Below are 121,896 nucleotides of genomic sequence, written 5' to 3'. Positions count from 1 at the left end.
CAATACAAAGGTATAGGTATATATTCCCCACCAATATTTATTTACTAAAACCTTGGCATCTAAAGTCCACACTGGTGAAAGTTGTGCCATTTCCCAGCAACAGAGAGTGGGTGACTCCTTTATCCCTAGCATATCTCATTGTGCACCCCAGCATATCTCATTGGTTTACCCTACAATTTACAGGAATCTGCACAAAGGTGTCTGACTTTGTATCAATTATCTGGAATCATGTAGTTTCCAAAACATGCCTTATTGAAGAAACACGTACAAACCCAAGTTCATAAAAAAGATTGAATATAAAGCCATGATGATATTTTTCTGGGGGAGGTTGCATGGTCCATATCTATATGAGTACCAAAGACATTGGTGGAAGAGGAATGAGATTTTGAAAACAGGGTTTAGTGAGTTAGGAAAGAACATAAAAAGCAGAAAAGCAATAACGCAGGGTTACTCTCAGCATCATGTACTGGTGAAGCTGGCAATAGGAGGATGGAGCAAATGAACACATTGCTGCAGGAGTATTAGAATGATGAAGTATTAGGACTAGTCCTGGCCCTCAACAGGACCAGGATTAACATGTTTATCAGGAGCTTTACTGGTGTTGATGTGGTGATTGGCAAGAGGACAGGAACCTGAGAGGAAGCTCAGATTGAATGGAAGTAAACATGATTACAATAATTAGAAAAGAAGTATACAGAATTAGCTGAAACAAAGGCAAGCAATAAATAGGGTCAGAATATAGCATAATAGTAAAAATACAAATTTAGTGTACTCTATCTAAATGCACAAAGCATTTGCAACAGGTTAGAGATTTGAACATGTAAATAGAGGTAGATGGATACAATTTAACTGCTCAGATAATGGCAAGGAGAGGGAATTGAATATTCAGGTTGTATTCATCATTTAAAAAAGATAGACAAAGGGAAAAAGAAGGCCATAAAGCATAATAAGTAACAAGAAGAGTATATTAGTGAGAAAGGATTGTGAATTGAAGGATAAAGCTGTAGAATCATAGAATAAACATAGAATCCTTATCCAGTGCATAAAGAACCCATTTGGCCCATCAAGTCTGCACTGACCCTCCAAAGAGCATACCAACCAGACCCAACTCCCCCCTTCCCCCTCAACCTAAATCCTAGTAACTCTGCATTTCACTATAGCTAATCTACTTAGCGTGCATTTCCCTGGACACTATGGAGCAAGTTAGCGTGGCCAATCAACGCAATCTTTGGACTGTGGGAGGAAACCAGAGCACCCGACAGAAACCCACACAGACACAGGGAGAACATGCAAACTCCACACAAACAGTCGTCCAAGGCTAGAATCAAATCTGGGTCTCTGGCCTTGTGAGACAGCAGCGTTTACCACTACCAATCAGTTTGCCTGGTGCAATCAGGGGGCATCAAATATTGGTGGATGTTGTTAATAGACCACCAAACAGTTATTGGTAATGTCGAGCATGGTTTAGAAATTAGAACTACATGTAGCATATGCATCACAACAATAATGGACATCTTCAATTTATATACAGACTGTGTCAACCTAATTAGCACAAGTATTATCAAAGATAAATTCCTGTCCTTTCCACAGGATAGGATTTGAGGTCAACTCAAAATTGGACCATTTTAGATTTAGTTTAAGTAAAGAGAAAAGGTTAATTCGTAACCTTGCTGTAAAGGAACCATTAAGATATATTGACCACACAAAAACCCAACATGAAAGATAAATCAACTATGGTTAACAAAAGCAGTTAAAGCATGAGCCTTTGTGTGAGGGGAAGAGCCTGATTCCATTCATTCATCCATGTTTATTACCCACCCTCACACCCAATCCTGTTAAGACATGGGTTGTTTTTAGCACAGCAAACCCACTTTCACCCACTCTCAGACCAATTATCATAATACATGGTTTGCTTTCAGCACCGACTACCCATTCTCTGCAACACTCAGCTCACATCATCACTTATTCAGCTTCTCTTATGTCCTAGCCTGTCACCCATAATCCCCTCATTTACCTACCCCTTTTGATGAAAAGGAAAAATTAAGAGTGTGTGGATGTGAAAGATGTCATGTATTTTTCAGAAGGAGAGTAAGAAGTTCTGTCAGTATCTTGGACAAGATTCTGCCTCACTAGCACAACCACTAATGGGTTAACTCGCAAAAGGCGAATACTTTGGATGCTGGAAATGTGAAATTAAAACAGAAAATATAGAGGTCAAGCAGCATTTTTTAAATAAAGAAACAATTAGTGGGCTGAATTTTAAGGTGTTGAGCAATTGATGTGTCTGCTGCCTTGTCCATTCCTACTTCAGTGGCACAGTGGCAAAGGAACCATCTGGTGGGCCATAATCCAATTAAAGCCATTAGTGAGCAATTAGATGGTGAGGGTTCCAAGAGCAAAGTGATAGGGAGTGTCAAAGATGGGAGAGGAAACATATAGCTGCAGAGTAAGTGTCAATGATATGTGTTAATAACAGAAAATAGTCTAGTGCTCGTGAGAGCTCACTATCTGTTTCACTTGCTCCTCCTCCTACTTTGTCAGCAACACAAAAAAAACCCATCATTTTCTTGCCCCCTTCGGTTTCAAAGAAAAGTTATATTGGACTCAAAATATTATCTATATTTCGCTCGCCACAGATACTTCCAAGCCTGTTGAGTGTCCCCGGCACTTTTTGCTGTTGATTGATCTTTGATTGACAAGGGAAACAAGGACCACGAGTAAAAAAAACAGGAAAATGGATTTAAGGGCACATGATCTTACTGAATGGAGAAGCAGGCTCAATGGGCAAAATAGCCTGTTCCTCCTCTAATTTATGACTTTACAAACAACACCAGACTTAAATATGTCTCTTTTTCACAAACACATCTGGCCACGGATCAGCCCTGAAACTTTCTAGTTGCTTTGAATATCAGCCACATGTCTGAAGTCATGACAACCTTTAACACTGAAGCAGACCATTTGGACAGGCACCAGTGTTTGACTTCTCTCTCCCTCTTTAAGCAATTGCTGGGGGAGAATTTTAGCTGTCCACATCTGCTGGGGGAGAATTTTGGCTGCTTGAATTGGCAAATTAAAGCAATTTCACCACACAACAGAAGAAATAACTTTTGAGAGCACATCACCTCTCCAGCAATATGCCTCAAGGAAAATCATCCCTGTGTAACTATTGGAAAATTGCTCAAATTATTAAGGAATCACAAGATTTAAAATATTGTGATTGAAATCTAAAGTACATTTTTGGATTTCTTGAGTGTCCTCTCCCTATATAACCTCAAACATACTGGTTTACAAGACACTTACCCCATTTCCTATATGCTTTGGAGACTTGAACAGCCTCAATGCACTTAATAAGTACCACCAGCAATGCTTTCACAAGATCTTCCAAATCTTGTCACAAAAGGTGATTCCACAACAGCATCATCTCTTAAATTAACATGTCCAGTATCAAAGTGTCAATCAATCAAAACATATATCTTTGAATGAGAATGTTGTTCAAATGCCTGACCCACCAAACTCCTAAATCACCTATTATACTTAGAACTTAGTTGTAGCAGGAGGTTCCCAGCAAGATAGCAGAAACATTCTTCATATGTCCTCAAAGCATCACTGAAGACATCAAACACCCTTACAGATTCATGGGAATCCCTGTCTACAAAGGCAAAATGGCTGCTACCACTTCTACTTTTAACTGCATCTATTGTTTCAGTGAATAATTTTCAGCAGGTATTCTTCCTGACAGTGTAAGCATTTTGTTGCCAAAGCTATATGTCCCTGAGTGGTGCCGGATGAACTTCATTTTTATCAACAATGCAGATGGTCAGCCATTGTTGTCAGTTGCATTGCAGTTGATAGGAAGACACCATTCCTTATGTACACCAACCACTATTATGAAACTCCAACTGCCTGTAAAATTTCTAATGTTTCTCATAGCTGCTTTCAAACATTCAAGAATCAGTCAAATTCAAAGTGCTATTCTTTATTAAACTTTAACTTTAAATTTAAACTGCATGTTAAACATCAATTGATTGCACTGCCAGAGCCAAAGGTGCAAATTCTAAAAATGACATGTTATATTGCATTGTTAGCAGGTCTGATTTCAAAGATAATGAGTAACTGCTGGAAGCTAGTGTTTGTAAGATTCAGGTCTGATTTAGAAATATCATATAATTTTATGATTCTCGATTAGGCTACAGATGTTGTTTCCAGATTCAAGACCATGTTAATCATTTGAATAACTAGGTATTTTACTTCTGAGCTTAGATAGATGATGCAAAAACTGAGCAAGTGTCTTGCCATAAAGCAGTGTCAGTTCCTTCACCTCAATAAAGTATGCAAATGAGAATACAACAACACAAATTTATCTCACAGTCAACATTACTGAAGTTCTGGTATAAAGTAATTCTTTTTGGTGTATTGATGTATCAAGATATATACTATTTTGAATTCTGTTCAAAGTTTAACCTTTTGATTGAATAAGAATGCATGCAATTGTCAAAATAAATGCTGTGTTGATTGCAGACTTGTTACTCTTCCTGTTTCAACCACAACGGTTGTGTTATTTTATTTTTAATGTATTTCTACTGACCTTTTACAAAACATACAAGATGGAACATATTTATGATCAACAGGAATTACATAAATACACAAAGTTTTTCCATCACTCCAGAAAAAAGTAATATGGTTAAATACAGTGTCATTGGGGAAAAAAATGGGGAAAAATTCTAGTTTGTGTTGCTTTAAGATTAAATAGTCTTTCCTCCTTAAGCAATAATAAATGTCAAATAGGAATCAGATTATCACAAAAACTGTGTTTTTCATATTTGTTTTTTATTTGATTTCTCCTATTTAACTTGGAAATGTGCAGATTGCTTCCATGTCTACTGAAGCCATACAGAATGCACCATATAGAAGTAGGAGGAAGTGTAAGGCCAAGAAACTATAATGCATAAAGGGTATGTATGCGTAAGTATTTGACAAAATGTTAAATTTCTTTTTTTTACAATGGCACATAAAACTAGCACCACTACTATATTTTGCTGATTATCATATTCCAAATATCAACTCCTCCTTTCTTTTTATTTAGCTGCATGTCATTATATAACAGGACTCTTTGGGTAGATGTACAATGGTTGTTTGAGTAGCAAAAAGACTGTATGTTTGACATGGAATGTTTATTGTAAAACATAACTTGTAACTCTAAGTGTAGTGAGGCACAAGAACAAAATATGGCAATACAATAAACTGAACTCCATTATTCAGTTTATAATGCTAAATTTGAATCATCATGTAATGGGCTTTTATATTTTATGAATACTGTATTTTTTGGTCAAAAAACACAAACAAATTTTCAGCCTTTTGGCTAAGATCAAGCATAAATTCCAAGTTGGGTATTTTATTTTATTTTTGAGTACATTTCAATTTTGACTTCAACCCAGAGTTTTGACATCTCCTGTGGCTGACAGATATTCAGGCTATCTTGAATGTGATGTTACAAATATGAGGGTATATCATTTTATAGGATTGTCATGTTTTGGGGTTTTGTCTTTCATTTGCGATAATTTGAAGATTGTCAGTCTTTTTTGAAGCCCGTCAAAAATAGGGCCATCAAAGATTAAAGGAAGGCCCAGGGTTTTTTTTGGTGGAAAGGTGTAAATTGTTGATACTGATACAATAGCAACAGCAGCTGTGTTTACAGTGATTACTCAGCAGTCTCCAAAGTCTGAGCAAGGTGTTAGGAATGTCAATTTGTAAACTGCTATGCTTTAAACTGTCCCTTTGCTTCCTAGATAAAGGACAGTTTGGGCCTCAAGAATAGTTAATCAGCATTCTTACGTGGAAACACGGTGCATGTGATACATGTTGCCATGGTGATGGGAGAGGGCAAGGGTTGCATTATAAACCTTGTGGCTCTAACAAACGATGGATTCTAGTCGAGCATGGTTAATGCTGTGCTCCTATTGGAATATAGTATAATCCAATGATGGATTATTACAACACATGGGGTTCTAAAGTTACATGACGCAGTATCAAGGGTCACCTTATAAAGTCATAGAATTGTTACATCACCAAGGGAACCTATTTGGCCCATTCAGGCCATGCCAGCACTCTGCATAACAATCCAGTCAGTCCTACTACTCCACTCTCTCCAAAAAAAGAGGGCAAGGCTTTCTAAGTCTAAACTCTCAGACAGAAATGATGTGCCAGATTCTAGGAGACATGGAAGTATTGGAAACTGAACTGTCTACAGCTCACTTCATTGGAATACTGGTGGTAGCTTGTGCTTGGATTGAAAAGATCAAGTTCTTGAGGATTTGTAAATGAAGTTAAAAGGTTTGCCTAAATTGCTGTAGAAGATGAATTGTCTGGGCGGCACGGTGGCTCAGTGGTTAGCACTGCTGCCTCACAGCACTAGGATCCCAGGTTTGATTCCAGCCTTGGGCGACTGTCTGTGTGGAGTTTGCACATTCTCCCCGTGTCTGCGTGGGTTTCCTCCGGGTGCTCTGATTTCCTCCCACAGTCCAAAGATGTGCAGGTCAGTTGAATTGGCCATGCTAAATTGCCCATAGTGTTAGGTGCATTAGTCAGAGGGGAACTGGGTCTGGGTGGGTTGCTCTTCGGAGGGTCTGTGTGGACTGGTTGGCCGAAGGGCTTGTTTCCACACTGAAGGGAATCTAAAAAAAAAGACAGATCTGTGGTTTAAGGTTTCCAGGCAGGGAGAAGAAAGAAACTGGAATAAACCAATAGGAGTTGAAAATGAATTTGGATTGATTCCAAGAAAATCAAATAACTATTAATTGGATAGATTAAGGTAAACCTGAAAGTGTTTTTTTGTTGCAGTTGTGTTAAAATTATAAGGGACCTTTAATGTTGTAGTTTAATGTGCAAATTGCCTACAAAAATAGCATTCGGCCAATATTGTATTTAGTTTGGTAGTTGTGCTAAAAGTCTTATCAAGTCTTGTCATGTCATCTGCTCAGTTATCTGTTTAAAGTTTAAATTTTTAAAAATATTATTAATCTCTCTGGGGATCATAACATTGGTGACAATACAGTGAAGATTCTGGGATGCCTTGAGGGACAGGTGCTTCCATGGGCTTTAGTGAGGACTACTCCCCATGACTTTGAAACCTGACTGCTTGATTGCTGCACATACAGTGTGTGTGCCAATAAGCTGCCAGAACATGGTCCAGGTGTGAGATTGACATAGCACACAGTTGCACAGCAAGATGTACACCTCTTGATGAGGGCTGCTGAGCAGCAAGGCAAGATGCCTGATTGTGTGACTGTGCTAATTGACATAGCAAGGTAAAGTATGGCTAAGCAGGGAAGCTGTGAGCATACAGGTGGTCACTAAGGGAACAAGTGGTAAGAAAACAAACAGCCCTGAGATGCAACTTAGTCCAATCTTTGAGCTGGAAGTCTGTCCCTGCAAGCAACATGTCCTTTCTACAGCCGAACTGTCCTTCGACTGACCGAACTGGTCCTCACCCTGAACAACTTTTCTTTCCAATCCTCCCACTTTCTCCAAACAAAAGGAGTAGCCATGGGCACCCGCATGGGCCCCAGCTATGCCTGCCTCTTCGTAGGGTATGTGGAACAATCCATCTTCCGCAACTACGCTGGCCCCACCCCCCATCTTTTCCTTCGCTACATTGATGACAGTATCGGCGCTACCTCGTGCTCCCATGAGGAGGTTGAACAGTTCATCCACTACACTAACACCTTCCACCCCGACCTCAAATTCACCTGGACAGTCTCGGACTCCTCCCTCCCCTTCCTAGACCTTTCTGTTTCTATCTCAGGCGACCGAATCAACACGGACATCTACTACAAACCAACCGACTCCCACAGCTACCTGGACTACACCTCCTCCCATCCTGCCCCCTGTAAAAACGCCATCCCATTCTCCCAATTCCTTCGTCTCCGCCGCATCTGCTCCCAGGAGGACCAGTTCAAAATACGTACAACACAGATGGCCTCCTTCTTCAAGGACCGCAATTTCCCCCCCGACGTGGTCGACGGTGCCCTCCACCGCATCTCCTCCACTTCCCGCTCCTCCGCCCTTGAGCCCCGCCCCTCCAACCGCCACCAGGACAGAACCCCACTGGTCCTCACCTACCACCCCACCAATCTCCATGTCCAGCGCATCATCTGCCGTCACTTCCGCCACCTCCAAACAGACCCCAGCACCAAGGATATATTTCCCTCCCCTCCCCTATCAGCTTTCCGTAGAGACCACTCCCTCCGCGACTCCCTTGTCAGATCCACACCCCCCACCGACCCAACCTCCACTCCCGGCACCTTCCCTTGCAACCGCAGGAGGTGCAACACTTGCGCCCACACCTCCCCCCTCACTTCTCTCCAAGGCCCCAAAGGAAACTTCCATATCCGCCACAGATTCACCTGCACCTCCACCCACATCATCTACTGCATCCGCTGCGGCCGGTGTGGCCTCCTCTATATTGGGGAGACAGGCCGCCTACTTGCGGAGCGATTCAGAGAGCACCTCTGGGCCACCCGGACGAACCAACCCAACCACCCTGTAGCATAGCATTTCAACTCCCCCTCCCACTCCACCGAGGATATGCAGGTCATTGGACTCATCCACCGCCAAACCACAACAACGCGACGGTCGGAGGAGGAGCGTCTTATCTTCCGACTGGGAACCCTCCAACCACAGGGGATGAACTTGGACTTCACCAGTTTCTTCATCCCCCTCCCCCCACCTTGTCTCAGCCGAATCCCTCCAGCCCGGCACCGCCTTCCTGACCTGCAGTCTTCTTCTTGACCTCTCCGCCTCCATCCTACTCCGACCTATCACCCTCACCTTGACCTCGTTCCACCTATCACATTTCCAACGCCCTTCCTCCAAGTCCCTCCTCCCTACCTTTTATCTTCTCCTGCTGAACACTCTCTGCTCATTCCTGAAGAAGTGCCTGTGCCCGAAACGTCGAATCTCCTGTTCCCTGGATGCTGCCTGACCTGCTGTGCTGTTCCAGCAATAAAGTTTCAACTTTCTACAGCCTTCCAATGCTAGTGACTAATGTGCCCTGTGATGCAAGTCTATGTTTCCAGAGTGTCCTGCCAATGTATTGGAGATATGCCATGATGGTTGTGAGGGGTTGGCATACACCATATGCCAGTGTCTGTGGATGAGGGCTGCATGCCAGTGGATTGTACTCTGAACTGCAGTTAGATCGAACATAAGATGGCAGTCATTCAGAGCAAGTGGTAAGCTGAAACCATCAGGTACATGGTCTGGTTTCCATGTCAAGTTTTCTCAATGTCCAGTTTGTTCAGAGCATTTGGCAAGATAGGAAGTTGAATATTAAGGAGATGAGTCTGTCGTCAACAAGGCGTTAAACAAACTATTACCCCTCTTGATTGGCAACTCGCTCCTGCTCAGTACAAAACTCACCACACTGCTTTTATAAAACATAAAAGATGGAGCAAGATGCACCCAACATCAAGACTGGCCACTCTGGACTGCTTGTCTGATTCTGCCACATATCCCGCCATAGCCTACGTTGCTCAAAACCTTAAAAGATTCTTCTCAATGTGTTCATCTGGACTTGTAAGCTGAAGGTCCGGGTGATATTGAAAATGGATGCCAAGTGAGTCATCCTCTGTTGTTTCTCAAGCTATGCCATCAGAGGATATTGGGAAAAGGAGACGAAAAATCCCTCCACAACCAAGAACCTTGGTAAAGAAAGCTTGAAAAAGTGGAGCAGGGTGTATCAAAAGAGCACTACACAAGCTGCCAAAGCCCAGCACTCAGTCCTAAACCTTTACCCAAGCAGAAGGTAGCATTTGAACAAAAGCCAGAAAATAAACTAAACCAGAGACAGAGAGGTCGTCAGGAAGGAAAGCAACAGAAGAATATGATGTAAATGCAAATGTTAACACCAATGTGATTGAAAAAAGATATTCCTGTTCCAGATGGATATCAGCACCTGTTGCTTGTTGGATAATGAACCCGACGGTCGGAGGAGGAGCGTCTTATCTTCCGACTGGGAACCCTCCAACCGCAGAGGATGAACTTGGACTTCACCAGTTTCTTCATCCCCCCTCCCCCCACCTTGTCTCAGCCGGATCCCTCCAGCCCGGCACCGCCTTCCTGACCTGCAGTCTTCTTCTTGACCTCTTCGCCTCCATCCTACTCCGACCTATCACCCTCACCTTGACCTCTTTCCACCTATCACATTTCCAACGCCCCTCCTCCAAGTCCCTCCTCCCTACCTTTTATCTTCTCCTGCTGAACACTCTCTGCTCATTCCTGAAGAAGGGCCTGTGCCCGAAACGTCGAATCTCCTGTTCCCTGGATGCTGCCTGACCTGCTGTGCTGTTCCAGCAATAAAGTTTCAACTTTGATCTCCAGCATCTGCAGACCTCACTTTCACCTGTTGGATAATGAAGAATGGGACAAGTCAGTACCAACATCAGTCCAAAACCAAACTGCCAAGAATGACAGAAAGGTCACCTTAGCTTCAGAAAACTAGCTCTAAGAAACAACGAGTGCATCTCACCAACTCTGGAAAGCTGGAAGTAGCAGCATGATCAGTGCATCCAAGATTAGGGAAACTGGAAGCAGCAAAGCACATAGTCAATCCCAATACCAGGAAATTGGGAGGAGCAAAGTCCCAATAAATGAACAATGGTAAAAAACAGAACTAGCACAAAAAAGTTCAAATATCTCTCCTTAAACGACCACCTCAATGTCATCCCAGTTGAACAGCCCTCTCATGAATAACCAGGACAGCTATCTTAGTTCAGAAATAGTGCAACTTTTTATAAATGGTACAACATAATGAAAATATCCAAGAGTCCAAACTATCATATGCAATTCTACAGGAAAACCATTACAGGTTAAAGTACATTAAAATTTGCTTCTATTAATGTCATTGAATTAAAGCCACTTGACAATGTGTTTTGATCATGCTATACCTTCGAGGAGAAAGTGAGGACTGCAGATGCTGGAGATCAGAGCTGAAAATGTGTTGCTGGAAAAGCACAGCGGGTCAGGCAGCATCCAAGGAGCAGGAGAATCGACGTTTCGGGCATAAGCCCTTCTTCAGGAATGCTGGTGTATGGTGCAGGTGTAAGATTGATAGTAATGCCATATAGCAAGGTGTGGGCCTTGGACTACTGATCAGCAAGAGAAGCTGCCTGGTTGTGTGACCGTGTAAATTGGCACAGCAAGGCATGGAAAGATATGAATGCTGCAATCATGCAGATAGGTGTTAAGTGAGCAAACACTAAGAAAGCAAGTGAACAACCCTGAGATGCAGTCTGATCCAATCAACAAACTGAATGCCTGTTCCTGTGTAAAGTGTCCTTGTCCTTCTAGATGATAGTGGCCATGGGTTAAGAAGGTGTATTCTAAGGAAAAGGAGCCTCAGTGTGTTTCTACAGTGCATCGTGTAGAAAGTACATACTGATATTCCTGGGTGTTGGTTGTGGAGGGTCTGACTGATTGTGGATGTGGTGCCAATCAACCGGACTATTTTGTCCTGAATGAGTGTTGTTGAATCTGCACTTGTCCAGGCAAGTGGAGAATATTCCATCACTCTCCTGATCTATGCCTTATAGATGGTGGATAAACTTTGGGGAGTCAGGGATGAGTCAGGGCAAGATTTCTAGCTCTAACCTGCTCTCGTAGCCATTGTACTTATATAACTAGTCTGGTTCAGTTCTGGTCAATGGTAATTAATGCTGAAAATAGGAGGTATGGGAACTAATTTTACTGTCATTTTAAATGAGATAAAGGACTTAAATAAGTCCCAAAATGAAAAGGTTAGAAAACCAAGTTGTCGGTTCATAAGTTAATTTGTTTATTGTGAAAAAACTTAATCCCATTTTAGTGCAATCTAAATTCTGCTCTTTGCTTTTATTCCCTCTTCACTATATCATTTTCCTTCAGCTGCACATCCCAGCCAACATACTTTGTTCTTGTAACTCTTGACAAAATATGTGTCCCCTTCCTTCTTCTAATCTGCAACTGGTGATAGACCATTCAGAAATCATAGGCCCATCCTCTGCAAATCTATTTCAAGTGCTTTGGCCTTGCTTCATCTCTCTCCATTTTCAAAACTTTCTCAAAATCAACCTCTTTGACCTTGGCTTCAATATCCTCTACTAGCTCTTCTCATAATTCCTGCTTGGTCTCTGACTAACTAAAATCGATTATCAAATGGTAAATTGATGTTGAAAGCAAGAATATGAATTGTTGCTTTAACCCAAAGAAGCTAATTAGGCTGAAGTCCAAAGTTCCAATAAATTGTGCCAAATATACTTTATAAATCCAAAACAAAACATCACCAGTCATTTGAAATGATCCTTTTTAAATGAATCTTAATCCAGTATTAAATCATATTTTGTTACCTTTATGTTTGCATCAGAAGATCTAGACATTGTCATTCAGCATGAAAACAGACCCTTTGGTCCAGTCAGTCCATGCCAAGCATAACTCCAAACTAAACTAGTTCCACTTCCTACACTTACCCCCTATCCCTCTAAACACATCTTATTCATATATATATATCTAAGTGTCTTTTAAATATTTTAAAACTGTACCCGCATTCACCACTTCCTCTGGAAGTTCATTCCACTCACAAATCATTTTCAGTGTAAAGGAATTGCCCCCATGTCTTTTTAAAATCTTTCTCCTCTCTCCTTCAAAGTATGCCACTAGTCTTGAAATCCCCTGTCCGAGGGAAAAGATACCTGCCATTCGCCCTATTATTTCTTCCGACTGGATATGTTCAATTCAAAACAAGGCCAGAACTCATCAATTGATCTCTGATCCAACTATAAATTAGAACTGATTCCATTTGAACGAGTTGTTAGCAGTACTCAAACTTAACCTTGTGTACTTTTGACTCTGTCATCTAATTGTTGATTTCATTCCATAGCTAGTATGGCTAGCTTGTGTGATTTTGATCTTTATACTGCTGTATGTTGACCTTTTAGTGCTTTGACTAACTGAATGTAGAAGCATTGATCACATCAACAAAGAAAAGTTTGATATTAAGTATTGGCTTTATGCAGTCTTAATGTTATTACATATAGGTAACATTAAAAAGAGCAATGGTACTACAATACTTTACCAACATTCAATACATTTGTGACCTATAAGTTTTAAATAGTAATAGTGCAGAACTTAAATACTGCTGGAAAAAAAACAGATTTTGTCATAGCTTCTTGCCATTCTCCCATCAGGACATTTCGCAAGAAGACCAATTTAAGAGGAAAACCAACATTTGTATTGCTGAAGAAAGAGTACTGATTGGTTGGCAAGTGAACTCTGATTGGTGGAGGTGTTGCCATGGAGATTATACTCATTTAAACTGATTGAGAGTTAACAATTGGGCTTTGTTAATTTTTAAATGAGACATGTTGATGTTGATTGGTCAGAGAATTGCCCTGAGAAATCAACCAATGAATGGCTATCAGTATTTACAGGTGCATTCGCCATGGCAACACCTCTACTAATCAGAGCCCACTTGCCAACCAATCAGCACTCTCCTTTCATGAATTACAAATGTTAGTTTCCCTGTGAAATCATATTCTTGTAACGTGTTTTAATGAGTGAAAAATGAAACATTTTGACAAATTGTGTCTTTTTTAACAATTATATTATTATACATAATAAATATTTTTTAAATATATGAATGCTTTCTAACCACAGTATTCAGAATTCAGCTGTACTTTATGAAATAAGATGAATGTGCTGATAATTCTTCAGGACAGTTACAGATGAAGATAAATGTTGACTTTACCAGTGACCGCCACCTCTGTGAATGTATAAAGCAAACTCAAGGATTCTACAAAATGAAGAAGAAAAGCTCAGGAAAATGTGGAAATCTTTGGTCCATCCTGTCATTGAAGCACAAAACGATAACATCCTGGCCTGACCCCACTGGAGTACCTGGAGTAAGGATATGGTCACCTCTTTATAATTTTAGCTAATATTCCTGTATCTCATTAAACAGATTTTAGATATGCATGAAAAGGAGTGGGAAGTCACTACCCTTCTAGCCAACACAAACCACCATAAACATTTTGAAGACTGCAGCAATCATTAAGGTAAAAGCCAAAATAGTTATCAAAATGTTAAACACCTGGTGGAATGTGTGTCAGCTGCTTAAAAGGCCTGGTTCAATACAGCATCCAAGTTGCTCAGTTTTAGAGTTTTCAAGCTCAAACTTGGGTATTTCATTCCCCAGCCTCTCCAAAATCATTGACCAATTATGATCAAGTAATCTGGGTTGAAACCTGGCATATATGAGTTCAACTTTTTTTTTTGTGTTGCATCATGCTTCTGATAGCTGACAAGAAACTTTTTGCTCCATGAGAAAGTCAATATATTCCAAACAATCCTCAATCACATTGTTGAAATTGACAAAGAAACGGCCAGACCAGTAACAAGAACAGATAATGGCCACAACTAGTCTGAAACCATGAAGAGATTTGGAAACATATAAAGTGAAATGGGGGTGGTATGAATTATTCTGTAGAGGTAGCCACACTGGAGAAGAGGCCATTGTCTGCCTCCTTCTGGACTATGTCTTAGGAAGAGATCTAGTGGTTAATGTCAAAGTACATCCTGAGCAGCTCCATATGGATGACTCTGCACTACGAGTTGTTCCAAGAGATGCTGGAGGAACATTCACTCAACAAAAGATGCTTTACATGGCACTTTCTCGCCATGTTACGCAGAGGGGCCAATGTAAAACCCCTTAGGCTGCATGTACCTGAAGATATTGATATGAAATGTAAGTACATATTGTAAATATAATTCAGGTATATGACTTGTGAGATATTTCAGCATGCTACATAGTGTACTTGATGAAATCGAACTGTATGGTACTTCATGTACAGTCATATTTAAAATGTACTTCTATGTAGTTTTACAAATTTTGTGACTACCTCCTCTACAAAATCTTATTAATTTGCAACACTTAAAAGCAGATTGTAAAATAAATTTGTATATATAAAGAAAGAGATCATTCTTCTTCTATACTTTGCTCATTTAGAGAGCTGGTGCAGACATGATGGGCCAAATGGCCTCCTGTTGTGCCATAACATGTCTGTGATCTGGTGCTTAATGCAATCGAATCATAGAAGCCAAGTTGTGCAGAGAAATAATGTTATTGAAACGTTTTCTGTCAAATCATGTGAAATCTTCAGTAATGAATTATCAAAGTATATTTTCTGTAACTTGTTTTAAAAGAAACAAGGATTATTTGACGTAATTCTGGAAAGTTTGCTGCCTTGTCTTGTTCCTAATTGTTGCCTGGTGTATATTTATTGTACCATTGGCAATTTTATTTACTTTTTAATAAAAATCCACATTTCAAGTTTAGCAGACAACTATCATCACCATGATAAAAACAGGTTTGTGACTTTCTTTTTCAAACAAAGCAATTATAAACAATTTTCCAAGTTGCTCACAAGCATTTCTGGAAAGTATTCATACACATCACCAAATGTAAAGAATAGAAATGCTATTGAAATTTAGCATGTGTCTCAGCATATATGGCAAAGGAAACAGGGCTATCATTTTGATTCTGTGTGGTTTCTTCCTCAGAATGGCATTTTCTGACTTTGTTTCAGATCTCCAGAATGCTCAGTGTTTTGTTTATATTGTAAAGAAAAATAAGTTTTAAATGACATCCAAAACTCTTTCCAAATCATGGAAATTGTTCTATTTTTAAAAAGTAATCTAGTGTAGTTTATCATTATTTTTGAAAATCCCGATGCTAGTGTTATTTTTTGGGAGATTTGGCAGTATATTTTATAACCTTTATAATTTTATATCAATGATTAACCCCCCCCACCATCCATTTCATTTAGAGCCATAGTCATAGAAGTGTACAGCATGGAAACAGACCCTTCAGTCCAACCCGTCCATGCCAACCAGACATCCCAACCCAATCTAGTCCCACCTGCCAGCACCCGGCCCATATCCCTCCAAACCCTTCCTATTCATGTACCCATTCAAATGCCTCTTAAATGTTGCAATTGTACCAGTCTCCACCACTTCCTCTGGCAGCTCATTCCTTACATGTACAACCCTCTGTGTGAAAAAGTTGCCCCGTAGGTCTCTTTTATATCTTTCCCCTCTCACCCTACACCTATGCTGTCGAGTTCTGGACTCCCCAACCCCAGTGAAAAGACTTTGCCTATTTACCCTATCCATCCCCCTCATAATTTTGTTAACCTCTATAAGGTCACCCCTCAGCCTCCGACACTCCAGGGAAAACAGCTCCACAAATCAACTTAATTTATAATTAAATTATTTTATTTCAATCAGATCTCTGCTTCAAAATTATTCGCACAAAATTGTGAAAAAGGAAATGCTCTTCTATAAGAGCATACCAAGGTTTGAAAATATTCTGTAAGATTCAATCTGTTTTACAACAACTTCATGAGGTTAACTGAATGTTCTTGTGCAATGCTGGGCCTAGTCTGAGTCTCCAAAGTCACAGTCCACAGTATGGTGACATAAATCATTCTTGTCAATTGTATTTTTTCATATTATCTTTTTATATGTGAATTTGCAGTTTGGACTCAGTGTTGTAAATTGTGAGTTATGAAGTTATCAGGATTAGGCTACTATTTGGACAACAAATGATAAAATTGGTAAAGCATGTCTGTCCCAGCTCCCTCATATCAGATGCGTAATTCTAGTGGTTGCACACATTTATTGGTCTACTTGATTTCTCAGCAGAAATGCAGATACTAATAGGAACTCCCTACATCAATGCAATAACAAACAGTGATATTATAGAACCAAATAAAATAGTAGCAGTTGTGGTAAACAGGACATTTTTCACCACTTGAATCCTGATTAAAAGCTCAATAAATTCCTGAGGATCAGCCACATGAGCAAATTAGATTAGATTATATTAGATTCTCCACAGTATAGTAACAGGCCATTTGGCCCAACAAGTCCACCCCTACCCTCCGAAGAGTAACCCACCCAGATCCATTTCCTTCTGACTAATGCACCTAACACTTTGGGCAATTTAGCATGGCCAATTCAACTGACCTGCACATCTTTGGACTGTGGGAGGAAACTGGAGCACCCGGAGGAGACCCACACAGACATGGGGACAATGTGCAAACTCTACACAGACAGTCGTCCAAGGCTAGAATTGAACTTGGGTCCCTGGTACTGTGAGGCAGCAGTGCTAACCACTGAGCCACTGTGCCTAAAGAACCATTAGGCTGTGTTCAAAAATTTAAACTCATTGAAAGCTATCTGGTGAGCTTTACTGTTCATTTGACTAATGTGGAATTAACTACTATATATGATACATAATCATAAGGCCCAGATTTAATTCTGAGTCTATACTGAGTGGTGACTCACAACCAAGGTGGCAGCATGGAATGCTACAATTAGTCTACATAGAGAAAAAAAATAGTCAGTGTTTCTATTCCTGATGTCTGTCCAGTAAGTGCTGATCTAAAGAACATGTGCAGATACCTAAGTAGCCATGAGTGAATTTGATGGTGATACTTTTTATAGTTAAATAGTCTGCCATTCTACAGCAAATGCTGTAGCCTCTGTCAATATCTTGACACCATCCCAACTGTAGTACTTAAGACATCAATTAACTTTTCTAGTATAGGTTGAAACATTGATAGTTACACCACAATGTGGAAAACGACCCCAGATATTTCCTGTCCACAAAAAGGACAAATCCAACAGGTCAATTGCAGTCCCAACAATCTATTCTTAATCATCAAAAATGTGATGGAAGGTATCACTGACAGTACTATTAAGCAGGATTTACTCAGTAAAAACCTGTCAGAGGCACACAGCTTCAGGTCTCATTGCAGCCTTAATTAAAAATGGACAAAAGTGAATTCCAAGATGAGGTGAAAGTGATTGTTTTTGACATCAAGGCAACATTTAAATGCATGTAATCTAAAAGTCTTAACAAAAATGAAGTCAATGGAAATGGGAGGAAAGTTTCAATCGTTGGAATCACAACTTGCACAAAGGTGTTTGTGGTTTTTGGAGGCTAATCATCTCAGCCCCAGGACATTACTACAGGAGTTCCTCAGGACTGATATTTTCCTATTCAACCTGTTCTTACACATCTCCTGAGCAGATGGGATTTGAACTAGGCCTCTTGGCTCAGATTCAGGGACACTTACCACTGTCTTGTAAGAGCCCTGACTTCCTCTCAAGATACAATTTTTAATCAATCTGTTCAGAAATATTATAACACACCTCTTGACCAGGTGAGACTTGAAAACAGAACATAGATGAGAGGTAGGGACACTACCACTGCACAAGAGTCCCAGTTCTTCAGGATAGATCTTATCTAATTCCCGCCTCAGGCGACTGACTGTGTGGAGTTTGCATGTTCTCCCCGTGTCTGCGTGGGTTTCCTCCGGGTGCTCCGGTTTCCTCCCACAGTCCAAAGATGTGCAGGTTAGGTGAATTGGCCATGCTAAATTGCCTGTAGTGTTAGGTAAGGGGTAAATGTAGGGGTATGGGTGGGTGCGCTTCGGCGGGTCGGTGTGGACTTGTTGGGCCGAAGGGCCTGTTTCCACACTGTAATGTAATGTAATCTAATTAACCTATTCAGATATGTTATTACACACATGCATTGGGGGCGGGGGGCTTGGTGATTGAACCTAGTTCTTCAGGATAGTGCCCCCACCCTGCCAGCCCTCTCATCTTCATTTGCTCCATAAATGATCTTCCCTCCAACATAAGGTCAGAAGTGGTGATTTCACAGATGACTGCACAATGTTCACAACCAGTCACAACCCGTCAGATTCTGAAGCAATCCATGTCCAACATTTTTAAACGTCCACATTACAAAGTTATTTTTACTGGAACATCATTGGTGTCTCCATAAAACATTCCCTAGGTGACCAAAGAACAGAAACCAGCATATCCCTTTATAAAAGATGAAAGTTTTAATCTAAGATTGCTTACTGGATCACATCTCCATGACACTGGATTCCTTTGGCTATAAATTCTGTGAGCATGATCTTAACCTCCACAACCACCTGATGAGGAAAGGGCGCTCCGAAAGCTAGTGCTTCCAAATAAACCTGTTGGACTATAACCTGGTGTTGTATGATGTTTAACTTTCCCTCGGAAAGGTTAGCATCCTCAGGACATTGGATAAAAATGGCATTCAAATTAAGAAAAAAAGTTTTAAGTATCATAGTTAGAAAGATAATGTCTGGGTTTTCGAGAAGCTTTCAAGGCTTATGATTGAAAGATCGTTGACATGTGAGAAACATTTGTGGTCGTCTTATGTTTAATCAGTATTTCGGCAGAAAGTTGCTGCTCTTGCACTCTTGTTAACCTGGCTCTGGTCTGACCCATGCAAGAGTAACACGTTTCACGACTGGTTCAAATATCACATTCATACTTTTGATACACGCTTTCCAAGTTTACATTCTTGTCGCTTCACAGCGGAATTCTGCGCCCAATTTAGAAGGGATCTGTATTCTGCGACTGCTGTACACACACAGTGATTTGCAGGATACCATCTTGAATACGAATTGAATTGAGCTGTGTCAGGCATGGTTGAATTTGCTCCTGTAGTGACAGCTGCCTGCAGTGAGCACAGCTGAGGGGACAAACACAGACCGGGCGATTTTCGATTGATAGCGATTGCATTGGCAAAAACTGGGATTGTGGAACAGCATGCGTTAGACAGGTGGCCGAAAGCCGAGCAGGCTCTTAAAGTTGTAGAAGCTGAGTACCTCCCCGCCGTGCGGGCGAAGCGCCTGAAAACCCTCCAGTTCTGACACACCAAAGGCCCCGCATAGAAACCTCTTGCTCTGACCTTCGCACACAAAATGCAAATCAGTGGGTTCAGAAGTGGGGTGGGCGTGGGGATTGGCTCGTTTAACTTAGGTTGTACAATTTAAAAATACGTCCACTGTCCGTTAGTGGATACCCGTCAGCACGAATTCTAACAGAGATGGCTTTGCAGAGGTTAATGTGAGAGCAGAGCCCACGCTCAGAGGGCAGAAAGCTCTGAGCTCGGATCCGCGTACAGCTCTCCACTTCCAGCTCCAGACCGTGCCTTCCATTTCCGTTACGACGCACAGTGTGGGCGGCACTGCCAGAAGCCAAGAAGCGCTCATTTTTAAAATTTGATGATGTCAATAATTTTTTTCAAAACTGCTCTCAGCGATCAGTAATTGCGGAACCGCCAGTATTTTCATAAGGAGGAAAACGGTAAAGATCTCTGCTGCAAAAGCAACTGCAGGAATCCTGTGACTCGGTCAAAAAGGACGACTTTAAACGTGAACATTTGCACATTAACTGTAGCAATAAGTTACTCTCCAGTTTTACAGGAGCACAGGATCGCAATGATCAGTAGCTGCCTTCCAAGTCCGGGACGGGAGATGCCAAAGCTGACAGACCCACTTTCTTCGAATCAAGCGGGCTTTTTGGAATATTTCTGCGATTTAATTTAACTGAAAGAGTAAGTGGAACCAAAAAAAGGAAACCTACGAACCAGCCGGAGTTTACTGCTGAGAGCAGCCTTTCATTTACAGTGAAGTAACAGTTGCAAAATGGGCGGGAAAAGTGCAAAACATTCGAATATTGCATCTCTATCGGTATTACAGTAACTGGTTCAACTGTTACATTTTCCGAAATTGTTTTGACATTTTTTCGCAATCGTTAAGGTGAAATACTAAATATCCATGCAGTGGCTGCCATGATTTTAATCGTAATTTGATTTTAATGCTTTGGGGTACCATGGCAAAATCACTTAAAACTGTTAACTTTGAGATAGCCAAGCTATCATTGGACTTGTATCACGTGTATTATATTGATGAGAGAAAGGGGCGGACCGGGCAACGTCATTACTAGGGATCACACATCAATTACTCTAGTTTAGTAAATACTATACTGCAGAGCGGGACTAGATTTTTCATCTCCACCATACCTGTTGGCCGTCTGTGCTTATCGGATTTCGGCATTTTTGAAGTATTAATAATGGAAACAGCTGATGGATCAGACGGTGACAAATTAACAAGCGCCGCAGCCAAAGGAGACTCGAAAGAAGTCAACAATTTGCTAGAAAACGGGATGAAAGTGGGTGCAATCAATAAGTTTGGCAGAACTGCACTTCAGGTCAGTCTTTTTTCTATTCTCCATATTGTATTTTCATCTGTAAAGAAAAATCTGTCCTTTCTAAAGGAAGTCCACCTACTTTTTGTCAGTATGTGTCAGTATGAATCAGGCAGCATAGGTATAATAACTGACGCATTGCTTAAAAAGCTTTAAGCCATTGATTTTCAGAACACCTTCGTTAAAATAAATGCATATTGCTTGATAACAATATTACATAACTGTACGATTACCTGCATTTTTAGGACAATGTGGTTTTCCCACTTAAGGTAACATTCTCAGAAATGAAATAATGTTTTCAGTTGTATGATGTTTGCAGAAATGCAGAAGGATTGCAACGTGGACTGTCTTCGACAGTACGTTTTAATTTTGTAATATAACTCATTCAGGAGCATGCAATGTTTCAGATTGTTGCATTCACCGGTTTTCAAATAACTGAAGCAGTGACAAAAATACAACACAGCAGAAACGACACTGATTGAAAGCCTTTTTGAACCTAAGTTACTTTGTTACGTAACCAATAAAGCTGATAATTAGCAAACTAAGTCAATTAATTTTGCTATGAACAAATGCGTTTTAGTGCCAATGGATGCATTATATTTTTACAAAACTTACCTTTTTTTTACATGTGGCAAATAATTAATGTCCTGTGCTAGTCTAATGTAGAACAGATTGCACATAATTTATCAACATGGCTTTATCCGCCTGTCTATCTTTATAATAATTAATTTTGTACTTCGATATATAATACATTCGTATAAATATAATTGGCCTTGCCAGCGAATCCTACACCCCAAAAACGAATAAAACAAATTACACGAACAGCGTTCCGATGAAAACAAATTATAGGTTAGTTGTCACTTAATCCTGAATGAGTAAAACTATTTGGCAACCCTGGATGTTAAAAATGATTGGAAAGCAGAATATGTTAATATTTTACTGCAATAATACAAAACACTTTAGAATAAATTGGTTATTTTATTTAAATACGTTCATGAAGAACTTAACAAACGTACAAAAACCATCCCAATATCATTTTCATTCGAGATTTGACCGGGGATAGTCTTATGACAAGTACATATTGACGAAAAACCGTTGAGGCCCTGAGCTGCAAACCGGTGCTTAAGCTCCAATAAGTCATTCACAAAAAAATGAATACATTGTGATTCGGTCACCGAAAATAAAGAAAAGCTTTTATTTTAAAAGTTATTAATTGACTGCTCCGTTCAATACTTCATTTCAAATGGCATTTCAGTATTGAATATGAATGACAGCAAAATTACTACTTTTATTTTCTTTCAAGTGACAGTACCATTAATTTGACGCTTGATACTCGTTTTTCGGAAAGCCAGTATAAACCTACATTCAAAGACACAGTAAACATATAATACACTCTGTAATGTTCATACTTTAATTGTTGTTGAATGACTCTTAAAATCCTCCATTAAAATTACCTTACACTTTTTACAAAATATGATACTAGTTCCTACTTATAATCCAAAATAATGGTTTTCCTTGTGCATAATGTAAATATTATTGTTTTAGAAAAGTGGTAACTTTTGCCCTTTCTTGTACCGAAATATTGAATGCTCTACATGTTATGAAAATAAGAATTCACGATGGGTTTATGCATCACTGTCTTGCCTATCGAAACTCCATGTGGTTTACCTCGAATCGCGTTTTAACTGTACAGTGAAAAAATACAGTGCCGTACTGAGACATTTGGATTCAAAACAATAAAACGTTAATTCCTTTTATAGATAAGCAGAAAATGCCAAAGCAATAACATTTCGTTTTATTTCGTAACGATATCTGGTGGTTGAAACCAATATCTTGTTTTGAAAAATGTTCAAACAAAATATAGAAACAACTTTGTTCAATCGGTATTTATTGCTGAAGGACCGACCTGGAGAAATGCCACCACGAATTCGTTCAATTAAATGTTAGTTGGAAACGTTGAAGGCGCAGCAGCTGGGCTCATTCTGTTATTCGCTACACTAAAGAAATGTTATGAGAAAATGTGATTACATATTTTGCATAGTTAAGCGAGTTGAACATGCTTTGTTTCAGATTTTGAAATGGCACTTAAAGATATAAAATGTCAGCCAGGCCATGTAACCTTCAATTCTTCAATGTTAAAATGTGGTTTTTAGATGTGTATGGCAATGCATTTTTGCATTTCACCTTTTATTTCTTTCACACACTTTCCCTCCACGTTTCTATATTTTCAGGTGATGCAAATGGGTCATACTATAATAGCCAAGTCACTATTGAAAGCTGGAGCTAAACCAAATCAACAGGATCACAGTGGATTCACACCAGCTCATGATGCAGCTAGGGAAGGATTTCTGGACACTTTGATAACCTTAGTGGACTTTGGGGCAAACGTAAATATTGAAAATTCTGAGGGTAATTTGCCCATCCATCTTGCTGCACAGGAAGGTCACACCGATGTGATTATATTTTTGGCCAAAAAATCAAACCTTACACACAAAAATAAAAAGGGACAAACTCCCTATGAGCTGGCTCAGATGTACAAAAAGACGGAGGCAGTGCAATGGATGGAACAAAATTTATAGTAGAAACGTATTAAGGGAGTGTAGTCTTGTGTATTTATTGTATGTGTCAGCTAACATGTGTAGATTTGTTTATCAGTTTCCAACGTTTGTATTTCCATATAAATAGTCTTTTATTTTCTAGTCTGTGTTTAATGTGTGTATGTATGTGTTGGCAAGAGTGGCGCTGTGGGGACTGGTACTGAATGCTTTTTAAAAACGTTTATATTTTTCATGACACCGTGTTAAATTCGCTTTGTATGTTGCAAATTAGTATTAAAATTAAATCTGGCAAGTGTTATTGCTTAGTGTTCCATTGGTGCACAAGATACCGTGTATTAAGAACATTGTTTAATGACGCAATGCACCATATTTGACTTTTTATTACATTAAGCAATGAAGCTAACACGAAGGGTAATTTCCAATTAGTCGTTTGAGATTATGTCCTGTGTCTTTATGCAGCTGTTGAAAGTTTGCCCTTCGTGGGAAACAGGGATGCGTTCATATTCATATAACCACGCTGTTTCCATATACTTACTGTTTTGTTTCAATGAATTTGTTTAACTTTTATTTTCATAGACTGGTATGGAAACATTGCTTCCTGTCTTCCTACGTGAAAAACAGACATATGTAGTTTATAAACATAATTTAATAGGTTTTGATTCTTTTAATGAAATTAAATTAAGCTTTTCATTTACTCGATGTATATATTGCATTGCTTTCGTGGTGTTGAAATGTATCAAATAGATTATATAATTTATAAACGGTTTAACTGTTCTTTTGTTCCAATAAATACTTTCTTGTAATTATTAAAAATGTATTTATTTTAATGCTGTGAATGGCGTTGCGTTTCGTGAATTAATTTATTATCGTGGTAGTTAACATAAAAGATACAATTTAACATTTGGCTTCCTCTACAAACCGCATCGTGTAATAATTGGTGTTTTATAACAGATCTGAATAATACAGCGTGTCATTCAAAAAGAATTGTGTGTGGAATAAAACATGTTTATCTTGATGGCTGTTCAGTAATTTGTTAACAATTAACACATCGTGTGCGTTTTTCCTCACGTACTAATTTTGTTATAAATTTAACTTTTTGTAGTTTTCTGTTGTCCAAGGTCCATGCTTAGTCGTAACCAATATTTTTACCGAAAAATCTATAACTTGAAAATAGAGATGGAAATATTTTCGACATTAGAAATTCAATCCACGGTACTATGTTTTAAGCAAATCAATATTTTGATGTTCAAATGTGACTTTTCTCAGATTATTTTTATCGAAAAAAGGCTTTTGTTAACAAAATGATTTTATCTTTCTGGCGTAACAAGTAGGTATTTTAACGAAAGATCTTAAACAACGGTGTTTACAAGCTGGAGTAATGGAGTTTACAAGCCACAAAGTTTCTTAAACACTGACAGTTAAAATTAAAGATGATAATGAAGTGGTGTTGAAGCTAGTATTTGGATAATCTCACAAATGCTGTAATGTAACTTCACGTTAGCGGATGCACATATAATAAATTATTGGTAAGAGTTTATATAAATGCAAAGGTTTAATTATCCTTTCCAATTATATTGTTGTTGCAATAAACTAACAACATTGGGGGAAAATCACGGCCTATGCCTATCTTTTTTATAGCAGTCTGTTCAAACAACAGTATTTTTTTCCCACAAAAATATGAGTTTCTTGAATGTATCTTAATGAAGAAGCAAAAACTGTAATATCATAATTGAAGCATTTCGTTTATAATTAGATAAGTAGGATAGAAGAGTTGTCAGTTCTTCGTTGTGATAAATGGAAAGGTAAATTCATCATCATACTGTGTCAGTACCAGTGATCCAAAAGGTGAAAACATGAAAACTTGCAATATGAAAACAGAGAACATGGTTACATGTCTGCAATGGCAATCAACAGAGGCCAATATTTCGGTGGAATAAAGCAATATTACAAACTAAGGGGAGACTTCTGCAATTTGCCTCAAGTTGCTCAATCTATTAAAAAGTTTTTAGACTTTTTAAAAATGAAACAGCAGAAATCCGAAAAACCGTTACAATTTGTGCCGAGTTTATTTTCCCTTTTATTGTCTTGTTTGAATATTTCAAATATTTTCCCCGCCGCCCAGTCGGATCGGCAATTCTCCACTTCAAATGATTGATTTTTCGGTGCAGTTTTCGGAACCTTTTATTGCAAAATTTGATTTCGAAAAGAAAACGTTGAAATGGTGGGGCGGGGGGTGGGTGCTGGATGGGGTGGGTGGGTTCAGGGAGAGAGGGGTGCGTCAACATTCACCACACCTCCCGGCGTCTTACGTGAAACGTTGTGCTTCCTGTTACAGAAGTATCCACCAAACAAAATAGGTTAACAGTCTTTCTTTGCAAAATAAGATTTTGGTGACTTGTTGGCAAATGTTCATAAGGTGCTGAATCCTCTGTCTCGAAACCGCTTGCCTCAGCGCTGGGCGAGTGAGGTGACGTTTCGGATACAAGGGGTCATGTTGAAACCCTGTCACTTCAAAGTGAAGGGAATACTTGCATATCACCGTCATAACGAAAGCATCGCATATGTGCTCGCTGCAAAAGAACAACTGATGGACAGCTTTAAAAACTCCAGTGAAAGAAACCCCTTCCTGACTGAGTTACTTCCTCTCCCGCTGGCCGTTCGGTCACCGCACAATAAAAAAGCCCAAACGCAGGTTTGTAATGACAAAACGAAGTAAACAAGTGTTGCAAATACTGAAGCTCTCAGCCGTCCGCTGATTTTCCCGAGAGCTGTGGTGATATTCACGTTAACTTTGGATCACTTGTCCAATCTGTTAACAACTTGTGGCTAATGTAAAAGCTGCAATATTACATATTTATTTTCTAAATTTAAAAGAAGACATACGATCTCTTTACGTGTTCGCAAGGCGAGAGCGCGTATGTGCATTATAACTATTTTTGTAGCTTGGTAAAATGGGAAGACAAAAAACGGAGAGCAGTTTCTATGTTTGCTTTTAACCGTTACTACAAGTAAGATAACCAAATTTTACAATGGGTGGGCGTGGTGCTGGAGAGGCAGAAATCTCCGTTAGATTGGCCGATTGAATGTCCACTCCAGACTAAGAGAAGCAAGCAACAGCAACTTGGCACAACACGACAAAGGTAAAAACAATGACTGCAGATGCTGGAAACCAGATTCTGGATTAGTGGTGCTGGAAGAGCACAGCAGTTCAGGCAGCATCCGAGGACAACACGACAAAGGATGAGGAACATCTCAGAATCGTTAGGAGGGGGGAGCTCTTCCGTGAGCTAACATTGTTATCTGTTTCATTAAAGTATTCCTAACTGCTAGAAAATTGCAAACTTTGTGAAAAGAGGCGTGCAACATTTTGCACTAATTGTTGGTAAGCAAATATATATTGATTTACTCGCACGCAAAGAATTTTCCACTTAAAGTACTATGTGATTTTTAAAATTCATTCATGGCAAGACTGAATACAGTATCAGGGTGCGAGACCCCACCGAAACTCCCTGTAGAAATGTTAACTCTGCTTTCTCTCCACTGATCTCACAGCAATTTCTGTTTTTGTTTCTGATTTCCAGCCCCCACAGTTTTTCATTTTTTTTACACTGAAACTCTCTGATGAGCGTCACGCAGTTCAGACGTTGTCAAAACGCAAAGCGAATTGTAAAAGGACAAGTGAGAGCAAGCTGACAACCTGCACAGCTCCATTAACGAAGTGTTGAAGTTGTGAGAAGGTAATTAACAGGCCTCCGAGAAGCAACTTAAACTTTCAAATAGCAGGAATGGGCAATAGGTATTCTCTGGGGCATTTTTTGGGTGCATTGTCGCGAGCAAAACAGGGAGCCATGAGAGCAAATGTATAAACTCGCCAATAGATTTGAGAAATACAGAACCGCTCAACCAATGGCATTGTGTTGCCACTGCTGCACTGACAAGTTTGTATTTCTGAGCAGTGAGTCAGAGGACTTCTGAGAGGGGTGAGATTACACTTGGACAGCAGAGGCTGATAGAGGAAACTGAAGTGAACAATTGAGTCTGCTGAGGGAGTAGAAATTGGGAGCAGGCCACCCTGACACTTGGATTGCATAGTTTGAGGAGGAGCTTCAGCAGACACCTCCTCCAGGTTGCGAGGAAGTCAACTGAACATAACGAGGGGCGACACAGGGAAGAAGATGCTGCCCTTGACATTTGTTTAGCTGGCCAAGAATCAATGATCTGCATGTCAGAGAATGCACTGATCTGAGCATTTAGTCTTTGATATTTTCATTCTGGACCTCAATGACCTGAGGCCAGAATGATCCCAAGATAGCCCCTTAACCTGCAGCTACCAAGCTCACCATTGCCATGACATTTCAAGGATCAGCTGTGTATCTGGGTGACACCTCAAAGAGAAGGGATCTCTTCACCATCAGACCAGATTATCCGAAGGAGCTGGGAATATGGCAACAGTGTGCACTAAAACGTGAAAGGAGCATGTTGCCAAGGTGAGGCAGAAACTGGGCAGACAGGAGCACTGCTCCCTTTCCATTGCAGACAAAAACCTGGTCATCAGGTTTGAGGTACTCTTGATGGGTTGTGTGTGATCATTCCCTGAGCCTGTGCCACTGCAGTCACCCAAGCCAGCTTCCACTGGACGACAACCACAGGGACACCAAGTACAAAGCTCGGGAAAAGAGTGTTGGGGGGGGGGGGGGGGGGGGGTGGTGAAGATGGGTCATGCACTCCAAAATTGTTTTTGGCGAGGAAATCTGCAATTGGATCCAACTGCTCTACACTACCAGGAAGTCTTCATGGAACAGATTAAGAACCCTTTGTATGTAATTATAGATTTTTTTAATGAATATATATTTTCAATAAGAAAGAAACTCTGACAGTGCAGTACAAACTGGATGCAGGAATGATGTTTCCGGGGTTGTGGGGTCCAGAACTAAGGGTTACACAGTTTCAGGACATGAGATCAGCCATTATGTTCTCAATGGGCTGAATAGGCTACTCAAGGTTTTTTCTTCTGTGCTTCACATACAGCAGTTCATCAAACCATCAGGCAGGTTACAGATACCCTATTCCAGAGGTCAGAGGACAACGTTCTTGTTTAGACAGATGTACCAGTGCAAAAATAGAGGAACTTAAGAGTTGACTACTGTCAATGGATTCTGTCAATTCAGGGAGCCTGTGATGGCACCCATCTATAAGCAAAGACATTGTGAGATCAGACAGTTAGATTCCTCTCTCATGTGTTATAGTGGTAGAGCTCATGGTTGCTAACCCCAGTGAGTTCTTAAGTGGGTATTCTTTGTTTCCAAATTTTAGGATAGACAGAAAACATGCAGAAGTTGAGATGGTCTAAGAATGAAGGGGTCATTTCAATGCTATGGATATCTGGTAGAGACATGCATGATAACTTTGCAGTTGATAGTTATAAATTAGCTGAAAATTAAGGGAGTGGAATGCTTTACAATTCAGGTACCTAAATAATTTGAGAGTGCCTCAATTTGCCATGTGCTGGGGACATCACTCCTATAAGCTGCACCGGTTTCTGCTTCTTACCCTCATTACTGGAGATGCTGATCATATTGCTTATCTTAAGAGATATAAGGTACTGCTCATACATTGTAGTGAGAGGAGTGGTGATTTCAACCCAAATGGGATAATGCTTCGATCGCAATCCAACCTCATGTTTAAGGTATTTAAACTTTATATTTTCTCCTTGCCTGTCAAAATTTCCTGCATGTGTTCAGTTTGAGAATGGTACCAGAAATGCATATAATTATGTGGAGAAACTTTGGTTTATTACTTGTGTTGCTTAAGACAGATCAGATAACAAAGTTGAATGCATGGCTCAAAGATTAGGTGGGATTGATGGTTTCTTGTACTTGGGACACTGGCATAAATCTGGCAAAGTGAATCAATCTGAGTTGTCCTAGGGACAGTATTCTTTCAAGGCACATAACAAGGGAAATAGTGAGGAGTTCAAATTAATTAATGGGAGCAAATATTCAAATTGGAGAAAATCTGGTTAATCAGAGGCCAGAGCCAAGTCCAAATTTTGCATTGTATTTGTAGTAATACAAAAAAAGATACACAGACCATGATAAGAAAGGATAAGGAATACAAATCCAAGATTAGCACTTAGCATTTGAAACAAACAGATGAACTGAGAGTGCAAATAGAAATAAATAAGTACGACCTGGTAACTATTGCTGAATCATTGTTGCAGAATGAGATGGATAGGAACTTGACTCTTGAAGAGTAGAGCTAGACAAAATTGGAGGGATGCTTTGTTATTTAATGATAATATCAGCACATTCATAAGGGTGATCTAAATCTAGGATACCAGAATGAGGAAACATTTTGGGTGGAGATGGGAAATAACACCTTTATCATTATCAAATCGTTTGTGAACGTTCTACTTATTGGGGTGGAGCATAAAGGATGAAATAATGGGAGATTTTTAGAAAGGTACGGCAGTAATCATGGGAGGTTTTAATCCACATTTAAATTGGAAAAGTCAAATGGACCAAGGAAACCTCGGTGAAGAGTTCATAGAATGTTTTTGTAATAGTTTCTTGGAACACCATATTCTAGAGAGCAGGTTATACTTAGACCTGATACTGTACAACAAAATAGGATTAATTAATGATCTCATTAGTGAAGGCACCCCTATTTGGCAACAATGATAATAAGACTGAATTTACAATTAGTTTGAGAAAGGGAGGAGGGGTCAGAGATTATTTTTATAATTTGAACAAGAGCAATTATGGATACAGTAGAGGGACTGACTAATGTGAATTGGCAAATTAGGTTAAAGGTTGGATTTAATGGAGATGCAATGGCATACATTTAGAGTCATAAGAGTTAGAGAGATGTACTTAAAACAGCCGTCCTCCACCTTGCAAAGAGGTGTTATTTTGTAAAGGCTGCTGCTGAACACCATCCACTTTGATTCCTTTATCTGCCGCCCAGACATACCTTGGCGTTCTTATTTACCACTGAACAGTGGGGATCTCCAGTGGAGGGCTCTCTTAATGAAATCCTCCTATTTTGCATAGGGACCTGGATTGGAGGCTGTTGTGTGCAGCAGTCCCATACAATTGTGGTGAATCATGGACTCCCAGATCAATTGTTCATTTTGCAAAAGTCTGGAGTCTCCAGATCATGTATATATTGGTTCGAGGTGATTGCACTCCCTTTTTCATAATTTCAAAAACATTTTATAGTACCTTTTGTTGCATTTCATCCCCACACTCCTGATCTTTGGGCATCCTCTATGGAGGGATGTTGGCAAGTCAGAGGACCTCCTCATGGGTCTATTCTTGAGCCAGGCCAAGTTGGCCATTAACAGGTCTGAGCAGCAGGCTATGAAGAGGGTCATTTCTGTGACTGTGCCCAGTTGTTCTTAGAGAGGAAGCACAGGGTGGGCACCAATATGCTTGATGCTTTTACAGAGTGGTGGGCACCATGATGATACAATCTCCCCAACCAACTTCATTTTGATTTAACCCCTTCGCACACTCTACTTCCCTCTCACTTTTGATGTTTTGCATTGACCTTAACAGGCTTTGCATGTAAATATCTACTCACATTGATGATTACTAGTTAGTACTTAAAAAACAAAAATGTCATGGTGATTTTGTGAGGGAAAAAAACATTTAGTTTGTTTAAGTGCAATTTTGAATGTAATAAAAATGCATTAATTGGATATTGCAAAATACACAGAGTAGATACATTGCAACAAGTGAGATGGATCCTAATGGATGGAACTACCATGGTTCACTTAAATAATTAAAGATAGTATTAAAGTTAAAGAAAAACATATACTGTGCAAAGGCAGGTAGTAGCTGAGAAAATTTGACAGAATATAAACCAAAGCAAAAATAAGCAAAAAAAACCTGAAATATTAGCATACAGGAGAAAAGCCAGTCAGAAACATAAAAATATTTTTTTAAAAGTTAACAAAATGAGCATTAGAAGCGAGGAAGTGAGTATGGAGAATTAATAATAGGAAATACGGAGGTGTTAAATTACTGAAACTAAAATTAAATTTTGCTTCTACCACCCTTATAGGCAGTGATTTCCAGATTCCCAGCACACTCTGGGTGAAAAATCTTTTCCTCATCCCTTCTAAATCTCATGTCCCTCACTTTAAATCTAAGGTCCCTTTTCATTGACCACTCTTCCAAGAGGGAAAGCTTCTTCAGGTCGAAGCTCCTCATAATTTTAGACATTGCAATCATGTCTCTCCTCAGTTTCCTCTGTTCCAAGGAAAACAACCCAAGTTTATCCAATCATTGTTCATAACTGAAACTCTCTAGCCCAGGCAACATCTTGGTAAATGTCCTCTGCATCCTCTCCAGTGTAATCATATATAAATGCCAGATTCAAAAGCCATACCCACAAGGTAGAGTAAAACATCACCGGCATCTCCAAATCACATCCCTCCCATAAGTGTGGATCCCAAAATTGCTCACGATATTCTAACTTTTTGTTACTTCTAACAAACTCCCTGCTCTTAAAACTCTATGCTTCGGTTAATAAAGGCAAGTATACCATATGCCTTCTTAACCACTTTATCCACCTGAAGGGACTGGTGGACAAGCACACTAATCTGATCCTCAGTGCATCCCAGGGTCATACTGTTCATTGTGTTTTCCTTTACCTTGTTTGTCTTGCCAAAGTGCATCACCTTACACTTATCCAAATTGAATACAATTGACCACTGATGAGGCCATCTGACCAGCCCATACTAAGGCTAATCTCCTGTAATCCAACACTCTGCACCAATGTTCACATCATCACTTTCTGATCAATCCTCCTACAATCGAGTCTAAATCATTTAGATATACCACAAACAGCAAGGGTCTCAACAATGATCCCTGTGGATCCCTACCAGATATAGGCTTCACTCACAAAAGCACCCCTCAGCCATCACAGTCACTCAACCAATTATGGATCCAATTAGTCAAATTTCTTTGGACTTCATGGGGTCTTACCTTTGTTATCAGTCTTCCACACAGGACCTTATCAAAAGCCTTGGTGAAGTCGAAGTTTACTATGGCAAATGCATTTCCCTCATCTACATATCTGGTTACCTCATCAAAAAAAAATTCAATCAAGTTGATCAAATATGATCTTTCCTGAACAAAACCATGCTGACTGTTCTTGATTAAGTACAGATTAAGTCCTTCAGAATTGCTTTCAATAGTTTCCTCACCACTATTGTTGGACTGTAATCCTTGAAATATCCTTTGTTCCTTTCTTGAATAAAGCTACCACACTGGCTGTCCTCCAGCCACAGGACAGTAGCCAGAAAGGAATTGAAAATTATTGCCAGTACTCCTTTGCCTCACTCAATAGCCTTAGATACCTTTCATCCAGCCCTGGAGATTTATCTAGTTCTAAGCCTGCCAAACTGCTCAGAACCTTATTTCTGCCTATGCTTATTTCTTCAAATACATCACAGTCATGCAAATGTCTTTAAGTATTGGTCTTTTTAAATTGGCAAGGTATAATGGGTGAAATGTCACAAGAATATATGCTGGGACCTCAGATGCTTACAAATTATATACATGGCTTGGCTGAAGGGACTAAAGGTATGGTTGCCAAATTTGTTGGCAGCACAAAGATAGGTAGGAATAGGTAAGTTGTGAGGAAAACATGGAAAGGTGCAAAAAGATTAAGCTAAGTGAAGTGAGTGAGCGAGCAAATATTTAGCAGGTGGAATGCAATGTGAAAAATGTAAAATAGTCCATTTTGGCAGGAAGAATGAAAAAAAGCAGCAAGTTATCTTAATTATGTGATATTGCAGAGCTCTGAAATATAGAGGAAATTGCTTGTTCTGGTGTATGAATCACAAAAGGTTAGTATGCAGGTATAGCAAGTAACTGGGAAAATTAACATAACATGATAATTTATTGCAAGGGAATTTAATACAAAAGTAGTGAGTTTTACAGCGCGGAGTATTGTGTTTAATGTTGGTCATGTGTTTACAGAACAATGTAAATGACTTGGAAGCAGTTTAGATCAGGTTTGCCAGAGCAATATCTGGAATGGTCAGGTTATCTTCTGAAGGAAGATTGAACAGGCTAGGCCGATATCTGCCGAAGAAAAATAAGAGGCAATTTGAGTGAAACATAAGAACCTTGAGAGCACTGACAAGTTAGATATGGAGAAATGTTTTTCCCATAGGAAAAGCAAGAACTGGGGCTCACTGTATTAAAAAGAAAGGTCACCCGTTTGATATGTACGAGGCATTTTTTTTAACCTAAGGGTCATAAGTCTTTGAAACTCTCGATGTAGAAAGATGGAAGCACAATCCTTGAATATTTATAAGGCAGAGCAAGATTCTAGTACAGCAGGGGGTGAAAGGTTACCTGCAGTGGGCAGGAATGTGGGTTTGAGGTTACAATCAGTTCAATCATGATCTTATTGAATAATGGTGCAGGCTGGAAGGGCCAAATTGTCTATCCTTGCTCCTTGCTCATTTGTAAGCCAGAGAAATTAAAGGTTTTAGAGATGTGAGCATAGAAGTTTATCAATTGAAGTCATGACACATTTGGTCCATCTTTGCGAATGGAATCCAACTCCCCGAACAACATGTCTGAAATTCGTTCTTTACTAGAGCAAACCAAATCAAATCATAATTATTTGCCCATTTCCAAACTCCCCATCAGTTATAGAAGGAGAATGGGATCAAGCATGCATTCCACCAAAGGAATGAGTCCCAATTAAAGCAAATAGGACTTGATTCAGAAAAGCTCATAGCACTTGGATATTTCAGTCTTCAACAACTATATTATTGGAGAGGAGATCAGGGAATGCTGTCCCACATGTCTCACTCATATGGAGGCTCGACCGTAGGATTTCATGGTGCTATAGTAAAGTGAACTCTCCCAAGGATAGAAACAACTTACATTTGTATAGCATCTTTAACGTAATTAAACATGCCAAGCAAATGAGCCATAAGGAGAGATTACATAAGGCTTGGTTTGTTTCCTTTAGCAGACTTGGAGGGGGAAATTGAGGTGTATAAGGTTATGAGGGGTATGTACAGGATGAGTAGGGAGCAGCTGTTCCCCTTGAGGGGGTCAATCATTAAGGGGACAGTTTCAGGGGAAGGGAAAGGGGCTTTAGAGGGTCATAGAGTCATACAGCATGGCAATAAACCCTTCATTCCAGTTCATCCAGGCCGACCAAGAAAAAACATTTTCATAGAATGGTGAGAATCTGGAATGTATTGCCTGGGAAGGTAATGGAGGCTGGAAACCTTACAACCTTTAAAACATATTTAGGTGAGCACTTGAAATAACATAACATTCAAGGATACAGGGACAAGCGCAGGAAGTTGGGATTACCATGCCTTTAGTGGTAGTTATTGTCGGTACAGACTCAATTGACCGAAGGGCCTTTTCTGCACTGTATGATTCTAGATGGTACAAGAAACATTATGAGAAAAATGACACTGGGTCATTAAAAAAAATTAGATCAGACGATCAGGACTTTGGTGAACATGTCTCCCTTTACTCCAAGCAAGGAGTCACCCCCCCCCTCCCCCATATTGGCCAAGGCCCTAAACTGTGTTTCCAGAAGTGTGATAACATCCCTTATTTTCATTTTCTACCCCACCAGCCTCTGAATTCAAAGATCATCCGATAATATCTTTGATACCTCCAGCACAGTACCAATACGAAGACATTTTCCTCCTTCTGTGCCCCGTCAGCATTCCATAGGAACCATTCTCTCAATAACATCCTGATTCACACTTCTATCACTCCCAATATCTCCTCTATTTCCCATACTACCACTTGCCATTTTACCCATCCCTTCTCACTGTCTGGGCTTTAAACACAAATTATAGGTGAAGCAGTGATTTACTTGTATTTCTTTTAATCTCATTTACTGTATTTGCTGTTAACAATGCAGTCTCCTCAATGCTGGTGGGACCCAACTTCATACTGGGTACAAACTGGGTGACTGCTTTGCAGAACACCTTCACCCTGTGTGCAAGCATGATTCTGATCTTCCAAATGTTTGTCATTTTAGTGCGTCATCTTGCTCCAAGATCACATTTCGGTCCTGGGTCTGCTGCATGTTCCAATGAAGCCCAGTGTTTCCTGGAGGAACAGTTGCTCATGTTCCATTTAGGCACTTTACACTCTCTGCACTCAACTGAGTTTACCAGCTTCAGACCATGAATTCAGTCTTTTAATTTGTTACTCTCACACCTTTCAAATGAAGGCAGCACACAACTTTAGGCAGAGGCAGAGACATGAATGTGGTTGATTTCCCTCCAAATTGTAAGTACCTTGTCAGCACTGGCAGTGGTGTACTGTGGAGGCATCCTCACTCCAGGGGAGGTGATGGCCTAGTAGTTAATCCAGAGATCCAGATAATGTCTGGGGACCTGGGTTTGAATCCTGGATGGCAGATGGTGGAATTTGAAGTCAATAAATTTCTGGAATTAAGAATCTAACGATGACCATCAATCCATTGTTGATTGTCAGCAAAACTCGGGTGGTTCATTAATGTCCTTTCAGGAAGCAAACTGCCATCCTAACCTGGTGTGGCCTACATGTGACTCCTGATCCACAGCAATGTGGTTGACTCTTAACTGGCCCCTGAGGGGGATGGGCAATAAATGCTCCCTAGCTAGCGACGCCTTCATCCTGTGAATGAAAAAAAATGTCAGCAGCAAACTACTGGGAGACCTTGAGGCTTTTGTGGAGATGTCAAAAGAGCTGATCATCTGCTGTAAACCCTGTGTTGGGTGTGTCACCTCCTTCCAGTTGGATTCTGTTTCATTTGCCCTTTCGAGGTGCATGTGGCTTAGGAGAAATCAGCTGGTGCTACTGCTGGTATTAATTTTGTTACTGTATGGAGAAATTGGAGCTTATATGAGTTCTGCTCCTGATCTTCAGGTGGACAGCAGAGCTACATAGACTGTTCTGATGCCATGCAGAAGGCTGACAGCAAGGCAATGAAGGTGAGTAAAACACTAGATAGGTGAAATGCTTTCAAATAAGTTAGCAATCACCTGTCAAGCAGTGAAAATGCTATCTGAAAAGTGCCTTCAACAATAGACTAACAATTGTGAGGACTGAGCTCGTCAGTGAAATAGCAAGGTGATTACTCGTTGAAAAACACATTCCATTTCCGAAATTTCTCAACTTGCCTTTAAGGTGAGTCCAGGGAAAGTAAATGCTAGTTTCAGGCCTTCTCAAATCCTTATCCTCTAAGGCAACCTCCAAAGCACTGATGAAATTCTGCCCATCAGATCTTATGGCAATTCCTTACCATGCACATTTCTAACAGAAGTTGGCTCAGTTTAACATACCTTTCATCAATTTAACACATTTATGTTTGTAAATTGTATTTTGCTATACTTGCCTGTTCGGATGTGTGACAACACATTTCTGCAGGATGTAGATCTTGAACCCAGGTCTCCTAGCTCAGAGTTAGGGATGCTACCACTGCATCACAAGAGCTCCACATTGTTCCATCTGAGTATATTTGGCCAGGAAGGGCAACGAGATTTTCAAAAGTAATTTTTAGTGACTTAATTTGTTCTGCCTGTCCTTGCAACTTGTTTTGTTGGTGATTGTTTACTCAGTACTAAATTAGTAGCTTTGGGTTTTCTTGTTACTCAGTCATTGGTAGGTACTCTTAACTGAACAGTTGTGGTTTATTGCTGTTTCGTGAAAATAGTATTTGAGCTAAATGAATCCATGTGACTTGAAGTTTGCATATGCAATAATTCAAAGTTGTTGGATATAGAGGTAAGGATGATGTTTATATATATAGATTTTTAAAACCTTGTAAATTAATTCAAACAACAAACTAGCAATGAGGGAGTTCATTTTTGTAAATTGTATTTTGCTACACTTGCCTGTTCAGATGTGTGACAACACACTTCTGCAGCAGGTAGATCTTGAACCCAGGTCTTCTGGCTCAGAGTTAGGGATACTACCACTGCACCACAAGGTGATTACTCGTTGAAAAACACATTCCATTTCCGAAATTTCTCAACTTGCCTTTAAGGTGAGTCCGGAGAAAGTAAATGCTAGTTTCAGGCCTTCTCAAATCCTTATCCTCCAAGGCAACCTCCAAAGCACTGATGAAATTCTGCCCATCAGATCTCATGGCAATTCCTTACCATGCACATTTCTAACAGAAGTTGGCTCAGTTTAACATACCTTTCATCAATTTAACACATTTATGTTTGTAAATTGTATTTTGCTACACTTGCCTGTTCGGATGTGTGACAACACACTTCTGCAGGATGTAGATCTTGAACCCAGGTCTCCTGGCTCAGAGTTAGGGATACTACCACTGCACCACAAGAGCTCCGCATTGTTCTACCTGAGTATATTTGGCCAGGAAGGGCAATAAGATTTACAAAAGTAATTTTTAGTAACTGAATTGGTTCTGCCTGTCTTTGCAACTCGTTTTGTTGGTGATTGTTTGCTCAGTGATTGTTTACTCAGAATCCATGTGACCTGAAGTTTGCATATGCAATAATTCAAAGTTGTTGGATATAAACTAGAGGTAAGGATGATGTTTATATAAATAGATTTTTAAAACCTTGTAAAGTAATTCAAACAACAAACTAGCAATGAGGGAGTTCACTTATGTGGAGAGATTTCGTGCAGTTGCTCAAGGTAACCAGATGGCACAGATTTAAGATAATTGGATAAAGAAACTAAGGCGGTGATAAGGAGAAATGTTGAGTTGTTATGATCCAAGTGTAGAACAGAAAGGATGACAGGAGTAGATTCAATACAAATTTTCAAAATGGGAGCGAATATATGCTTGAAAATAAAAGATTTTACAGAGTTCTGGGCAAAAGCAGGTTACTGGATAATGTTTTTGAAGAGCTGGCACAGGTGTGATGCACTGAGTAGTCTCATGTTGTCCTGAAAGGGTTCTACTATTATACAAAGACATCTTCTAGATTCATCAACTATGAAACAAATTCCAATGCTTGCTGTATTCACCATCAATTGCAACAATTATCACAAACACAAGGACTCAAAAATGAAAGTTATTGAGGTATTTCACTGAGCTAAACAAATTCTTGAACCTCACAATCACTGCTGAGTGTTGTATTTATGCTGCAGAGTGAACTGAAGAGTGACTAAATGAAAGTGGAAATGTTACAACCAAAGCAAACTCATTTTAGTCCACAAAGCTGCAACTTGCATTTGCATATACATTTTAAAATAGTTTGTGTCATTAGGAGCTTCTCAGAATCATTATCTGACAAGATTTGACATCAAACCACATTTGGTAATTCTGTAAATCAGGTTGGTATCTCCTTATTGGTCCAAGCAAATCCCAACCAATACACACATGCAATACTTACCTGAGAATTTTAAACTTCAATGGGCAGAGTTATGCTGCCCTGATCCATTCGAGAATGCCTCTGTTATTGACTTAAAGGCAAACATTTAGGCTTCGTGCTCTGTGTTAAGGCAGGAATTTACTCAAGAATACATTGAGTTAATGACAGGTATAAGACTTGAGTAAACAATGATTAACAGCAGGAGCTGTGCACTAAAGAACTAAAAAAAATTAAACTTGAATATTTAACACCCACCCTACCATCACTCACACAAAGGCAGAATTGGCAGAGTACCTAAAGTGCTTCCTGCTGTAACCCTGACAGTCTGCTACTATGTCCAATTCTGGTGTCGAACTCATGTCCCACCCAATAGAGTTGGTTCTGAGTGATTACCACCTTGATGATGGGCAAGTTTTATTGGGTGAGGATGCTGTTGTTGGACCACTTTTCATGCCAGCAGATTTGAACAATCTTGCAAAGGCGCTCCTGGAACCACCACAGTACTTTGAGATGCCTGCTGTCGGTCAGCCGAGACTCTGAAACATTATAGGAGGTCGGGGATCAGTGCTACCTGGGAAACTTTAATCTACTCCAGTTCTGAGACCCTCATTCTCAAATAGTCTTTCTCCTCAGTTTGACCAAGGCTCAGCTGGTACATTGGAGAATATGATAAATTCCATGCTGCATGTCTACCTTCTTTGAGAGGAGGCTCTCAAGATTTTCTTTACTCAGATAGCGCTGAGCCTGTTGAACTCTGTGCCACAGAAAGCAGCTGAGGCCAGCACATTGAATGTTTTCAAGAAGGAGTTAGACATAGTTCTTAGAATTAAGGAGATCAAAAGATATAGAGAGAAAGTGAAAGGAAGTTATGATGGAACTGTTTATAATGTTAGTTAGGCCATAGCTGAAGTACTGTGTGCATTTCTGTTCACCACACTGCAGGAACAATATGATGACAGTATAGAAACTGCAGAAGAGATTCAACAGTTTGGGCTGGAGCAATTCAACTATGAAAACAGACTAGATAATATGGCATTGTTTTCCTTAGAGCAGAGGGGGTTGGTATCTGATTGATGTATAAAAAGTTCCGAGGAGAATAGCAGGGTAGATAGGGAGAACCTTTTCACTCCAGAGAGGGGTCAATAACAGGGAGCACAGTTTTAAGGTAAAGAGCAGGAGGTGTAGAGGGGAAATGAGGAAATTATATTTCACCCAGAGTGTTGCAGGTATCTGGAATTCAGTACTTAAAAGGGTGGTAGAGGTGGGAATTCCCAAGATATTTAAAAACTATCTAGATGTAAAATTGAAATGCAGCAGCATACAAGGCTATGGGCTAAAAACTGGAAAATGGGATTAGAATAGATAGATGTTTGATGGCCTCAAGGGACTCTTTCCATGCCGTAAAAACTCTATGACTGTCTAACTTCCTACATCACATCACTACTCAGAAACATAGAACGATACAGGCCCTTCAGCCCTTAATGTTGTGCTGCCCTTTTATCCTACTCTAAGATCAAACTAATCTACACACCCTTCATTTTACTATTATCCATGTGCCTATCCAAGAACCAATGTCCCTATTGTCTCTGACTCTTCATGCACCTACCACTCTTTGTGTAAAGAACCTACCTCTGACATCTCCCCTAAACCCTCCTCCAAATGGCTTAAAATTATGTCCTGTCGTGATAGCCATTTCCACTCTGAGAAAAAATCTCTGGCTATCCACTCCATCTATGCATCTCATTATCTTGTACACCTCTATCAAGTCGCTTCTCATCCCTCTTCACTCCAATGAGAAAAGCCCTAAGCTCCTTTAACCTTTCTTCAGAAGACATGCCCTCCAGTCCAGGGAGCAGCCTGGTAAATCTCCTTTGCACTCTCTCTAAAGCTTCCACATCCTTTCTAGAATGAGGTGACAAGAACTGAACACAATATTCCAAGTGTGGTCTAACCCGGGCTTTACAGAGCTGCAGCATAACCCCAGTAACACACTGTACGCCTTCTAAACAACCCTATCAACCTGGGTGCCAACTTTGGGGGATCTATGGTGTGGAGTCCAAGATCTCTCTGATCCTCCACATTGTCAAGAATCCTGCCTTTAACCCTGTAATCTGCATTCAAATTCAACTTTCCAAAATGAATCACTTCACACTTATCCAGGTTGAATTCCATTTGCCACTTCTCAGCCCAGTTCTCATCCTGCTTACTTTCTCAATGAGCTTACCACAGAGAACCTTATCAAACGCTTTGCTAAAATCCATGCGCACCACATCCACTCAGAATCCCTTACCTCATATGTGTGTACTTCTCTGACATCCATCAACTTCTATTACATGCACAAATACCCCAGTGAAGCTGAAAGATATGAGATGCACTTCCTCACATCCCCATGTTTCTATCCACCACTGACACCCAACCCATACTTTGGCAAGGTAGTCCACTTGGGGAATACATTCGATAACATTAAATGATCATTGTGTTTTTTTCCTCTGTTGTAAGAAAAAAGGAACATAGAACACAAAGGAGAGATGAAGACACAGAAGTGGGCTTCCATAAATTTTGCAATTTACAATGCAGCTGAAGAGTCGAGGGATCGGTGACTGCTTAATACTTTTGAGCGATGGAGGTGGGAACTGGGAAACACCCAGCTATCAGGTGATAATTAAACATCAACAACATGCAAGTCATACAGTATTCAGTCATATTGACTTGATTTGAACACTCAATCCAGTGAAATCTGAACGACAATGAATTGTAAACTTTGATGGCCTTTGTAGAGTTAATTTGCAATGTTGTTATCTATTAGAGCCATAGTCATAGAGATATGCAGAACGGAAATAGACCCTTTGGTCCAACTCATGCCGACCAGATACCCTATATAAATCTAGTTCCATTTGCCAACATTTGGCCCATATTCATCTAAACCTTTCCTATTCATAGAGCCATCCAGATGCCTTTTAAACATTGTGATTCTACCAGCATCCACCACTTCCTCTGGCAGCCCATTCCACACACACACCACCCTCTGCATGAAAACGTTGACCCTTAGATCCCTTTTATATCTTTCCCCTCCCATCCTAAACCTACACCCCTAGTTCAGGACTCCCCCACCCTAGGGAAAGTACCTTGCCTATTTTCCTTATCCATGCCCCTCATGATTTTATAAACCTCAATAAGGTCACCCCTCAGCCTCCGATGCTCCAGGGAAAGTAGACCCAGCCTATTTAGCCTCTCCCTGTAGTTCAAACCCTCCAATCATCGCAACACCCTTGTAAATCTTTTCTGAACCCCTTCAAGTTTCACAACATCCTTCCAAAAGGAGGGAGACCCGAATTGCATACACTCCTATACACAATGGACTGACCAATAAAGGCAAGCATACCAAACACCTTCTTCACTCTCCTATCTTCATACAACTCCAGTTTTAAGAAAATATGAACCTGCACTCCAAGGTCTCCTTGTTCAGCAACATTCCCTAGGACCTTATCACTAAGTGTATAAGTCCTGCTTTAATTTGCCTTTCCAAAATGCAGTACCTTGCATTTATCTAAACTAAACTCCATCTGCCACTCCTCGCCCCATTGGCCCATCTGATCAAGATCCTGTTGAACTCTGAGGTAACCTTCTTCACTGTCCACTAACCTCCAATTTTACCTGTCAGCTGCAAACTTACTAACTATGTTTGCATCCAAACCATTTATATAAATGACAAAAAGCAATGGAGCCAGCACCGATCCTTGTGGCACACTGCTGATCTCAGTCTGAAAAACAACTCTCCACCATCACCCTCTGTCTTCTACCTTCAAGTCAGTTCTGTATCCAAATAGCTAATTCTCCCTGTATTCCATGTGATCTAACCAATCTACCATGAGGAACTTTGTCGAATACCTTACTGAAGTCTATATAGCTCACATTCACCACTCTACCCTCATCAATCCTCTTCATTACTTCTTCAAAGAAAACTCAATCAAGTTAACGAGACATGATTTTCCACACACAAAGCCATGTTGACTATCCCTAAATCAGTCCTTGCCTATCCAAATACATGTAAATCCTGTCCCTCAGGATTCCCTCCAACAACCTGCTCACTACTGATGGCAGACTCACCAGTCTATAGTTCCCTGGCTTTTCCTTATGACTTTTCTTAAATAGTGGCACAATATTAGTCAACCTCCAGTCGTCTGGCATTTCACCTGTGACTACTGATGATACAAATGCCTCAGCAAAGGACCCAGCAATCTCTTCCCTCACTTCCCACAGAGTTCACAGGTCCCCTGATCAGGTCCTAGGAATTTATCCACCTTTATGCGTTTTAAGATGTCCAGCACCTCCTCCACTGTAATATGGACATTTTTCAAGATGTCGCTATTTATATCTCCCAGTTTTATTTCTTCCATATTCTTCTCTATAGTATCCATCTCCTGCAGTTCCACATGTAGGTGGCCTTGCTGATCTTTAAGGGGCGCTATTCTCTCCTTAGTTACCCTCTTGTCCTTAATGTATTTGTAGAATCCCTCTGGATTCTCCTTAATCCTATTTGCCAAAGCTGTTTCATGCCCCCTTTTTTGCTCTCCTGTATACTCCTACTGCCTTTATACTCTTCTAGAGATTCACTCAATCCCTACTGCCTCTACCTGATATATGCTTCCTTCTTTTTCTTGACAAAAACCTCAATTTCTCTGGTCATCTAGCATTTCCTACACTGACCAGCCTTGCTATTCATCATCAGGAACATACCATCTCTGGACTCTTGTTATCTCATTTCTGAAGGCTTCCCATTTTCCAACTGTCCCTTTAACTGCGAACATCCACTATCAATCAACTTTTGAAAGTTCTTGCCTGATCCCGTCAAAATTGTCCTTCCTCAAATTTAGAAATTTAACTTTTAGATCTGGTCTATCCATTTCTATCACTTCTTTGGAACCAATAGAATTATGGTCACTGGCCTCAAACTGCTCCCCCACTGATACCTCAGTCATTTGTCCTGGTTTATTTCTCAAGAGTAAGTCAAGTTTTGCACCTTATCTAGTAGGTACATCCACATACTGAATCAAAAAATTTTCATGTGCACACTTAGCAAACTCCTCTCCATCCAAGTCCTTATCACCATGGCAGTCCCAGTCTATGTTTAGAAAGTTGAATCCGCTACCATAAACACACTATTATTTTAACAGATAACTGAGATCTTCTTACAAATTTGTTTCTAAATTTCCCACTGACTATTGAGGTTTTAAATTACAATCCCATTAAGGTGATCATCCCTTACTTATTTCTCAGTTCCATCCAAATAACTTCCTTGGACGTATTCACAGGAATATCCTTCCTAAGTGCAGCAGTAATGTTATCCCTCATCAAAAATACCACTCCCCCTCCTCTCTTGCATCTCTTTCTATCTTTCCTATTGTACCTATATCCAGGAACATTAAGCTGCCAATCCTGTCCATCCCTGAGCCATGTCTGTAATTGCTATGATATCCCAGTCCCATGTTCCCAACCATGCCCTGAGTTCATCTGCCTTACTTGTTAGGCCTTTTAAATTGAAATAAATGCAGTTTAACAGTCCTATCTCGTTCTCTGCTCTGGTTCTTGACTGTTTGACTTACTCCTTTTCCCAACTGTATCTGTCTCAAACTCCTCCCTTTCCTCACTATCTTCCTCCCCACCCCCACACCCACCTTACTAGTTTAAATCCTCCTGAACTGCTCAAGCAAATCTCCCTGCCAGTCTATGAGTTCCAATTCAGGTGCAATCCGTCCTTCTTATACAAGTTATTTCTACCCCAGAAAAGATTCCAATAATCGAAAAATGTGAATCATTCTCCCCTACACCAGGTCCTCAGCCATGGCATTCATCTGCTCTATCCTCCTATTCCTACCCTCACTAGCTTGTAGCACCAGGAGTAATCCTAATATTACTACCCTTGAGGAACTTTTTAAATTCCTGCCTAACTTCCAACATTCTCTCCTCAGAATTATGTCCTTATTTCTTCCTATGTCATTAGTTCCAATGTGCACAACAACCTCCTATGGTCCCTCTCATCTTTGAGAATATTCTGCACCCTCTCTGAGATATTCTTGATCCTGGCACCAGGGAGGCAATACACCATTCTGATGTCTCACTGTCAGCTGCAGAAATGTCTGTCTTGTGCTTCTGACCAGAGAGTCCCCTATCACAATCAACCACTTGGAACCTAGCATATCCCAATTACATTTGAGCCAGTCTTGGTACCAGAAACCGAGCTGTCAGTGCTACATTCTCCTGAGTGTCCATCATCACCGCCTACATTTTTCCCAAACAGCATACTTGTTTGAGATGGGGATAGCCACAGGATACTCCTGCACCACCTACCTCCCTCTCCTACCTTTCCTGAAGGTCACCTGACTGTATCTGCAGTTTTTCCTCCCTTCTTGCAACTGCCATCCACCACACCCCCAGCTCCTGTAAACTACTCATTGCCTCTAACTGCCGCTCAAACTGAGCCATGCAATCCAATAGGATTGACAACCAAGCATACTTCCTGCAGATATAATCATTACTAACATGGAAACTCTCCCTAATCTCCCACATCCAACAGGAAGGGCACATAACTCTATTAAAGGCCATCTTTGCACCTTAGTTGTCTCATATCTTGCATCTTTGCTTGGGCCTTTGTCTATTTTGCAACAATTGAAGGATGTTTTGGATGTCATATCCTCAGACAAATTGATTCATTTTCATGCTATATGAAGTTTTCTTGTTTGTGGGATGTGAATGCCATTAGCCAAGCCAGCATTTAGAACATAGAACATTATAGGCCCTTCAGCCCTTGATGTTGTACTGACCTGTGAACTCAATCTGAAGCCCATCCTGTCTAAACTATTTCATTTTCATCCATATGTTTATCCATTGACCATTTAAATGTCCTTAAAGTCGGCGAATCTACTACTACATTTATTCCCCACCTCGAGTTGCCTTTGACAAGGTGGTGCTGAGCTACCTTCTTGAACTAATGCTAATTGTGTTGTTATAGAGCTAATACGTACAACTGGACCAAAGTCCCTCCTTCTGTGTTGTAACCGGTCCATAATTTTATCATCATATAATTAGCATATGCCAACTTAGGCACTTGCACTCCAGTGAAACGAGTAAAGTTGGGTTTTCACTTGGTAACTCTCAAATCACGAGAGAGCAAGAGCAAAGGATAGTGGCAGGAGAGAAAGAGGAATCTACATCAAAAGGTGCACCCCTCTAGGTTGGACTCAAATCCTGTCTCCCAAGTATCATGAATAAAATGGACAATCATTGAGTAGCAGCAAAAATGATCTAATCCACTGAGAAACCTTTTTGAATTCAATGACTATGAATGCAGAGTTAATGAGGGGTCTGTCTTCAGAATAAGTGTGTTGCCTCCAATACCACTGCTGCCCCAGTCAGGACCTGTGTGTGTTACCTCATGTTGCATGGTTGCAAGTGCCGATGTAATGATGCAGTCTTTGTGGAGTCCTTAATGGTTCCAAATCCAGATGAAAACATCTTGGTAATCAGAAAAGAGGTCTGTGTAATGACTTTTACCTCTTCTCAAGTCTTAGTGGTTCTCCATTTAGAAGTGATAGAAAGGAAGCTTAAGGTTTTGTAATTGAAGTTTCTATTCTTTAGTTGAGTTGATAAATTTTACTTTTCTAGCATCCCCATTTTCTTTGCATTGTGGCAAGTCATCTTCTCACCTATTTGATAATGAATAGGAAGATATAAATTGACAGGGATCAACATAAGGATGGTTGGATATTCGCAGGACTTCTTTGTATCATTGACATAATGGGGGTTTAGTGGTAAGAAAGAATCAATATTGCATATGCTTTTGGTCAAGCTGAGTGAACCTTGCATTAAAAAGAGTAGCAATGTGAGCAACTGCTGGTGCGTTTGCCTCCTCATCTCTCTCCTCCTAGTCTTTATTCCTCATTTCTGGAAACTCTAAATCTTCTTACACCGACAGGTCCAAATCTCACACTTGCACAATGTTGTGAAGAGCACAGTGCACCACAACCACTTTAGGTAGTGTGTACTGAGAAGAGTCACTCCAGATCTGTTTAGACATGTGAAGCATATATTTACTGTGCCATTGGTTTGTTTCAGTCACAGATGTGGTGGTCGTGTGGCACTCTATTGTTAGGTATTACTGATCAGTTTCCTGACAGATGTCATCAGCCAGGCAGAAACAGTTATCCCTTGTCTCCTCGCAGTGAAAGAGATTGAAGGGGTATGGTCATCAAACATCATGGCAGTTCCTCTTGTATATGTACACAGTACACGAGTTGTACAATAATGGAACGGAATCCTTTGCAGTTCATTAATGATCTTGGTTGATGTGGCTATGACTGGATTGCTATGTGTACGCAGTTAATGATGCCCTGCACCTATGAGAAGTCTGCCAGACATGCAAATCTGAGCACCTGCTCATTCTGGCTGGCATCACTGTCAGTAAAATTCACCTAATTAAGGACCTGGCCTACACCCATCAGTAATCTGGGTCATAAGTTTTCATGGAGAAAGTGAGGACTGCAGATGCTGGAGATCAAAGCTGAAAATGTGTTGCTAGAAAAGCGCAGCAGGTCAGGCAGCATCCAAGGAACAGCAGAATCGACGTTTCGGGCATAAGCCCGATGAGGAGATGGGGAGAAAATTTCTCCCCAGGGTGAGCTACAGCGGAAGCTTGGCAGGCTCAGATGGCCTGCAAAGTCTGCCTGGACAACTCTCTAAACTGCCATTTAAGTCCTCAGGCTCCTCAAAATTAAACTCTCCCATAGCACCAGAATTTTATGTTTGCAATACCAGAGGAGGTAATCAGGCAATAAATATATGCTTATTCTTAGCACTCTTTATTTTCTTTATAGAATGTCAGAGTAGGAAGGCATTTTTCAACAGCACTATGCATTACTGTCCACTCACCAAACCACCTCCAATTTGGAACCTAATCACAGGACATTTAGCCCATGAAGAATGAATCATTGTAAGGTATAGCTCAAGTCTTACATAATGAAGGAACATTTCATAATTTAAAAAACGCTTGGTACAAGTTGAACAGAATTCCACAGATTCAGGGGTCAAGCAAAATTGATCGTCAATTTTGGCATCTCAAGACGTGTTTCAAAAGAAGAATAATAAAGATACTGCATAAAAACTGAAGCACAATAAATGCTTTGTTTGGAAGGAGTTCAGGGTAGTGTTAAGCAATAATTGAACATTCAGTTTTGGAGTAGAATACCTCAGTCATTAGCAGTGAGGCTTTCATAGTTTTATGGGCCATCACTCTGGAGTGTATGACAATTGTCTTTTAGTACCTTTGAAGTGAGGAACAATACCTGTATGTGGTTTCACAGATCTTGTGAAAGGCTAACGTACTTTGATTCATGTGATCAAAGACAACCTTTGCTGTCCACATTTTGTTACTGAATCATGATGTATCCTACACAAATGAGTATAGAGTATTTGTTCACCATATGGGTGACCAACATTAATGGTAACATTAAATGCAAGGCTTACCCACAGATAGCAAATAAAACCTCTGTATATTTGGAGGGTTTACAATAAGCCAAACTAGTAAAACATTGCAGGCATGCTGTCAATGGACATGCTGCCAATTCAGATAGATGAAAATCTCATGGCACTAGTGGAAGTGAAAGATATTGACCTGCTTTATTTCTGAATTAATATGATCAATATGTTATTTGATCTTTCATCTCTGATGTTTGTGGTATCTGGCAACTTGCGAAATTGTTTGTTTAAAAATAGCAATCATTGACTTTCAAAGCTTTGCACGGAATATGAGAATTTCAAAAGATAATGTGCTTTGTGAAGATTGATCTTTCTTTTAAGCAGAACATAAGGTATATCAATCAGCACTTCTACAAGGATAAAAAAGGTAGGCACAGTGGACAATTATGAGGCACACTACCTGTTAGATAAATGAATTGAATATGAATGAGTGACTATGTTACTAGAATGTCTTTGCATGTACAAAATCAAATCATATCTTCAGGTCAACACTAACTGCATCAAATGTGTCACTGAAATGGGATCTTGTACTTCATTAAAGTGTACAGAGATTTATCATTACAATGAAAACACAAAAGTTGCAATTACAGGAGATCTGATCAAGAAACAGAAAATGCTGTCATTTTATTTGCATGTTAACAGAAATAAATAGTTTTTGGTGGCATAACCACCGGTTTGAAAATCAATCTCCAGATTATTATGTGAGCCCAATCAATAATTGTCTACATTCTTGGGAACTGGACATTTCCTTCAGCTGTCTCTCTTTTTGATTTGGTTTGCAAGCAAATTGAGTAATATTGCAGGTATGATTTGTGAGAGAGTGTAATGTGTTGGTAGAACTGTGTGGAATATAGTTGCAAATATATTGTTGTGGTTCTGTTCGCCAAGCTGGGAATTTGTGTTGCAGACATTTCGTCCGCTGTCTAGGTGACATCCTCAGTGCTTGGGAGCCTTCTGTGAAGCGCTTCTGTGATGTTTCCTCCAGCATTTATAGTGGTTTGTCTCTGCCGCTTCCGGTTGTCAGTTCCAGCTGTCCGTTGCAGTGGTCGGTATATTGGGTCCAGGTCGATGTGCTTATTGATTGAATCTGTGGATGAGTGCCATGCCTCTAGGAATTCCCTGGCTGTTCTCTGTTTGGCTTGTCCTATAGTGTTGTCCCAGTCGAACTCATGTTGCTTGTCATCTTCGTGTTTGGCTACTAAGGATAGCTGGTCGTGTCGTTTCGTAGCTAGTTGGTGTTCATGGATGCGGATCGTTAGCTGTCTTCCTGTTTGTCCTATGTAGTGTTTTGTGCAGTCCTTGCATGGGATTTGGTACACTACATTGGCTTTGCTCATGCTGGGTATCGGGTCCTTCGTCCTGGTGAGTTGTTGTCTGAGAGTGGCTGTTGGTTTGTGTGCTGTTATGAGTCCTAGTGGTCGCAGTAGTCTGGCTGTCAGTTCGGAAATGCTCTTGATGTATGGTAGTGTGGCTAGTCCTTTGGGTTGCGGCATGTCCTCGTTCCATTGTCTTTCCCTTAGGCTTCTGTTGATGAAATTGCGCGGGTATCCGTTTTTGGCGAATACATTGTATAGATGTTCCTCTTCTTCTTTTTGCAGTTCTGGTGTACTGCAGTGTGTTGTGGCCCTTTTGAACAGTGTCTTGATGCAACTTCTTTTGTGTGTGTTGGGGTGGTTGCTTTCGTAGTTCAGGACTTGGTCTGTGTGTGTGGCTCTCCTGTATACCTTTGTGGTGAATTCTCCGTTCAGTGTTCTCTGTACCATCACGTCTAGGAATGGGAGTTGGTTGTCCTTTTCTTCCTCTCTAGTGAATCGGATTCCTGTGAGTGTGGCGTTGATGATCCGGTGTGTGTTCTCTATTTCTGTGTTTTTAATGATTACTTACAGATTAGATTAGATTACTTACAGCGTGGAAACAGGCCCTTCGGCCCAACAAGTCCACACCGACCCACCACCCACCCAGACCCATTCCCTTACACCTAACACTACGGGCAATTTAGCATGGCCAATTCACCTAACTTGCACATTTTTGGACTGTGGGAGGAAACCGGAGCACCCGGAGGAAACCCATGCAGACACGGGGAGAATGTGCAAACTCCACATAGTCAGTTGCCTGAGACGGGAATTGAACCCAGGTCTCTGGTGCTGTGAGGCAGCAGTGCTAACCACTGTGCCACCATGCCACCCAAATTCCTCCGGCATTTATAGTGGTTTGTCTCTGCCGCTTCCGGTTGTCAGTTCCAGCTGTCCGTTGCAGTGGTTGGTATATTGGGTCCAGGTCGATGTGCTTATTGATTGAATATGTGGATGAGTGTCATGCCTCTAGGAATTCCCTGGCGGTTCTCTGTTTGGCTTGTCCTTTAATAGTAGTGTTGTCCCAGTCATCCACATATCTGACCCAGAGTCTGGGTTGAATTTGGGTTGAACAACTCACCAGGACGAAGGACTCAATACTCAGCATGAGCAAAACCAATGTAGTGTACAAAATCCCATGCAAGGACTGCACAAAACACTACATAGGACAAACAGGAAGACAGCTAACGATCTGCATCCATGAACACCAACTAGCCACGAAACGACACAACCAGCTATCCTTAGTAGCCACATACGCAGATGACAAGCAACATGAGTTCGACTGGGACAACACTACTATTATAGGACAAGCCAAACCAAGAACAGCCAGAGAATTCCGAGAGGCATGGCACTCATCCACAGATTCAATCAATAAGCACATCGACCTGGACCCAATATACCGACCACTGCAACGGACAGCCGGAACTGACAACCGGAAGCGGCAGAGACAAACCACTATAAATGCCGGAGGAAATATCACTGAAGCACTTCACAGGAGGCTCCCAAGCACTGAGGATGTCACCTATACAGGGGACGAAATGTCTGCAACACAAATTCCCAGCTCGGCGAACAGAACCACAACAACGAGCACCCGAGCTACAAATCTTCTCACAAACTTTGCAAATATATACCACCGAAACACAATTTGTAATGGCATTCTGAAATATTTGACCTCAGGTAGCTTTTATGCACTCATGAGATGGAATAATAGCACATGTGCTTGGTGAATATTCAATGAAGCTTGATTTCAAAACTACTCTCCTTTCCCAGTTCCATTAAGTATTTTTTTCCTCAGTTGCAAGTAAAAGATGCTGTGATTATTATCTTAAACAAGCAGCACAGAGTTTGTTCATGTTTTATCTTACTTTATAGTATTTTGCTGTCAAATAAATCTTGTGGGCTGATATAGAAAATCACCAATAAAGTGGGATTGGAGGCTGAGGGGTGACCTCATAGAAGTATATGAAATCATGAGAGGCATGGATAGGACGGATAGTCAGAATCTTTTTCCTCAGAGTGGAAATGTCGAGGATTAAGAGGTATCGGTTTAAAGTGAGAAAGCTTGGTTAAAAGTAGATGTGTGAGGCAAGTATTTTTTTCAAACAGTGGGTGGTAGGTGTCTGGAACATGCTGCCAGAGGAGATGGTAGAAGCTGATATGATAGCGACATTTAAGAGAATTTAGACAGACACATGAACCGGCAGGGAATACAGGGATATGCAGGCAGATGGGATAGTTTTAGGATGGCTTCCTGGTCTCTGCAGACATGGTGGACCAAAGGAGCTATTACTGTGCTGTGCAGTTCTATCTGTTCGATGAAGGATGATGGTTTTGTTGTTAAAACTTAACCAATTTGTGAATGTTGTAGGAAGGGACCTGCTATCCTTATCTAATCTGCATATGTCTTTGGTCTACTAATATGTAATTGATTTAAGGTGCCTTAACACAAAGAAACCACTAAAGTTTATTTTATCAAACCCTTCATAACTTTGAACACCTCAACCTATCTTTTGTAATGAACTAAGTCACATTTTGTCTATATTTCCACATAATGAAAGCCTCTCATTAGTGTTAAATATCTTTATGATTATCAGCTATCTTGCCAGTCTTACTAAGGTGGCATTCATAATTCAAAGGCACTCAAATTAAATAGCTATGATTTAGCTGGAATATTATCAAATGTATCATTTTCCGTTTGCTTTTGTTCCTGTTATAAAGCCTGGGGTTATCACATGCTTGTTTTCCTGTTTATTGGTTTTTGCTTCCATTTTCTAAGATTCATGTACCCATACCTCCCAAATCTTTTCCTTCTCCTTTTCTTTTAAAGTTTCAATAGTTAAATGTATATTTCCTCTTGTTCTTCTGAAAATATATTAGCTTTCATTAATTGGCACTAAATCTCCTCTGTAATTGAACTGTTCAACTTTACATCTTGTCTACTTTAATTTACCTACTGTCTTCTTCAAAATTAATTGTGCTCCCTATTTTTGACATTGTCCTTGCAACTTTCAACAATAAAATCACTCAGGCAGTTTTACTGCCAATTTCTATTCAGGCAAGTCATATGTATCACATGATTAATTGGGAGGAATTTTACAGTTGCTCTGTGGGAAGTTTGAAGGCAGGGGCCAGTTCATGAATGCAACACATAGCTGCACACTGCATCCCAAAATGGGGTGCTGTGGAAATGCCTGCCTATTGAGGTCTGGAGGTCATCAATAATGAGGTCACAAATGCCTTATCATATCCCTGTCATTATTTTATCTGGGTCAGGGCAAGTGAACACCAGATCTGTGGTCTGGCAGATTTTGCGAGGTGAGCTAAGGATAGTCAAGGGGTGAGGTACCTCCTTTGGGATCCCATGTGTGCCCACTGGAGGCATCCCTGCAAGGTCCTATCCCTTTGCCCCTCCACTCGCTGGTTTCTCAAACAGTGCCACTTAGCCCCCCTCACTGGAATCTACCAATGCCAGCCCGGTCCAATCATACCTTAAAACCGTTTGAAGTCCTGTTTCTATTTCTGCTTTTCTTTGGATACTGTCTGTGTTCTGAGCACTTCAACCTAGTAATCAGACTGGCCAGTGGTTCTCTAAGGAGTGACTTCCTCCCAGGTGAGGGGCAGAAGTTCCATTTCCAGCCAGTTAAAGCTCCATAAAGGATTAAACGGTAGCATAGCAGTTGGTATTGGCTGGGATGTGTTCCCAGCAATTCTTTGGGTGATGTAATAATAGGCAGCACCACTGAGAATTCTTATCCATTAAGCAATGGACATTTTAACAAAGTGGCTCCAATGCCCATTAACAAACAATTAACCATCTTACTTGTTCAGCAACTCTCACAAAAAAGTTGAATATCTTGCTGGAGGCTAGTTACAATTAGTGTCCTTCAGGTATGATGACTGATTTTTGTACCCTACCAATTTCAAAACTATCACGTGAGGACCACTGATGAAAAGAAACTGTCGCATTAGATCTTTATGCAGTGGAAAACTAGCTTTCATTCAACAAATAATGTAATACATTAAGTATGTCATGCACATAGATAGAGGCAATGCCTACATGGTAGACAATGAGAAACTATGGAAAAGAAAATATTTCTCTTGAAATTTTCTTAAGCTTTGAGCAGCACTGTGAAGCAACAGCCATAGTAGTTTGAATATTGGATTGTATCACTAGGAAAATTCAATGTAAACCAAAAGGCATCACACTGTCTACGAGTAAAATCTTGGTTAGGACATATTTAGAATATGATGTTTTGATCATCTCATAAGAAGAATTATATAGAGGTGTTTGAAAAAATAAAGAGTCAGAAGACCAATAAAACAACATAATTACCATGACAGTCTTAAAACTAAGTCTGTTTACTTTAAAAATGAAGTCTCAGCAGATGTGAGGTGCTTAAATAATTAGCTTTGATCAACCCAAAGAATCGAAGAATAACTTTGCAAATTTATAACTTAAGTTGGCTTTAATTTTTTAAAATTCGGCACTTATTTTACTCCTCAATGGAAGTTAGATGACTGCTGTGGGAGAGAAGGTATTTGGAAACAATGTTAAAGGTAACTTACCTGTACACAGCAAGTTCACAAGCCAGCTTGTTCTTATCTCCTATTCACCATTTTTGACTTTTTAAAATTTCACAGCAGAAGGCAATCTGTTAGTCTGCACATACTAATATTCTGTAATAGAAACTTAAAGTTTACACATTCATAGGTTCCATAAACATCAGCGTTTACTCTTAGTAAATTTTTTTAATTGTGTGGAATCTTTTGGAAAAATTAACCAAATTAAATGCTGTAATTTGAGCTAGTTTGCAGATATGATTCTTGAACAATAGATTAGAAATACTGGGAGGCAAAGGCCTAGTGATATTATCACTGGACTGCTATTCCAGAGGCCAAATAATGTTCCATGTGCTTGAATCCTGCCATGGCACATGGTGCAATTTGAATCCAAGAGTCGAAATGATGGTCATGAATCCATTGTCTGAAGAAAACATCTGGTTCACGAACATCCTTTAGGAAAAGAAACTGCAATCTTTACCTGATTTATACATCATGACATTCCAGATCACAGCAATGTAGTTGCTCTGAACTGCCGTCTGTGCAATTAAGGATGGGCAATAAATGCTGGCCCACACCGCCCTGTGGCCTAACATTTCAACTCCCCCTCCCACTCTGCCGAGGACATGGAGGTCCTGGGCCTCCTTCACCGCCGCTCCCCCACCACCAGACGCCTGGAGGAAGAATGCCTTATCTTCCGCCTCGGAACACTTCAACACCAGGGCTTCAATATGGAATTCAACAGTTTCCTCATTTCCCCTTCCCCCACCTCACCCTAGTTCCAAACGTCCAGCTCAGCACTGTCCCCTTGACTTATCCTACCTGTCTATATTCTTTTCCACCTATCCACTCCCCCCTCCCCATCATCCCCTCCCCCACTTACCTATTGTACTCTATGCTACTTTCTCCCCACCCCCACCCTCCTCTCACTTATCTCTCCACTCTTCAGGCTCTCTGCCTGTATTCCTGATGAAGGGCTTTTGCCCGAAACGTCGATTTTACTGCTCCTCGGATGCTGCCTGAACTGCTGTGCTCTTCCAGCACCACTAATCCAGAATCTGGTTTCCAGCATCTGCAGTCATTGTTTTTACCTAATAAATGCTGGCCTAACCAGTGATATCCACATCCCTTGAGAGAATAAATAAACAGCCATTTAGAATTTCTTCTTGAGCTCAGTGCAAGAAGGTACACATTATTTTTCTGATATCAATAAATTTTATTTCAAAGTCTGTGCTTTTAATGCAAGGCATACTATCTACACATATATAAATATCAAAATAAACAATGTTCACAATTTGATGCCTGCAATAATACAAATATATCGCAATCAGTGAGTGAGAGGTCAGCAAGACATTAAGTATATCCATATATGTGGTGCACCTAAGATTGTAGTTTCCTGGCCATTTCCCAGCTATACTCTTGCATTGTAGACACACCTTGAATGAAGAAGGAATGGCAGTATCCAGAGAATTGTATGTTATGCACTGATTTGCTTTGAAGTACTTACTGTAGATTGAAACTTCCATAACAAAGAGAAATAATATCTTCAAAAACAGAACAGCATTTGATGTGGGAGAGAATAATTGTTTAGCAAATGCGAGTGCCTGTGACCTTTGTGGGAGCTGCATTTTATGCCAGCACCAGTCAACTATGAAGCAGGTTGCTGTTTGAACAGAACTGGAAACAGGTGTTGACAAATGACACCTTGTTTCTGTGCAGGAATGAGTGTGAAGACTAAAAGATAAAATTCATTATCAATGTGATTCAGTACAGACTATTAAATATTTTGTAACATGCTGTTGGAAAAACTGTAAGCCTATTACTTTTCAATGCCAAGATATGAAATGTTATAGAGAAACATTTTTATTGTGCTGTAGTATTACAGGTACTGGGTCAAGTATGGTGGTCCTGCAATACAGCGATTGAATGCTGTATGGATTGACAAAGAAGGATTCTGTATACGTTTATCGGCGTGCACGTATAACACTTTATTCACTGCTATCCAAATACTCATTCAATTATGTTAGTAAACAGAAGGCATTGAAAAAGCACAAGAAGTTCAAGGCATATATATTGAACTATACAGTTTTTAAAGCTATTTTGCCCAGACTAATGTTTCACTTACCAGAACCAAATAAACAAAAATTAATTCTTGTTAAACTGCAAATTTTAAAACAACAGTTCAAAGTTGTGTTAAATAATGCAAAAACTATAATATTGTTGGAATAATCTTGGCTACATAAGAAAACCTATGAAACAATTTTCTAATTTCATAATGAACTGTCTAGCATTTAGCATGTGCCTGTAACATCTCAAAGCACTCCACATGCAAGGTACTCATTGCGCTTAAGGTCCAAGTGAAAAATGTTTAAGATCCTTCAAGTTGTCACATGGGAAATGTGCATGTTATGCTTGCTTCTGATTTGCTCAAGTTTTTTTAATAAAACCGATTGTTCAATATATTAAACAGTTCAGTTGTAAGAAATATACCTAGAAAAATATAATTAGGAAAATACCAGTTAAGGAACAAAAAAATCCAATAAAGAACTGTAAATTAGGACATGGTGAACTAACAAAAATCAATTTTTTTTCATTATTTTCACATTCTATTCCTATTTAAATGTATTCAGATAAAATAAAATTTACATCAAGTTTACATCATTTTTTCCTGGGGTCAGGGAGTCCAGAACTAGAGGGCATAGGTTTCGGGTGAGAGGGGAAAGATATAAAAGAGACCTAAGGGGCAACTTTTTCCACACAGAGGGTGGTACGTGTATGGAATGAGCTGCCAGAGGAAGTGGTGGAGACTGGTACAATTGCAACATTTAATAGGCATTTGGATGGGTATATGAATAGGAAGGGTTTGAAGGGATATGGGCCGGGTGCTGGCAGGTGGGACGAGATTGGGTTGGGATGTCTGGTCGGCATGGATGGGTTGGACTGAAGGGTCTGTTTCCTTGCTGTACATCTCTATTACTCTATAACAGCTTTACATGACATTTTTACTCCAGGATAACCACAAGATACTTCACAGGCATGTTATCTAATAAACCATTACAGATAGCCTTTTATTTTAGAAATACCTTATCCACAAAGGCTATTCCCTACTTTGTGTCTGGCATCGATTTCAGATTCATTTTCAGTTTTATAACTTCAATCTGAGTATTAGACAGTTGTGATTTCTAGTTGTAATAGACAATCACTGTGCCTGTTGTTGTGTTGGTGTATGGGCATGTGGGTGGGATTGGTCAGGTGGGGCGGAGTTAATGGTTATAAGGAGGACACAGGGATACATCTTAAAAGTTAGTTTTCACTCTGTTCTTGTGGAATAGTATTAGCCAGAGTGAACTCTGACAACCTATGTTACATAGCGCAAGGATGAAACAAAAAAATACTGCAGCTGGCTGGGGGAGGTGCAAGGGAGAGAGGGTTGCAGTTTCTGTTGAGGATCAGAGTGATGTCATGTGGGAGTTGTTTTTAACCTACTGTTAAAAGAACTGACGAGTCATAATGTATGACATGAAAATCAGAGGTAAATAACATAGTAGAAACAACGTTTGATGTGCAATTTATACCATGAAATAAATTCGGTTTATTTTTGCGCCATTAACAGATTTTTTGCAGCAGTGTCGGAGCAAAAAATTGTGTTTAATGACGAGCTGGATGGAAGGTGAAATAACTGCAAAGATACCAGAATCCTGTCACCCTTTCACAGTACACTGGCTGTAGTCAGCCAGCTCAGAGTCAGCCCCTCAGGTGAGGAGATTCTGAATCCCAGTTAATATCAGAAAAATAATGTGTACCTTCTTGCACTGAGCTCAAGAAGAAATTCTAAATGGCTGTTTTTTTTTATTCATTCAAGGGTTGTGGACATCACTGGTGAGGCCAGCATTTATTGCCCAACCTTAATTGCACAGACGGCAGTTCAGAGCAACTACATTGCTGTGGTCTGGAATGTCATGATGTACAAACCAGGTAAAGATTGCAGTTTCTTTTCCTAAAGGATGTTCGTGAACCAGGTGTTTATATATATTTTTTCTATTTTACCAACCAGCACAAACTACAAACATGAACAGCCATATACAAGAAACAGCAATCCACAGGGGAAAGGGGAGGCAAAGCCAGACTCCAAACCCCACCGTTCAACCAGTCCTAGGGAAATGAGGACAAACCTCAAATACCACCTCAGCCATCACAAAAGCGACAGCAACAAACAGAAACAAGACAATCCAATTAAATAAGTACATGCATAGAATACAGACCCCCACCCCCAGCAAGCCACCTGTCCCTCACACCTTCCAGCTACTCTAAGGCAGCCCACCCCGACGCCCCTTCGAGCTCTCCATCCGCCTCATGCCCCTTCCAGCTCTCACTTGCCCTGACACACCTTCCAGCCACCTCTAGGATAGCCCATCTTGTTTCCCCAACTCCCCCAGGATGACAGCAATCAGGACGTCTTACCCACCTTCGGACTTCCCTAACTGCCCTTGGCACCTTCGGCCGCCTCTAGGACAGCCCACCCGGAACCTGCCTGGGGTGACAGTGCTGAGAACTGCCTTCTGGCTCTCGGTCTGCCCCAATGTATTATCTGGCTCTCGCCCACCCCGATACGCCTGTGGACTGCCCTGACACCTTATGGCCACCTCTAGGACTGCCTGTCCCCTTCCCTGGGACGACGACGCACAGAGCAGTTCACAAGACTTCTGGATCTCCGCCTGCCCCTACACACCTTCTAGCTCTTAGCCACTCTGACATACCTTCTGACCATCTGTAGGACAGCCCATCCTGATTACCCCTTCTCGGGATGACAGCATTCAGAATGGACTACCCGCCTTCCAGCTCTCAGAGCGACTGGAATGGCCTAACCACCCTCCAGCTTTCAGGGCAGCCTACCCACCTTCAGGCTTACAGGGTGACAGCTTTCAGGATGATCTATGAGCCTCCTAGCTCACATTAAGGCCTGCCAGCCCCAGAGACACACAAGACAGTGCAGGTGATAAACCCAACAAGCAACTAGACAAAATCAATTACAGAGTCCATTACCATAAACAGTTCTCTTCAAAACGTAGAGTCCATTTCCAAAAACAGAGTCCACAACTGAGGGGAGAGTCCACTCCTGAAGGCAGCAAATGCACACCCCACAGCATTCAGGTATTCAGTCTCCATTGAATCCTGGCCCATCCATACAGAACCATGTCCACTCACAGGAACACAGTATATTGTAAAGGTGCAGTTAGCTCACATGAGTTGGAGCCATTCCCAAACTCCAGGACCTCTCAGCACACACACAGACGTTTAGTCTTTACAGAGACCTAGTCCACCAACAAGGGCCTGGCCTATCCGCAGGAACAGCTCATCTGGAAAGATGTATTTTCTCACAAGGGCTCAGTCCAAGACACCAAAATAGTGAAAATACATACAAAAGACAAAGAAAACCAGAATGCAAGGGCTAAGCCCTGCCACAACATTAACATTGTCCTTTTCTCAAAGTGAACAAGAAAAAAAAGAGAAACACACAGGCTGTAACCAGCCAGTGAAACAACAGTTCCCTAATGAGAACTGAGTTACACCTGAAACACACTGATTGTGTAGATCAGGCAGTTTAGAAGTCAGTCCTCAGTAAAAAAGGGAAATCAATTAACAAAGCTGGTTTTGTAAACCAGCCAGTTGAGGAATCAGGTTCTCCCCAAAAAACGCAGAAAACAACAGCAGCAGTACATACTGACTGTGGCCAGCTAGCTTGGAGCTCAGTCTCCTGAAGTGAGGAGATTCTGAATTCCCTTTTTTTTATTATTAAACAGTACAAAATACAGTTAAGAATGAACAGAAAGCAGCAGTTCACAAAAAAAAACACTATGTACATGGAAAAGGACAGCAAATCCAAACCCCAAACCCTACCATTCAACCAGTTTTCAGGGAGATGAGGACTAACCTCAAATCTCACTTACATTCATCACAAAGATAACAGTAACAAACATAAGACAAGACAGAGCAATCAAATGAGAAACAGTGCACAGAACACAGACCGAATATAGCTATAAAAAAGATACCTGACGCCTGTCCGCACTACATACTGATCAGACCGTCCTTGGCTGGCCTTCCTGCAGGACCGTCATCGACCTTCTGGTCTCCGGCCGCCCTGCAAACTGACTGACCCTCCTCAGGCCTGCTTTCCTCCAGACTGGTCATTGACCACCTAGCTCAGTCGCTTCGCGCACTGGTTGGACTACCCTGGGCAACTTTCCTACGAGCTGGTTGTCAGTTGCCCTGTGTACTGACTGACCCTCCCCACCCCACTTTCTGCCGGGATGGATGTTGGCCACCGGCTCCCGGTCACTCCGCATACTGACCGAACCACCCCTGACCTGTTTTCATACAGTTGGGCTATCGGTCTTCCAGCACCCGGCTGCCCCGTATACTGACTGACCCCCCTCCTGGCCTATGGACCAGCCATCGGTTGTCCGGCTCCCAGCCTCCCTGCGTACTGACCGGTCCTCCCCTGGTTGGCCTTCTGACAGGCTGCCATTGGCCACCTGGCTCAGCCTCCCTGCGTACTGACCAGCGTGCCAAACACCGACCTTCCTGCAAGTTGTTTTTGACGCTATCAGTTGCCTGGGCCCACCCACCCTGGGTACTGACAGGCTCCTCCTGGCCCACTTTCCTTCAGGATGGCCATCAACCCTCCTGCCCCTCCCCTAACTAGCTTTCCTACTGCTGCTTAGCCCCCAGCCACCCTGCGTACTAACAGAACCCCCCCACCCCTCTGGTTTCCCCCAGGCCAGTCATCGATCCTCCAGCTCTTGGCTGCTCCAGCACTAGCCTGCTTTGGCCTGCACTCAAACACAATTATTTACAAAACCCACATATATTAACAGAATTCATAAAATCCTCACAATACAGTTGAGTACCAAGGCAGAGTCCACACCCTGCAGGTGTTCAGTCTCTATAGAAGCCTGGCCCATCCAGAGAGAGCTAGGCCCACTCACAGGAACACAATACATTGTGAAGTTGCAGTTAACTCACAGGGATTTGATCCACTCCTGAAGGCAGAGTCCACAGCACACACAGGTGTTCAGGCTCCACAGAGGCTTAGTCTATCCAAAGAACCAAGCCCACTCACAGGAACACAGTACATTGTAAAGGCGCAGTAAGTTCACAGGGACTTGGTCCACCCCAGAATGCAGAGTCCAGTCCTGGATGCAGCAATTGCTCATCTCCTAGTGCACGCACACACAGGTGTTCAGTCTTTACAGAGGCCTAGTCACCCACAAAGGGCCAGGCCTACCCATACAGGACCAGCTCATCTGTAAATATGTATTTCTCACAAGGGCTCAGTCCAAACACTAAAAAAGTGAAAACACATGCAAAAAACAAAGAAAACCAGAATGCAAGGGCTAAGCCCTGCCACAAAATCAACATTGTCCTTTTCTCAAAGTGAAAGAGAAAAAAAACAGGAACACACAGGCTCTAACCTGCCAATAAAACAATAGTTCTCTAATGAGAACTGAATTACACCAGAAACACACTGACTGTGTAAATCAGGCAGTTTAGAAATTAGTCCTCAATAAAAAAGGAATATCATTTAACAAACCTGGCGTCGTAAACCAACCAGTTTAGGAATCAGGTTCTCCTCAAAAAAACAGAAATCAACAGTAGCAGCTGGCTATGGCCAGCCAGCTTGGAGCCCAGTCTCCTGAAGTGATGAGATTCTGAACCCCCTGTTTAGAAATATTTTTAATTCCTATTTTTTTGTGTGTGACAAGGAAACTCCTGTTATTTTTTTAAAAAAGAAAATTTGATGCTTATTTTTTCACAGCACTTATATCATGTGTGTACAGATATCAGGCACAATGAAACTCCCGTTTATTTTTTTTTCTTTATTTTTTTTTTCTTTTTTATTAACCCCCATACTACCGCCTAACTGCAGTAGTGCTTATTTTTTCCCCAGCACTCATGGTGTGTGTGTGCAGGTGTGAGACACAGTGAAAAACACTAAGTGCACGAATCTTTATTCAATTTCCACCACCAGGAAGATAGGAAAACACCCGGGTGGCCAGTGACAAACACTGCCCTTCACATCAAAGGGCAGTGCTGTGTGATCAAAACAGTGAAGGGGAGGGTAGGGACTAAATCAAAATAGAGTTGGAGGGGGAAATAATGCACTCCACTCCCTGCGGCGCCCACTTCTCCCTGAACAACTCCAGGGTGTTGGTGGACACTGTGTGCTCTTTCTCCAAGGACACCCGGGCCCTAACGTAACCACGGAAACTCCCCTGTTTATTTTTTATTTTTTTTTTTCCACCCCATGCCCCTTCCAGTTCTCGGTCCGCCCTGACACACCTTTCGACCACCTACTCCTCTGTTAATTTTTTTTTTTTCTCTTCCCCCACACTACCACCTAAGTGTGGTAGTGCTTATTTTATCCCCAGCACCCATGGTGTGTGTGTGCAGCTGTGAGACACAGTGAGAGACACAAAGTGCACGAATCTTTATTCAATTCCCACCACCAGGAAGATAGGAAAACACCCGGGTGGCCAGTGACAAGCACTGCCCTTCACATCAAAGGGCAGTGCTGTGTGATCAAAACAGTGAAGGGGAGGGTAGGGACTAAATCAAAATAGAGTTGGAGGGAGAAATAATACACTCCACTCCCTGCGGCACCCACTTCTCCCTGAACAACTCCAGGGTGTTGGTGGACACTGTGTGCTCCTTCTCCAAGGACACCCGGGCCCTAACGTAACCACGGAAACTCCCCTGTTTATATTGGTCAACTAGGACTCCCTGAGTGGCCCAGGTTAACAACCTCAATCAAGGATCTCATGGTCAATAAGATCCATCTGGTTCTAATCACTACAGAAGACATACATGTACAGTGGAGGCAAAAGGAGTTGGGTAAGAAGTCTGTGTGTTCCTACTGCCAAAAGATGTTCTCAACAGAAGAAACAGTAGTGGTGTGGTAGACCGCTGACCAGAGGCAGGCAGCCATTTTAATTTATTATGTACCGATGATCTGCCACCATCACACTACAATACTTAGGTTAGCTGCCATAACATAAGGATGAGATGAGGATCATGTAGTACTTAAGAATTCAATGAACTTTTCTTACAGCTCCTGGTATATGTGATTACAAACACAGGCAACGTATGTATGGGCTCAAATTAAGCAATTCAGATGTAATGAAGAATGCTTCTCTCAGTGCAAGAGAATCGAGTTCAGTAAGATGGAGATATAATGTGCCATTCACACAATTGTTGCCACTGAAGATTTCTTCCTCACTCTCTGCATGCATGAGTGGCATATCATACATTGGTTTCTGTTCCTTTACAGTGTAGCTCTAAGATCAGCCATAAAACTACACAACCTGGGCTGTTTGCATATCTTAGAAATTTTTATTGATATCCAAATATTTGTGATGGGATTTTTGACTACACTATGTTTCTGTGTACATATGGTAATTTTTTACTGGTGTATCTGCTCACTGTCTCTGTCTTTGAAGAGGAACGTCTTGAGGCTGTCTTGTTCTCAGTACTGTGGGAGTGGTTTGAATCTCGTGAATGGTCACAATACTCATAGTCCTGCCACAGTTGGAACATTGGTATCTACCTGGAAGAATATTTTAGGAATCTAAGACAAATATGCATATTAGCACTACAATGTGATCATATCACTGTACAGAATTGATTATATGTTATGAGGTAATATTTTGTCGGTTGTACCAAGGAGCGCAGTTGTTGGGGTAGGTGGGGACACATTTTTTAGAATCAGTAGAGGTGATATGTTGGCACTAGCTCCTGTATAAATTTTGGATTTTAGGTAATTTTGGGTAGGCTTAAATAGCTATAGCTCAGTGAAGATATCGTTTGCTGACTCATCCATATCAAATGCTTGCCTTTCATTTATTATTAGTTCTGTTGCTTCTTGTTTTTTATTAATACTGAGTGCTGGATTTGTTCATTCTTTTCATTTACTTGATTGACTCTTCTGTTCTATTTTTCTTTGTATTTTACTTTATTTTTCGGGGATGCAGCCTTTGTAAGAAGTTTTCCTGAGTGGCGATCTTAACATTTAAAAAATACAAGTCTGTACTGGAAGATTTCAGTGACCAGGGAAATTCTGCATCAAATAACAAGTGATAACATGACACAACTGGCACTGAACTGAAAGAAGCAAACTGATGGAACCAACTGACCATAACACACAAGTTAGAAAACCGCTTTTTCGTACTTGAAGTAATATTTTTGAACAGGAAGGCTGTGTAGTTAAACTGACAGTATTCTTTATCTAACAACTTTTGCTTTCAGTCTATAAGAAACCTTTAGCTGTGGAAATTTAATTTAATAAGAGGTCTTTTAACTGCTGCATCTTAACTTTTATATCAGAAAACAAGCTGTAATTTCATATTTTACTTTAAAGAAGAAAAGATAGAAGGCTTCAAGCTTGAGAGGTCTGAACATTTAAGTAGACAGAAAGTAAGTCTTCCTCCCAGCTATTTAAGTTGGAAATCAGTATTTATGTAAACTTATTGTAATTGGTCTGATTTTCAGTGAGGATTCTCAAATAAGCAGTTACTGGTGCTTACTAGTATTTTGTAACCATGACATGAAGTGGCGAGGTAGATTGACGATCTGCTACTATCATACTGTGATACATTTTTTTAGTTCCCATAACATAAAGATGCGATGTAATCATCTTGAACTGAAGAGTTCAATGAACCTGGTATTTACATTTGGATTTACAAATACAGGCACTTATGTGCCTGGGCTTAAGCTAAGCAATTTGGATGTGCTTTAGCATGCTTCCCTTAGAATAAGTCATTCTATGAGAGAAGCAAGCTCATAGGGTGAAGACTGAGACCTTTATTCTGTTGGGATATATGCTCTGATACAGTGATGATATCATGAACGTGTCTCTTTCAGATACATTGCACACTTCCTGCAAGACATAACACAGGTGGCACATTACTGGTCTTGGGAGAGGTCCCTGCCACATGGCCTCTAAATGGGTCTCTGGGAGCTTTCCTTCGTGGTTGCTGCATGACTCATGGAGAGGCACCTGGTGATACAGGCCAGTCCATGACTATGGTACCACTGCTGGAAGGTTCACCTTTCTGATTGCTAATGTCTGTTTACCTGGTCCTAGGATGATAAATCAAAAAACTTGTCTGGAACTCTAAACAGCCTTAATATTGAGATACCCAATCTTCTTTCTGTAGCCTCGGCAGTGACCACTTTGATTGTTGGCATTGCAGTGGCCACCAACTTGCCAGTATTCTGATTTGGCTGGCAAGATAGCAGCAGAGTAAGATGCTTAAACTGGAGTTCCTCTGCTTGCCAGTCCCTTTTCCTTTTTCTTTCTTTTTTCCATCTTTGCTGCACTTTTTCTTTCCCCCTATTCCCCAACTTTTAACTTCTTAAATTACCTGATGTGGAAGGAATGGAAAATGGAGTCCCAAACTAGCCTGACATGGAGACAGGTTGCAGACTAGGCCAGCATGGGAAGCAGGTTGTGGCTGGAGTGGGAGCAGCCCAAACCTGGGCCGATCTGGGAGGTAAGTCCTGGAAACAAGTCGCAGATGAGCTTAGAGTGGGGAGCAAAGCAAAACGTGGGTCAGGTCCTGGAAGTGAGTCACGGCCATAGGTCAGCCAGGGGACAAGTCTTGGAGGCATGTCTGGGACATAGGCCAGTATATGGAAGCAGCGAGGACTCGTATTTTGAAGCCCAGCAGGCACGAACTCAGTGCAAGAGGACTGTAACTTAAATACTTCAAATATATTTTTCATTGTCATTCTGGAATTTTTAAATAACATATTTTTATTGAAAAATAGATTTTTTAATATTACAACAAATACAAAACAATACAATTCAAAACAATACCAAAGAACACCAAAAAAAACTTAAAAACCCAAACTGCCCTCACGTACAAATGTATAAATATATATATATTTTAAAAACTCCAATGAACTACTTAACTAAATAAATAATAACAATAAACTAATAAATAATAATAACACAGCTCAGCAAAACAAAACGCTCTCGAATATCGAGAGCATTACTTTTCACATATTCATACATTCGCAGTTTTCCCTCTCTGGATATTGGACTCGTAAAACACAATTGTTATGGCTATATAAAAGCCCTTATTTGTGTAGCAGTCAAATCTGTGTCCAGGTTGTCTGAAAAGGTCTGCCATGTCTTATTGGAATTCTCAGTTTTGTGGTGTACCATATTTGTCAGAAAGTCCAAGGGGATATGCTCCATAACAATCTTACGCCAACCCTACAGGCCTGGGAGATTTTCGGACACCCAACCTAACAAGACATTCTTTCTTGCGCTGGAAGTGAGGATGTTGAAAAGTTTTTCTTACACACATCTGCAGGGAATACAATGGATAGGCCTTCTCCACCCTTACACCCAAAATCCCCTCCATTGTACCTGACATAGTGCTCCAGTATGTTTGAATCCTACCACAGGACCAGAGACAATGGGTAAGAGTGCCTACACTTGGGGCATGTTGAAGATACCCCTGGTTTAAACTTTGACAAACGATCCGGACTCAAGTGGACCCTCTTCAACTGTAAAGCATGGGTCCTATTGCAAACTGATATCTTTCTTGTGTTTTCCCAAATATCTTCCCATGCCTCTGAGGAGACCTCAACACCTAGCTCTCTCTCCCACACCCTTCAAAGTTGATCAAAATCATCTGAGGGTCCGCGCCCTCCAACTGATGATATAAAGTGCTGACAGAAAGTGTATTCTTAGCACTGGGCACCCTCCTCTCTATGTCGGATTTGTAGGGATCAGTCAAAACTGTAGTCTTTTTTTTAATAAAATCTCTGACATGAAAAAAATGAAAGAGGCCCCTGCTAGATCGCTCGTATTTCCGCACTAACTGATCAAAGGACATCATTATGTCTCCCTCAAATAAATTGCATATGCAAGACACACCCTTAGCTGCCCAATGTTTGAATCCTGAATCTATCATCCCTGACTGAAATCCCAGCATACCCACTATAGGTGTAAGAAAAGATGTTTTGCCAATATTGCCCTTCCTCTGCTGAATTGCCCTCCATGCTTTAACAGTATTGATAACTATTGGGTTGTGGCAATATTCCTTAACTGTCCTCATTTTGTCCATTCTGGACTTTTTGAACTCTGTATTCCCATGCTAGTCTATTTATTTTTTATTATTTCAATTCTGTGACGAGGTTCCCTGTACCAAAGTTGGCACCAAAAGGCAGCATTACAAACTTTTCACTGCACTCATTCGAGTGCACATGACAATAAACGGTATTCTAACCACGAGACTCAAGCAGATGGTGATTGTCATGTTAACTTCTGAAGCAACCAATCCTGATGATATCCTACCCATTGCACCACTGTCTCTCCACTTCAGCTCAATATCCATGCTTTGCTCTTGTGGTACGACCACTGAAGTATTGGAATGTTCTGCACAGTCAGCCAACCTTCAATCAAGTTCATTGATCAATTTGTTGAAGATCCACTGAGCGTGCATTCAGTAACAGTTTTCCTGGTGCAGTGCTCCATCATTTAGTTGTACACCTAGTGTGTTCCATTATTTGCAGGTGGAGGGCATGAGAACTGCTTGGGTGGTTGATTTACAGGTGTATCCTTGTAATGTTTCATCATAGAAACAAATGTTGAAACCAGTAAAGGTTGGCTCCAGCATCATCCTTCACCACAGATTAGAACATTACAGAAAACTGCAAATTTACCAAAAAAGGTATTTCTTTTTAGAATTATGGACATTGAAAAAGATGAAGAGGAAATGTAATACCAGCAACTTAAGTATCCATTTCCAAGTTAGTAAAGCAAAAATTTAAATCTATTACTAAGAATAAGATATTTAGAGGAATGAAGGGAAAGTTTCATGCCCTATGAGTTCAGCAGGTCAGTGCATGATTCTCATAAACTAGTTGACGAAATCCTTAATCTGACAAACATGATGAATACTCATGTTTACAGCCAGAAGCTATGTTCCCTCCAATCTCTCCAGCCACTCATCTGAGGTCTATGTGGCAGTGGCTGGGGAAAGCAGAAGTGAATGTGTCTGCATTGTGTGTGGACCGTCAGTGTGGCTGCATAGCCACATAACTTATAAGGAATGTTGGCTAGAAGTGTACTATAGTCATATGGCGAAATAAAGGCAAAATAAATAAGTACTTTTTATGCACACCTTCAGCATGCCTATGTTTAGTTATGTCTTTGCATTTCTATTTCTATCTCAGGCGACCGAATCAACATGGACATCTACTACAAACCGACCGACTCCCACAGCTACCTGGACTACACCTCCTCCCATCCTGCCCCCTGTAAAAACGCCATCCCATTCTCCCAATTCCTTCGACTCCGCCGCATCTGCTCCCAGGAGGACCAGTTCCAAAAACGCACAACCCAGATGGCCTCCTTCTTCAAGGACCGCAATTTCCCCCCCGACGTGGTCGACGATGCCCTCCACCGCATCTCTTCCACTTCCCGCTCCTCCGCCCTTGAGCCCCGCCCCTCCAACCGCCACCAGGACAGAACCCCACTGGTCCTCACCTACCACCCCACCAATCTCCATGTACAGCGCATCATCCGCCGTCATTTCCGCTACCTCCAAACGGACCCCACCACCAAGGATATATTTCCCTCCCCTCCCCTATCAGCATTCCGTAAAGACAACTCCCTCCGTGACTCCCTCGTCAGATCCACACCCCCCACCAACCCAACCTCCACTCCCGGCACCTTCCCCTGCAACCGCAGGAGGTGCAAGACTTGCGCCCACACCTCCCCCCTCACCTCCCTCCAAGGCCCCAAAGGAAACTTCCATATCCGCCACAGATTCACCTGCACCTCCACACACATCATCTATTGCATCCTCTGCACCCGATGTGGCCTCCTCTATATTGGGGAGACAGGCCGGCTACTTGCGGAGCGTTTCAGAGAACACCTCTGGGACACCCGGACCAACCAACCCAACCACCCTGTAGCTCAACATTTCAATTCCACCTCCCACTTCCACCAATTATCGCTATCCACGGTTTGCAGAGAATCAGAATTCCCAGTTATGTATCGAAAACTTCAGTGTTTGAAATGTGTTTTTCCGTGCATTTCCCCTTCAACAAAGAATATCGAAACACACAAATTAGGTATTCACTACCGTCTTCTTGGTTTTACATATCCTTGGTGGCAAGGATATGCAGGTCTTTGGACTCCTCCATTGTCAGACCACAACAAAACGACGGTTGGAGGAAGAACGCCTCATCTTCCGCCTAGGAACCCTCCAACCACAAGGGATGAACTCGGATTTCACCAGTTTCCTCATTTCCCCTCCCCCCACCCTGTCTCAGTCAAATCCATCGAATTCAGCACCGCCTTCCTAACCTGCAATCTTCTTCCCGACCTCTCCGCCCCCACCCCAGTCTGACCTTTCACCCTCACCTTGAACTCTTTCCACCTATCACATTTCCGACCACCCTCCCCCAAGTCCCTCCTCCCTACCTTTTATCTTAGCCTGCTGGACACACTTTCCTCATTCCTGAAGAAGGGCTTATGCCCGAAACGTCGATTCTCCTGTTCCCTGGATGCTGCCTGACCTGCTGCGCTTTTCCAGCAACACATTTCCAGCTCTTTGCATATATCGGCAAAGAGACATATACCTATCCATTGTCCCACTTCAAAGCTACTTTTTATTGTGGTAATTAGCACTGAGGCTGGTTGCATTCAGAAGAAGGACAATAATATTTACTTGACTGATTCTAGAGCCAGGAGGAATGAGCGTGTGCCTCTTGACCTGATATTTAAAGAATATCTATTGCTGACAGATCCCACTTCTGATCACCACCACTTCTGACTTCAATCCAATTGCAAATTCTCTTTAACTCCAGTCCTCCACCTGTTGTACGTGTTTGAAAGTTTTAATAGTTGAGTGCAGTAAGCACTCGCCACTATAATGATGTTGAATAGACTTAATGAGAAAAAAAGAAGCTTTAGCAGGAAGCCTTGGGGCAACTGCCATCCTAACAGTCTTTGTGGTAGGTTGCACTCCTGCAGCCTGTAAATAGTTACAAAAAGCTTCAAACTGTTTACTTGACAAGACTCCTTTTGTTAGAATCGACCAAAAAAAGTGAGCATCCCAATCTTTGAGATTGCTTTGGGGGTTAAACTAACCCACAAGCAACATAATGGCTATGATGGGTTCTTGCCACAACACTGTGAGCAATGGGGACCAACACCTATTTTGAAATGATGCCAACTAGGAGAAATTATGAATTATGTCTTCAAGAAAAAAACCCAGGATACCAATGCCGGTAACCAGATGACATTAACAGAGTTGACTGCTGATGACAGCAAACCCCACAAACCTTGTGTCAATGCTCAATAACACTTCAAGGATACTTAATAGAATGACACAATCCCTACCAAACCCCAGTCTCCAACCTGTGTAACTCCAAACTGTCTGCTACAGGATTCAAACCGAATAGTACCTCTGGCTCCAATTCCAGATGAGTAGATGCGAGAGCTGCTGTATGCTAGCAACAGCCAATTGCGCCTTTCCTATTCACTGGCGGGTTGTTGTTTCTTGCTCATTCCATTATAATGAGGCAGAAGATCAGATATCAGTGTCACCTTGGAGCTCACCACTGGTTTTCCAAACTATCTCAGGCAATGTGCCTAAAACCAAATGTAGCCATACTTTTTGACTATTGTATCAGCAGCAATTTTTGTATGTTGGGGGCAAGCATTATAGATGTCATAGAGTCACACAGAACAGAAACAGATCCTTTGGTCCAACCAGTCCATGCCAAACATAATCTCATTTGAAACTAGTACCACCTGCCTGCACTTGGCCCATCTCCCTCCAAACATTTCTTATTTACGTACTTATCCAAATGTATTTTAAACATTGTAACTCTACCACCTCCACCACTTCCTCTGGAAGTTCATTCCACACACGAACCACTCTCTGTGTAAAAAACGTTGCCCCTCATGTCTTTTTAAAATCTTTCTCCTCTCACCTTAAAAATATGTCCCCTATTCTTGAAATTCCCCACTCTAAGGAAAAGACACCTGCCATTCACCTTATCTATACTTCTCATGATTTTATAAACCTATGCAAGGTCATTTCTCGATCTCCTATGCTCCAGTAAAAAATGTCCCAGTCTATCCAGTCTCTCCTTTTAACTCAAACCCTCAATTTCCAGCAACATCCGGTGTGTGAGGCCTTGTACTTTAAAACTATTATGGATGTTTAGTAACATTTGTCAAATTTCTAATGTGATATATTCCTTCAGCTTTTTTGTGTTCTGACAGTGGGAATTCAGTTTATACCAAAACTGCAGTAAATATCAAAAACCACCAATTAGCTTTCACACTACTCTTAGGCAATGGAATCTGTAGTCTATCAGTATTTGCAAATTTATAGTGAAGCCTCAATCAACTTACTAGCTCTTATTTTTGTTGAACCAGAAGTTACTTTCAATCTAAGTTACTGCTTTTCAATATTCTGTAGGGTACATGTATTTACAAAGCATTTCTTCCAGAAGCTGAAGATTAGGAGGAATACCATTATGTATTAAAGTGCAACCTGTCCAAGTCTGGGATCTATTGCTGCCAGCTGTGGTAACACCAAAGGACAGCTGCAACATTTGCAAAAAAATATAAAGAAGCCAAACAGGCAGTTGATAATATTTGGTATTGCATATGCTGCACTTACGTTTTAGAAGAATAATTGGTTGTAAAAGTATCAAATTCTCCCAAATAAGAATAACATCTAGAATATGTTAGGAAACCTAAATGTTGATAAAAATGATGTTGCCAGCATTTCAGGGTTTTAGGGAGAGACTGTTATAGGCTGGGGCTATTTTCCCTGGAGCGTTAAAGGCTGAGGGGGTGACCTTATAGAAGTTTGTAAAATCATGAGGGGCATAAACAGTGTGATTTGCCAAGGTCTTTCCCCATGGTGAGGGAATCCAAAACTAGACGGCATAGGTTTAAGGTGAGAAAGGAAAAATTTAGAAGGGACCTAAACGGCAACGTTTTCACGCAGAGGGTGGTGCATATATGGAATGAGCTGCCAGAGGAAGTGGTGGAGGCTGGGACAATTGCAACATTTAAAAGGCATCTGGATGGGTATATGAATCCGAAGGGTTTAAAGGGATATGGCCCAAAAGCTGGCAAATGGGACTAGATTAATTTAGGATATCTGGTTGGCATGGACGAGTTGGACTGAAGGGTCTGTTTCCATGCTGTACAGCTCTATGACTCTATGTGACTGAATTTCTCTTTATGATTTGGAGGTGCCAGTGTTGGACTGGGGTGTACAAAGTTAAAAATCACACAACGGAAATCCAAGTTGGCAGCAAGTCTGAGTCTATAATGCTCCTCCCATGACCTAGGCAAAGTGGGCCACCCTCCTCCACCACACTCACCAAATCATTTAAAATAGTTTTTACTTAATATAATTAGTGGTTCAGTACTAAATTTGAACAGTTCAGTCTCCTGTAAAAATGACTAGGGGGAAAGGAACCTGCAGCTCTCAGCAGGCAGGAGCCCCTCCCCAGCTGCAGCAGAGGTGTCCGCAGCCGCCCAGGGGGACTTACCTACAGTGGCGAGCCTCACGGAAATAATCTCCAAACTCGATGCGATGATCGATGCTTTCATTGACGAGTCCCAAAGTCAATGGAATTCATTCTCGGCCGCGCTATAAAAGCATGGCCGAGGCATCGAAGAAATTGAGTGCCGAATTGGAGGGGCAGAGCTAAAAGGCGCGACCTCCGAGGCCATTGCAGGATCGGCCGTGGATTGGGTCCAGACTCTGTAGCAGCAAGTCAGGACCTTAGAAAATCACATTGACAACCTCGAGAATCGAGGTCGTCGAAAAAATATTCGTTTGATGGGCTTTCCTGAACAGGAAGAAGAAGGCCAGCTTACAAGGTTCCTTGAACAGTGGCTTCCACAGCTTTTAAATCTTGAGGCTGCATCAGGCCAGGTAAGGGTGGAATGGGCCTACCGGGTTGCAATACGCTCGAACCAGCGCCCCTGCCCGGTCCTGTTCCAGCTGCAGAGCTATAAGGTGAGGCAGATGCTCTTAGAAGCCTCCAGAAATCTGGGGAAAGATCCCCAAGCCATGACTTATAAAGGATCCAAGATTATGTTATTTCAGGACTTTTCCCCAGCTCTGGTCTGAAAGAGGAAGGTGTTTGATGAAGCGAAGAAGCGTTTAAGGGATTTAAACATTCAATACTCCTTGCTACCCAGCTATACCACACTTCAGCCATGAAGGGTCCATGTATAACTTCGGATCACTGGAGAAGGCCAAGGAACTTTTGGACTCTCTTAGATAAATTATAAGAGTTAATTGATGTTGTTTTGCCCTATTCCCACTCCAGTTTAGCCTCCTTTTTCTTTCCTTTCATTACCTTACTGTTTAACATTATCTCCGGGGGGGTGGGAAGAAGGGTTTATTTATTCATTTTTTACTTAGCGATTTTCTTTTCCCCTTTTTTAATATATATATAGGCCAAGGGGTCTAGTTAATGTAGATGGGGGAAGGTGGCTAGCTTATCTTATTTTATCTTTGTCCTTGGGAGCGGGGTTGTTTTCCCCTGTTATTTTGTATTAATATATTTAATTATTATTTGCAGAGACTGTAATTTAATAGTCATATATGTTCATATATGGTATTAACATTACCAAATATATCCAGGTGTTGGTGTGGGTGAGGGGTAGGCGATAGGGTACTCACTGTTAGTTTTAGTTCAGTAGTATACTTGAATTTTCTTTATCCTATCATGGGGTGCCTGGGTCAAGGGTGGGGCACTTGTTGGGAGAGGTTATGATGGGTTTTTTGGAAGGGAAGTGATGCCCCCTGGGAATAAGGGGGAAGATCTCCGTTTAAATACGTTTTATACTTTTTTTATCATTTAAAAATAGTTTATTATTATATTGATCTGAATGTATTAAAGAGCTTTTATTTTTGTGAATTTTATATGCTCTATGCTCGGGATGTTTTGGATAGGGTTTCTTCTCCCGGGGGGCCTCGGACTTGCCCGGTGATTATGGATGATCGGTCGATTAAATGGTGCACCTGGAATGTCATGGGGAGTAATTCACCAATCAAAAGGAGGAGAGTATTATTAAACCTCAAGAAGGAGAGGATCGATATAGCTCTCCTATAGGAGACACATTTATTGGATAAAGAACACCTGAAATTACGACAGGGAAGAGATTATTTTCTGCTCTCTCTTTCTGTGCAGGGAAAAACATTTTGGTAAACTGGGTGGCTGAGGGCCCTCATGGACTTTCGAGTTGGCACAGAATAATTATGGAATATACTCCCCCTGACTTCCTTATAAATATGGTGCACCAGGAGAAAAAGCCAAATTATTCCATAAAAATATGGCAGCCCTTCTTGAATTACACAAATACAGATATCTCGGTCATCCTACAAGGGCCTTTATTTAATTGAGAGGGTGAACCTGGCTGGTCCGGGGCCCCCGGGAGAGGAATCCCACATGAATACGGGTTTTGTTGTGATCTGATGTTAACACATTCCGAGCATGTATATCACTGCTCAGTTTATGTGTTATCTGTTGGGTTTTTTTGTCTCTTGAATAATGTAAGAATTTTAATCATACACTCTGGTTAGTTGTAAGTTAAATGTGTAGTTAGTTGAGTTTTGTCTTTTTTTTCTCTTGGTATTTCTTTTTTCTTGTTTGATAGATTTTGGTTATTATTTATTTAAGATTTAACTGTATATCAATGTTTATACTTGGTTTTTTTTAGTTTTCTTTTGTAAACTTCTAAAAACATGTTAAATTTTCAATAAATTATCTGTAAAAAAAAATCACACAACATCAGGTTATAGTCCAATAGGTTTATTTGGAAGCACTAGCTTTTGGAGTGCTGCTCTTTCATCAGGTGATTGTGGAGTATAAGATCATAGGACACAGAATTTATAGCAAAAGTTTACAGTGTGATGTAACTGAAATTATACATTGAAAAAGACCTGGATTGTTTATTAAGTCTCTCATCTTTTGGCATGTTGGTTTCAGTTTTTCTTATATAAATTCCGTAACTTTCTTAAAGTTACATTCTCAAGTGAACTTTAACAATAGGTGTCATGTTGGCCCAGATAATGCATTGAAGGTGTGAGGTGCCCTGTGTGAGGCTGCCTGTGCCTCAATGTTCAGACTGATTCTAATCTAAAAAAGGGATTTACAAAAAAGGGATTCTGCAATTACAGAAGTCAGGGACATACGACTTTGGACCTTCGGGTGACCATCCTGCAAGGTGGACTTTGGGACAGGCAACAACGTAAAGTGGCCTAGCAAAGGCTGATAGCCAAATTCGGTACCCACGGGGATGTCACACTATAGGTGACCCCACTGCACCACACACATAAGCTTTCTCTCATACACTCTCACACTCACACAAGCACTCTCTCACCGACCTATGTCCCTTCACACTCACACTCTCTCACAGACATTCATATCCCTCACACACAGACACCCACATGCACATGCGCGCACACACACACACATGTTTGTGGGGTGAATTTGTACTTGCAGAATTACGTTTTATTTTATTCAAAAGAGCTGCTTAAGTCCATTTAAGAGTCTGTAAATCCCTTTTTTAGATTAGTATCAGTCTGGACATTGAGGCACAGGCAGCCTCACACAGGGCACCTCACACCTTCAATGCATTATCTGGGCCAACATGGCACCTATTGTAAAAGTTCACTTGAGAATGTAACTTTAAGAAAGTTCTGGAATTTACATATGAAAGAACTGAAACCAACATGCCCATTCTAAAAGATGAGAGACTTGACAAACAATCCAAGTCTTATTCAACATCTAATTTTAGTTACATCACACTGTAAACTTTTGCTATAAATTCTGTGTCCTACTATCTTATACTCCACAATCACCTGATGAAGGAGAAGAGCTCCGAAAGCTAGTACTTCCAAATAAACCTGTTGGACTATAACCCGGTGTTGTGTGATTTTTAAATTTCTCTTTACTTAGTTGCAATATTCTAACGATAATTTGGCCTATTTTTTAATAACTTAATGTTCTGTCTGAGCTATCATACGGCTTATTCGCAGATATCTGCCAATATTGTCTTGAACCACCAGCTGGACTCATCTAGAATGAATTGCTCTTTAATTTTCCTCAGTACAGACATGACCAAAGCTTTACTCTGTAGCTCCACCTATGGCACAGAAGAGGTTAAGCAGCTACCATGTTAAGAATTGCAGCAATGGCTGCAGAGACACCAATTCCGAGGCAAAAGACATAAAAGTCGCAAATGGGATAGACTTTGAACCAATCTAGCAACATAAGACTGGGCATCCATGAGAAGCTGTAAGCCATCAACAGTAGCAGCAGAATCATGGCCCAGCAAATTCCCCCATCCTAGCATTACTATCAAGCCAGGAGATGAACCTTGGTTCAACGGTGAGTGCAGGAGGGCACACCAGGAGTAGCACTAGGCATAACTAAAAATAAAGTGTCAGCTTAGTGAAATTACAAAACAAGACAACTTGCACACAAACTACATGCACACAGAAGAGCATGGGCAGTAAGTGATAGAGAAAATCAATCCCATAACCAATGGATCACATCTAAGCTATGCAGTCCTGTTATACCGAGTCGTGAATGGTGGTATTCAATGAAACAGCTCACTGAAGGAGGAGGCTCCAGAAATATCCCCATCCTGAATGATGGAAGAGGCCAGCAAAAGACAAGGCTGAAGTATTTACACCAGTCTTGAGCCAGAGGTGCCAAGTGAATGAGCAATTGTAATCTCTTCTTGAAGTCCCCAGCATTATAAGTGCTAATCTTCAATCAATTTACTTTACTCTGTGTGATATCAAGAATTGGCTGAAAACACTGGGTACTGCTGTGGACCCTGACATGATTCCACTAATAGTACTGAAGACTTGTGCTCCAGAACTTGCAGCACCCCAAACCAAACTCTTCATGTACAAATAAAACACTAGCATCTACCTGAAATGTCCTGTACGGACAAATCCAACCTGAACATTTACTGTTACATCAGTCTACTCTTGATCATCAGTAAAGCCAATAAAGCCATCATCAACAGTGCTATCAAGCAGCACCTGCTCAGTGACGCTCAGTTTTGGTTCCGCCAAGGATATACCTCTCATGACCTAATTACAGCCTTGGTTCAAATGTGAACAAAAGAGTTGAATTCCTGAGGTAAGGAGAGAGTGACAGCCCTTGACATTAAAATCCTATTTGATAGAGAGGCAAAACTGGAGACAATTCTTCACTAGTTGGAGTCATACCTGACACAAAGGAAGATAATTGAAGTTGTTGGTATTTAAACACATCAGCTTCAAGGCAACTCTGCAGGAGTTCCTTAGGGCAGTGTCTAAGGCCCAACCATCTTCAACTGCTTCATGGATGATCTTCTTTGTATTGGTTGAGCAGAAATTGAGATGTTAACTGATTATTACACAATATTCAGCACCATTCATGACTCCTCAGATACTGAAGCTGTCCATGTCCAAATGCAGTAAAACCTGAACAATATCCAGGCTTGGGCTGAAAAGTGACAAATAACATTCATGCCACACAAATCCAAGCTATGACCATTTCCCATATAAGACAATCTAACCACTATCCCTGGGCCTTTAATGGCAAGGTTATCAATGAATCCCCCACTATCAAAAATCCTGGAGATTACTATTGATCAGAAACTGCACTGGACTAGGAGAGTGGCTTAGTCTGCTAGATGGAGTTTAACATGGATAAGTGTGAGGTCATGCATTTTGGTTGAGAAAATGGGAAGGCAACTTTTCTTCTAAATGGGGAGAGACTTTGGGGTGCTCGGTGCAGAGGGATCTGGGCATCCTCATTCACGAGTCACAGAAAACTAGCATGCAGATACAGCAGATAATAAAGAAAGTGAATGGAATGTTGGCTTTAATAGCTAAAGGAATAGAATATAAAGGTAAGGAAGTATTGGTGCAACTATACAAGACATGGGTGAGACCATACCTGGAGCATTGTGTGCAGATTTGGTCCCCTTATTTGAGGAAAGAACTGGTGCTATTGGAGGCACTTCAGAGGAGGTTCACTAGATTGATTCCAGAGATGAGGGGTTTGTCGTATGAAGAGAGATTGAACAGTTCAGATCGATACTTTCTGGAATTTAGAAGAATGAGGGGGGATCAAATTGAGGTATTCAAGATGTAAAAGATGTGGATGAAATAGATGTGGAGTGGATGCTTCCTCTTGTGGGGCATTCCAGGACAAGAAGTCATCATCTTAGGATAAGGGGTAGCAAATTTAAATCAGAGTTGAGGAGAAACTATTTCTCCCAAAGTGTTGTGAATCTGGGGAATTCACTACCTCAAAGAGGTTTAAGAAGGGTGGTAAGGGCAAGCCAGGGAACTGTAGACTAGTGAGCCTGACCTCGGTGGTGGGCAAGTTGTTGGAGGGAATCCTGAGGGACAGGATGTACATGTATTTGGAAAGGCAGGGACTGATTAGGCATAGTCAACATGGCTTTGTGCGTGGGAAATCATGTCTCACAAACTTGATTGAGTTTTTTGAAGAAGTAACAAAGAGGATTGATGAAGGCAGAGCGGTAGATGTGATCCATATGGACTTCAGTAAGGCGTTCGACAAGGTTCCCCATGGGAGACTGATTAGCAAGGTTAGATCTCATGGAATACAGGGAGAACTAGCCATTTGGATACAGAACTCGCTCAAAGGTAGAAGACAGAGGGTGGTGGTGGAGGGTTGTTTTTCAGACTGGAGGCCTGTGACCAGTGGAATGCCACAAGGATCGGTGCTGGGTCCTTTACTTTTTGTCATTGACATAAATGATTTGGATGCAAGCATTAGAGGTACAGTTAGTAAGTTTGCAGATGACACCAAAATTGGAGGTGTAGTGGACAGCGAAGAGGGTTACCTCAGATTACAACAGGATCTCGATTAGATGGGCCAATGGGCTGAGAAGTGGCAGATGGAGTTTAATTCAGATAAATGCGAGGTGCTGCATTTTGGGAAAGCAAATCTTAGCAGGACTTATACACTTAATGGTAAGGTCCTAGGGAGTGTTGCTGAACAAAGAGATCTTGGAGTGCAGGTTCATAGCTCCTTGAAAGTGGAGTCGCAGGTAGATAGGGTGGTGAAGAAGGCATTTGGTATGCTTCCTTTTATTGGTCAGAATATTGAGTACAGGAGTTGGGAGGTCATGTGGCAGCTGTACAGGACATTGGTTAGGCCACTGTCGGAATATTGCGTTCAATTCTGTTCTCCTTTCTATTGGAAAAATGTTGTGGAACTTGAAAGTGTTCAGAAAAGATTTACAAGGATGTTGCCAGGGTTGGAGAATTTGAGCTATTGGGAGAGGCTGAACAGGCTAAGGCTGTTTTCCCTGGAGCGTCGGAGGCTGAGGGGTGACCTTATAGAGGTGTACAAAATTATGAGGGGCATGGATAGGGTAAATAGGCAAAGTCTTTTCCCTGGGGTCAGGGAGCCCTAACTAGAGAGCATAGGTTTACGGTGAGAGGGGAAGATATAAAAGAGACCTACGGGGCAACGTTTTCACGCAGAGGGCGGTACGTTTATGGAAAGAGCTGCCAGAGGAAGTGGTATAGGCTGGTACAATTGCAACATTTAAGAGGCATTTGGATGGATATATGAATAGGAAGGGTTTGGAGGGATATGGGCCGGGTGCTGGCAGGTGGGACTAGATTGGGTTGGGATATCTGATTGGCATGGACGGGTTGGACTGAAGGGTCTGTTTCCATGCTGTACATCTCTATGACTAAATTTAAGGAGGAGTTAGACAGATTTTTAGTGGTAATACGTTGAAGGGTTAGGGGGAGAAGACAGGAAAATGGGGGTGAGAAGCATATTAGCCATACTCGATGGGCTGAATAGTCTAATTCTTCTTCTATATTTTATGAATTTATGGACTAACTGTATCAATACAGTGGCTACAAAAGCAGATCAGAGGCTAGGAATACAGCCTTGAATAACTCACTTCTTGACTCCCCAAAACCAGTGCACCATCTACAAGATGCAAGTCAGGTATGTCTTGGAATACTGCCCATTTGCCTGGATGAATGCAGCTCCAAAAGCATTCAAGAAGCTTGACACCATACAGGACAAAGCAGCCCACTTGATTGGCATCACATTCACAACCTTTATGTCACTCCGCCGAAGCTCAGTAGCGGCAATGTGTATCCTATTTACAAGATGCACTGCAGGAATTTGCCAAAGATCCTAAGATAGCACCTTCTAAATCCACTACCATATAGAAAGGCTGGGACAGCAGATACATGGGAACACTACCATCTGCAAGTTGCCTTTCAAGCAAAATACAATTCTGAGTTGGGAATATATCACTATTCCTTTAGTGCAGTGGGTCAAAATCGTAGAATTCCCTCCCTAACAGCATTGAGGATCTACCTACTGTTACGTGGATTGCAACGGCTCAAGAAGGTAGTCAATCACCTTCTCAAAAGCATTTAGATATGGGCAATAAATGCTGGCTCAGCCAGCGATATCCACATCCCATGCGTGAATAAAAGAAAAATGGTATCCACATTGCTTAAAGGGATAGTTATCCAAATTGCAGCTGAAGTACTGTACTTTTGACCTTTCCCATAACAGAGTGGATGGTTTTGGAGGTTTTCTGATCAGTTGATGCATCCATTCAGGTAAGGCAGAACATGTAATCACCTGTACATAATAAGTCTTAAGAGGAATGCAATTGTAATTGCAGTGCCTCTGTTTATGGAAGATGACCAACAAATCAAGCAGAGTGTGCAGAGAATGAAGGTTCTGAAAAGAAGTAGGAGGAGGAGAAGGAAGGTTCTCTGCAAAAACCCGATGCATCACAGGTTTTCAAAAAGCACTTCTTGTAACTTGACTTCAACTCGGAGCAATGTCTTTGGTGGCTCAGGTTCAAGAAGTGGGTGGTCACAGATCTGCATCATTTCCTTCAAGAGCACTTGTAGCTTCCCATCACGGGGAGGACAGTTCTGCCAATGGACATAAAGTTGCTGTTATGCCGAACTTCTCCATGGCCAGGGAATTCTAAGTGGTGGCAGGTGCCATTATGAATATCTCCTTGCGTATCGCTAATGGCCATACTTGGGATGCGGTGAATATGAAGAGAAGTGATTTCATCAAGTTCTTTTTGTGCAGAGAGAAGCAGGACGAATAGGCACATTGATTTTCTGGGATTGTAGAATTTGCTCATCAAGTGCATGTCTATGTTTCTACGAACCTCACATGTCAACAGGGCAAGGTACACAAACTGCCACGGCTAACATTGCAATGTGCATTTGGCGCATAATGCCGCATAAATTATGATGTTGACAGTGTGTACTCAGACATAGCCACCGTGATCCATCTGTGCATGTGCACTTTCACCTGTGATATCATGTTAGCATATCACGATTGATTGACCTTTTCATGGTCTGAGCTTCAATTTTGAATTTTAGTTAATCTAAGTAGGTTTAACTGGACTGAGATTTTTCAAACTTGCAATATTCAGAACCAAAAGCTTTGCAACACATTTTTACATGTGAAGACTCAAACCTCTGAACTGAGGGTATCTCCTGTGTATTAGTAGAGATGAAAATTGAAGTCACAGAAGTAATGTATTTATTGAGAAGTATGGAAAACAAGACAATAATTTAGGAGACTCCTGGGTTAAGCAAGAAGATTACTAATTTTTCAAAGCGGCACAGCAATGCTTAGCTAGTAGTGGCATTGCTTATGCCATGAAGGCCTGCCATATCAGTGAGGCTACAATGTCTTCATGATGTGGCCTTTTGCTGATCCCACCACCTTTGGGTGTCCAATAAGAATTAGACTGTGGCTTGTCGAGACAATAGCTAACTCCTGTATACATAAAAAAAATCGTCACTTTCCACCAAGTTGACAATAAATACAGACAGTCTATCCAATACGAGGAGGTATAGTTAGTAAGTTTGCAGATGACACCGAAATTGGTAGTGGACAATGAAGAAGGTTACCTCAGATTAGAATGGGATCTTAATCAAATGGGCTAACGGGCTGAGGGGTGGCAGATGGAGTTTAATTCAGATAAATTGAGGTGCTGTATTTTAGAAAGGCAAATCAGGACAGGATTGAAACACTTAACGGTAAGGTCCTGGTGCGTGTTGCTGAACAAAGAGACCTTTGAGTGCAGGTTCATAGCTCCTTGAAAGTGGAGTCTCAGGCAGATAGGATGGTGAAGAAGACATTTAGTATACTTTCCTTTATTGGTTCAGAGCATTGTGTATAGGAGTTGCGGCTGTACAGGATTTGGTTCGGCCACTTTTGGAATACTGTGTGCAATTCTGGTCTCCCCTCTGTTGGAAGGATGTTGTGAAACTTGAAAGGGTTTAGATTAGACTAGATTAGATTAGACTACTTACAGTGTGGAAACAGGCCCCTCGGCCCAACAAGCCTACACCGACCTGCCGAAGCGCAACCCACCCAGACCCATTCTCCTACATTTACCCCTTCACCTAACACTACGGGCAATCTAGCACGGCCAATTCACCTAACCTGCACATTTTTTGGGGGGATTGTGGGAGGAAACCGGAGCACCCGGAGGAAACCCACGCAGACACGGGGAGAATGTGCAAACTCCACACACAGATTCGCCTGAGGTGGGAATTGAACCCAGGTCTCTGGCGCTGTGAGGCAGCAGTGCTAACCACTGCGCCACCGTGCTGCCCCAAAGAAAAGATTTACAAGGATGTTGCCAGGATTGGAGGGTTTGAGCTATAGGGAGAGGCTGAATAGGCAAGAACTATTTTCCCTGGAGCATCGGAGGCTGAAGGGTGACTTTATAGAGGTTTATAAAATCATGAGGGTCATGGATAGGGTAAATAGATAAGGTCTTTTCCCTGGATTGGCAGAATCCAGAACTAGAGGGCATAGGTTTAGGGTGGGAGGGGAAAGACTTAAAAGGGACCTAAGGGGCAACTTTTTCACGCAAAAGGTAATGAATGTATGGAATAAGCTGCCAGAGAAAGTGGTGGAGGGTGGTACAATTACAGCATTTAAAAGGCATCTGGATGGGTATATGAATAGGAAGGGTTTAGAGGGATAAGGGTCATGTGTTGGCATATGGGACTAGATTAATTTAGGATATCTGGTTGGCATGGACGAGTTGGACCAAGGGTCTGTTTCTGTGCTGCATATCACTATGACTATGACTCCTCTTTATCTGCTTCTAGTCACTGAATTTCCCCCTTTTTTTTACCATGGGCTGGGTAATATTTTCTTCCTTATGTACATAATGATAATTTGTATTAAAGCTGTTGTAAGATAAATAATGCTAATAGTGGCTTTGACAATCATTAGCTGGGCTGTGATTGCAAATTAGTTTTGTTAAGTAGTGGCATAACTGTCATGGTGTTCATTATAAATTGCAGCATCACAGCTTCCCTAGCAGTTTCTTGTTAGTGATGACTGCTTCATTCACCTCTGCCCTCTGACTCTCTTCAAGTTCTGGTGTGCTACTGGAGTCTCCAACTGTACAGTACGACAATATATAAAAAGGCTGTTTAATATCTAAGTGACATTAATAAAACAAAAAACCTACAAACACAATTGAGAGCTGGTTTGAAAATTAGAAACGTTATTGCAAATTTACAGCAATAGACTCAATGTACAGATTACCACAAAGAAGCAAATTCAGTATTCCTGGGTCACTTATGCCATTGGATTCAGCCAAACTAAAGAAAATTTCAAAACTAAATTTCTGCCAACTTTGAAACTCCTTCTGAATAGTTTGAGAGAAAGATCTTTGTGCAATTACAGTACTGGAGTGCAGCAACCTTAAAACATGCTCTCATGCAAAACGTACTTCACTTGCTGTGTGTAAAGAATTCTTAAATAATTTGTATTCAACTTCCAATGAATTTACAAGAGCCCTGTAGAATTTTCCACCAAACATAAATACTTTAAATGCACAAATGATCGTGTACATGTGGGAGTGAAACCATTTTGTGCACAATACAGGTATGCTTTCTCTTTGTCCTTTCTTCATTCAAGATTAAATTTATAGCCTGTAGCACACAAATGACTGTTTTGTTATATAATCCTGATAAATCCTGGGAGCTCTTTATTGGTATTTTCCTATTTAACTGAAAAAAATCAACAAAAAGTCAAATGTTAATTATAAAAAAAGCTCAGATTATATTATATTCCATAGTTTTGCCCATTTTGAAGGTAATAAGCAGTGACATGTCATCAATTTGAAAGTGCTTTAGTACCCTTAAAAGATTTGTAAATTCAAACTAACTGGAATCAAGCATACAGACAGGCCAGCAAAATTACCACAAATAGATAAATTTCAATTCTTGGCTTTGTGGTGGTTGACCAGTAGTAGGCAACTAACTTATCACAACACGCTAATTTTTGCACAAATATTTGAATACCTTTGTTTTGTTTTCTCTCAGCTCAGTAATTAAGCCCAATTTTCAAATTTGAACCGTGATTTTAGCTTAAACTGTACAAAGAAAAATCATGTTTTCAATTCTAGTCAACGGTCCTTTGACAGTAACTTCACTAGTAATTAGAAAAACCATTTTGTCAGCAATAGCAGAAAACAAAACAACAATTATGTTCATGAGCTAGCTCAAAGATTATTGTTTTAAAGGAAAATTGAAGGTACACAATCACCTCACATTCACTATAATGACTGTTCAATTTAAAAATTCTAAACAATTACAATTATTTAAACAAACCAACATAATCACTGGAAGATAATGAATAAGTGTCTTTCTCTTACTTCATTTCAGCCAAGACTGCCCCATATTTGGAAAACAGCTCCGGTGACCATGTCTATATATACCATCCAAAATAACTACTTGAAAGGAATCAACAGTTCTTTGGACATCCACTAGAACCATTTGTTTTGCTAATAAAGGGAGCAATGCTTTTTTTTCTCTATATCCTTGTAATGATAACTGCAGTTTTAGTTTCAAGCTAAAGATCTGATTTCATTATTATCATAGTGAATATTAACTCATTTGTGTTAACTAAAAATGTCAACATTGTTAGTCTTTTAAAAATAAGTTATAGTCTTTTAACAGAATTAGCCAATGTGTACTTTAACATCACCACATGAAAACTCAGCCACGCCTCCTTCTATTTCTTTATAGATGACTCCTCAAAAAAGCCAACAGATTGTTCACATTCACTGAAAGATTTTCTTAGTTTGTTTCAAGAAAATCACGGACAAGAAAGTATCAATAGCTATGGATTCACACCCAACTTTATGTCACCCTCTGTTAGAGGGAGAACTGGAATGATAACAACAAAAAAATCCTTCATTATTCTTAGAGGTATTTACAACTGCAGCTACAGTGAGGAGTTTCCAGGCCATATCTGATAATTTTGCAGGATTCCCACCAAATATTGTGTGATCATTTAAAATAATAGTTGGTTTCCTGTGGGAAGATTCATATTTCAGGAGTTCATTGCTTTGGAGGAGGTGGTGGTGGGAGAGGCAGCATGTAAGAATTTTTACAAGACTGCAGCATTGATATATCTGTTGCTGTTTAAACCCTCTGATTTAAAATCTTGAAGCAAAATCCCAGAACTGTGTCATAATAAAATACTGCCTCAAAGTGCTACAGTAGGACAGAGTGCCAAATTTTCTGAACTCCTCTATTTGAATTAATTAAAAGGAGGAGCAAGTGATTGATGCAAGGGGCTGATTTTACAGACCACCTTCCTGAGGAACAACAGGTGAGTGGACTTGTATAAGGGTGCCATCTCTAGTCTTCCTGCCCCTCCCTGATTTTACATACAAATGTATAAATTAGATGCAGGACTATGCCTTTGAACTAGCTTTGCCATTCAATAAGGTCATTCTCGCATACTCTTGAATATTCATTTACTTCCTTGGGTAAATGTTCAGAAATCTCCCTCTCTTAAAAATGTTCAAGACCTGTGCTTCTTCTAACTTTTCAGGAAGAGAGTTTCAAAGACTCATGATTCTGAGAGGATTTTTTTTGCCTGAGCTTGGGTTTTCATTGGGCCGTGACCCCTAGTTCTTGTTTCTCTCATAAGAACAAAAAATAAAACAGGACAGGAACACGCCCTTCAGCTCTCCAAGCCTGCACCAACACATTTTGCCCTTCCATATGAAACTGGCTTCACTTACAGGATCCGTATCCCTTTATTCCCTTCTTAGTCATGTATTCATCTGGGGGTTTTCTTGAATGCTGCAATTGTGCCTGCTTCCATCACCTCCTCTGGCAGCGCATTCCAGGCACTCAACACCCTTGTGTGAAAAATTTGCCTTGAGCATCTCTTTTAAACACACACCAGATGACATCTTAGTAACCTTTCCTGTACCATCTCCAAAGCATCCACATCCTTCTGGTACTGTGGTGACCAGAACGCAATATTCCAAGTGGGGCCAAACTGAAGTTCTATAAAGCTGCAGCATAACTTGTCTATCCTTGTATTCAATGCCCCTTCCAAAGAATGCAATCATGCCCTATGCCTTTTTTACTATCTTCTCAATATGTGTTACCACCTTCAGTGATCTGTGGACCTGCACACCTAGACCCCTCTGCAAACCAATACTCCTAACAGTTCTGCCATTCACTGTATAGTTTTCATCTGCACTTGACCTTCCAAAATGCATCTCCTCACATTTGCCCAGGTTAAATGCCATTTTTCTGCCCATGACTCTAACTGACCTATATCCTGCTGAAACTTCTGACGGTCCTCCTCACTATCTGCAACTCCACCATTCTTTGTTTCATCTGCAAACTTACTAATTGGAACAGCTGCATTTTTCTCCAAATCATTTATATTGACCACAAAAAGCAGAAGTCCCAGCACTGATCCATGTGGAGCACCACTAATCACAAACCTCCATTCCAAAAAGCATCCTTCCACCGCTACCCTCTGTTTCCTATGACTAAACTAATTCTGAAACCATCTTGCCAGCTCACGCCTGATACCATGTGACTTCACTTTTTGTACCAGTCTAGCATGAAGGACCTTGTCAAAGGCTTTTCTGAAGTCTAAGTAGACAACATCAACCGCTTTTCCCTCATCAATCAGCTTTGTCATTTCCTCAAAAAAACTCAAAAAACTAGTTAGGCGCAACCACCCGTGCACAAAACCATGCTGTCTATTACTACTAAGTCTATTTGTTTCTAAATAATTTTAGATCTTATCCCTGAGAACCTTTTCGAATAATTTGCCAGCAACTGACATGAGGCTTACAGGCCTGTAATTTCCACAATTATCCCTGTTATCCTTCTTAAACAATGGGACAACATTGGCTATTCTCCAGTTTCTCTGCGATCTCACCTGTGGCAAAAGACAATACAAAGATGTCTGTCAATGCTCCAGCAATTTGTTCTCTTGCCTCCCTCAATATTCTCAGATCGATCTCACCAGGACCCGAGGACTTATCTACCTTAATAATTATCGGACACACAACACCTCTTCCTTTTTTACAGCAACTTTGCCTAGAGGTTTGACAGTGTTTTCCCTGAGATCATCCTCCACCATTGCCTTGTCTTTTGTGAATATCAACACAAAGTATTCGTTTAGGACCTCACCTAACTCTTCTGGCTCAATTTGTCGTTGAATGAGTCAACTCTTTCCTTGGCTACTCTCTTGCTTTTCATATATGTATAAAAAGCCTTGGGATTCTCCTTAATCCTGTTTGCTAATGTCTTTTCATGACCCATTTTAGCCCTTCTAATTCTTTGTTGAAGTTCTTTCCTACTTTCCTTATACACTTCAAGGGCTTTGTCAGTTCCCATCCCCCTAAACCTTACATATGCTTCCTTTCTTGTTTTGATCAAGGTCATAACATCCCTTGTCATCCAAAGTTCATGTAACTTACCATACCTATCCTTCATTCTTGCAGGAACATGCTGCTCCTGAATTCTTGCCAACTGCCATTTGAAATACTTCCATACGTCCAATATGGATTTACCCTCAAACTGCCACCTCCAATCAAATTCTCCAATTCCTGCCTAATATTGTTGAAGTTTGCCTTCCCCAATTTAACACCTTCACCAATGACTGCTGTTATTCCTATCCATGAGTATCCTAAAACTCATGGTATAATGGTCACTATTCCTGAAGTGCTCCCCCGCTGAAACTTCACACACCTGGCGTGGCTTATTTCTCAAAGCCAGATCCAGCATTACGCCTTCCCTGATTGGACTGTTTACATACTGTGTCAAGAAACCCTTCTGAATGGTCCTTACAAATTCTGACCCATCCAAGCCCCTAGCACAAAGTGAGTGCCAGTCAATACAGGGGAAGTTAAAATCACCCACCATATCAACCCTGCTGTTTTTACACAGAGTCATATAACAAAGAAACAGACTATTTGGTCTAACCAGTCCATGCTGAACATAATCCCAAACTAAATAGTCCCACCTGCCTGTACCTGGCCCACAACCTTCCAAACCTTTTCTATTCATGTATGTATCCAAATATCTTTTAAAAGTTGCTGTTGTACCCACATCCAACCTTTTGCTCAGGAGATTTATTCTGCACACGAACCACCCTCTGTGTAAAACATTTGCTTCATGTCTTAAAATCTCTCTCATCTCACCTTAAAAATTTCCAGCTCAGCACTGTCCTCATGACCTGTCCTACCTACCAATCTCCCTTCCCACCTATCCACTCCACCCTCGCCTCTGACTTATCACCTCCATCCCCACCCCTCCATTCACCTATTGTGCTCTTTGCTACCTTCCCCCACCCTCCTCTCTGACCTTTCACCTCCATCCCCACCCCCATTCACATACTGTACTCTTTGCTACCTTCCACCCAGTATCCCCCCCCTTAACCCCCCCCCCCATTTATCTCTCCACCCTGGAGTCTTCCTGCCTCTATTCCTGATGAAGGGCTTTTGCCCGAAACGTCGATTTTCCTGCTCCTTGGATGCTGCCTGACCTGTTGTGCTTTTCCAGCACCACTCTGATCTAAACTCTGGTTTCCAGCATTTGCAGTCCTCACTTTTGCCTTAAAAATGTGTTGCCCAGTCATGAAATCCCCCACCCTAAGGAAAAGGCAACTACCATTAACTCTATCTATACCTCTCATTATTTTCTATGAGATCACCTCTCAATCTCCTACACTCCAGTGAATCTTTCCAAAATCTGTCGATATATTCTTTCTATTTCCCACTGGTTGTTGGGACGCCTGTAGTATATCCCCATTATTGTGATTTTATCTTTCTGACTCCTCAGGCCTTCATGTAGTGCCTTGCTGCATGAGTCTTCTGATGTATCCTACCTCAGTACACCAGGTGAGATACTCCTTTACCAGTAATGCAACTCCCCACCCCTTTTACATCCCTTTCTATCACACCTGAAACACCTAAATCCTGGGACATTCAGCTGCCAGTCCTGTCCCTCTTTCATAATTTCCTGTCTCCATAATTGCAATAGTGTCATAGTTCCAAATACTAACCAATGCTCTGAGTTCATCTACTTTGCTTATTATAATTATTGCATTGAAACACATGTCTTTCAGACCAATTCCCCTGCTCTTTTCAGTAGCCTGCCTGTTCTTGTTCTTAATCATGTTTGCCTTGGTTTCTACCTCTCTACCTATTTCTGCATTTACAATCCTACTCCTCTGGTTCCCATTCCCCTGGCAAACTAGTTTAAACCCTCCCCAATCACTCTACCAAGTACCCCTTCCAAGAACATCTGCCCCGGTCTTGTCCAAGTGTAACCCGTCAAGTTTGTACAGGCCCCACTTAATGCCCCACGAATCTGAAATCCTCCCCCTCACGCCATCTTTTCAGCCATATGTTCATCCTATATATCCTGTTGTTTCTACTCTGACTAGTTGAGATAATTATCTTTGAGATTCAACATTTCAACTTTCTTCCTAGTTCTCTATATTCTGCTTTTAGGACCTCATCCCTTTTTTTAAATCTTCGTCGTTAATACCAAAGTGTACCATAACCACTTGCTGTTCACCCTCACCTTCCAGAATGTCCTGCAACTGCTCCAAGACATCCAGGATCCTCACACCAGGGAGGAAACAGACTATTCTGGACTCTTGTTTGAGACCACAGAAATGTTTATTCCTGATGAAGGGCTTTTGCCTGAAACGCTGATTCTCCTATTCCTCGGATGATGCCTGACCTGCTGTGCTTTTCCAGCACCACACTCTTGACTTATTCCCCTTCTGGATCAGTGGTGCAGGAAGAGCACAGCAATTCAGGCAGCATCCGACGAGCAGCAAAATCGACGTTTCGGGCAAAAGCCCTTCATCAGGAATAAAGGCAGAGAGCCCGAAGCGTGGAGAGATAAGCTCGAGGAGGGTGGGGATGGGGAGAAAGTAGCATAGAGTACAATAGGTGAGTGGGGGAGGAGATGAAGGTGATAGGTCAGGGAGGAGAGAGTGGAGTGGATAGGTGGAAAAGGAGCTAGGCAGGTCGGACAATCCAGACAGGTCAAGGGGACAGTGCGGGCTGGAAGTTTGAAACTAGGATGAGGTGGGGGAAGGGGAAATGAGGAAGCTATTGAAGTCCACATTGATGCCCTGGGGTTGAAGTGTTCCGAGGCGGAAGATGAGGCGTTCTTCCTCCAGGCGTCTGGTAGTGAGAGAGAGCGGTGAAGGAGGCCCAGGACCTCCAAGTCCTCGGCAGAGTGGGAGGGGGAGTTGAAATGTTGGGCCACGGGGCGGTTTATTCCCCTTCTGCCTATTTCTCCTTCCCTCTGAAGCACAGTCAACCATGGGACCATAAATTGGCTGCTGCTGTTATCCCCTGAGAGGACATATCCCTCACCAGTATCCAAACTGGTGTATCTGTTTTGCAGGGGAATAGCCACAGGAGATTGCAGTGCTGCCTGCTTAGCCTTCCTGCTCTGCGTAGTGGTCACCCATTCCCTTCCTGTCTATCGAGTCTGAGTCTGCAGACTCTTTATATCACCTTTCTATATGTGCTATCCACAATATTCTCCGCTTTGCCAATGCTCCACAGTGTCCCCAGACAACGTTCCAACCCTAAATTTTCAGGCTTCCAGAAGTTGCAGGTGGATATACCTATTGCACACATGCAGCCCTGGAAACTGAAAATGTGCCTGGCTTCCCACATTGAGCATTGGGGCAGATGATGATTTGGAGCTCTGCTGCCATGTCTTACCCCTTAAGTTAATGAATCCTTACAATGTTAAATACTTTTAATACTAAATTGAAACTTCTGATACTCTTCTGTCCAAGATCAATTTCTCAAAACTTACTTGTTGTTCACCAACAATAGTTTCCAAAATATTTCCTAAATAGGTTTACACTTCTTTCCCCACTGGAACTCTTGCTACCAACCTTCCTTGTATAATGTTCTGTTTCTTTTCCTCTGAACCCTGTCTCTCCCTTTTTCTTTGGTTAGAGAAAGAAGGTGGGATAGAAACATTACAGTAATGTTTGGGATGACCATTCCTTAACAGCAGGTTCTTCTATGATACCCTCCACTCCCAGAATTTCTTTTATTTCAAAAATATACTTTGTTCATAAAAAAAATCTCTTTGTATATATACATTGACACAAAAGCAGTTCAGTTCCGTACAGCTGCATATCAAATAAACACACAAAGTGTTGGAGTCTGACTATCCACAAAACCAAAGACCTCTCTTGCACATATAACACTAATATTTATATATATTTGACACACTAGGAGGGTCCAATAACTGAATGGATTCCCATTTATCTTCAGCAGGAAGACCTCAGACTGTGATCTTTCCCCAGTGCACCTTGGCAGCAGCAGCCCCAAGCTTTAGAGTGTCCCTCAGCACATAGTCCTGGACCTTGGAATGTATCAGTCTGCAACACTCAGTCAGGGTTAACTCCTTATTTTGGAATACCAACAAGGTTCGGGCAGACTAAACAGCATCTTTCATTGAGATGACGGTTCTCCAGGTGCAGTTGTTGTCTGCCTCGGTGTGCATCCCGGGTAACAGGCCTGAGAGCACAGAGTCCCACTTCACAAAGCTGCTCAGGACGAACCACAATAAAAATCACTGTATCTTCTTCCAGTCTTCCTTTGCAAAGGCATGTTCCAGAAAGAGATGTGTGACAGTCTCTACCCCTTCGTAGGTGTATCATAGGCAGTGTGCAGTGATGCAGGCTGACTGGGTATGCATTAAGGATCTCACAGGTATTGCCTTTCTCACCACCATCCAAACAATGTCTTAGTGCTTGTTGGCAAGTTCTGGTGATGAGGCATTCTGCTAAATGACTTTGACAGTCTGCTCAGGGAACCATGCAATGGGAACCACCCTCTCCTTTTCCCTCAGGATCTTGAGAACACTGCATGCTGACCACTTCCTGATGGACTTGTGGTCAAAGATTTTTATCTTTACAAATTTCTCTACGAAGGACAGGTGATACAGAGCAATCCAACTATTTGAGGTGCTCTATGACAGTGAGGCCAGTCCCATCCTTCACAACATCGGGGACAGGTAGAATCTCAGTACGTAGTGACGCTTGTGTTTGTGTACTGAGGGTCTATGCACAGCTTAATGCAGCAACATACAAAGGTGACCACTAGGATGAGGACAATACTGGATACATTCTTTTCCCCCCTTATCCAAAATTTTCCATGTGGAGTCACTGCAGACTCAGTCTGTGTAAGGCTTTCAGATGAAACAGAAGATGGTTCGGGTGACTGAAACAACATAGGGCTACATATAGCAACAGAGAGATTGCCTCACATCTGATGACCATGCTTTTAGCCACAATGGAGAGGGAGTGGTGCTCCCAAAGGACCAGTTTCTGTTTCACTTTGGCGATGCGCTCCTCCCAGGATTTTGTGCATGCCCCGGCCCGTCTGAACCATATTCCCAGCACCTTCAGGTAATCTGTCCTGACGGTGAAGGGAATGAAGAATCAGTCAGCCCAGTTCCCAAGAACTTGGCCTCGCTCTTGCTCTGATTAACCTTGGCACCCGAGGCCTGTTTGGACTGGCTGCAAATGCTCATGAGTCTGCGCACTGACAGCGGTTCTGAGCAGAAAATGGCGACATCATTAATGTACAGGGAGGCTTCAACCTGCAGGCCTCTGCTGCCTAGAATAGTTACCCCTTTTGGGCTTGTATCCTTCCTGATGGACACAGTAAAGAACTCTATACAACACACAAACAAGGCAGGAGAGAGTGGGGAGCCCTGCCTGACTCCAGATCTGATTGAGATGTTTTCTGATTCCCACCCATTGATTGACTGTGCTAACAATGTTGGTGTAAAGCAGTCAGATCCAATTGCACATTGAAACACCATTTTGAAGAGCACGTCCCACATATAGATGTGCGATATCCTGTCAAAGACCTTCTCCTAGTCCAGGCTGATGAGTCAGGCATCCACCCCCTGTCCTGCACGTAGGCAATCGTAACCCTGAGGATCACAAGGTTCTTAAAGATTGTCCTGCCAGGTACAGCACAGGTTTGGTCAGGGTGAATCACTGAAAATAGAGCAGATCAGACCTGGTTGGCGTTGACCTTAGACAGAATTTTGTCGTCTACATTCAGCAATGATATTGGCCGCCAATTTCTAATTTCTTCCCTTTTCCCCTTCCACTTGTAGATAAGGGTGATGATACCTCTCCTCATGGATTCCCTCATGGTACCTGCCAGAGGTATACTGTTGTATACCTCCAGCTGATCCTGGCCAATCAAGTCCCAAAGAGCCGAATACAACTTGGCCAGTAAGCTATTGCTTCTGGGAGTTGTATTCTTTCTAAGGACCCAAGGGCCTTGGTCAGCTCATCCAAAGATACGGGCTGGTTCAGCCTTTTCCGTGTGCTGTCATCTAGGACCTCCATGTTAGAGGACAGGAACAACCGGGAGGCCACACTATCAGTGAGCTTGTGTCATGCAGTCTCACATAAAAAGATTTGCTGATCCTCAGGATGTCAGACTGAGGTGATATTACTAAGTCATCTTCTTCCTTCAGGCTGCTGAGCATGGAAATCTCCATGTGAATCATCTGGAAGAATAAACGCGAGCACATCTCCTCCTGCTCCACAGTGTAGATGCTGAAACTGAAGATTATCTTGGAGGCCTCCTGGCTCTTCACCTCCTGCAGATCCTTTGTGACACTGACTCCCATTGTCTGTAGCAGGATTAGGTTCTGCATGCTTATCTGTAGTTTTGACAGTTTTGTCACCTCTCTCTCTCGCCATCTGAACACCTTTGAGGATAGAAAAAAACCTCTTGATGTTCCTTTTGACTGTTTCCCACCAGTCCACTGGACACTCAAAGAGGGGCTTTACAGTTCTCCAACCTGTGTAATCCCTTTGAGCTCCTCAATGTTTTCTGGGGTCAACAACATCATGTTCAATGTCCACATCCCCTTTCCAGCCTGTTGATTGTCCTGTATCTGACAGTAGCCAGCAGGAGACAGTGGTCAGAGAAGAACACCAGTTTGACATTAGTGGATCTGACCGAGAATATGCGGGACACAAACAGGAAATCTATCCTTGCAGATAGACCCGCCTGGCCGTGACCAGGTGTATCTACACTGCGCTCCATTTTCTGGGGTGCTGAAAATGTCGCGCAGCTTGACAACATTTACTGTTTCCAACGTGGAGTCCAGTTCACTGTCAGCCCCTCCAGATTGGCCATCCGCATCAATGATGCAGTTGACGTCTCTGGCCAGAATGACCGGCAAGGACATAACCACCAGCAGTTGGAGCTGCTGCAGGGTGGCCAGCCGCTCACTCTGGATCACTGGGGCAAACATAATAATTAATCTCAGGGGAGCATTTCTGTATGTAACGTCTGCTACAAGGTGCCTACCCATCACTTCCTTAACCTCTGGGAGGGTAATATTGCCTCCTCACAACAGAATACCCAGGTTGGAGGAACAACTATCATTTCTCCTGACCAAATTGAAGGCCCAGGGGCCCATAAGCACGACCATCTCCTGTAGCTGCTGGGATGTGGTATCATGTCTGCTTTGACACTGGCCAAGAAATCCAATATGGAAACATACTGCGTATTAGATTTAACACTATCCACATTAAATCTAACAATTTTAACATTCATTTTAAAAGTTTATAGAATTACCCAATGTCTAATCATCCACAGTCTTGTCACTGGGGGATCTCCCTGCATCCCTGTAGTGTGGGCAAACTGTTGGACGCTCTCCACACTGAGGTAACTGTCCTGTTCCTCCCTGGAGGGATTACCCTGATCTGGTGTTGTAAGGATGGGAACAAAGCTAGCAGGCTCCAGTTCTGAGTCTGACAGAAGGATGCCACTCCCAGAATGCAAGTTAGTGATGTCACATCAACTTCTGTTTGGATGCTCTTCCTCCCGTTCTTCACCAGGGATGATTTTCCACGGTATCCTTCAAGCCTGCACTGACTGCAAAGTCCACTTTCAGAATTTTTAAAATATATTTCAAAAATGCACTCTTCATATACATGCACAATCACAAAAGCAGTTCAGTTCTGTCCAGTTGCATGTGAAGTAAATAAATAAAACATTGTACTTTGACTCTATCCAAAAAACCAAAGACCTCTCTTAGATATACAATACTAATATTTACATATATCTGAGATACAGGCCAAGTCCAATATCTCAACAGACTTCCATTTACCTTCAGCAGGACGACCTCAGACTTACAGGGTTTTTTTGTGTCAGTTAACAACATTCCAAGTTATTTAGATTAACTTACCTACGCCTGGTAATGCAAGTTAGTAACACACAGCTTCTTCAATTACTCCAAATACAAAAAAATCAAGAAAAAAGCAACAAGCAAATTTTGCAAATTATGCATTAACTTTAAAAGCCATAGAAACAGAACTACCATAAACGTACATACACAAAAGTCAAATATGAGATTAAGTTTAGTTATGAGCCAGATTTTTAAAAACATTTTTGGCAAAACCATGATGAATTGTGTTCATCCTCTGCGAGTAGAATGATGCAATGCCTTTATCAAAACAGCCGAATTTCAAAAATAACAAAATAAAGCCTTTCCCACAGTCAAGTGGAATCATTGCAGACTATGCAGTAAAGTCCCAAGTGAATTGTTTTGTAAAAATATATATACAAATCTACAATAGGGATTCTTGCCAGATGTCACCAATTAGCAAGCAGCAGCCAATCAGATTAAAGGTTAATCTGCATTTCAAAGTCAGTTCTGATAATCCATCATTCATTTTAACTGAACCTCTAATGGTCTATTTCCACTGTTGCCCATAAGTAGCCTGATAAAACTTGCGGATGTTCTCACATTTGTAACCATAGTTACCAGAATAATCACCACCTTGGAGTGGTGGCTGAGCATTAGGTTGTGAGCCCCAGTTCTGATTTTGTTTTGGCTGGCATTGCTTTAAATCTAGCTGGTTGTACCTGTCAGCTTTTTTGTTTGAGGAGTTCAAAAGGGATTACACAGGTTAGAGAACCATGAAGCGCCTCTTTGATTCGCCCGCGACTGGTGGGAAATATTCAAAGGGAACATTTCCTGTTGTTTATCCTGAAAGGTGTGCAGAAGATGAGAGAGAGATGGAGAAAATTGTCCAAACTCCAGAAAAGTATGCAGAACCTAATCCTGCTGGAGACGATGTCACGGAGAATGTGAAGGGCCAGCAAGCCTCACTCTCTGCCTCAGAGATCCAATACAATATTCTGGTCCAGGGTCCACTCCGTGGAGCAGGACGAGATGTGGTCACATTTCTTTTTCCAGAAGGTGCACAGAGAGAGCTCTGTGTTCAGCAGCCTGAAGGGAGATGGCAGCTTGGTAACATCATCTCAGGCTGACATCATGAGTATTAGCAAATTCTTCCATGTCAGTCTGTATGACATGTAGCCAACTGACAGCGTGGCCTCCCAGTCACTCCTGTCCTCTACCACGGAGGTCTTAGACAACAGCATGCAGGAGAGGCTGGAACAGCTGCTATTTCTGGATAAGCTGTTCAAGGCCCTTGAGTCCTTTGAAAAGAATAAAACTCTCTGAAGTGATGGCTTACCAGCCGAGTTCTATTCTGCTCTATGGGACTTGATTGGCCAAGACCTGCTGGAGGTTTATGTCAGTGTGCTTCTAGAAGGCACCATGAGTGAATCCATGAGGAAAGGTACAACACCCTCATCTACAAGCAAAAGGGGGAGAGGGAGGAAACTAGAAATTGGCAACCATTCTCACTGCTAAATGTGGATTACAAACTTTATCAAAGGTCATTGTCAACCGGGTCAAGTCTGCTTTGGGATTGCTGATTCACCCGACCAAACCTGTGCTGTACTGGGCAGGAAGATCACTGAGAGTCTCAAACTTCTCAGGAGTACAGTCACCTATGTGCAGGACAGGGGGGTGGACATCTGCTTCATTAGGCATGGACCAAGAGAAAGCCTTTGACAGGATATCGCACACGTACATGAGAGATGTTCTCTCCAAAATGGGCTTTGGGAAGGGAATCTGCAATTGGTTCTGACTGTTCTACACCAACATCGTTAGTGCAGTCTCAATCAACAAGTGGGAATCAGAAAACTTTCCAGTCAGATCTGGAGTCAAGCAGGGCTGCCCACTCTCTCCTGCTTTGTCTGGATGCTGTAAAGAGTCACTTGCCGAGTCTATCAGGAAGGATGCAAGCCTGAGAGGGGTGACTATTCCTGGCAGCAGGGCCTACAGGTTAAGGCCTTCCTGTACATGGATGACATCACCGTTTTCTGCTTGGATTCACAGTCAGTGCACAGACTCGTGTGTGCATCTGCAACCAGTTTGAATGGGTCCTGGAGGCCAAGGTAAATCGAGGCAAGAACAAGGCCTGGTTCTTTGGAAACTGGGCCGACTAATCCTTTATCCCCTTCACCATCAGATCACTTGAAGGTGCTGGGTACTTGGTTCAGATGGGCTGGGGTGTGCGCCAAGTCTTGGGTGGAACGTGTCACTAAGGTGAGACAGAAATTGGGCAGATGGGAACTTTCTCAGGTATGAGGAAATCTCAGTGTTGTAACATGTGGTGCAGGTCTGACCTATTCCCCAAACCTGTGCCGCCGCAGTCACCCGGGCCATCATTTACTTCGTGTGGCGATTTATGATTGATTGCATCCAAAGGGGCACCATTTAGAATGACCTTGACAAAGGGGGGAAGAACACACCCAACACTCACCTCACCCTGATGGCCACCTTTGTATGTGGCTGCGTCAAGTTGTGCATGGATCTCCAGTACGCAAACACCAAGTGTCACATGTACTGAGGTTCTACCTGTCCCTGGTGTGGCAAAGGATAGTCCTGGCCTTGCTGCTGTGGAATGCTCCAAGTAGTTGGACCATTCCATAATTACCTGTCCTTCATGGAGAAACTTATTAAGGAAAACACCTTTGACCACAAGTCCATCAGAAAGTAGTCAGCACATCGTGTCCTTGTGACCCTTTGGGACAAGGAGAGGCTGATCCTGTTGAGCAGTTCCCTGCTCAGACTGTCAATGCCATTTGGCAGAATGCCTTGTCACCAGGACTTTCAAATAAATATCGTCGCTTGGCTGGTGGTGAGAAGGGCCCCTCACTGAGAGATCCTTTATGCACGCCCAGCTCTCTGCGTCACTGCATGCTGCCCTTGAAGCAGCTGTGGAGGGAGAAAGTCTGGAGGGGAATGCACTGGTGTTTGTCAAGGTTCGTCCTGAGCAGTTCCATGACACGGGACACTGTGCTCTACGGTCATTCCCCGGGATGCAATACCAAGGCGAACATCAACTGTATCTGGAAGACCATCAACTCAGTGAAAGACACTCTTTGGCCTGCCCAAAACTTCCTGGTCTTCCATTTGAAGTAATTGACCCCGACTGAGTGTTGCAGACTGGTACATTCCAAGACCCAGGACTATGTGCTGAGGAACGAGCTGAAGCTAGGGGCAGCTGCCGCCAAAACACAGTGGGGAAAGACCATAGTGTCCTTCCACCGTAGAATAACGGGGGTCCATTCAGTAATTGGGCCCTGCTGACACCTCAGCTAAATACCAAGAGATTGATTGTTAATATAGAGAATGGTGAACATCAAAGACTTAAATTTGTTCTCTGTAAGTAAACAGAATATAGATCTGAATGGCTTCATTAACTGTACATGTATCAAAGATTTCTTTCTATTAATAAAATATATTTTTGCAATTTAAAAAAAATCAGCTTTTTGTTTGCCTCCTACATTTCCATTGCAGCCATTCCTCACACCATATATCCTGTGGCCTCTCTGCTATACGTGAGCATCTCTTCCTGCCAATTGACCATATGGTGCGAATCCAGATCTTCCATGTGGTTCAGGAACTCCAAGAACCTCGACAAGGGAGCACCTCTTCCACTTCTGTCATCTTTTCTTCTAGTAGTTGTCTGATAATCATCATAATAGATGTTTTAATTTCAAAAATATACTTTATTTGTTATTCATAAAAAATCTCTTTGTATATAGACAATGACACAAACGCAGTTCGGTTCTGCACAGTTGCATATCAAGTAAACACACAAATGCTGGAGTTTGACTATCCACAAAATGAAATACCTCTCACACAATATTAATATTTACCTATATTTGACAGACCAGGAGGGTCCGATAACTGAATGGACCCCCATTTATCTTCAGCAGGAAGACCTCAGACTGTGGTATTTCCCCACTGTTCCTTGGCAGCAGCTTCCCCAAGCTTTAGTGTATCCCTCAGCACATAGTCCTTGACCTAGAAGTGTGCCAAACGGCAACACTCGGTCAGAATCAACTCCTTTTCATAGAAAACCAACAACGTTTCGGCAGACCAAATAGTGTCTTTTACTAAGTTGATGGCCCTCCAGAAGCAGTTGATGTCTGTCTCAGTGTGCATCCTGGGGAACAGACCGTAGAGCACAGAGTCCCACAGAGCTCAGTATGAACTTCGACAAAAACCACTGCATCTTCTTCCTTTGCAAAGGCACATTCCAGAAGGACTGTCACACCCCTCTGCAGCCGCTTTGAGGGCAGCATGTGGTGGTGCAGGTTGACCAGGCATGTATGAAGGATCTCACAGGTAGTGCCCTTCACACCACCATCTGAATGATGTCTGGTGCTAGTTGGAAAGTTCTCGTGATGAAACATTCTGCTAAATGAGTTTGACAGTCTGCTCAGGGAACCATGCAACAGGATCCACTCTCTCCTTTTCCCTCAGGATCTTGAGGACACGACATGCTGACCACTTCCTGATGGACTTGTGGTCAAAGGTGTTTTTCTTTACAAATTTCTCGTGAAGATTTAGTTCCTTGATGTAATATGATTTCAGTACCTCACCAAAGTGATTGTCTTCTAAGTTTTGTTTGAGCCTTATTTTGTTTTCACCAAACTTCCACAAACACAAATTGAATACAACTGGACAACATTCAGGAGCCTGAACTCAATTTTTGCTTTCCCTCACTTATTGTTACCAACTCTGGTGCTAGTTTTGCCACAGAGGATATTATCAAGTAATTGCACAAATCAACAAAATGATCAAATTCGGAGGAATCATAGATTTAGGCAAGAAGGCTATAGCAATGCAACAGTACTGGGAAGGAAAAGGGATGTAAATAATGCAGATGAAAAGTGTAATTAGAGATGTGGGGAACTCTTCCACTGCTGATGACATTGTCATGCTTCTGTGCCCTGCTGCCCAACTCCACAATTGTTGCCACTGCAATCTTCCCCACCAATCAATAAACCTTTTGTTTTCCATTCTTTGCTGCCATGAGCTTCTCTACTGCTGGTTTGCCTTTGGGACCTATCCATTTTCTATTATCAGGTATTATCGGCATGGTGGCTCAGTGGTTAGCACTGCTGCCTCACAGCGCCAGAGACCCGGGCTCGATTCCTGCCTCGGGCAACTGTCTGTGTGGAGTTTGCACATTCTCCCCATGGCTGCGTGCGTTTCCTCTGGGTGCTCCATGGTTTCCTCCCACAATCCAAACATGTGCAGGTTAAGTGGATTGGCCATACTAAATTGCACATAGTGTTAGGTACATTAGTCAGGCGTAAATATAAGGTAGGGGGAATGGGTTACTCTTCAGAGGGGCAGTGTGGACTTGTTGGGCCAAAGGGCCTGTTTCCATACTGTAGGGGATCTGACCTAATCTAATCTAAAAACCAGCCTGTTCTTGGCATCTCACTGGCCCTTAAAGGCATTGCTACCTTGCTCTTCAACAGCACTTTTTGGTAATATCCATCCTTTTCTAAGGATGTTGTTGGTGTTGGGCCTGCAGCTTGTTTCATGCTGCCAAACATCACCTATAATTATTGCTGGTTTTTAGAGATCAAAGTAAACTACGCATTTGTTTACCATAATTACGTTTGAATATATTTTGATAATAGATGCTATAGGTAATTTATAACAGTTTCAACTAGATTAATACATTTGATATAAAAATAAAACATTTGCAGATATATCATTACATGTATGACTAAGTTCAACCACATAATCTGACAATTATCAGAGACATTGTGGTGAGTAACCCCTCAAAGCATGTCCACCATCTACAAGGCACAAATCAGGATGGAATATTCCCACTTGCCCAGATAAGTGTGGCCCTAACAATATTCAAGAAGCTTGACACTAAACAGGACAAAGTAGCCCACTTGATTGGCACAATATCCACAAGCATCCACTCCCTCCACCACCAACACTCAGTCACAGCAGTGTGTACTACCTACAAGACGCACTGTGGAAATTCACCAAAGATCCTCAGATAGCATCTTCCGAACTCACAATCACTTCCATCTGGAAGGTCAAGGGCAGCAGATATATGAGAACACCGCCACTTCAACTTCCCTCCAAGTCACTCACCATCCTGACTTGGAAATATATCGCTGTTCCTTCACTGTCACTGGGTCAAAATCTTGGAATTCCCTCCCTAATGGCACTGTGAGTCAACCCACAGCAGGTGGACTGAAGCGGTTCAAGAAGGCAGCTCACTGCCACCTTCTCATGGGCAACTAGGGAGAGGCAATAAATGCTGAACAACCAGAGATGGCCACATCTCACAAACGAAGAACAAACAATATTTTATTCTGAGAACCTTAATCCTATAAATCTGTGGAAACAAGCACAGCTCAAACTGAAACTCTCTTGTCTAGCTACATTGATCAGAAAAGATCCTAATTGAACTATCTATCCAGAAACCACATTCAGAACGCTATTTGACAAAATAGAAATATTTTTAATTGCTTCCTCCTGATAATACATGTGTCAATCATTGATTGGCCAGAGTAATTAAGCCTAAAGCAATATATTTTATTAATCTTGTCATTATTTTATGTGTAGAATTATAAATAATGTCTCCATATCTCAGAATAATCACCTTATGATTTTAATGAACTTGAGTCATTCAAATAAAAAAAGGGAGGAAAAGGCAGAGTGAATTTCTATTCTTCAAGATGCCTTAAAGAATCTTGCATATTAATACAAACATAGAAAATCAAGAAGTCTTTCAACAAATTTCCAGCTATGTCTTGCACATTGCAAATTAATCCAAATTCATTCTCTACAGAAATAGATGTCTGAATTCTGTGCTCCCCCATAGCAAGTTGGAAGTGGGGGAAGGGGCAAGTACTTAAAAGCCTCAACTGACTGCAGATGGTGTTTTACCCAAGAAAGGAGGAGGCCTACATTTTGGAGGAAATCCAGCAGCTTTAGCTCTGTGGGCTGGTGTCACATTGCGTGGTGCACTCTTCGGTGACAGGGAGGAACCCTATCCAGGGGTCATTCCTGTCAGTTTGAGTTCCTCAGTATTTGTAATTCCAGGGAAGTTATCAGCAACGCAGTTGGAACTAGAGACCTGTCAATTAATCGGGTTAGCCGGCAACTCTGTAAAGTAGGACTCCCTCTTGAGAAATGGGTAGAAATCCTGCCTTTAATAATTGAATATTGCATTAAATTGCAGCCCTGATTCAGACCCTAATTCCTGAGAATAAGTCCTGCCAAGGTGTGGTAGACTGAAGCTAAGAACGTTAACTCCCAATTATAGTGATGCACTAAATTAGAATACATTTGGCTTGGTCAGATCTGGGAAGGCCGCCATCTCTGATGCTGTCCATCTGTCCAAGACATTTAAGGAACAGAAATATTGAGTACACTTGTAGTATGAATTTTCTTGGAATGTACAGTACTTAGTCATTATTGGATTAAAAGCTGGAGGAAACTCACATTGAACATAGTATGCCATTTCTGTTCCATACATGCAAAAGATGCAAGTTTCTTTGATTTTCTTTGGTTTTCAGGCAGCTTTGATTTTGTGTTTATCCACGTTCATGGGCTCATGGCATATTTTCATAGGAATAACATTTACCTCATGCCATTTTGTTAAAAAATATACTTCTTTTACAGCTCATTGCCACCTTACTCCAATGGAGATGAGGACTTCAAGAGCTTTGAAAAATTCCCAAACTTTTGAACTTTAAAGACATTTACAAACATAACTTTGACAGCTTTTTCTCAATGACCCTATCTTCTTACCCCACTGTGACAATGTCTCACACTATCTACACATCCTTTGAAGCACATTCCGTCCTTGTGAGCTGGGTGGTCTTCATATTGAAAACTTAACAGACGTTTTGAAAAGGTACTGCATTGCCAAGGAAACCTTTGGAACGAACTGGCTCTGAGGTTTATTGTTCTAGCAAGAGGTCCTACAGATGAGCATGATAGTTGCCATGAGTGAGTAAAATGTAACAGGATCAAGGCAAAATCTCCCTGTAATCTGCCCTTCATTGAAATACTTTTTAAAATTAGATTACTTACAGTGTGGAAACAGGCCCTTTGACCCAACAAGTCCACACCGACCCTCCAAACAGCAACCCACCCAGACCCATTCTGCTACATTTACCGCTTCACCTAACACTACGGGCAATTTAGCATGGCCAATTCACTTAACCTGCACATCTTTGGACTGTGGGAGGAAACTGGATCACACCCACACAGAGAATGTGCAAATTCCACACAGACAGTTGCCCGAGGCAGGAATTGAACCCCAGGTTTCTGGTGCTGTGAGGCAGCAGTGCTCACCACTGTGCCACTGTGCCGCCCCATTACAGGACCAGACTGGGATTTTCATTTGGCAAGCATAGAATGTCTGGAAAATGTCAGGGTGAACCTGGCTCACTGGCAGTTCAAATCCAACAGAGCTAATGGAGACACTAGTCAATTCACATAAAAGATGGACAATCATGCTTAGCTGCTCAACTAGTAGCAGATTTGCTATTTCTGATGCAAGAGAGGTGCATTTCTCAACAAAGACAGTCTGGTGTCCTGACAGTCTTTTTCTTGGGCAGTAGAGGTTAACAAAGGAAGTACTGCTGTTCTAACCAACCGTAGGTAAGGGACTAGATATGGAAATAGGCACCTCTGATATCGGATAGAAAAGCAAAAAGCATAAAGAAGCCTCAGTAAAGATATCCTCTTGATCAAGTTAAAGAGACACAGAGACGAAGATGTCGCTACTTATGACATTGGGTGTTCTGACCAAATATCAGGTGCCTTAGATGTCAAAGTACATTTAACTAGTCAGTTATAGATGACGATTTATGCTATGGTGCATGGTGAAACCGATGTCTTTTAATCCATTGAGAGTCCTCTGCCTGTAATAATTAAGGTTCCTATTACCATGCATTTTGAAGCATATGGGTTGTTCAAGGGATCAGCCATTGGGTGACATTTTGCAGGTGATGACAGATAACACCATCAGACAGATGACTTGCCCTTCAGGACAAATGTATCCATTTTACACAGACGGACCTGTGCAGGCTCAGAAGACATTCAGCTTTGCTGCTATAAATGGATTTCCTCAGGTCAAGAGGTCATCAATCGTACCTGCATAGCTTTCAGGGTCCTGATGGATGGGTCAGTCAGATTCCTCAACAGAAAAGGAATTTATTCTTTGAATGTCTATTTTTTCTGTGACCACAAGAAGCACAATGAGGCTGCATTCACTTTCTGTGCAGCTATCATGTTATTGTGCAAAAAACACAGATGCTGTGTTTTCAGATCAACATTCAGATTCTATGGATGATTGTTGGGCAACAGGGATTATCCTCTGAGGAGGTGGCTCCAGACTCACATTTGGCACCCATACATAGAAACAAAATGGCACTTCAACCTCAGACATTACTTACATAAGCCTCCAGTGAGCAGACTATTAGCATGTTGAATAGTTACTCCGTTACCTCAACTGTTCACTCTCTTGACAACATGTCTACTTAAAAAGGACAGGAGTTGGATGAAGAGTGCCACTTTTAAATCCAACCCTGGATGTTGTCCATGTCTTGCTGCAAATGAACATGAGCTGTTTCAGCGCCTGAGAGGTTGTGAATGGTGCTGAAAATTTGCAATCAGCAGTGAATATCCCCACTTCTAAACATTTGCTCAAAGAAAGGTCATTGATGAAGCAGCTGAAGACAGTTGATCTGAGGATAATACACTGAAGGCCTTCTGCAGTGATGTCCCAGAATTAGAGGGTTTTGCAAAGTAAACATATTTTTGTAATTTCTGCTTTTGATTACTGTTTGCATTAAGAACACAGAATACAAAGTCATGAGGAAGGTTATTCCTCTGAATTATGAACATTTTATCTTCATGATTCAGATGAGAAGGAAGAACTTCTGAGGAACCAATAAATTCAGATGTAAAGACATCTAACATGTTTTGTTTGCATCTTTCACTATCCTGAGGTCCATTTTCATAGATGTCTTCTTGCTCTCTTGCTATGTGCACTTTGTAAGAACTGAATTTCATGGACTAGTTTCACTTGGTAGAGATTATATTACATAATACAGTCATAAAGATGTACAACACAGAAACAGACCCTTTGGTCCAATTCGTCCATGCCGACCAGATATCCGAAACTAATCTAGTCCTATTTGGAAGCACTGAGCCCATATCCCCATACATATACCCATACAGATGGCTTTTAAACATTGTAACTGTTCCAGCCTCCACCACTTCCTCTATAGCTTATTCTATACATGTACACCCTCTGCATGAAAAAGTTGCCCCTCAGATCCCTTCTAAATCTTTCCCCTCTCACCCTAAACCTGTGCCCTCTAGTTCTGGAAACAATCTTGTCTATGTAGTCTATCCATGTCCCTCATAATTTTATAAACCTCTATAAGGTCACCCCTCAGCCTCTGACACTCCAGGGAAAACAACCCCAGCCTATTCAGCCTCTCCCTTTTTGATCCAAACCTTCAATCTTGGCAACATTCTTGTAAATCTTATCTGAACCTTTAAGTTTCACAATATCCTTCCAATAGGAAGGAAACCAGAATTACATACAACATTCCAAAAGTGACCTAACCAATGTCTTTTCCACTGCTGCAACATGACCTCCCAACTCCTATACTTGAAGCTCTGACCAATAGAGGAAACCATATCAAATGCCTTCTTCACTATCTTGTGTACCTGTGACTCCACTTTCAAGGAACTATGAATCTGAACTCCAAGGTCTTTATGTTCAGCAACACTCCCCTGGACCTTACCATAATGTGTGTAAGTCCTGTTTTGATTTGCCCATCCAAAATGCAATACCTCACATTCATCTTAATTAAACTCCACCTGCCATTCCTTGGTCCATTGGCCCATTGGCCCATCTGATCAAGATCTCATTGTACTCTGAGGTAATCTTCTTCACTGTCCACTATACCTCTAATTTTGGTGTCATCTGCAAACTTACTCACTATACCTTCTATTACATAAGATGGCTTATTCTGTAGATATGACTGTTTCAACAATAAAAGCTAGGAGCTCTAGCAAGATAGCAGCTGTCGTAATGAAACCGTGTGCATCAAAATTTTATTCTGTAGCATCATAATAAAATGTCCCAAGGCAATTCAAAGGGACATTATAGGGTTAACTAAGGTTATCAAAACTGTTTCAGTACAGCTATAAGATTGATAGCAACCCAACAATGAGTTGGATTGTTCTTTCACCTCAGTAAATATTGTCTGGTTTGCTTTGTGTACCCTAAAGTTAGGTTTCAGAATATGAATTTGAACAGGCAATTGGCTTTGGACAACTGTGATGTCAGGGAAGCAATCATTTCCTTCTCACTCTGTGGGAGCATTCAAAAAAATGCTATCTTATATAATCATGGAATTCCTACAGTACAGAAGCAGGCCATTGGCCCATTGAGTCCACACTGACCCTTCAAAAAGAATCCCACCCATACCCACCCATATCCTTGTAGTCCGGCATTTCCCATAGCTAATCCACCTAGGTGGCATATCCCTGTTCATTATGGGCAATTAAGCATAATCAATCCACCCAATCTGCACATCTTTGAACTGTGGGAGGAATCTGGAGCACCTAGAGGAAATCCATGTAGACGCAGGAAGAACATGCAAACTCCAGACAGTCATAGAACATAGAACATAGAAGAATACAGCGCAGTACAGGCCCTTCGGCCCTCGATGTTGCGCCGATCCAAGCCCACCTAACCTACACTAGCCCACTATCCTCCATATGCCTATCTAATGCCCGCTTAAATGCCCATAATGAGGGAGAGTCCACCACTGCTACTGGCAGGGCATTCCATGAACTCACGACTCGCTGAGTAAAGAACCTACCCCTAACATCTGTCCTATACCTACCCCCCCTTAATTTAAAGCTATGCCCCCTTGTAATAGCTGACTCCATACGTGGAAAAAGATTCTCACTGTCGACCCTATCTAAACCCCTAATCATCTTATACACCTCTATCAAGTCACCCCTAAACCTTCTTTTCTCCAATGAAAACAACCCCAAGTGCCTCAGCCTTTCCTCATACGATCTTTCTACCATACCAGGCAACATCCTGTTAAACCTCCTCTGCACCCGTTCCAGTGCCTCCACATCCTTCCTATAGTCATAGGGTCATAAAGTTGTACATTACGAAAACAGACACTTCGGTCCAACTCGATTATGCTGACTCTATATCCTAAACCAATCTGGTCCCGTTTGCCAGCATTTGGCCCATATTCATGTACCCATCCAGATGCTTTTTAAATGTTGTAATTGTACTTGCCTCCAGCATTTACCACCCTCTTCATGAAAAGGTTACCCCTCAGGTCCCTTTTAAATCGTTCCCCTCTCACCTCAAACCAGTCATCTGAAAGTGGAATTGAACCTGAGTCCCTGGCACTGTGAAGGAGCAGTGCTAACCGCTGAGACACTGTTCTGCCATGACTCTTATTTTTGTACTCCCAAATACTAACTACCTTGATCAGACGGGCCAATGGATCAAAGTGTGGCAGATGGAGTTTGATTTCGGCAAATGTGAGGTGTTGCAATTTGGTAAGGCAAATCAATTATATAGTTAACTGTATAAAAGTTAAACTTGGGAGTTTGTTGAACAAAGAGGCCTAGAAGCACCAGTGCATAGATCCTTAAAAGTAGAATTGCAGGTAGACAGGGTGGTGAAGAATTTGTTCGGCATGCTTACCTTCATAGATCAGTGCATTGAGTATAGGAGTTGGGATGTTAAGTTGCGACTGTACCAGACATTGATGATACTACTTTAGAATATGGCATTCAGTTCTGGTTTCCCTGCTATCAGAAAGATGATGTGAAACTTGAAAGGTGATTCATGACTTACAAAGATATTGCTGGGATTGGAGGATTTAAGCTACAATGAGAAGCTGAATAAGCTGAGGTGTCTTTTCCCTGCAGTGTCAGAGGCTGAGAGCTGACCTTGTAAAGGTTTATAAAATCATGGGGGACATGAATCAAGTGAATAGCCAACGTCTTTTTCTTAGGGTGGGGTAGTCCAAAACTAGAAGGATTGGTTTGAGGTGAGAGGGGAACGATTTAAAAGGGACCTGAGGGGTAACCTTTTCATGAAGAGGGTGGTAAATGCTGGAGGCAAGTACAATTACAACATTTAAAAAGCATCTGGATGGGTACATGAATATGGGCCAAATGCTGGCAAACGGGACCAGATTGGTTTAGGATATAGAGTCAGCATGATCGAGTTGGACCGAAGTGTCTGTTTTCGTAATGTACAACTTTATGACCCTATGACTAGCACAGTGATGCAAAGAACCATCACTAATGGTCTCTGTTGACACCCACTCACTGTTAATATGCTGACCAACGCTAAAGTTCAGTGTTTCCAATTACTACATGGCTCTGATCGCAGCACCACCTTAGCAATAAATGCCAGAACAGAGTTCAAAACAGCAGGTCTTGAAGCTTAAGACAGCCTTTAACCAAGGAATGCATGAATTAGCCGCAGTAAAACTAAGGTCATTCGAGATGATAGACCAGTCACAGCAGCCATATTTGATAACATTAGATACTTGTGTTTGTCAGAGAAAAATCATCACCATAGACATTTCTCAAAAAAAGTTTGTTTTCTATCGATCTGTCCACTTTTACTTGGAAGTGTCAATTTAGAAAATAATCCACACTTCCTTGTGAATTTCCATGCAAACTAATATGATATAAATGCAGTGAGAGCAGTCTTAATATTTGGAGTACTTGTCAGCAATATTTCATGAATAATCAAATTAATTAAAGTTAACTCATACTGGAAAAATGGTATTCTGCACCCTTACATGTCTAAATAAAAACTTAATAGCACAGATTAACAGATTGACAGCGTATCAAGAACAGGAAAGCACAACAGGGGTCAGAAGACAGAATTCCAATATTTTTTGGTTTATTTGAAATGTTATATGGATGTGTCATCATTTTGCTATGCTTCCTGCTTGCGGCATCTTGAACGAAGCATTCTCAAGTCTGACTGACAAAAACAAAATCTCATAAGCCTAATGGATTTATTGGAGAAGACATGGAACTTTTTTGCTCCTGAATATGAGCAGAAAGAAGACTGACAAAACACCACATCCAGAGTGTGCAAAGTCACTGTTCTTGCGTTCCCTACCCAAATTCATTGCAAGTATAACTGATGGATTTGGCTACAGAAGGTGTTACTTTTGCTGTTACTGAGGTGTAATGAAAGCATAGAGAAATGGAAACAGTTGCACAAGCAAGTCCATAACCAGTGGAAACCTTCACTGAACAGCCTTTACATCAGGAGGTGAAGGCCCCTCGACTGGAATTTTTCGCACTACATGTCATTTCCTCTAGATAAGCCAGTAGGTATGCCCGATGTTAGTGCACATCAAGAATGTCCTGGGACTGTCAGGAGTTGAAATGGGACCTATGACATGAAGGAGCCACTGGAGATCTGTGTGAGATCTTTCAATATTTGACCATCAAATGTATCAAAGCTCAAAAATAGAATTTGATGGAACAACTCAGCAGTTCTGGCAGCATCTGTGCAGAGAAAGCAGAGATTTTTTTGGGTCCAGTGACCCTTCTTCAAATGTATCAAGGCTGTTACCAGTGAAAATTGGATCAGATCACACTATTTCATTTTGTTTTCCTGTTATGAGATTAATGCTGCTACCTGGGAAGTAGCCTTCAGCAACACAGCAGGCTTTCCCCAGGTGTGGGGCTTGACAGACTGTACACGTTGCACTGAGAGGGACATTTCATAACACAGTTGAGTGCATCAATGGAAAAAGCTTCCATTCCATCAATGTACAAGTCATCTGTGATCAGTGATACCCTGGAGCTAATATGATGCCTATATCCTTCAGAAAGTATTAGGTTCCTGCTGTGTTTCAAGGGCCAGATACTTTACAAGATGGTTACTAAGGACTGTGGTTTATGATTTGATTTTGATTTGATTTTTTCTTGTCACATGTACTGAGATACAGTGAAACATAGGTCATGGAATTCTTTGGAAACAGCCCATTAGGCCCAAAAAGTCCACACCAACCCTTTGAAGAGTAACCCACCCAGACATGCAAATTTCCTTATCCTTCTGAGGAAGTACAGGCGTTGGCATGCTTTCTTGATCATAGCGTTGACATAGATGGACCAAGACAGAGTGCTGGTGATATTCACTCCGAGGAACTTGAAGCTCTCCACCACCTTCACCTCAGCACCAGCGAAACAGACAGGGACATACATATTCTCCACTCTGTTTCCTGAAGTGGATGACCAGCTCATTCATTTGCTGACATTGAGGGAGAGATTGTTGTCTTTACACAATGCCATTAAACTCTCTGTCTCCTTCCGGCACGCTGTCTTGTCATTGTTTAACTTCCAACACTCTAAACTGGTATCATCAACAAACTTCTAAATGGATTTAGAGCAGAATTTGGCCATACAGTCACAGGTGCATAAGGAGGATATTATGCAACACCCTTACTGTGGCAAATAGATACAATGCAGTCTATTGTTCAATCAGTCACGTTGAAACCTCCTTAAGTTGAGGTTCTGTTTCTTTGATTGGTTTGGGTGTCCTAGCAGTATACTCCAGATAGAGTGTGCCACATAATCCGAGCATGCAGTGTTCTGTACAGTGCAGCAAGTAAACAGGGTGATGGAGGCTGCAGAACTGGCAGAGCAGGATGTTAGAATGGTGCCCAGTCAGCGGGATGTGCCATATGACAGGGCATGAGCACATCCTCCAGTTAATACATGACTGCTGCCTTTGTGTGGGATGTTAAACTGTTTTTCAGGTTTGAAGTAAAACATCACATTTCACAATTTGAGGAAGGGCAAGGGATTCTGCTTTAATCTGTGCTGATTTTTACTTTTGATTAAAATTGTGAAATCAAATCCACCAGACATTTGTCTGATTTGCTGTTTGTGCAATTTGGTAACATATAATCTGCTGCCACAACAATAATAACATTTCAATTTGTTGCAAAATGTTCTTAAACTTGATTGTTTTTAGAAATTTGCTAAGTTCTATAGAGCATCTTCCCGACAGCTCAACCTTCTAGCATCCTTGTAAATCTTTTTTGAAGCCTTTGAAGTTTCAAAACATCCTTCCGAAAGCAGGGAGATCAAAATTGAACGCAGTATTCCAAAAGTGGCCTAACCAATACAGCCACAACATGATATCCGAACTCCTATATTCAATGCACTGACCAATAAAGGCAAGGATACCAAATGCCTTCTTCACCAACCTGTCTATCTGTGACTCCACTTTCAAGAAACTATGAACCTGCACTCCAAGGTTTCATTGTTCAGCAACAGCCCCCAAGACCAGGTCTCATTTTTGTAAATCTATCTTGTACTGGCTCCAAACACAGATCCCCTGACAGTTCTCCAGAGTTATGAGATTGTCCCTTGCTATTTTACCTGGAGCACCAAAGGCTGAGGGGTGACTTTATAGAGATTTATAAAATCATGAGGGGCATAGTTGGGTGAATAGTCAAGGTCTTTTCCCCAGACTAGGAATCCAAAACTAGAGGTTTTTAAAATCATGAGGGGCATGGAAAAGGTGAATAGCCAACGTCTTTTCCCCAGGGTAGGGGAGTCCAAAACTAGAGGGCATGGGTTTAAGTTGAGAAGGGAAAAGGGGATCTAAGGGCCAACTTTTTCATGCATAGGGTGGTGCGTGTATGGAACAAGCTGCCAGAGGAAATGGTGGAGGCTGGTACAATTACAACATTTAAAAGGCATCTTGATGAGTACATGAATAGGAAGGGTTGAGAGGGACAAGGCCGATGTTGGTAAATGGGACTGGATTTATGTAGGATATCTCGGCGGCATGGGTGAGTTGAGCTGAATGGTCTGTTTCCATGCTGTACAGTTCTATGACTTTAAAAAGCAGCCAGTTCTTATATTTTAGGATGAACTAAAGTGTTCTTGACTCATGGGCCGGAATTTTATACTCTACCTCAATACTTCCATCATTCCCGAGCATGCTGGAAGGCATTTTGGGGGTAATATTTGGGAAGGATGGTTGAGGTCGGAGGAAGAGGATTTGCTATACCTATCACATATCCACCTTTGCCGGTATCTTACCAGTGGGTGGAGGTGAAATCAGAGGTGTGCGATTCTGCCTGTTCAAACATCCTTTACCAAATGGAGTCTTGCACATTTACAGTAATGGTTATCACTTTTGAACACTCCCATTGTCCCCCATTCCATTCAACCTCTAATCACACCTTTGGCGGAGGCTACCTGACTGGCCTGGCAAAGCTGCCCCATTAACCTTCCAGCAATGCTCCTGCTTGGAACCCCTTGTAGTGCCAGAACTGGCTGTGATTCCTAATGGTATTGCTGGATTGAGTGAGAAACAACGTATCTGCGCAGGGCACCTTGTCTCAAGAGGTCCAATACCATGACCTCAGCCAATTAACTGCCTGAGATTCAAATTTGCAACTAGGTTTCTTGGCCAGCAGCGCTGGGCTCTACTCTTTCCACAAGTGCTGTTACAATAACTTTTAGGTTTTATCAATAGATGGAAAGTGTTCAAGCTCTGAAAAGGTTATGACAAATTTGAACACGCCAATGGGTTCTCAGGCTATAGCTCAAAACTATTAGTTTCTGGTTATAAAAGGAACTCGAAGCCAATGGAGAGGGCATACATTTGCTAAAGTTTTGCCAAGGATAAAAAACGTGGGAATTGGGTGAGTATAAATGACATGAGATGCTGGAACTATTACATTGGAGTAAAGAAAGTGAAAAGGAGGTTTATTGGAGTCTTTTAAAAAGATTTTTTTTAATTTCAAAAATATACTTTATTCATAAAATATTTTGATGATCTGTACAATTGGACATGCCAAACATATGTAAACATTCCATTTCTTTGCATACCGAAACAGAGTAATCATTCATATTTACAGGTCTGTACGATTACATTTTTAGCTGAGGCGTCAGCAGAGCCCAAATGACTGCGTGGGCCCCCTGTTCTTCTTAGGCAGGCAGATGTTACACGGTGGTCTTTCCCCTTGGCGGCAGCTGCCCCACCGAGCCAAATACCCAGCACCTTCAGGTGGTCGGTCCTGACGGTGAAAGGGATAGAGGATTGGTTAGCCCAGTTCCCGAAGAGCATGGCCTCGCTCTTGCCTTGGTTTACCTTGGCCCCCGAGGCCCACTCGAACTGGTGACAAATGCACATGAGTCAGTGCATGGACAGCGGATCCGAGCAGAAAATGGCGATGTCATCCATGTACAAGGAGGCCTTAACCTGCAGGCCTGCACTGCCAGGAATAGTCACCCCTCTCAGGCTCACATCCTTCCTGATGGATTCGGCAAATGGCTCGATGCAACACACAAACAAGGCAGGAGAGAGAGAGGGCAGCCCTGCCTGACTCCAGATCTTACAGGGAAGCTATCTGATTCCCACCCATTGATTGACACTGCACTGACAATGTTGGTGTAGAGCAGTCTGATCCAATTACCGATTCCCTCCCCAAAGCCCATTGTGAGAGGACATCCCTCATATATGTATGCGATATCCTGTCAAAGGCTTTCTCCTGGTCCAGGCTGATGAGGCAAGTGTCCACCCCCCTGTCCTGCACGTAGGCAATCGTATCTCTGAGGAGTGCGAGACTCTCAGCGATCTTCCTGCCCGGTACAGCACAGGTTTGGTCAGGGTGGATCACCGATCCCAGAGCAGACCTGACCCGGTTGGTGATGACCTTTGACAAGATTTTGTTGCCTGTGTTTAACAGTGAGATTGGTCTCCAATTTCTAATTTCCTCCCTCTCCCCCTTCTGCTTGTAGATGAGGGTGATGATTCCTTTCCTCATGGATTCACTCATGGTACCTGCCAGAAGCATACTGACATACTCCTCCGGCAGGTCCTGGCCAATCAAGTCCCACAGAGCAGAATAGATCTCGATCGGTAAGCCGTCGCTTCCGGGAGTTTTATTCTTTTCGAAGGACTCGAGGCCTTGGTCAGCTCATCCACAGATAGCGGCGGGTCCGGCCTCTCTCGTGTTCCGTCATCTAAGACCTCCGTGATAGAGGACAGGAATGACTGGGAAGCTGCACTGTCGGTTGGCTTCGAGCCATACAGACTGGCATAGAAGGATTTGCTGATCCTCATGATGTCAGCCTGAGATGACGTTACCGAGCCATCTTCTTCCTTCAGGCTGCTGAGCATGGAGCTCTCTTTGTGCACCTTCTGGAAGAAGAAACTTGAGCACGTCTCATCCTGCTCCACAGAGCAGATTCTGGACCAGAAGATTATCTTGGAGGCCTCTGAGGCAAAGAGCGAAGCTTGCTGGCCTTTCACCTCCTGGAGGTCCTCCGTGACATCGACCCCCCCAACGTCTGCAGCAGGAGCAGTTTCTGCATACTTTCCTGGAGTTGGGACAGTTTTCCCTGCCTCTCTCTCGCCTCCTGAACACCTTTGAGGAAGAAGAACCTCTTGATGTTCCCTTTTACTGTTTCCCACCAGTCCGCTGGAGACTCAAAGAGAGGCTTCGCGGTTCTCCAACCTGCATAATCCCTCTTGAGCTCCTCGATGTTTCCTGGGGTCAACAGCTTAGTGTTCAGTTTCCACGTTCCCTTACCAGCCCGCTGCTCGTCCTGTAGGTGACAGTCGGCCAGCAGGAGGCAGTGGTCAGAGAAGAACACCGGCTTGGCGTCGGTGGATCTGACCGAGAGCGTTTGGGACACAAACAGGTAAATCTATCCTTGAGCGGATAAACCCGTCTGCCCGTGACCAGGTGTATCTACGCTGCGCTCCGTCTGCAGGGGTGCTGAAGACGTCGTGCAGCTTGGCATCTTTGACCGTTTCCATCAGGGCTCTGGATGTGGCGTCCAGTTTACTGTCCCCCACGTCGGATCGTCCATCTGTATTAATGATACAGTTGAGGTCCCCGGCCAGAATGACCAGCCTGGATGTAGCCAGCAACAGTGGAAGCTGTTGCAGGACGGCCAACCGTTCACTCTTACCCACTGGGGCGTACACGTTGATTAGTCCCACGGGAGCATTTCTGTATGTAACATCAGCGCCGAGGAGGCGCTCGCCCACCACCTCCTTAACCTCGGAGATGGTGAAGTTGCCTCTTTGCAACAGAATATCCATGCCTGAGGAGCGGTTATTGTTGCCCCCCGACCAAACTGACGGCCCGTGGGCTCACAAGGTCAACCATCTCCTGTAACTGCTGAGGTGTGGTATCCCACACTCCTGCAGAAACAGGACAGTGGCTTTGACGTTAGCGAGGAAGGCCAGCGTTGAAACACATTGCGCAGCAGATTTTATGCTGCGCACATTAATACTTGCAATTCTTATCCCCATTTTAACAGGTTGTGATGTTACCCGTGTCCATTTGCCGCTGATCCTGCCCTTCTGCGGTAGCTGTCTGCATCCCCATGGTGAACATGAACTGCTGGACCCTTGCGGGGCTGAGGTAGCTGTCCAGCTCCTCACTGGGCCCATTTGCCCGCTCCGGTGTCATCGAGCCAGGACCAGGGTGCACGCTGTCTGCTTCTATATCTGATAGCGGGGCTGTCAGAGGGTTGCTGCTCCCAGTGACCTGGAGCTGTGTGGCGGTGGGGCCTTCCTGGCTTTCACCTGGTGGGGGCTGGTCGTTTCCCATTGCCTCAGGAGGTTCATCCCTTGTTTGGCCGGTGCTGCCCTCCTTTCTCGCCGCTGCGTTCTGCCTCTTTTGGTGACGACCCTCCTTGTGCCCGTCCTCACCCTCCGAAGAGCTGTCTGTGTCTTCTCCGTGCAGCTGCCGTTTCCCCGTTTTCTGGGAGGTTTTGGCAGCCTGGCGGGTTTAATTCCTCCTGTTTTGTACCGGGATCCATTCCTCTGCCTCCTTCTTTCCCTTCTCTTCCTCTTCTGCCTGCCCTGTCGGAGCTTCGCTTGGCGGCTGTACCTCTCCGGTAGCTGACATCTGCTCCGCACCAGCCTGTCCTTCCTTTTGCGTGCCCCCAGACACCGTTCCCTTGCTGGTTAGGGGTGCCTTGCTGTCCTTTTGCGGCCCACTCCAGCCATCTGCGCGTAGGTGGCAGTCCCTCGTTTTGGGCAGGCCTTGTACACGTGGCCCGCCTCCCCGCACTGATTGCAGTTCTTGGCTTCCTTGCATTCTTTGGTCGGGTGGCCCTCCTTGCAGTTCCGACAGATCGTGACCTTGCAGTCCGCCGCCATGTGGCCTGACCTCCCGCAGGTTCGGCACACTTTCGGCTGCCCTGTGTACGTCAGGTACCCTCTGCTCCCTCCGATAGCAAAGCTGGAGGGTGGATGGAGGATGTTCCCACTGGCATCAACCCTCAGGGTTACCTTGACCTGTCATTTGCTGGTCTAGATCCCGAAAGGGTCAACCACGTCGGTACTTTCTCCCTCAACCTGCACATATCTTCTCAAGAACGTCAGGACTTCGGTTGCTGGAACATAGGGGTTGTACATGTGGATCGTAACAACCCGACTCCTCTATGCAGGAAGCACACACAACGGGACCGCCGACTAGATGGAGAACAGCGGCTCCCCTTCCTTTTCCTTGAAGACCTTCAGGAGTTGCTTGCATTGCTTCATGCTCCTGAAGGTGACATCAAAGTAGCCTGCCCCAGGGAAATCCTGCAGGCAGTACACTTCCGCTGCGGCGAACCCACAGCACTCGAGCAAAATCTCCTTGACGAACACCATCCAATCGACCGGTGTACGCTCCTCCACCTTCTTGACAGTCACCCTGACTGTGTTGCGAACGCCCTGGCCCAGGGTGCGGGCAGTTGTTGAGGCCATAGCTCTGAGGTTGGCTGGTCCCTGAATTGACGTTAGGCCAAAGCCAGCATGAAGATCCACCAATAGCAGGTCAGCACAACCAAATGATCCTCCACCATCCGATCACAATCCAGCGACGATCTCCACTAGCTCTGATGACTCGCAACTTGACCCCCGTCCTGATAAGGACAGACAGTTGATCTTAGCCAAAAAGGCTGAGAATATGCAAAGTTTTGATAGAATGAATGGAAATGATTTGTCTGCTTAGGGAGGAAGGGATACGCAAAATGTCTGTAATTTGCTTTTCTGTGCATATGATTAGTAGAATTTGATTTTATTCTTTTTAAACTATGACATTTTCTCTTCATTCATTTTGTTCACAATATGCGCCATGACTTTACCTTTAAAGACTGGTCTTCTGTTGAAAAGTTGATGATCAGACCCATTACTGTCAGCATTGCATACAACCAATCGTGTAATTGAGCTGAAGTGGGATGTTTATGATACCCTTTGACATTAACATCAGGCAGCATAGCCTGAAGCATATCATAAAAATCTTCATGACGCTGGTTAGTAAACATTAAATATGAGAAAATTTCAATGATTTAGTGCTGGAACAAGAAAAATATACAAACTTATGAATTAGGAGTGGGCTGTTCAGCCCCTTCAGCCTAATGCATTATTTAATAAGATCATGGATTTAAGTTTGCTCGCAGAGCTAGAAACTTCATTTGCAGGCATTTCATCAGCATACTCAATAACATCATCAGTTAGCCTCTGGTGAAGCACTGGGGTTAGTGACCCACTTTCTATTTATGTGTTGAGGTTTCCTTGGGTTGCTGATATAATTTCCTGTGGTGATGTCATTTCCAGTTCTTTTCTCAGAGGATGGTAAATGGGGTTCAAGTAGATGTGTTTGTTGATAGAGTTCTCGTTGAAATGCCATACCTCTAGAAATTCTCGTGCATGTCTGTTTGGCTTGTCCAAACGTGGATGTGTTGTCCCAGTCAAAGTGGTGTCCTTCCTCATCTGTATGTAAGGATACTAGTGAGAGTGGGTCATGTCTTTTTTGTGGCTAATTGATGTCCATATATCCTGGTGGTAAGTTTTCTGCCTGTTTCTCCAATGTTTGTTACAGTTCTTGCGAGGTATTTTGTAAATGACATTAGTTTTGATTGTTATCTGTATGGGGTCTTTCAAGTTCATTAGCTGCTGTTTTAGTATGTTGATGGGTTTTGAAATGACTGCCAGACTACTCAGACCTCATGGCATCATGGTAGCCAACAAATCCATCAACACATTAAAACACACAGGAATTCCTAGAGACATGGCATTCCAACCAGAACTCTATCAACAAACACATGTGCTTCGACCCCATTACCACCCCGAGAAAAAGAACAGGAAATGGCATCACAACAGGAAATGACCGACCCAAGGAGATCTAAACACATAAATAGAAAGCGGATCATGAACACCAGTGCTTCACTGCAGGTTCACTGATGATGTTACCTAGTATGGTGACGAAACATCTTGAAATGAACCTTCCAGCTCAGCAAGCAAACTTACATCCAGAACCTCAACCTGAACTACAAATCTTCTCAAAACTCGCTTGATGAGATCATACCTGATTTAAATGTGACCTCAATTCAATTTTTCTGCTTTCTCCTACACTATCAGATTCTTGATTGATAAGAGAGTCAATCTAAAACAACAGGAGAAACTCAGTAGATCCAGGAGGATCTCGGAAGAGAGGAATAGAGTTAATGTTATTAGCCAAACATGACTTTTTTTGGAATTCAAAGAGCTGGAAACTGACAGTTTTTATGCTGCTGACAAAGGTGGAGGTGGAGCAAGTGGAATACTCCTTCTCATTTAACCTTGAAAATATTCAATGACCCTGCCTCCTCAGAACCCTGGGGAAGAGAATGCTACAGACTAGCTAACACAGAAGTAACAGAGGTTTTACAACACAGAAGATGTTTGACATTTTTGACCATTATGCCTGTACAGCTCTCCAAATGAGCATTATTACCAATATTCTTCTTCTCCGCCACAGTCTTGCACATTTTTTTTAACTAGATAATCATTCCAGAGTTGCCCTCTGGAATGATTCACTTAACCTACCTCCCACCCACACATTCAGACATTCCATACCATAACTACTTGCCAAGTGAAAAGGATTTTTTCTCATATCACCCTTGTTTCTTCCGCAAATCACTTTAAATCTAAGCCTTCTTGTTCTTGTTCCTTTTTACAAATTGGAACAGTTTCTCCCTACCTACTCTACCAATCCTGCTCATGATTTTGAAAATCTCTATCAGATCTCCTCTTAGTCTTCTTCTCTCCAAGGAAAACATCTCTATTTCAAGATCTCTAATTTATTCTCATAACTGAAGTTTCTCAGCCCAGAAACCATTTTGTCAATCGTTTCTGTATTTTCTCCACTATGTTTACATTCTTTCCATAATGTAGCACCCAGAGTTCAACATCACCTTCTAGCTCTGTACTCTATTCCCCAATATAGACACGTGGGAAACTCCAGTCCAAAAAAAAACCATTAACCATGACTCTCTGTTTCCCATAACTCAGTCAATGTATCTACATTTCTACCTCTGTAAGGAACCCCTCCACTGACTGTGCTCCAGTGAAAAAGGTCCCAGCTTATCCAGCCTCTTCATATAACTCAAACCCTCCAATCTTGGTAATGTCCTTGTAAATCTTTTTTGAACCATCTCCAATTTAATAATATCCTACTTATAGCAGGGTGACCAGAACTGTACTGTATTCCAGCAGTGGGCAGACTGAAGCCCAGTACAACTCCTAAATTCAATAGCCTGAGCAATGAAGGCAAATGAGCCAAATGCCTTTTTACAACTCTGTCTACTATTATGCAACTTTCAATGAAATATGCACTGAACCCCTAGGTTTCTCTGTTCTACAACACTCTCCAGGGCCCAACCATTAACTGTATAAATAATGTCTTTGATCGTCTTACAAAATGTAACACCTCGCATTTATCTGCATTAAACTCCATCTGCCACTCCTTGGTCCATGGGCCAATTGATCAAGACCCCTTTGTAATCTTAAATAACTTTCCTCACTGTCTACTATTCCATCAATTTTGGTAATCCACAAACTTACTTGCCATTCTTCTATTCTCATACAAATTGTTTATATAAATGACAATTAACTCTTGAAACAGTTCTAACATGGACACCAAAACATTCATATTTAATAAATAATAATGACGAGGTTGAATTTATTTTTGATAAAGTCTCATTACAATTGTCTACTTTCTTTTATTCACTTTGGCACTGTGGGTGGCCATCATTTATTGCCCAAACCTACTTGCCCTTGAGAAGATGGTGGTGAGCTGTCTTCTTGAACAGCTGAAGTCCATTGGTTGAAGGATGACCCACAAAGCCCTTAGCGAGGGAGTTCCAGGACTTTGATCCAGTGATAGTAAAGGAATGGAGATATATTTCCAAATCAAGATGTTGAGTGGCTTGGAGGGAAACTTGCAAATGGTGGCATTCCCAAGTATCTGCTATCCTTCTCCTTCTAAATGGACATGGTTATGGGTTTGGCAGCTGCTGTCTAATAATCTTTAGCAAGTTTCTGCAGTACACCTTGTAGAAAATGTATACTACTGGTACTCTTCATTGGTGCTGGGGGGACTGAATATTTGGAGAAGCGTTATGGGTGTTGTTGGAGTTCCTCCTATCCAGGTAAGCAGGGAAGATTTCATCACACACCTGATTTCTGCCTTGTAAATGGTGGGCAGGCTTTGGGGAGACAAGTGGTGAGTTACAGTATTCCTGCTCTTGGAGCCACTGTATTTATATAATGAGTTCAGATGAGCTGCTGATCAATGGAACCCCCAGGATGTTTATAACGGGGGATTCAGTGATGGTAACCCCATTGAATATTAAGGGGTAGTGGTTAGATTGTCTTTTATTAGAGATTG

The 121,896-nt window shown here is 41.9% G+C and overlaps 1 protein-coding gene and 1 long non-coding RNA gene across 4 annotated transcripts; both read left to right on the top strand.

Moving 5' to 3' along the window:
* Positions 1-20,062: 20,062 nt before the first annotated feature.
* Positions 20,063-24,693, top strand: cdkn2c (cyclin-dependent kinase inhibitor 2C (p18, inhibits CDK4)). The gene is made up of 2 exons (XM_043699223.2): positions 20,063-21,129; positions 23,358-24,693. The coding sequence occupies exons 1-2, from the start codon at positions 20,992-20,994 to the stop codon at positions 23,703-23,705; spliced, it is 486 nt and encodes a 161-aa protein (XP_043555158.1). The 5' UTR covers positions 20,063-20,991; the 3' UTR covers positions 23,706-24,693.
* Positions 24,694-26,027: 1,334 nt separating this feature from the next.
* LOC122554352 (uncharacterized) lies at positions 26,028-85,426 on the top strand. Of its 3 annotated transcripts, none has more exons than XR_006312970.2 (5): positions 26,028-26,376; positions 27,266-27,421; positions 58,081-58,223; positions 58,330-58,442; positions 85,286-85,426. It is a non-coding gene; the product is annotated as an uncharacterized LOC122554352 (long non-coding RNA). The 3 variants fall into 3 exon arrangements; XR_006312972.2 differs by lacking the exon at positions 85,286-85,426 and adding an exon at positions 68,715-68,840; XR_006312971.2 differs by lacking the exon at positions 85,286-85,426 and adding an exon at positions 64,496-65,925.
* Positions 85,427-121,896: the final 36,470 nt, after the last annotated feature.

This window comes from Chiloscyllium plagiosum, unplaced genomic scaffold, assembly GCF_037043375.1.
Source record: "Chiloscyllium plagiosum isolate Xiang-an unplaced genomic scaffold, Cpla_swu_hap1 HiC_scaffold_9, whole genome shotgun sequence".
Lineage (NCBI taxonomy): Eukaryota > Metazoa > Chordata > Chondrichthyes > Orectolobiformes > Hemiscylliidae > Chiloscyllium > Chiloscyllium plagiosum.
Note: the sequence above shows the minus strand (reverse complement) of the source record. Positions and strands in the feature narration are given on the sequence as shown.

Coding starts and splice junctions, on each gene's coding strand:
- cdkn2c (XM_043699223.2), top strand. CDS start 20,992: ATGGAAACAGCTGATGGATCAGACGGTGACAAATTAACAAGCGCCGCA. Junction 21,130..23,357: donor TTGGCAGAACTGCACTTCAG/GTCAGTCTTTTT, acceptor CTATATTTTCAG/GTGATGCAAATGGGTCATAC.